At 35.6% G+C, this 144,179-nt stretch overlaps 2 protein-coding genes and 1 long non-coding RNA gene across 5 annotated transcripts in view; 1 reads left to right on the forward strand and 2 right to left on the reverse strand.

Annotated features, from left to right (window-relative positions):
- Nucleotides 1-8,252: 8,252 nt before the first annotated feature.
- On the reverse strand, nucleotides 8,253-82,132 carry LOC145660726 (uncharacterized). Its single transcript, XM_081726116.1, has 7 exons — nucleotides 81,975-82,132; nucleotides 68,596-68,724; nucleotides 60,815-61,000; nucleotides 47,225-47,486; nucleotides 33,083-33,331; nucleotides 12,903-12,969; nucleotides 8,253-8,427 (listed from the first exon to the last, which is right to left on the reverse strand). The coding sequence occupies exons 1-6, from the start codon at nucleotides 81,996-81,998 to the stop codon at nucleotides 12,944-12,946; spliced, it is 876 nt and encodes a 291-aa protein (XP_081582242.1). The 5' UTR covers nucleotides 81,999-82,132; the 3' UTR covers nucleotides 8,253-8,427; nucleotides 12,903-12,943.
- Nucleotides 82,133-99,771: 17,639 nt separating this feature from the next.
- Nucleotides 99,772-109,913, forward strand: LOC145667571 (uncharacterized). The gene is made up of 2 exons (XR_014127898.1): nucleotides 99,772-99,814; nucleotides 108,509-109,913. It is a non-coding gene; the product is annotated as an uncharacterized LOC145667571 (long non-coding RNA).
- Nucleotides 109,914-136,786: 26,873 nt separating this feature from the next.
- Nucleotides 136,787-144,179, reverse strand: part of LOC145660730 (lipid storage droplets surface-binding protein 1-like) — a 190,911-nt gene continuing 183,518 nt past the window's right edge. For 2 of the 3 annotated variants that reach the window (XM_081726140.1, XM_081726131.1), the window contains exons 7-8: nucleotides 142,201-142,311; nucleotides 136,787-137,006 (exon numbers count right to left, since the gene is read on the reverse strand). In XM_081726140.1, the coding sequence (XP_081582266.1) occupies nucleotides 136,905-137,006; nucleotides 142,201-142,311 (213 nt within the window). In that variant the 3' untranslated portion in view covers nucleotides 136,787-136,904. The remainder of the gene's footprint in view (nucleotides 137,007-142,200; nucleotides 142,312-144,179) is intronic. The other variant, XM_081726148.1, reaches the window with a different exon arrangement.

Here is a 144,179-nt window from a genome sequence, read left to right on the forward strand (position 1 = left end):
TATCCTACGGTTATGCCTTTGAGGCTAAAATAAATGGTTAACGAAAGTGAATCATGTAAGTAATTAGTAGAAAGAGAATGTGGGAGGAAATAAGAGAACCCCGAGAAAACTAACGGACATGATGTTATCCATCACAAACTTACTTAACCTGGGATCGATCAATCGGGACCTCTAGCACCTGATGTAAGCACTCAACCACTAGAGGCACCTCCTAATATACAGTATTTTATAACCAATGCAGTTATTATTGCTATAACATTTCGCTATGAGGGGCCGCGGTGGCTCAGTGGTAGAGCGTTCACCTCTGGTGCTTGGGGTTCCGGGTTCGATCCCAACCTCCGCCAAGTGGACTTTGCGGTGGACAAACACCGTGTGCGTGGGTTTCCTCGGCGTTCTCCCGTTTCCTCCCACTTTCTTCTTTCCACCATTTCATTAATTACTCATCATCACCGTCTCCTTTAGCCTAACCGGCATAACCATGGGACGTAAAACTCAAAGATTTCATTTCATTTCATTTTGCTATGAGAAATTGGTCTTTGCCCATTCCCCAAGCAAAGTTAATAGTATAAACTATTGTATTCCCGTTTTTATTGTACGTAACATCCTGGTCAATCCTAATTATCATTTGTATTTCAATACTTACGCGACACTTCAACAATGTTAAAGGTAACTATACATATTCTGAGTCCATCTTTCTACCCCCTCCTAATGGTTAATTTTATACTAATTTGGATTATTTGAATTTCTTATTAGTTAATATATATCTGCATAATTAAAAATAGAATATGATTCGTCCTATTCCAGAAAAAAAAGTGTCGTGTTACTGATTGGTTAAAATTTCGCCACCAGCGATAGTTATTTCCAACCGTGCCCCACTGTTCAAGAACGAAAATGTAAATTGAACAAAATCAGCTAATTCTTATTGATTTTGTGGTGCTGATCACGAAGTTGAAAGTTATTTTCGAATATTAGCTCTTCTTTTCGTTTTACAGGCATGTCTAATAATAACGCTTTAAAAATAAATATATTCGCTTCGTTTGGGGTAAAATGTTACACTGATCCGGCAACACTGGAGAAACTATATGAACGCTTGGTTTCATTGTGTTCCTTATCTCAGTAGTGTTCTGCTATTGTTAGAAAAGGCAGGTTTAGTGCAGTTATAAGCGTTTTGGGTATGACGTTTGTGTAGTGCAGGACATAAAAATACAACTACAAGTACGCACAAATACTGGTATTTCGAATGTATATTTTTAAATAGTTGTCGGAACTATTTCAAGTTACATTTTGAGGATTTCAATAAACAAAAATGCCGCGAAATTGTGTAAACAGTGCGGATAGCTTCTGCTACGTATGTGGGGAAGTGACATTTTCCTCACAAAAGCAGACTATAACACCACTAATAAGAAAAGCCTATCAATATTACTTTGGTTGTAAAATTTGAGACCAAGATAAATCTTGGGTACCCCACATTGTGTGTAACACTTGTGCCAGCAATCTAAGAAATTGGATTAATGGGAAGGGGAGCTCAATGCCTTTTGCAGTGCCCATGATTTGGAGGGAGCCAAGCGACCACATCAGAGACAGTTATTTTTGTATGGTTCCTTCCGTCAAGAAGGGAATTTCCACGAAGAAGAAGCGGACCTTGATCTATCCTAACATTCCTTCTGCAATGCGCCCTGTTCCACATGGAGAAGGACTACCTGTTCCTGACCCACCTAAAGAATACGATCCTTTTTCTGATGATGATCAAGAAGTTGAAGCTCCTGAATCAAGTACTTCGAAGGACCCTACGTTTGTCGTAGAAGAACCTCCATGTGAACCACATAGACTTACTCAAGAGGAACTAAGTGATCTAATCAAAGACTTGGACCTCTCGAAAAGCAAAGCCGAAATTTTAGCGTCACGCTTAAAGCAATGGAATTTATTGCAGGAAAAAGTAAATATTTCAGTGTATCGGAATAGGGAGAAGATGTTCACTTCATTTTTTACTATGGAAGACACATTTGTGGCATGTACAGATGTAAATGGTCTCATGAGGGCACTTAAAATTAATTACGAACCTACGGAGTGGAGGCTCTTTATAGATTCGTCCAAGGTGAGTTTAAAGGCATTGCTTTTACATATTGGAAATGAACTTCCTTCAATTCCTGTAGGTTACGCAGTTCATATGAAGGAATCTTATGAAAACTTGAAACGTTTACTTCAAGCCATTAAATATTACGATTTTCAGTGGCTCATTTGTGGTGACCTTAAAGTAATAGCACTGTTGGTAGGTATGCAGTTAGGGTATACAAAGTATTGTTGCTTTATATGTGAATGGGACAGTAGAGATCGTGGATCTCATTACCGCAAAAGTGATTGGAGTACCAGAGAAACTCTTCAGCCGGGAGTGAAAAATGTGCAGCATGAACCACTGGTAGATCGTAACCGATTTTTGCTTCCCCCTCTACATATTAAATTAGGTCTTATGAAAAGTTTTGTTAAGAGCATGAACCAAGAGGATGAGGCCTATAAGTAGGGCCTACCTAAGAGGACAATTCCCTCGATTAAGTGATGCCAAAGTTAAAGAGGTTGTTTTCATAGGGCCATAGATTAGGCAACTATTCAAAGATCACAAGTTCGACGAAATTCTCCAAGGTGAGGAGAAAGCTGCGTGGGAAAGCTTGAAGAGTGTTTGTTCACAGTTCTTGGGAAGACACCGAGCAACAAATTACAAACAACTGGTAGCAAAGTTGTTATTGTGCTACGAAAATCTTGGTTGCAATATGTTTCTGAAACTCCACTTTCTTCATTCACATCTAGACTTCTTTCCCGAAGATTGTGGAGCAGTAAGTGACGAACATGGTGAGCGTTTCCATCAAGATATTGCAGCCATGGAGAAGAGATATTAGGGAAAGTGGAGTTCTAACATATTGGCCGACTACTGTTGGACTATTGCAAGGGATGCTCCAGATGTAACCTACAAAAGGCAAGCCAAGCGAAGACGCTCAAAATAAAATAAACATAATCCTGTACAAGGGATCCCTTGAAACTTTTGTCTACATTGCAGTGTAGTTCTTGCACAAAAAGGTATTTGTACATATTTTTCATGTTTTGATGTCAATACTGATTTTTATTACGGAATTGTTAATGTTTAACTTGACCACGGTTACTTTATTTTCTGTATCGCTGTGAAACTGGTATTTGCGCAATTTTGAAAAAGGAAGTACAAGGGTATAGAAAGCTATAGGTTAGGGTACTTCTTAACTCCCCCAGCTTATCACATCACAGTGAAATAGATAAAAAAAAGTGAAATGTAGGTTTTTACAAGAATTTTGCTTAAATGTTCTATAAATATTAATACATTTGTATATGTACAGCTATTGTTGTACAAGGGCGTTTTTTTCACAACCTGAGCTAAGAAAATTCTTCTATTATCATTTCCTTTCATATTATGCTTAAATGAATATAAAAATCGCAATTTCAAAGAATTTACATACTTTCGATCAAAATTTGTTGAACATGTCATTCTTTAACGCACCACTAAGATTTCTATTTTAAATACTTTATATTATTAAACTTTTGGTAGAGGAATGAATAAATATTTGTTGATGTGGCTAAAGTCATTGGTTCCGGATATTGGCATGAAGCCAACAGGAGTGGAGGGTCAGTGAATCAGAGCATTAGGTCTTTCAAAGAATGCATAATGTTAGTCCACTTTACGTAACATCCTGCTTCACTTGCCACATGTTTTTGAATGATCATTAATGTGTCTGGATATTTCTCTGCTGTTAAGGGGTTATTCATATACACCATCACCCATAGACATTATATCGCCAAAATAATTCGCTTCTATCTATTTTGAATAAATACGTACACATACGTACCTTGTATAGAAGCCTGCAATTCTGTCGGCCGCCAACCATTTACGTACCATTGTGTAGAAGAAAATGTTATCTTCAAGAATGAGTGAGTACGTGTTAAGAAGGAAGGAAATCAATGTTGCCCTATCTGACAATTGCTATACATAGGAAAATAAATTTGAATTTTTATACGGTAGACATTCGACCCTGGTAATTCCTAATGAACTTTAACTGATATTTTTTCTTTAACTGAACTAATCTACATATGCAAGATAAATATTTCTATTGAACAGAATCTTAATATTAAAATAATAAATGGGAAGGAATTGTTTGATGTATTAAAAATTCCGTTTCCCGGATTTAGAAACCAGAAAGTATTTTATAACTGTTAGATTTAAAAAAAAATGTTTGTTAATGATTTATTCATTGAGTTTTATTCTTGTGGGCCCTATCTAAAAAAAATCAATTTATTTTACCATAGGTACTTTCGAAGCAAGTGGTTCTTACTCCGAATGTCAATGGGAGCGTATTTATAGTTTTGATTCAGCACTACGAGATAATTGGAGGGCTACTTGAATTAAAAGGCTTTCAACTTCAGTATTGAAAACTGATGAATACAAGTGTAACATTGATTAATAATATATACACACCTCAAACTTAAAGAGAGTGGCAATCGGAGCCTAAAATGATGCCTCTGCCCTTTTACTACTCTTAAGGGCACGTAAGAAATTAACAATCTCTGTAATTATAAAATATTATTGAATATTAAACATTGGATTTCAGCAATACTTTTGTCCTGCTTGATTGAAACCCACGTATGACATGGAACAAAAGACGAAACATTCTGCTGTGTTTCACCACTGCATATAATGACGCGGCGGCACCGGAAACCGCCACATATTTGTGTTCATACTAGTGGTGGGCACAAAAACCGGTTTTTCGGTTTTCTTCAAAACTGGTTCGGTTTTTACCGAAACTTATGGATTTTCTCCAAAACCGGTTCGGGTTTCACCGGATCCGGTTAGGGTTTTCTTCAAAACCGGTTCCGGGTTTTTCCAAAATTTGTTCTATTTCTGACCAGAATAGGGTTTCGTTGTTCTCCGGAAACCGAATCTGTTTCCACAGAAATAGATTTATTTATCTCCCAAAAGTTTTCACCGAAACCGTAGTCGTCTTTCGTCAGCTCCAAGTTGCGAAATTGTATGTTGTTATTATCACTACTATATCTGGGTTGAAATCTGTTTTATATGAATATTCTTTGTTTGGCAAAAATTGGAAGTACTAACGTTAAAAGTATTAGGCGCCAAACTCATATTTCCAGTTGCAATGATGGCCTGGCGCCGGAATTATTCATCATATAGCATATAATATGCGGCTATATGAGTTTAAGCACTTTTCGACTTGGCAATTATTAGTCTGGTTGTATGACTATTTTGTATGATCTTATTTTTGCTTCAGTTTCCCGCAAACGTTTGCACTGCCTTCTCAGCAGTGAAATCTTTAACACTATTCATTTCATTACATTGTAAATGGTTTATACAAGAAAATGAACAAAAATAACGGACCAAGTTTAAAAGAAAACATTATGAGTGATGAAATTGTATAGAAACGGGTTAGAGCCTTTAAAGATGGCCACAGAAATGTTCATGATGAGAAACTGTCTAGGCGTCTTCTGTCATCACTGAAAACAGTCTCCCAGTTCGTTTCTCACCATGAACATTTCTGTGGCCATCTTTAAAGGATCTAACCCGTTTCCATACCATTTCATTGCTCATAAAGTTTTTTCCACACACTTCACTAATCTGGCGATGAATTTCAGTCGCTTTTACGCCTCTAGCACTAAGAAAACTAATCACAGCGCGAACAGATGTAAGTGCACTCATGTCCAAAATTATTGTTGCATGTCTATAAATGTTGTTGTAGGAATATAATTTATTAACGAATTCGCCCGGTATTTCTTATAATGTTAGTGTGTGTATAATCGACAAAGACATGTATGTGGCAATTTTCATGTCAAATGAGCAGTAAATAAGAATAAAACGAAAATAACACTTTCTTGTCCATTTAGCAACATTTTGTTTTACTCACTAATTTTCGTATTTATAATTCTTTTCCTATCAAATTTACCATAAATATACATTTCCCGATTATACACATAGTATCAGTATTAAAAGTACCCTGCAAAATCACTATCAAATTATATTCTTACAAGAAGACAGTTATAGATATGCGACAATCATTTTGGACATGAGTGTACATATCGCGCATGCGAGGGATGCTGACCGCAGTGCTGCAGCGGACGAATTTCTAAACATTGCTTAAAGAAAAGAAACATCTCGTACTTTCGAAGCGTGTAATACTAATATAGAAATAAATTTAAAAGTTGACTAACTATTCAAAACTCTTCAGATATCCAGTCTTATCTATTGAAATTCGTTAAGCATCATATGATACTGAAACATGAATTAACACACTAGTAAATTTCTCAAGCTAGGTTTCATAGTTTTAGTGTGTTCTGGCTTTTCATTTACTTTTTGTACTTTTGGTAGATTCATGCTTTGAAAGAATTTCTTTTTCGAGCCATGTTAGAATTTGCTTCCTCCTCCATTTGTTGTAAGGAAGTTCTCCCCAAGTTCGGTAATAATATTTCCTCACTTTGTACAGTCCGCAGCAAAAAACCTGCAACATGAGCATGTAAGTTTATTGTGAAAAGACTAAGTCTTTTGCTCCAAAATGAGAGTGCATGGGAGGACGCAGAATTTCTCTGGCGTGATTCGTGCCACTTTAGACGTTATGTTGATTCCCTGCGCTGTTAGGTGTAGTTTTAAACTAACATCTCATGTTGCAGGTTTTTTGCTGCGGACTGTACATACGGAAAGAATGCTCCGTTGATTTTTTTCAACGAAAATTCTGTAGTGTCTCAAGACATGACAAAGCTGCATATAACTTTTTTTTTATGCTTCAGAGATCTAAAAAAACAACGTAGTTTACTTTTTAGAGTCAGTCGCATGATTCTAATTTTTTTTAGCCTAAAGCAAAATCGTAGGATATAAAACCATTAGACAAAGAAAGAGAAACTATTAGTGTGAACGGTGTACTGCATTTGGACCTTGAGTTAACTTGAATTTGTATTCTAGTTGACTACTCATTATGAGACCTGTTCGAATGATACTAAAATATTGAAATATTCTGTCAAAAACAACATCCATTTCATGGGACAAAACCTTAGTTTGGTTCACATATTGGGGAACAAAATTGGCAAGTTACTTTCGACTTTTGCCGAGATTTCATAATATATTAATTTTTGGTGTGTGAAACTAGTTTATATTAAAATTCTGTAATGTTACTAGGCATAATCTTTTCAGGAATTTTGCATACAGACTGCTGGATTATAATTAACAGTGCTTCAATTGAGATTTTTTTTTTTGTGGAATTATAGCACGCACACATACAACTACATGAATATATATGTAAATCTTACGTATATGTTTAAGTTATGTGAAACTTAATATAAATAACTTTGTAGGGCAGAAATTTGCAATTAACTTCAAAGCTTAGGAATAATGAAAATAAAAGTGTCTCTGCTATCATAGAACCTGAAATATTACGATAATGCTATGACTTCAATTTATCCTATTATATCCTCAAAATACTGAAAAACAATTTAAACTGTTGAGTGGAAGTTGATGAAGCACTAAATTAACCATGAATTAGTCTTTCATTATAAGTACTTTCAACACAAATACATATGTAAGTTGGGATGTATGTACTGCTATGATTTTGGTTTAATGTAAGGAAAACAATCTAAACATGTGATGAATAATTTAAACCTTTATATAAGTAGAATTTTAGTGAAAAATTCAAGATCCTAACTTTATAAAGCTTCAGGATTTTTATACATATCCTACTACTGTAAATATTTTTTCATAACAGCTTATTCAAGGGGAGGGGGTTAAAATCCGGAAATTTACCTTTGCAAAGACCATAGGACTTTTGATTAGGATTCATGCAAAAATGAGTTACATCAATATGACTGATTAAGATAACAAAACAAAATATTAAAAAAATATTCTTCGCCTTCCAGTTTCTCTCTACTAGAGCGCTGATCAATTAAGGAAATTTCATTTGCAAAATATTTTTAATAGTATTCAATTCCATTCAATTGTGTTGAAGACAGAAAAGCACTTTCTATTTATGTGCAGCCAACAGGATAGTGTGGGGTTCAAAACTAAGAAGAAATTTGATTCAGTAGAAGCATCAGCAGTATTTTAAAAGAACTAGATTGAGCTTCAAAATGTAACAATTTTTATTTTTAAAATCTTTATAGAAGAAATTAACGTGTAGGAGAAATTAAGCAGATTTAGATATATCGCGGGGATAACACTCGGAGCTCAGAAATATAAACGCAAATTCATGGATTGTGTTTATTAACTGTATATACATAAATATTTATACAGGAAACAACAGTAACAACAATAAACAACAAAGTACATTTATCTTGGTAGTAGCACCTGTCTCCACTCAATCATCTCATCATCTACCGATCTTCAGCAATGCAAAAACTGGTGATTATATGGCCCTGAAACTAAACATGGAAGATTGTTACAGAAAATTAGATTCATACAATATTAGATTTTTTCTCAATCTGCAATCGTCCTTGAAATAATAGTCAACTATATCTCAAAACCATAATGCGTTATAGATTATTTTGCTATATCGATGTCTTAATGTCCAGTATGTATGCGCTTAGGTATTACAACTTAACATTTCCTATAAATATTTCAAAAGTATTGTTAATGTCCATTGTAACAGAAAACCTGTCCTAATATTTTATGTATCAAGTTATTACACGAGAAAAGTCAAGTATATGTTGTATCCGAATAATGATTAATCAGATTTTTTTTTTTTTTTTTGTCAAACAATCCACAAAACTAGAATTTATCTACAATGCTGCACTGGTGTAGCTAGAATTTATATATTTGGGGAAGCTTGCTTCCCAGTGAAAAGTCGAAGGATCATTATGGGAATTTTTTATAACTTATTTGGATCACTGAATGATCAATTAGGATGATGAGAATGAAATGTTCGCTTTGACGTGCGCTTAGAAACTCACCTCAGCAACGTAACAACACAGGACAGGAATTAACTAAGATCACACGATCATTCAGGAGGCAGTGCATTGTTGAGCAAGATCGTGTGAAAGTACGCCATGGAGCACACAACTGCAAGTGAGTTTTCTTTTCGAATTCAAACTGGGGCATTCTGCACAACAGGCTTCAAGAAACTAGCAGTGCATTTGGCCAAGAATAGCGAGTTAACTAATCACTCGATGTTAGTTTGTCAAATTTCGTTCCGGTGACAGCATTACAAAACGAGCTCTGTGGGCACTGATAAACGTCATTTTGGATGAGTTTCTCAAGAACATCGTGGAAGGGACCCTCGGAAAAGTGTGTCAGCGTAGACGAGTTCGACATCCACGCCATACCACTGTAGTTAGATGGCTCCGTGCAATGGGTAAGGTGAAAAGTTGGACTTAAGGATCATCGTGAGTTGACACTGGCCAACTAGAATCACCGTCTGGAGATGCGCATTTCTCTGAGTGTAAAAAATAACATGGAAAGTTTCTTGGATCGCATTGTCACTTCAGATGAAAAATGGATCTGTTAGGACTGATCATCATACATTGTGAGGACAATGGTCGAACCATGATCAACGTCCAGGACTGTTTCCTAAACCACCTTTCCACCTACAGAAGGTTTTATTGCTGGTATGATGGTCTATGATGGGAGTGACTAATCATATCGCAGGCTACGCTAAACCATCACAATGGAGAGTTTCAATGCTGAGCTCTATGAAACGCACCGCAACTTTGCCAACAAATATCCAGAAATGTTCAAGACAGACCTCATGATGCACGACAATGTATGCTCAAATGTCACTCGAAGAACGTTGAAGTCTCCATGCATTGCAGTAGGAAATATTTTATCTACAGTTACACAAACTACCATCTCTTCCAGACTCTCGATCACCTCTTGGATAAGAGTAACTCCCCTGGTGATCAGGCAATGCTACTTGTGGTGAAGACTTCTTCACATCTAAGACTAATTTTCTTTCGCCACGGAATCCAATCGTTGGTTCAGTGATGGAAAAGTATGCAGTTGCAGACTACTTTGATTTACCAGGTATTGTAGTTTTTTTTTCGGTCTTTAGAAATGACACTTCTGGTGGGCATTTCATTTACACCAACTTAATACACGTGTTCTTTTTAGAGGATTGAAGTGAGATGGTAAGGCAAGTAACTACTTGAATCGTATTGTTAAAAAACGTGTACTTATTTTTACATTATTTATATTTAAAAGAACTTTAGCTTTCTTTGGGAAAAAAGTAACAAGTTCCTGTTGTACTATCACATTGTGTTTTACAGAGAAACTCAAAAAAATATTAGGGCAAATTTAAAAATATCTTGAATCAATTATCCCTCAGAATAATAGAATAATAAGTCTTTCACAACCACTTAGTCCTATAGCAACTTGAATTCATTTTAACTTTGAGAGAATTCCTTATTGGTCAAGATTTTAAAATCCAAACTGGAGTTACATGCTGTTATTCAAAATATTGTTTAAATCTATAGGCCAGCCTATGAGATGGAAAATACCAATCTTCCTACAAGCTTTATAATTTTAAAGGGCAAACTCGAATCACAGGAGAGAATCAACTGACTGCTAAAGGAAGATTTTCAAATTTCTTGTTGAAGGTACCAATAATCTTGTTCGTTACTTTATGTAACTTACGTATCTTTCAGTATTCGGAGGACTATACCTGATGGTATCCCTCAAATCACTTGCATTAAGAGAGTAGCCAGAAAATAGTTCGACGGTTTGTTTTATATTATATACGAGTAAATAATATATATATATATATACCTAGGTAAACCCGAACTATTTCAAGTTAAATTTCGTGTTCTGCAAAATTCTGTATATCACCTGCTCCATCAAAGTGCTGTTTCTTTGCTTCGAAAGTGCTTAACATTTATGAAGCAGCAGCCTGAATGAAATATGAATAAACTACACTAACAAATCTGGTTTCATGGTGTAAGTCATCTTGTGGAATTTTAGTTACAGGAATTTAAATATTTTTGGATTGTCGTTCGCACAGTTCTGTACATTAAATTTATCAATTCATATTTGTAAGATCTGTAAGATCTTTTTCTATCAAGGTTTTAATCTAAGATCTGTCTCTATCAAGGTTTTAATCTAACATTTATTAAGAAAATGACAGACAATTTCAACCAACTAACATTAACATTCAAAGAATATTGTTAAATACTGTAATTTAACTTTAAAACAATTTACCAGTATACAAAAGTTTATCACTATTCATTTAACTTAATGCTTCTTACTGTTTTATTGAGCTTGATAGCTGAAAAATCGTTAAGCATACTTAGCAAATATTTGTCAAACTGGTACTCTAACAAATGATTTTAGATATTGATACAAATACAAAGTATTAAATTAAACTAGATCTGCGTGAACTACACTTAAAAAATCATTTAAATTTTTGAGATAGCTAAAATTTTGGCTACCAGACAAGTCTATTTGAATCACGAAACTGGATTTTGTTGAGTGTGTTTCATTCAGGATTTTTGATCACAATATGTTGAGCTAAGTCAATACTTTCGAAGCAAAGAAACAATACTTGGAGCGTGACTGTACAAAATTATACAGAATACAAATTTAGTTTGAACTGGTTCGATTTTATTTAAAATTTTAAAAAATTAGAAGTTCAAAATCCAACAATCAGTTATGAACTTTGTCCATGTCATTCGAATTTGGATTTCTCTTCTTAGACTGACCCCAGAAGCACCCAAAATAACATCATTACTGCAGAATAATATAGTGAATAAATGATTTTCACTACTCGAGCTCCAATATTCACGTGCTTCATTTGACATTTTATAATTAAGGTACAATTTCTTAACTACCGGTATTTCAAATATGATTTAATGTTTATTCGTCCTCCCATACATAAAATAAAGCAGCAGTTTCGAGCCAACCCCCCCACCAAGTTATATTTAACAAAACACTGTGCTCAGCGGTATGTCATTTACACAAGTTTACAAGCTCGTTTGGTTCAATTTTGACAATCTCTTATAAGAAAACACGTAGCTTTACTTTTCTGAGATTCTCACGCGTTTATGCTGATAACCGTTGTAATTAGCTTTCAGTGCAATGCTTTGGTACACAGAGGTACACAACGAAACAAAAGAAACTAGATTTATTGAGAGGAGTGAGATCAGGTATGTTAAAAATAAATTACCAGCCCCATAATACATACTCTTCATCGTCTCAGAATCCCGCGGGGTGTGTCTGAATCATGAATTTCGTAACCCGTTCCATCTTTACAATATATTACTTGTAACTACAATAGTGTCTAAGTAGACTTGTGTATTAAGAAACGAACATTTACTCGCTTTTACCAAAATCACTTTCGCTTCTAAATAAATTTAAAAAATCGTGTTTAATAGAATCTATTTAGAAACTGTTAAAAAGACCTGTTTTCGTCTGCCAGCAAACAACTTTATTAATTGTGAAAGCAAAAGTTTTTGAAAACAAACATGAAACCAGAAGAGGAGGCAAAGGTCAAGATTTGGTCTGAGTGAAAATATGTTTATGATATTTCAAGTATGTACAACTTTCTATTATTAGTTAACTTTTAGTTTTTGTCAACAAAACTTACAGCTTATGAATATATGCAAACGTAGATATAAGATAAGTGACGGGTCGCATGTGGCTCGTAGTTTGGTGTTGAGTATCCCTTTCAGCACCGAAGATATATAAAACTTGAGTCTACAATTTCAAGTGGAATTCAAACCATCGTAATGCGGTCAAATTTCAAGGTTGTCCTACAGAGAATTGAACCCTGGACTCCATTTGCCACAGTCGCGCTCGCGCTAGTCATTAGACCAGCGGGAGCCTATGTGCTCTCGTAGCACAAGTTAGATTACACCGTGTTACGTAACATTTTTATAATAGTTGGGCTTGAAGATAAATCTATGCTTACCTGTTCGTTTAATTCTTTGTGAATCACAACATACACATCACTTATCTGCCTTCGTAGGGTCGTATATCTAAATAGAAACAAAAGACCTTACATTAAAATAAATATTATATATATAACATTAAATATTTTTTAACAGCTAACAAATTTCTATTTTCCTAACAAATTCCTATCTATATCTGACCTTCTAGGATGAGAAGAGAGCTTCCAGAATGAAAGCTAGCAATGCATTTTTGAATTTGAATATATATAGCTTTCCTTAAAGTAGGAAAGCACGATTCCCGTGCTCTCCCTGTACTCTCAACGCTCTCTTCAATATCAGTGCGTAGTAATGTGTAGAGTCTAGTACGAGATTCTGCCTCTTAACTGAACACTTTCTCATTTTTTTTAAAGCCCTACCCGCTGGTCTAGTGGCTAGCGCGTGTGCTTTTGCTGGATAGGTGCTGATTGCCACGGGTGTTGACTGCCACAGCCAATTATTGGTGCTGACTGCCACGACTGTGGGTGATTGCAAATATGAAGGTGCTGACTGCCACGAGCCTGGGAGAAACTGTATTTGGAAAGAGAGGAATTAATCCCTCATACTAAATTTATGATTATTAATTAATTTAGTAGAGAATAATTGGGGATTAATTTAGTAATCATCACAGCAAATCTATGTGGCACCCTATAAGTTACAAAGTTGCTCACTAAGTGGAACGACATACGCTTGGATGTTTATAAAGGGATTGTTTTTTCTGTTATATGTACAATTTGCACATTTCATTGTTTATATTAATTGTTTTATTGTATTATTTAATGGATATGATGGTCTGAAGCCAGCTGACAAGGGAAGTTCGGGAGAAAGCACTCGCTTGCAGAGAAATAAGCATGTCATTTGAAGGACCAATTCATGCTGATTATAACAGATAATAAAACTCCTGTACGTTGAGAACTATTCGAGATATTCAGCTTAGAAGTTTATATGAGAAAATGAGTGGATGCACGTTTCAATGCGTTAAGTATTCTCTCCCATGGCGAAGCCTGATGGTTTGAACTTGCTATTGTCACTAACCTCCCCCTTCTTTTCTTCTATTGAGATTTGTTTTGTTGCTAAGGTAACTATAATTTAGCTATTTAAGGATAATTAGAAATTTAGAAACCAAAATATTAAAGAAAAACTGATCGTGCTGCCTCAAGAAGAATTGAAGAGGGGAGTTAGTACCACAAAATGAAATTTTAAAAAAAAGTAATTTTGAATTTTGAAATAAAAAAAGGGAAATATAAGTTTTTAATGTGTTGTAAATATTGACGAAGTCGAGAAATTTTTGAGACCTTTTTTTTTTGTGTTTGTGGTTAAGTAATTGATTTTGAATTTTAGTGGGTACCTAAATAAAACAGTTACTAACACATGTAGATATTTATAAAGTAAATGATTTTTTTTTTGGAGCACATTGTCATTAATTAATGATAGAACAAGATTATTAGAAATATTAGTTAAATTTAGAACTTTTGAACCACATTAGAGGTAAAGGCAGTATTTAGTATTTTTATAAGTTAAATAAAATGGATTAAAATACAAGATATATATGATTTTATTACATAAAATTGAAAAAAATAGAAAAAGTAAACAAATACGTTTATACATATTGATAATTATAATGATATATCATTATATATATATATATTATTGTTTGTAACTCGAACATTAACTAGAATATTAAAGTTTATATAGCTTTAAGTACGAAATTTAAATGTTTATATACACTCTTGGAATACGTTTTGAAATTTTTCACATATTTTTCTTTATCTCCTCAATATATATATATTTAAAATCACTTTGTCCCAATTCTTAATTTTTTACTTTATATTATGTTTTCGCTGTTTAGTACTCAAAATAATTAAATTGTTTACAAACTTTAATACAACGAAAAAGGAAAGAAAGAAAAAAAATAACATACAATAACGTGGGTTAGAATAAAGTTTGTTTTATAATTAAAATAGGTAGTTTTAATTTGTCCACATTGTGTAATTTTATTTTGTTTGTCCAGTATGATATTTAGGATGTAGAATCATATTAAATCGTAGAATTTCCTGACAATAACGGTAATACGTCGCAATATTTTTTTTTTTTTTATTTGCCGTTGAAACGTAAGATTTGAAAATATTTTGTTACTACTAGAAACACCTTCCACTATTAATTTATTCACACTTCAGGGGCACAAAAGCAATGAAAGTGGTTAAATATATTTTTATCGAGATGGAAAGACTTTAAAACGAATGACTGTACGTTTGAAGCCGAGTTAACATATTGTTACATCACTGAAGAAGATATTACTGTATATTGAAAATTAAATACTTTAGGATTTGAAATAGCTTGAAACTTATTATGTTATAAATAATTTAGTTAAACTTTCCACTTCTTGTACTTTAAGTACATATGCACTGAGGTAAGGCAAAAGAGAGTAAAAGTTGAAAATATTTAAAGATACCTAAGTAGTTTTGCAGTTTACCTTACTTATTTTCCATGAACAAGAACTGAAATATTATGACATTGCCTTGCCGTGATTAACTTTAAAACCAAAATAGTCATTTCTTTTCTCTGGTTTAATAGTGATATTTTACGAATAATTTTATCCTTCGTATGAAATACATGTGAACCTTCCCATTTTGATTTCATTTTACAACTTTCCTTTAGTTACAGACAGAATGACTCGGGCTTATGGTATGAAAGCATTGTGTTTTGTTACCAGTTACAAAACAGTTTGTTAATTTAAAGCTGATAAAGTTTAATAATTGCAGTATTAGAGAAGGGACCTAGCTTTATAAAGTTGTAAAGTTTTATTTAATTTACATATATATATTATCTACAGAGGGATGGCTATAGTTGAGAGAACAAAACAACGTGGTAGGAAATTTGAGAAACTCACTAGATTACGATCTATTTTTATAATATTTTAAGTATAACGAAGATAATATAAAAAAAAATACTTATAAAGACCCCATCACGGAGGCATAATTATTTTATAATTATTTCTTTGTATTCATAAATGTATGAAATACTACTTAGAATTTATGTTTTATCATCTGTGACTATAAACATATGGAGTTTTTAAAGAACCTGCCATTTACGAAGCGCTTTTGAAATCTAATTTCCTTTTTTATACAAATGCAACATTTAATAAATTATCATAAACACAAGATCTCAGGCCGACCCTATCTGACACCGATTACATACAGCTTTTTACTGAAATAAACATCATACTTTATTGAACATATAGTTTCACAAACCACAAAGTTAACCTGACATGTAACCATATTTGTAAGCATAATAAAACACTCTTTCCAATTATAAAATAAAAAAAATTGATTTTTCTGGCCAGACTATTACCTGAATATTTCTTAATTTTTAAATGAGTGGCTGAATATTTAGAATTTAAGTTATTTAATTTTAAATCCTTCCTTTTAATAATTTTTATGTTTGCGTACTAATATAATTTAGTTCCAAATTAATGGGAAGAAAGTTATTAATTTATTAAGACGAAACAAAATTAGGGCAGGGACAAAACAAAACGGGGATTAAAAGAGAATAAGTTTTAAGGAATTATACCCTGCTAGGCAGGCCGGGATCTTGAAGTTTTTAAGTAAAATTGCTGGTAAAAAAAAAAAATCTTCTCTAATATTTTAACTCACGTTTCGGCCGTTATCAGGACATCTTCCTTATGGATACTCTTACTTTTATTAATATTTAATAAATCATATAGCTCTAAGAACAATTTTAAAACAGAGAAATTTCCAAATCGTGGTTTAGTCTCCATGAGCTATTTTTAGTATAACTTTTTTAGCGGCAGCAATATATTTGAATTCACATAAAAGAAAAAGAGGAGGGGGATACGACGACAAGACATTCTTAGTATCGGCTTATTTTAAAAGATCAGTCGCCGACCGCAAATAGCAAAGCTAACATGTTTATAAAACGTCTAACTAAAATAAGAAATTAAGAAAAACAAAATACAAGAAAATGTGAATAACTCCTCAAATAAAGAAAACCATTCGTCAGACTAGTACTAATATACTAGGAATGCTCAAGTAGCTTGGAATAAAAAAAAAAAAACACTAGAATACCATTTATTTCCGAAAGGTGACAAAGCATTACCATGCAGGTATCGACCCGCTCAATGGCAGTAAACACGAAATAACAGATAACGTAAACCTTCATTCATGCTCGAAATTCGAATGTCCCTAAAGTTTAAATATCAAGTGTAGGATTTAATTTTTACCACTTTATACGTCTATATATATAAATACGTTTTTTTTGCTAAAGCTGAATATTCGTGGAAAGAAAAAAAATAAAATATCCATGTAATGTGTGTAATCCTATGTAATTCTTGTTTAACGTTTATATAATTGTATTAAAGTGTATGTATGTATGTATGTATCGAATGAGGATTAACTTTAGATGTTAGTGTGATATACATATGATGCGGTATGTGTGCGTTTGTGTAGTGTGTGATGTTTTGATGAGTGTGTGATAATGTTTATGTACTAGACTTAGACAATATTTTATAACTATATTTATTTTCGGAGCTCATGTCGAACGCATAAACCAGTTATTAAAGCCTCGAAGGAGATTAAAACAGGCAATTCACTCTACTTGAACTCTGGATATATTAAAGACAAACCACAGGCAATAATGGGTGTTAGGACTGACAGGAAGATACAAGCGCGTTTAAAAAAATAATAGAGAGTAGTACGTTGACACGATATGACGACGACGACTAAGGAAGAAAATCGCACCTTCACATGTACGAAGTAACTAGAATAAACTTAACTTCTGCACAAAAAATAGCTAATATTGTTATAAGTAAATATGAGACTATAAATAAATGAATGAGTGAATGTATGATGTATTGGTATTTATATAAATCAAAATCTTTTTTAAAAAAAATAAATATAAACCTTTTAAATCTAGTGGAGTTGCATCCTTGGTAAAGAGAGAGAAAATAAAGGGGAATGTTAAATTTGTAAAATAAATAAATCCAGGACACGATTGTAACTACTATAGAATTACCATAAATTTTATATTAGGAAAAAAAAATATGATCCCGAGATATTATCTACTTCCCTCGCCTTTTATGCAATGAAGTAATGTTTATGGGAGATACTTAGGTCCACAGGTTTATAAACTTTGCATAATACATACACAAAGATATAATGTTAGCTAATAAAAAAAATATAAGTGAAAATTTCCAGTCATGATTTATACAGTGCACTACAGTTATAACGGAATCAAGTTTCCGTCTTAAATAGGTCGTCAGGCCTATGCCTAAACAGAACCTCTCCAAATTTAGGTAACTACTTTATTGAAAAAGAGGAAAAACAACAGAATTACCATCTTCAATTTCTTCGACTCTCTATATTTACTAGGACGGTGAACGGAAGTGCACTAACCGTAGGACGTTTAAGAAAGGGACTACTGTAATTTGTTTGTCCAAACAATCCGACATATTACGTATTCGTATTCTTTGCTATTTCGATTTTATTGACTTTATGTTACTAACCAAATCTAAGGCGAAAATTTATAATTGGAACATCTATAAACAAAATAACACATTTGCTTTGGCACGTGAGAGAATGCAAGCTCACTAGTTGAAAATACACACACGTATGTCCTGATTTGTATAAGAAAACCAATACTATAACACCTATTTAAAACAATAACCACTGCCAACCTCTGATCAAAACATCATGTTACTCACTTCGAACAATGTGCTCCAGGAAGGATAAAAAATTATGTTACACCCTTCATTCTGATCAAATAATGTGAAGACTGGTGATAATAGACAAGATTAACGACTACATCGCGGGGAGCCCTTTGAAATGCTTAAGGGAGGGAGCACACCGAATTAGAAACCCATGTTAAAATTGTATAACATTTTCCCAGGCATTTTACACTCTTAACATGACATAACACTCTCACAGATAAATATACATTTACAAGCCAAGCCCCTACAATTTCTATTATGTTAATTTGTAGCCCGAACCTTTTAACTTTTACCAAAGGGATGGACAACCTAAAATAATATTTGTTCTCAAGTATTTTATCACAAACATGGGGATTTCGAAGATATGATCTTGAATATTAATGTTGAAATTTTGTACTCCTTGTATAGCGAACTTCTCTGTACCAGCGAAAGCACCTAAAGTCAGGCCAGAGTATGGTCTGAGTTTAGCTGAAGGAAAACGCTTCTTTAACTGATTCCAAACCTCCCAATCCATTATACAGACCTCCGCCCCGCTATCTATGTGACATTTTAAGGATACTCCCCCTATAGTACCTTTGACTACAGGAGATGTTGAGAAATATTTTTCTTTATCGACTTTGGGCTCTTCTTCCACCACGAAATTTACTTTAAATTCAACAAACGAATCCAAATTAAATTTCGAAGGTTGGTTTTCCGAAAAGTGTATATCTTTTTCCAGCTTTTGATCCACGTTACTATTGTTGGTATTATCTATGGGGATTCTTCGTGCAGCGCAGTCATCTTCCCCCATGATCAAAAGAGACTGCGTTATTAGTTTGACGACTTAATTGGGGTTTCGCTTTTACTAGTTATGATGGTAATTTTGGGCTCTTTTCGCCTTTCCCCTCTGAGGTTTGATGTTGAACCTCGTCCATTCGACCTATTGTTACTTTCACCAGTACTTTGTTCGGTTTGATGATTGACATTTCGCCGGTCAAATGGTGTTTCACTTCTTCTAGGCCTTCCTCGGTACGAATTGAAACGACCATTACCCCTATTGAAGTTCGGGGCCGGCCTCGATCCACTATTATTACGACTTTCATAATTATTCTGGTCAAAACTGAAATTGCTAGGGTATCTCAAACCAGCTTGAGTGTAAGTCAGGAAATCCGTTTGACAGCTAGTTTCTACAGTTGAAGATGGCGCTTTCATAACTTTAGCCTGTCTAGCATAATATCGTCTTGGTTGGGGCCTATTTTCGAAACTCGTTTTCTGAGGCGAGAGTGCTGCAATTCTTGATAACAATTTATTAATATCAGTACAAAGATGAGTAGATATAGAACGTGCTTTTTCAGGTGGAAGGCAGTTTAATACGATATCAATAATCTCAGCCGGGTTCGGATTATCAGTAATTGAAAAATACATTTCCACTAGGTTCCAAGCGAAATCTAACAGTGATGAATGTTTATTCTTATCATATCGTTGGGACTGAAGAGTTCTTTTCTGGGAACGTTTGATACGGTCGTTACAATACATTTCCTTGAATAATCTTACGAAGTCATCATAGGTTTTAATCTTATACTTTACAGATTGAAACCAGGCTTCGGCGTAACGTAGTAAACATTTTTCTATTGTCTGAATTCGTTCAGCATCTGTCAGTGGATACATTTCCAAGCAACGTTCTAATTGACGTAAAAATCGCCTGGGAACCCCAGGAGAAATATCCCCACTAAAAACAGGAAACTTATCTAAATCCTTCAATCTTACAGAGTAACCTGGGTATTTTCCTCCTGTGCCATACGGATATGATCGAGGGATACCTTCACTGTAGACTACCTGACTGGAGGCAGGATAGCCAGCGTATGAAGCCGTAGACGTAGGATAAACCGGACCACAATTTGAAGAATTCCCAAAACTGAATACCGAAGTATTCACGCTATAATTCTCTAATACTGGAGCTTGATAGTGAGGAACAGTAGGGTGACTAGTTGGCCACACTGGTTTACAGTAGGGCAACGGAGTCATTCTGGGACTAACTTCCGTTAAAGTAGGAGTACTGATTTTAGTATTGACAGGTATATTTACATTTGTAGAATCACTAAGATTCAGAGAGAGAGGTGAGTCCTCTGCAGAAGAGACGTTAGGTTCGCTCACACTGAAATGTGCTCGCTTATGGGGAATTCCCGATTCTCCAACCCTCTCTGGGTTGCTTGTTTTGACTTTGAGTTCAAGAGCATGAATTTTAGTATTCAAATTAGCAAATGCAACTTTATTCCTATCATTGGATTCAGCCACATGTATTCGTAAACTAGTAATCGATTTATCATGTTGTTGAAGTTTCTCATCATGTTTGGAAAACCTGCCGGGTACGGCCTGTAACAGGAAATCGTGAGCGCTTAACTGGTTTTTTACCTTTTGTATATTCTCTTCCAAAGAAGAGATACTACCGGTACATATGTCTATACGTGAATTAACTACTGCAAATTTATTATTTACATTCGTTATCTCCCTTGTAAGTTCTTCACGTGTTTCAATCTTTACAGCCTCAAGCTGAGAAGAAAGTGTCTGGAGAGAGATCGTGATCGAATCGCATTTGGTATTAAGATTAGCACTGACAGTACTAATGTCTCGTCTTAGTTGCTCATTAGAAGAGGCAATTGCTGCGTTGGTAGCAGCCAACATTTGCGTTATTCTAGCCATAAAAATGTCCATGTCATTTCCGTTCTGCTTAGAACCTTGACTATGGATAGGAGTCGACGCTGCAGTGGGACTCACTTGGTCCTCTAAGCCGTCTGTACGACTCTCTATACTTTTCTCAAGTGACTTCTTCCTACTACAGGCTTCACATAGCCAACCAAAATCACTATCCTCTAGGATCGCATTGATACTGGTTGTGTTCGGAGAAGTCAAACAGAGGAAATGATACCAACGCCTACAGTCTATACATTCCACTACTCTTCCTCTGTCTATTGTACTTTCTTCGTTGTACGGGACGTTACAGCATGCGTACCTCCTTCCTTCACTATCGTGAGTTTCCCCATTTCCCGACATACTATTTTCATTTGCAGCCATCTATCTATTTAATATACACAATGAAAAAACTTAACACTAAATTGGTTTGTAAACCTAACCTTTTACTTTCTCTTACATAAGTGCACCTCCCCAGGCATTTCGAGCTATACCCATGACGCAGTCGCAATATAGTATCCACCAGTCTCACATTTTTTACGTAGATGTAAAAATTAACATATTACTTTAAAAGGTTACGAAATCTCTAACGACGCAGAAATTTACAACACATTTCTCAGAGATTTAATTCTCGGTTTATTTTAAGCAAGGTGCCCGTTATCATAGTAACAAGCACCGTTGCTAAGGAAACGCGTCCTGCTTACGGTCGCCAATTTATGTGTCACTAACCTCCCCCTTCTTTTCTTCTATCGAGATTTGTTTTGTCGCTAAGGTAACTATAATTTAGCTACCTAAGGATAATTAGAAATTTAGAAACCAAAATATTAAAGAAAAACTGACCGTGCTGCCTCAAGAAGAATTGAAGAGGGGAGTTAGTACCACAAAATGAAATTTTAAAAAAAAGTAATTTTGAATTTTGAAATAAAAAAAGGGAAATATAAGTTTTTAATGTGTTGTAAATATTGACGAAGTCGAGAAATTTTTGAGACCTTCCTTTTTCGTGTTTGTGGTTAAGTAATTGATTTTGAATTTTAGTGGGTACCTAAATAAAACAGTTACCAACACATGTAGATATCCACAAAGTAAACGATTTTTTTTTTTGGAGCACATTGTCATTAACTAACGATAGAACAAGATTATTAGAAATATTAGTTAAATTTAGAACCTTTGAACCACATTAGAGGTAAAGGCAGTATCTAGTATTTTTATAAGTTAAATAAAATGGATTAAAATACAAGATATATATGATTTTATTACATAAAACTGAAAAAAATAGAAAAAGTAAACAAATACGTTTATACATATTGATAATTATAATGATATATCATTATATATATATATATTATTGTTTGTAACTCGAACATTAACTAGAATATTAAAGTTTATATAGCTTTAAGTACGAAATTTAAATGTTTATATACACTCTCGGAATACGTTTTGAAATTCTTCACATATTTTTCTTTATCTCCTCAATATATATATATTTAAAATCACTTTGTCCCAATTCTCAATTTTCTACTTTATATTATGTTTTCGCTGTTTAGTACTCAAAATAATTAAATTGTTTACAAACTTTAATACAACGAAAAAGGAAAGAAAGAAAAAAAATAACATACAATAACGTGGGTCAGAATAAAGTTTGTTTTATAATTAAAATAGGTAGTTTTAATTTGTCCACATTGTGTAATTTTATTTTGTTTGTCCAGTATGATATTTAGGATGTAGAATCATATTAAATCGTAGAATCTCCTGACAATAACGGTAATACGTCGCAATATTTTTTTTTTTTTTATTCGCCGTTGAAACGTAAGACTTGAAAATATTTTGTTACTACTAGAAACACCTTCCACTATTAATTTATTCACACTTCAGGGGCACAAAAGCAATGAAAGTGGTTAAATATATTTTTATCGAGATGGAAAGACTTTAAAACGAATGACTGTACGTCTGAAGCCGAGTTAACATATTGTTACATCACTGAAGAAGATATCACTGTATATTGAAAATTAAATACTTTAGGATTTGAAATAGCTTGAAACTTATTATGTTATAAATAATTTAGTTAAACTTTCCACTTCTCGTACTTTAAGTACATATGCACTGAGGTAAGGCAAAAGAGAGTAAAAGTTGAAAATATCCAAAGATACCTAAGTAGTTTCGCAGTTCACCTTACTTATTTTCCATGAACAAGAACTGAAATATTATGACATTGCCTTGCCGTGATTAACTTTAAAACCAAAATAGTCATTTCTTCTCTCTGGTTTAATAGTGATATTTTACGAATAATTTTATCCTTCGTATGAAATACATGTGAACCTTCCCATTTTGATTTCATTCCACAACTTTCCTTTAGTTACAGACAGAATGACTCGGGCTTATGGTATGAAAGCATTGCGTTTCGTTACCAGTTACAAAACAGTTTGTTAATTCAAAGCTGATAAAGTTTAATAATTGCAGTATTAGAGAAGGGACCTAGCTTTACAAAGTTGTAAAGTTTTATTTAATTTACATATATATATTATCTACAGAGGGATGGCTATAGTTGAGAGAACAAAACAACGTGGTAGGAAATTTGAGAAACTCACCAGATTACGATCTATTTTTATAATATTTTAAGTATAACGAAGATAATATAAAAAAAAATACTTATAAAGACCCCATCACGGAGGCATAATTATTTTACAATTATTTCTTTGTATTCATAAATGTATGAAATACTACTTAGAATTTATGTTTTATCATCCGTGACTATAAACATATGGAGTTTTTAAAGAACCTGCCATTTACGAAGCGCTTTCGAAATCTAATTTCCTTCTTTATACAAATGCAACATTTAATAAATTATCATAAACACAAGATCTCAGGCCGACCCTATCTGACACCGATTACATACAGCTTTCTACTGAAATAAACATCATACTCCATTGAACATATAGTTTCACAAACCACAAAGTTAACCTGACATGTAACCATATTTGTAAGCATAATAAAACACTCTTTCCAATCATAAAATAAAAAAAATCGATTTTTCTGGCCAGACTATTACCTGAATATTTCTTAATTTTTAAATGAGTGGCTGAATATTCAGAATTTAAGTTATTTAATTTTAAATCCTTCCTTTTAATAATTTTTATGTTTGCGTACTAATATAATTTAGTTCCAAATTAATGGGAAGAAAGTTATTAATTTATTAAGACGAAACAAAATTAGGGCAGGGACAAAACAAAACGGGGATTAAAAGAGAATAAGTTTTAAGGAATTATACCCTGCTAGGCAGGCCGGGATCTCGAAGTTCTTTAAGCAAAATTGCTGGTAAAAAAAAAAAATCTTCTCTAATATTTTAACTCACGTTTCGGCCGTCATCAGGACATCTTCCTTATGGATACTCTTACTTTTATTAATATCTAATAAATCATATAGCTCTAAGAACAATTTTAAAACAGAGAAATTTCCAAATCGTGGTTCAGTCTCCATGAGCTATTTTTAGTATAACTTTTCTAGCGGCAGCAATACATTTGAATTCACATAAAAGAAAAAGAGGAGGGGGATACGACGACAAGACATTCTTAGTATCGGCTTATTTTAAAAGATCAGTCGCCGACCGCAAATAGCAAAGCTAACATGTTTATAAAACGTCTAACTAAAATAAGAAATTAAGAAAAACAAAATACAAGAAAATGTGAATAACTCCTCAAATAAAGAAAACCATTCGTCAGACTAGTACTAATATACTAGGAATGCTCAAGTAGCTTGGAATAAAAAAAAAAAAACACTAGAATACCATTTATTTCCGAAAGGTGACAAAGCATTACCATGCAGGTATCGACCCGCTCAATGGCAGTAAACACGAAATAACAGATAACGTAAACCTTCATCCATGCTCGAAATTCGAATGTCCCTAAAGTTTAAATATCAAGTGTAGGATTTAATTTTTACCACTTTATACGTCTATATATATAAATACGTTTTTTTTGCTAAAGCTGAATATTCGTGGAAAGAAAAAAAATAAAATATCCATGTAATGTGTGTAATCCTATGTAATTCTTGTTTAACGTTTATATAATTGTATTAAAGTGTATGTATGTATGTATGTATCGAATGAGGATTAACTTTAGATGTTAGTGTGATATACATATGATGCGGTATGTGTGCGTTTGTGTAGTGTGTGATGTTTTGATGAGTGTGTGATAATGTTTATGTACTAGACTCAGACAATATCTTATAACTATATTCATTTCCGGAGCTCATTTCGAACGCATAAACCAGTTATCAAAGCCTCGAAGGAGATTAAAACAGGCAATTCACTCTACTTGAACTCTGGATATATTAAAGACAAACCACAGGCAATAATGGGTGTTAGGACTGACAGGAAGATACAAGCGCGTTTAAAAAAATAATAGAGAGTAGTACGTTGACACGATATGACGACGACGACTAAGGAAGAAACTCGCACCTTCACATGTACGAAGTAACTAGAATAAACTTAACTTCTGCACAAAAAATAGCTAATATTGTTATAAGTAAATATGAGACTATAAATAAATGAATGAGTGAATGTATGATGTATTGGTATTTATATAAATCAAAATCTTTTTTAAAAAAAATAAATATAAACCTTTTAAATCTAGTGGAGTTGCATCCTTGGTAAAGAGAGAGAAAATAAAGGGGAATGTTAAATTCGTAAAATAAATAAACCCAGGACACGATCGTAACTACTATAGAATTACCATAAATTTTATATTAGGAAAAAAAAATATGATCCCGAGATATTATCTACTTCCCTCGCCTTCTATGCAATGAAGTAATGTTTATGGGAGATACTTAGGTCCACAGGTCTATAAACTTTGCATAATACATACACAAAGATATAATGTTAGCTAATAAAAAAAAATATAAGTGAAAATTTCCAGTCATGATTTATACAGTGCACTACAGTTATAACGGAATCAAGTTTCCGTCTTAAATAGGTCGTCAGGCCTATGCCTAAACAGAACCTCTCCAAATTTAGGTAACTACTTTATTGAAAAAGAGGAAAAACAACAGAATTACCATCTTCAATTTCTTCGACTCTCTATATTTACTAGGACGGTGAACGGAAGTGCACTAACCGTAGGACGTTTAAGAAAGGGACTACTGTAATTTGTTTGTCCAAACAATCCGACATATTACGTATTCGTATTCTTTGCTATTTCGATTTTATTGACTTTATGTTACTAACCAAATCTAAGGCGAAAATTTATAATTGGAACATCTATAAACAAAATAACACATTTGCTTTGGCACGTGAGAGAATGCAAGCTCACTAGTTGAAAATACACACACGTATGTCCTGATTTGTATAAGAAAACCAATACTATAACACCTATTCAAAACAATAACCACTGCCAACCTCTGATCAAAACATCATGTTACTCACTTCGAACAATGTGCTCCAGGAAGGATAAAAAATTATGTTACACCCTTCATTCTGATCAAATAATGTGAAGACTGGTGATAATAGACAAGATTAACGACTACATCGCGGGGAGCCCTTTGAAATGCTTAAGGGAGGGAGCACACCGAATTAGAAACCCATGTTAAAATTGTATAACATTTTCCCAGGCATTTTACACTCTTAACATGACATAACACTCTCACAGATAAATATACATTTACAAGCCAAGCCCCTACAATTTCTATTATGTTAATTTGTAGCCCGAACCTTTTAACTTTTACCAAAGGGAAGGACTCCTCAATATTAATTTTTACTGTTTCTTAAGGCGATTCGTTGTACTTTCTAAATTCCACAAAGCATAGCCCAACATGGTGTGTCCAACAGACCAGTTTTCTTCATTAAAGAATCTCCAGTGCTTGGCTCAACTTGATTACCAGAATCTTACCTCAATAGGTGCAAGATATAGTCTTTGAAATTGTATTATTGAAGTCACAAGAATCACTGGATTTTGGCATTGTTTCAGTTTTCTTTACGCCGATGGAATAGCGTTGATGACATTTCTTCCTCCGTCCTGTTAGAAATCATAGCGTCGGTCTAACACTACTCTCGCGCGCAGTCCCCAAGCTACCTTCGAAAATGTTTCGTATTTTCGCCTCTGATCCGATTCGCACGCATAATTTGCGGAGAACCTAACAAGAAACAGTCGCTATCCGGACGGAAAGAAGAAAATTTACGGTACCACTGAAAGTAAAAAAAAAAATATTTAAAAAAATGTAAAACGGGCGATCAGTAATCGGTCGTGTTACACTATTGCTTGATCACTGGGGTCCATTCACAGACAAATTGTCCATTACAAGTTGCATGACGGATGGCAAAGACCTAATGGTTGTGAAGATACCAAAGAATTGCACACGATTTGTGCAACCATTTAATGTATTTGGATTCCGATCAATCAAAGACTATGGCAGGAGTTTTGTACATAGTATGAAACTTCATCTGGACGTTATAATGTACCAACGAAACAATCAAAAGTTCGTGTCATACGAATCACTTCCGATCACCGCTATACATTGGATTGTTTCAGTTTGCGTTCTACAAGGCAGGTTACGAACAAATTATAGGCCTATAACTTTTGAATCACTTGTCGAATTTGCTTTTCGCTTTGGTTCTGCGAACTGTTCCCTTGACGGATGCAACGCAATTGCACATATAAAATGTTCATGGTGCAAGGGAGTCTTTTGCCTGCGTCATTTCTTCATAAAATAGAAGAACAACCGTTGTGAACAATGTAATCACTAATTGTATCTAACAAACCCGTTAGTTATTGCGAAACACTTTTTTTCTGTTTCTTCCGATAGCTTTCAATTCGTATGTCAATATTCGTTACTAATTATGTTGTACTTAACGCGTACAAATGCGTATATCCTCATTTTCTCATATAAACTTCCAACTTGAATATCTCGAACCGTTCTCAACCGTACAGGAATTTTATTAGCTTGTTGTAATCAGCATAAATTGGGACTTTAAATGTCATGCTTAGTATCTCTGCAGGCGAGTGCTTTATCCTGAACTTCCCTTGTGAGGGACAGCCAGCAGCGCTTTTTTGATAAAACTTTCAAGAGCTGCTCGAAACAATTTGCCCAGCTGTACACAGTTCATGCTGACACAGGGAGTTCAAGTGAGAATACATAAATCGTACCAATTTTGTACGCACCGCTCCCTGACAAAACTGAAGTACACTCATGTCCAAAATTATTGTCGCATATCTATAACTGTCTTTTTGTAAGAATATAATTTGATAATTTTGTAGAGTACTTTTAATACTGATATGTGTATAATCAGGAAATGTATATTTGTGGTAAATTTCATAGGGAAAGAATTATAAATACGAAAATCATAATGATTAAAATAAAATTAACTAATGGACAAGAAAAATTTATTTTCGTTTTATTGTTCTTATTTATGCTCTTTTGACATAAAAATTTACCACATACTTGTATTTGCCGATTATACACACATTAACATTATAAGAAATACCGGGCGAATTCGTTATCAAATTATATTACTAGAACAACATATTTATAGTCATGCGACAATAATTTTGGACATGAATGTACATACAGAGACCTGTTTACCTTTGTTAGATGTTGATCTGAACAACACAATCCTAAGGTTTGTCTAGTTTCTTTCATGCTTCTTGGCGTCCGGTAATGTTACGTCTAGCAACTTTCTCTCAGGCTCGTGGCAGTCAGCACCTTGATATTGGCAATCAGCGCCAGTCGTGGCAATCAGCACCAATAATTGGCTGTGGCAGTCAGCACCCGTGGCAGTCAGCACCCCACCCTTTTGCTGAACGTGGTCTCGAGTTCGATTCCCGATGGGACAGCATAAATTTAATTTCAGAATAGTTTAATTGTCAAACTCCTTTAGGCTAAAGATCAAAACCATGAACCAAACTAAAAAGATTTTCAATTTTAGTGAATAACAAACAATTAACATAAGGAATGTAGAAAGTGAGCCAGTAGTATATATATATAACATTATTAAGTGGATTAACAACGGTTTCCATCCCTTTTCTTATAAACCCGAAAATTGGTTCAGCAATTTATTACCTCATAATTGTTGAGGCCTATATGAAAAGTCTTAAACAATTATAATTTCACGACATACCATTTTGCACATATTATCGGGTTCATTTTCTAAATGTTTATTGTTCATTGTCTAAATTATTAGACAAAATAAAAAAAAAATGTGATCTCAACGAAAAGCCTCAATGGTCCTTAATGTTTATACTCTTGCATCCGTAAGCAGCAGATGCAGTGCTTTGGCTTAAAATAAAGGTAACAGCTAAACAAGACTCCTTTGTTTAATTTTATCTATGGATAAAGGGGTGGCCTCAAGTTGGTTTTAGGGCGCAGATTGAGCCATGAGTATTTGAGATGACAATTTTTGATTAAAAATGGCATAACCGAACTGAATAATGGTAAAATTGAGGGTAGAAAAGTACATTTGTAAGGCAGAATTTTAAATTTATGAGGCGAAATATAGTCAGCGACAGAAGTTCTTTCAGTTTGGTAAAATTTATTTTGCAAATAACGATGGCATAGCTGGAACATACAACGGTGGTATGGTTGGAACGTACAGAAAATTACAACTTTGGAAACTGTACTCAAATTGTCCTTGCATTCTGAAGTTATTTACGAAACTAATTTCACCAAACCAAAAGAACTTTTGTAGCTGACTGTGCACTTTTAGGCAGTGTTCGAAGTGGGGAAAAAAGCAGAGGCGGTATGTTTTATTACAATTTTGATTCGACATACCGGCTATCTAAATGCTGAAATGCAGTGAGAGTATGTTGCTAAAAGATTGCATTTCTATTTACATAATGACTCAAAACCATGAGAGAACTTATCCGTAGTTACGAGGAAAGGGAGCATGGAGAGGGTTTGCCCTCGGCTACAGCTTCCTGAGATTTTTTTTTTTTAATATCCCCTTATGTTGTTTTATAGAAAATTATACACGAAAATGCTCAAAAACAGAGTTTTTGTATTAACAATTTGTAAACTATTTCTTACAGGACAACTCCCAGACTAGTGATGGGCAGTGGGAACATTCCCGGTGGGAAGGAAAATAAATGGGAATATTCCCGGGTTTTTTCCCTGGCATATAAATTCCCGGGAAGGAATTTATTTTCATTACTTTATCTTTCAAATTATAAAGAACCATATGACTAATTACTTTATTTTTATTTATTATTATTTACTTTTAGGTTTTAAATAATTTATAGGTTAAAGTTAAAATTAGTTGACTGTACTTTATATAACTAATATTAAGTTCCATTTCCATTTGCACTAAAAAGTAGCAAAGTATTAATTTACAAATGATGAAAAGGAACCAGTTTGTAAAGTAATTTAGAATTTCTGTAGAAATAGAGGTGAAGTAGCATCAATACACCCCGAACCACCGTTAATAGACGTCGATCTGTCTGACTAGAATTTCTGAAGAGTACTCAGACTTCTCTTATATGTGAATTAACGCATGAAATTTCGAGAAATAGATAGGAAGAAAGGTCGTAAGATCGCGTGGCAATGTTACATGAAAACTTCTAAAGATAAGTCAGTATCTTGCAAATATTGTGAACATAAATACGTATGCGCAAATGTTGATAAAATGGTGAGACATGTGTTTTCTGATAGTTACCCAAACTAATTTGTTTATAACATTTAAAAATTTAATATGTTTATACCAGTAGTAAAATCAAGTTTAGAAAATCCACTTACATATAAATTTAAACTGTTGGTGTAAAAGTATGTGGACTTACTATACCATTTTCCCCCACATATTTACTTGCATAGAACATATTGTCAGTAAATATACGTTTATGCATACTCTAAATATTAATAAAATAATATATATTTTAAAGAATAGTCTGGAGACAACAGTAATAAAATACTGTGATAAAAAAAAACGAATTTAACTTTGAAATCATAATATAGTAATAGAATGCACTTTTTTGTGATTGCAAATAAATTCCCGGAATATTCCCATTTTGGGGAATTTTCCCGGGAATATTCCCGAAAAATATCTTCCCGGGAATTTATCCATCACTATCCCAGACCTCCACTCGACTGAGAGGTATTCCAGACCCCCAGAAGGTCCGCCCCCTCTCCACAGCAGACAACCATTAAATCCACCTATGCTCAAATTTCCAGATTTGAATGGACCCCAAATTCCCTTCGCACTTGAATATATAGAACAACCAAATCCACCATTATTGTATATCAGCCACATATGTTCTTCAAATTTGACCATTCCATTATGCTTTTGTTAGATAATTATGCTATGAGGATTAACTTCCTGATAAATGAATTTGTTGGTGAAGCATGTATAAACGAGTTGCTTTCTTTTTAGTTTTACTAAAAACTTCTCCATATTGAAAATATTTAACTTCCTTAACTAACAATATCAGATTGAATTAAAAGCAATCGCCACAAAGATCTAAATATTAGGAATACACTCACGCATACAGATAATCACCGCACACATTCACAGTGTTATCCAATTATTATTAGAAAGACACAAACATGCCTTTTAATGAAAACAACACATTTTTTTATTGCATAAACTATGTATTTTTTTCGTAAATACCGAACTCTTATGTATTTCTTTATTATTGTAGGCACAAAAAGTGGTTTCTTTCACAGATGTTAGAACACCATTTTAGACGTGTCTGAGTGTCATCTGTTCTCAGCAGCAGAGAAGTCTTAAGCCCATGTTACTTCGAATAAGTCAGTACTGGAGTTACTGACTGAAAACATTGAATCCACAGTCACGCGTAGTAGTGACACTCCCATAAATTGTTAAGACACCTTCAGTAGGCTTGGCATTTCACATCATACATAACTGCTAAACACAATAAGCCGTAGCTACTTACTACAGGGATAGTTCCGCTTACAGGAATCGTTCCGAGAGGGCTATTTTATCGACAAGAAACATCACTGCATTCCGTGATACATCTTCCCTCGAAAATCCGACATTTTCCTTTAGGGGCCTTTTAGTTTCTCACACCAATCCACTATGGATCACATGAAATATAGTAGAACTGACTGTAGAATTGACGAAGAAATTGTGCATATTTGATTGCGTTTAGAAACAAAGCGCCTCGATTAGCTTTTAAGATGCAAGGCCTCAATTTGCTCTTCGGAAACTAGGTAATTAGCTAAAGTACGGGATTGTTTCCCCCTTTGTTTTCACATAGTTGTTCAACTTCTTAATTGTTCATAAACGACATCAACGCTTTTAAGTGGAAGCTTCGAGAGACAAGTTCTCCGATGAGATCGCCATTCGAGTAATTCTTCATTGAAATGAATTACCAGTTTCAGAGATCGAAATTACTTTTATCATTCCACACTGTTCTAAATTTGCCTGCAACTCACGGATACCAAAAATTATGTGGTACAATAAGTTTAGTTATTAATTAAATTCAGGTCATTTAATCATTAAACTTTCAGTTGAAAATGAACTTGTAGTTTGTAAGTAAGGAATAATTCAGAGAACTAAAATGGAGCTATAACACTAAGAATGAATTGCATTCTATTTCAAGAGAGTAGTAATGAAAAGTAAAGCAAGGATCTAGAATGTAAAACTGGGGGGGGGGCAGGACTCAAACTATAGGTATATGATTAGTTTACTATAAACTTTCAAAAATATTTAAGTAAGTATTAAATTCTTTTTGTAACTCAAAAGGCTGGGGGAGCCTAAGCCCTGGGGTAGATCCACCTCTGATAAACGTTCTTAAGTTTACACTGCACTGCTAGGGTTATTTTGTATGAATTTACCTGTTTCACGTGAAAACCTTCGTTTGTAGGAATAATAATTATTACTTGGTGATTGTAAAGTTGCTCTGTCTTCCAATGCCATTTCAAATGGTTGTTCATTTTGATAGTCATCTGACATCCATTTATCAAATGCTGCTGCTCTCGCAAGCACGAAATGGCGATTCCTTCGTCTTCGCTTCCTTCCGTACGGAATGTTTTCTGAATTCGTATCTTCCTTCTTGGCAGCATTAAGTTTCTCATCTACAGGAACTGAAAACAAAATCCATCTAGATCAGTATAATGGTCAGGTTAAGCACTTTGGGTTAGGCCAAAATAAGAACTATACTTAGGGGCCACTTTATTTGCCCCTATCCCTAAGGTGGTGGTTCTCTGGCCTGTGTGAAGTTGGCCCCCCAAAAGTTTGGGCTACACGAGATATTTATTGGGCCAGAAAGTACTTCATTTGGGCTGTTTGGGCTAGCAACTTTTAGCGTTTGGGCTACTCTGAAAACAAAGTTACAGCCTCACAAAGTTTGAGGGCCAACTTCACGTTAGCCCCCCAAGTGTTTGGGCCAGACGAGATTTTTATTGGGCTGGGTAGTACTTCGTTTGGGCTGATTGGGTCAGCAACTTTTAGCGTTTGGGCTATTATAGTTTCCGAAATATGGGCTATTAAACTTTTTGAAAAGTGATTTTCCTGCTTCTTTTGTCGGGGCCAACTTCACTAATATGATATTTCTAACAAACATGTCTATTAGAATTTACAGTACTTTGTGTCGACTAGTAGTTTTGTAAGTTTCAATATTTGGGCTGTATTTGAAACAGAATTAGAGCTTCACAAAGTTTGGGGGACCAACTTCACTTTAGCTCCCAAGTGATTGAGCAAGACATTTTTATTGGGCTGGATAGTACTTCGTTTGGGGTGATTGGGTCAAGTTTTAGTGTTTTGGGCTATTAAGATTTGGTCTATATTTCAAAGGGGTTAGACCTTGAGATATTTTGCTGCCGGAAATAATAGATTTTAATGTAAAGGTAGGGATTTTTCGTATCTTATAAACTGTTTGGACTATACATCGGTGGAACACCAAATGGTGAAGAAAGATGCAATGTTCCACACATTATGCAAGAGGTTTTGACACAGAATTTTCGTCATTATTAATTTCTACGATAGTACTAAATTTACATTTGGCAGAGGTTGGAAGTGGTCACCCAAAACCATTAAAATGATTCCGTGTGATTTCTCACTGTACAGTTTCACACAGTGCTCATTATAGAGCAATTTCGCACCGTCTTCTTTATCGGATTAATCATTCTGCAGGTGTGGTGCATTCTCACACGGTCCACCTGTCAATCATGTGATTCATCCTGAAACCGCTTTCACTATAGGGGCAAGGAGGACAGAACAAATGTCAACTAAGTAAGAACAGAAATTGAGCAAACACAATTTAAAATAAATACGAACAATTGGATTAATACTACCTCAATTGAGCCGATGGCTTGAGCAGGCTGGGTTGGATGAGTTGTAAGCTCGGCCAACTTCTCGGTTCAGCTCGATAGTGAATGAGCTGTGACCCGAGCAGCTCGAGCCGTTGACAGCCCTAAATCCGGGCCGAGCATTTTTGAACATGTTTGCCCGATGCCCTATAACTTTTAATGATTTTTGGCTCGAGCCCGAATACTTGCTTCTCCGGAACTCAAACCGGAAAGCTTGTAAACGGTGTCATTGCCTCCTAGACTCGCCTTGGATTTTGGTATTCAGATATAAACCGCCTGTCTTTCCTCTTTATATGCTGTGTTGTTATTGTTAATAATAATAAGTTCTAGCAGTAGTAATATCATTGATAATTATATTGTCTATGTAGGATACTTGAAGAAAGTACTTGAAATTACACACAGGATTTGGCTCGATTTAGCTCAACTCGACTAGAAACTTAACCTCAATTTGTTGGAGGAAATTGTTCGAGCCGAATTCTCGACTCAAGCTTAAAGATGTCTGTTTCGAGTAGAGTCGAGTTTCAAAAGAACTCGCTCGAACTTGCTCCTACCCATCTCCAAAAAGCTGGAATAATGAACTATGAATTGTACAAAATGGATTGACTGTGTGCAGAAGTATGAATGTTCTACCTCAGCAATGTATTGTTCGCTCGGAAAATATCAAGACAAGGTTCGTCTTCAAACCGCCTTGGAGTATATAGCTAATGTTTTGTGTTTCACAAACATCAACGTTTTTCTATGCTTTGGGGCGGGCACATTTTTTTCGCTTTTTAAACTTCCTGACTGAATTCTCTGATGTGCTGCTTATTTTATTTATTTATTTTAATTTGTGATTGTTCTATCTTCTATTTCTAATGATTACAATTTTTATGTTCCTTTTCTGTTCTTATTTATTTTCATTTGCTATTCTTTTTTGTTTTCATCTATTTCAATTTGCGATAATTTTTGTTATTATTTTTCCTATTTATTTCAATTTCATATTGTTTATGTTAATATTTTCTCTCCTTCCTTACTATAACTTTGGTTTGCTTATCTTTTCTTCTGTCTTGTTCTTAAGTTATTAAATTTCCGGTTATTTTGATTATTCTTTTTGTGCAAGTGAAAGATTTCCTAAGCTGTCCTCCTGTAGTATTAATTGCAATTGTTCATATTTAACTTGTGTTTGGTCTTTTTCTGTTCTTAGTTAGTTGACAGTTGTTCTGTGTCCTCCCTCCTCCTATAGTGAAAGAGTTTTCAAGATGAATCAAATGATTGACAGGTGGACCGTGTAAAAGTGCACGACACCTGCAGAATGATTAATCCGATAAACAGGACCGTGTGAAATTGCACCGTGAGAAACTGCACGTCACCATTAAAATGTAGATCTTGTAATTACGACTCCCATTTATTTACGACTGTACCTGCGGCACCGTGATCGCCTTTGGACGGGGACATTGCCCCGGTTGCCCCAGCCTTGTTACGCTCCTGGACCGAGGATGTATATGCAAGACCAAAACCAAGCTTAAATTTGTAAGAATACCAAGACTGCCATGACTCCAGCAAAAACTTGACCCACCTGCGTTGATACTTTTATAAACAGGCGAAAAATATAGAAAAGCTTTATACTTCAAATTCATAATTTTGTATTTCGTTTTCAGCAAGGTGGAGCTAAAGGATTCAAGTACTTCCCTAGAAACATGAAGTGCTCATCGTAATCTTTTAAAATAAAGTGAGAAAAAAGATTGCTTTCCCTATATACAATATAATGTGGATGAATATTCGGCTTAAAAATTACAAAGAATTGTTAATAATAATAATATAAAGGAGACTAGTTACAATACTGTATGCTCCTTGAGACTCCATTGGGAATCAAACCTGGAGCTTTTGCATCAAACACAGGTATATATTATCCACGTACTCACGAAAGGCTTACGTAAAAAGGAAAGAATGAATGGATATAAAAATTATTTGGACATAATTCTTCAAGGTTTGACGCAATTCAATTATGTATGTAGTATATATAATTTTCACCAGTGTCTTATTCATAGGTCAGATTACCGTATATAACCAAACAATTGTAAAGTTATTGCTTTTACAGTTTATTAAGACAGTAATTATTTTCGAGTAAAATAAATTTAGGGGATTAAAGCCGATAACTACTTACATAAAATTAGCGCTGTCAAAAATTCAGATTCACAAAATCCGGATTTAGAATTTCAACTGAAACCGAAATCCGAATTTCCGATAATAAAATGTCAGAAACCGAAATTAGAATTTCGGATAATGAAATGACGAAAGCCGAAATCCGGATTTCGTATAATGAAATACTAAAATCTGGATATATGCATATTGGGCAGCATTAGACAAAATCTTATGAAAAAGAATTCCTTAAAGAACTTAAAAAAAAAAAAAAAAAGATAGAAATTGCACTAATTAGTAAAAGTATTTGTCAGAAATATCACATTAGTGAAGGTAACCCTGACAAAAGAAGCAGGAAAATAACTTTTCCGAGTTTAATAGCCCATATTTCGGAAACTATAATAGCCCAAACGCTAAAAGTTGCTGACCCAATCAGCCCAAACGAAGTACTACCCAGCCCAATAAAAATATCGTCTGGCTCAAACACTTGGGGGGCTAACGTGAAGTTGGCCCCTCATATTTGTGAGGCTGTAACTTTGTTTCCAGAGTAGCCCAAACGCTAAAAGTTGCTAGCCCAAACAGCCCAAATGAAGTACTTTCTGGCTCAATAAATATCTCGTGTAGCCCAAACTTTTGGGGGGCCAACTTCACACAGGCGGTTCCCTGAGAACATTTTTCATGTAGTTATACATTTTTTTAAAAAATCTTTGTTATACTCTGACCATCCTGCTAGTTGTTAGTTGTTTCGTGTACCTAGATTACTCCAATTAGAAGCTGAGCTAGGAATATTTGAAACTATTTTCATTTTCTCTAAGTCCTAGTGCTAACGGCAGAGTAAGCTTTGTAAGAAGTAGTTAAAGAAAACTGCCAAAAGGTAAATCTCGATTCACATATTATGATGGTCAACTATACTATCCCTGTTCCACATGGAGTTTATTATTATTATTATTATTATTATTTGCGAGCCAATGTAACGTCATCGCGGGGCGCATCCGGCTCGCGGGCTGCTACTTCGTCATCACTGATCTAGATGAATGCCTTCCACGAGATTTTCTGTATTACATATTGACGGTTTAATTGTGTGAAATTATATAGGGTGGCCCAAAAGTAGGTATATAGTCCCGTACTGATCGGTTATGACATTTTATATCATTTTCTACTAAATGTTATCCATACAGGTGTTGATTTAGTTTCTTCCTTATTTGTTCTTAATTTATTTTCACTTATACCTTAAGCTCGGAACAAACCAAAGCAAATGAATTCATTATATTAATAAATTTAAATGTCATACTTGATCGATCCTGGTCTGTATACCTACTTTTGCCCCCCCCCCCCTGTATTATCTACAAATTTATGTTATTTATCTATCATGAGTTAGTTTGTTGTGATTATAAAATCTGATTGTCAGATGTGCATACAGGTAAGCCACTTTTGAACGTTTTCTAAGTTAATCAAATCTCTAAATCGGATAAAATTAGTTTCATACTCTAATTTAGCCTTAATGTTTTGGAGAAGGAGCTATATAGGACATCTTAAACATTACTTTATGGCCATGCTGATTTACTCTATTTAAATTACGTTGAAATTTTAGTGACGTTTTTATTAATATTTTCACATAAATTTCGTTCAAGACATGGCAGCAGCTAAGCGAAGATTCACTCTGTAGCAAATAATTTTTATTATTGAAATCTGGGTTGCAATAGATAAGAATAGTGAAGCGGTAAAAATAAAATTCGAAGAAAAATTTGTTGAACACAATTCCATCCAGTCATTAACTATGTATGAACTTGCAAAATGGTAAAACAAGATGAATGGTAGACGCTACATTACAAAGAATATCAAAAGCTGAAAGAAGCTATGAAACTGTGAAAGTGTAGGGGAAAACTTATGCAAATTCTTAAATAGCAAAAATAAAAAGCAATGTAAGAAAGTCACAAAAGAGGGCACTAACCTAAGTGAACTAAACATTGCGAAATCAACGTTCAAAGAGAGTTAATTGAATTAAGAAATTTGAACTCTCGCTTATTTTCAAACGCTAAAGAAAGATTATTCTGATAAAATGGAATAATTTTGTGAGTAGTATCTTAGTGAATTGCTGAACGTGAGACTAAACAAGGATCTCCAAACTATGGCCCACAGGCACCACCAAATCCGGTCCGCTAGTTTATTTTGATTAAATTGTAAAATGCACTAAGTAAATCCTACAAAATAATAATCAAATGTTTTTATACGACCAAGTAAGAAACACAATAACTGGGATATATATATATATATATATATATATATATATATATATATATATATATATAATGAAATTAAACATCTAAACTGTAATTAAAGATATGAGATTTATCCTAAAAACTCACAGTAAGTACCACAATCAGTTAACCTCAATCTGTAAATATTTTTCCTATGTTTCATTTGGGTTAATGCTTTTTCACACAGATAGGTAGTTCCGAAAGTGGAGTGCCACGAGTTTTACGAAACTGATTCAGCTGTGTGAGTGGAGGATTTTAAAAATTCCAGAAATGATTAAATTAAATCTTTTTTCTTGAAAAATATCGCTACACTGCAAATTATTTCCATTTGAATTTATGTCAGTATAGTTTGGAAGTCTAAAAAATCTTCCATGCCAAAACTAACTTCCCAGAAAAAAAATACTATCGTTTCCTAATTGCCGCAGTATGTATTTATTAATCTCACGAATGATTACATATAAAATTGTGCTCAATACTTGACAGTTATCTGGTCAATTCTTAATCTATTAATAATTAAAATTTTGGATCATAAGTAGGAAAGTTGATTACAATGTTGACAATATACTAAACCGTGATCATTTTCTTATATTCTGTGACCAATAATGCCTGTTTAATTTTATATATGCCTGTTTATATAAAAAATATATATAAAATGAAAATTAAAACTTGTTATCGAAGATAATACCTCGATCCTTTAGAGACCTGCAGGGTGACGTGCATTTTCTCACGGTGCAATCTCGCACGGTGCTCATTATCGAGCAATTTCACACGGTCCTGGTTATCGCATTAATCAGTCAGCAGGTGTGGTGCATTTTCACACGGTCCATCTGCAATCACGTGATTCACCCTGAAACTTCTTTCACTACAAGGGGAGGGGGGACAGAACAACTATGAACTAAGTAAGAACAGAGAAAGAGCAAATACAAGTTAAATACGAACAATTGCAATTAATATTAGAGAAGGAGAGCTTAGAAAATGTTTCACTTTCACAAAAGAATAATGAAGAAAGTAAGCAGAAATTAAAATAACAAAGAACAAGATAGAACAAAGAAATCAGCAAATAAAAACAATAGTAAAGAAGAAGAGAAAAATAGCATATACAATAAGAAATTGAAATAAATGAAAAAAAAAATAACAAACTATCGGAAATTGATATTAATACATAAAGAACAGCAAATGAAAATAAGAACAAATAAAGAATAATCAAAAATTAAAATAATTAGGGACAGAAGATAGAATAATCACATATTAAAATAAATAAAGAATAAAATAAGCAGCACATCAGAGAATTCAGACAGGTAGTTCAACAATCGAAGAAAAATGTGCCCGCCCTAGAGCATAGAAAAACGTTGTGATTTGTAAAACACACAATATTAGCTCCATACTCCAAGGCGGTTCTAAGAAGAACCTTGTCATCTTGTTATTTTCCGAGCGAACAGCACGTCGTTAAGATGGAACCTTCTACTTTTGTACGTCGTCAACCCATTTTTACAGTTCATAGCCCATTATCTTAGCTTTTGGAGATAGCTCAAGCTTCTCAAGCAATTTTTAAGGTCTGCGCCATTTTCTAGCTTCTCCAGGACTAATTGCAATCGTTCGTCAAGACGGATGTAAGTGAATTTTCTACGCTTCTCCGAATTGCAGTCTAAGCCCTGTCTCGCGAAAGCATGAAAACTAGCTGTCGCATCTGCTTTTAATACACTCACAAGCTCAAAGATATGTGGTGTACTCTTAGATATGGTGCGATTTAACTTATTGTGCCAACCCTCTACTGGGTTGTTTGTTCTGTGCCTTTGACCGTTGCAGTTCCATATTTCTCTTGGAACATTTGGATTATCCATCCATTGTTCAATGAAATAATCGTTGAACATTTCGATTTTCTGGCCAGATGGACAGTCCTCCATGACGGTGAGCCAACCTTCATCGATCCTGCTTGTTGGTATTAATGCCAATGCACTACACATGCGAACATGATGGCGTACATCTTCATTGTGGAGGTATTCTTCGAAGAGACCTATACTCTGAATCTTCCGCCAGATACTCTGGTTGAAATGGTAATGGCAGCCGGAAACCTGTGAATTGGGAAACACTGCACGCAACGCATTGATTGCAGCAAGTTCAAAATCTATTTTTAACACTCGAGGTTCGTTCTGGCCAGACCACGTTTTAAGAAATGTAAACATTTGTTCGTATGTTCGCTCTGTTTTATCTGGCAACAATGCATACAAGACCGGTACAACCAGTGTCTTATCATGTGTGCTTACTATGTCTGCATGTATGGTGTATAACTGGGAAAAATACTTACAGGAACTCTTGAACGTTCCGTCAAAAAAACATTGTTCGCTTTCCTTCAGTGCTGGTTTCAAACCCTCGTAACCAAAACACAGAATTCGTCCGTCTCCTTCCAGTGCGTCGTACTGTAAAAACGAGGTACCATCTTCAAACCGAATCATATAATCGGGAAAGCAGATATTTCTAGGAGTCGGTGCACCTTGATGTATGCCGAGTGATTTCCTTCTAACACCATTTAAACCCCCTTTCTTCTGATCATACGATGGTATGGAGGTTACTAGGTCCAGACCTTGATTAATTGGAACAGCCATTTCTTCTTTGAAGATAACAGACACTGGTGTAAGGATCTAGTCTCTTGCTCTCTTCTTGCAATTTGAAAGTCGCTTTCGTATCTCGCAAACTGCAACATCAGGTACACACTGATGATCTCTTTCCACAACTGCTATTTTATCTTCTGTCTTGGGCAGATTGAGCCTGCCATGGCAATTTACCTTCTGTCTGTTGATGCATAGCTAAAATAATAATAATAAAAAAACATCAGCTTCTGAAATAAACAATTGAAATGTGTTTTCGCATATACGTACACACACATAAAAAAGCGTTTGCTCGGTTACAAATGTACAAAATAAATTATTATTCATAAGTATCTTTTGTTTAAAAAATGAAACATAAAAACATGCGAATTTGTGTTATTACTTCCTTTTACGCAATTATATATGTGTAGATATTTGCTTAGGCAAAATATCACATGAAAGAAAGTTAATTTTTAAACACAGTAAAGCTCCGATTATCCGCGAGTATTTTTTTTTTTTAAGCCCTGCTGCAGCCGCCTACTATTATTTTTCATAAGTACTCGAGTCGCTGCGGGATGACAATCCGTACGCAGATATGTACTGTATGTTCTAATACATAAAAATAAATTGCATTGTAAAAATCAATATTTCCAATTTTCTGCTGTATTGTACATATTTTAAAAGTTTTATTATGTCTTGTTCGTACAATAAAACAGTGTTTATGCTGAAATATTTTTGGGTTATCGGAGATTTTCGCCATCTCTGGTGCCCTTGCTACCAAATTCCGCGGATAATTGGGGCTTTACTATATTAGAAGTACTAAAACAACGTGAAAAAATATTTATGCTTTAGAGAAGCAAGTATACTGTCCTCTCAGATAAAGATTAAAAGTAATACAGATACTGTTCTTGTAATTCAGATAAAGATTAAAAGTTACGAAATTTTCAAAATACCATCATACATGTAAGATATCATAAAGTAAGATATCATACATTATTGCATATTTTCGAGTGCCTTAGACGATCGGTGCCCAGTTTATGAAAACAACCACCAAGAAAACTAAGAATGTATTAAATCCACAATATAAGCCAACCTACTTCATTAAAAGAAACTAACATGTATTACGAGAACATGTCATGTCTAGACATCGGATTTTTATGCACTTAAAATTTATGAAATATGCATACAACTTCAGGGACTTCTTTTTAGAATTTACTTTTATAATAGTTATAGGTTACATACTCTTAACGTTTTAAAACACACACAAATAATGGAATTAAGTTATATGAGAACACGATCTCTGGTTTTCTTGACATTTGTATTTTACAGTGGATTCAATTAACACGAAATAATACGAGTTGAGTTGATTTTGAGTTTAACGTTCCATTCAGCATCGAGTCTATATGAGACGTGGGCCTACTTATTAACGTGGAATCCGAACCACATGAGCTCCCGCCGGGACGAAATAATACGAGTCTACACGTTTCCATTGTACAAATAATAATAATAATAATAATAATAATAATAATAATAATAATAATAATAATAATAATAATAATAATAATAATAATAATAATCGTTTTCAAGGGTTTACTCTTCCCGCAATTAGCCATACAGTGTATCACAAGATGCTTCTCTTCATTTTTTGGTATCCGTTTATGACATTTGTAGCCAGAAAATGAACTATTAACATCAATAGATGTTACTATACAATATTTACGCAGAGGAGCAAGTGTAGTATATATATATATATATTCTGGCAAATTGAAATTTAACCCTTGGAGATATTTTCCCATGGCTTCAATTATTTTTAGTTGGAGTTTCTCCCAATAAGATCCGTCATTTTTTTTTTTTCAAGGAGTGCCCGAATTTACCAGAAAATGACCGGAGCTCGTGTCGAACTTCACCAACTAGAGCTAAGCATTCACTGAGTAGCAATACTCGTATCTCTTGTTTCTGAATTGATGTCGACACGATATTACAATGTCATTATTATCAGATTTCTCTTAACGTTTTGGTAATTGTGGGCATTTCTGCTCTGGTGATCGGTTTCTAACATTATTGGTCGTCTATAAATTAGGAATTCTTCCATCTTCTCATGCAAAAAGCCCTTCCGTTGCATAGGCATGTAAATGTATTGAAAATATAAACTAAAACTGGATTTATTCCATGTTGTAAGCATACATCTGAAATAAAAACTTATAAAATGTGCTGAATATGCTCTTGAGTACTAATATATGCTCTAACCTTTGAAATATGCATTTATATGCACTACAAAGCTTCAAATTCGGACTATATTATTATTTCTAGAAACCCCTACCAAATTTAACAGAGATGCATACGAGCAAACAATGCATTTGCATAAAAATCCGATGTCTAGTCATATTATATGAAGCCTTCGCGCCCCCCCCCAAAAAAAAAGAAAAGAAGAAATTAAGAATATAAAAAAAGGAAACATGAATTTTTACAGAAAATCCTAATTCTATTAATACGATACTTACCCATACTGTATGATCCCAGTTTTCTCTCTGCATGTAGTACTGGAACCCTGCATGAACTAAGAGACGATTACCTCTGCTAGTTGTTATAAACTCCATTTCTACGTTAAATCACTATGTTCACCCAACAACGAAAACATTAAAATTAAGGAATTTGACATCAAGGGCGATTCTTTTATACCCTATTTATCCCCCACCCTCCAATGACATGATTCACAGGTGTACCATGGCCATACGCACCTGCAGAGATAACTAAGCAGTAACAGGAAAAGAATAATCACAAAATAAAAGTTTATTTAACTCATCTTTCTATTTTTAAACAATGGGTTCCGACTTCATTAACAAAGTGCTTATTTTATTCTGTGGAGAATGACTTTATTGTCCATACATTATTTCCGAAAATAGAGATCTTGATCAACTTAGCCGCAGAATGCCTTGAAAGTCGACCTGCAGAGACGATATCAATTTGGAGTGGAAACCAGTAACACATTTTAGTCTGTTTTCGCAAGATTATTTGTTTTTCTGAATTTTTATTTTCATGTACTTTAATTTGCTATTATTTTCGTTATTAGTTTTATTTTATTTTTGTAATTATTTTCCTCTTCTTTATTATAACGTGTGTTTGTTAATTTTTTCTTTTTTCTAGCTTCTCTAGTATTAATTGCAATTGTTCATATTTAACTTGTATTTGCTCTTTCTCTGTTCTTACTTAGTTCATACTTGTTCTGTCCTCCCTCCCCTTGTAGTGAAAGGAGTTTCAGGGTGAATCACGTGATTGCAGATGGACCGTGTGAAAATGCACCACACCTGCTGACTGATTAATGCGATAACCAGGACCGTGTGAAATTGCTCGATAATGAGCACCGTGCGAGATTGCACCGTGTGAAAATGCACGGAATCACCTGCAGGCACATAGCCAAGATTTCGTTAAGGGGGGGGGGGTCCGTGACATGAAATACTGTTGTTATCACCAGAAGCTCGATCAATCTAAACTATTTTACTGGCAACATATATTGGTTTGTTAGGACAATAAAATGAGGATATCTTAGTAAATATTTTAATAAACTATGAAGAAATCTCGAGTAAAAAAAATAAAAAAGTATTTAAAAAGATTTAACAATATCTACGTTTCCTTCCTTTGTTCATTCAAATATAACAATTTTCCTTTCATTATGACCTCAACTATTATAACAAGTATAGATCTATTATTATAAAAGTACATATCCTCTATTATAAAAAGTACCTATTCAATAATGTCTTGTAAAACATTTTACAATATCTGCATTCCTTTCTCTGTTGAATCAAACGTTAACGAAACTTTCTTTCCACATAACTTTTTTTTGTTTTCATTATTCCTTCGACTACTTTGTTCCAAATGATAGGTTAAAGGAGCAGTAGGAAAATGTTTCTGAAAATAACATGTTTGATACTACAGAAAGGTAAATTATTTTGATAAAATTATGATAAAAAATGTCCACATTGTTACAGAACGGCACTATGCTTTCAAAAGCTTGAAACTTCCCTGACTAGTAGCAGAAGTTCTGAATTCCGTAACTTTTCTAGAAATTTCAAACTCCCTGACTTTTCCCTTCCTCATTTGCCACCATGTATTGCAAGTAATACAAATCTCCTCATAAGAAAGAGCAACCAAATGCTTGCTGTAGCTTTTTATTTTTAACGCTGATTCTCGTTTCTTTTTGTTTCATCCTTTAATTTTTCATTGCTAGTTTCGAAAGGGGTTCCCGGATCTCCTGAACCTCCCCTTGGCTACGTGCCTGCCTAGAGTCAACGTTTTCAGCTATCTTTTTATCTACACTAGATATTGCAATTTTACATGTAAAACACGTTTATATTTGTTGTTTATTCTAATAAATAATTTTTATCTTATAGTGTTGATTTTTAAGACGTGTCCAGGATTTGTAATTGGAAAAAGCACTGTAGAACAGTTCCGCAAATTCTAAGAGCAATTAAGACTCATTGTGATACATAATTTTGTTAATAGATTTACTTGAATGACAGGACACTTGAGAGTAAGAAACTGAACGTATTCGCAAGTTATATGTATAATAATTACTTACTACTGTACGTATAATTACAACTACTCTTCAGGTATGAATATTAATTACCTTTCCTATAGCTAGGTTTAAAACTATCTCGTACAGTATTTTAAGGTCCGAATGAGATGGGCTGATGCATCGATTAAGAGTAGCAGTAGTAAGAGAAAAAATGGTAATTGTAATGATTTGCCGTACAAATCCTATAATAGTTTACTTGAATGCCGACACGCCCGCGCACCTAGTAGACAACGACCATAGGAGTCCATATGGCAAGACAAAATGGGACGATCGACCTCCTCCCCGCACTTAATTTTTTACTTAGCAAAAAGAAAAAAAGAAAAAAAGAAAAAGAAAAATATGGGTACATGAGTAAAATAACGAGATATTTACTTCATTACTCCTATCTATATATTAGTATTAGTACTCTGTATTAGTTTGAAATGTCCCCGTCCTAGGGGATACAACAGAACACTAAAAATCTTAAACTAATTACTTGCACATCTCTAAATTTCTTTTTCTGTATATTTGCTATGTTATAACAAAAATGAAATGGAATATTTGAGTTTTACGTCCCGCGGTTATGCCGGCTAGGCTGAAGGAGACTATGATGATGATAAATGAATGAGAGTGGAATGAAGAAAGTGGGAAGGAACGGAAGAACCCAGAGGAAACCCACGCACACGGTGTTTGTCCACTTCAAAGTTCACATGGCGCCAGCTGGGATCGAACCAGGGACCCCATGCACCAGAGGTGAACGCTCTACCACTGAGCAACCGTGGCCCCTATGTTATAACAATTTATTTTGTTGTATTCATTTCACAAAAGTTTGTGATTTCTTAGATATTGTAATTCTATATAGAAGTATTTATATACAGTATATATAAATGACAAGATATACTCCTCCGTAACTCCAACCTTTATTTATTTATTTATTTATTTTCAAAAATAGTCATATTCTGCAAACTTATCTAAGCATTTTTTACGAACTTTCGCTAATTGATTAACATTATCGCTCTTGGCGTGAGAGAACCCGGTTCGGTTCCTCGTAGATATGATTCGAATTCCACATTAAGCTGTAGGCAGTAAGGCACATATCACAAAAAGTTATTGAATTTGTTGAACTTCGAACAAACAAGTAAAAATATGATCTTACCGGACTGAATATGAAATTCTCTCTCCTCTTCTTTCTCATATTTCACATTGTCAGCCTGAGGACCCGAAATCTGCTGAACTAGTGTAACTGTGTTATTGGGCAATGATGGCTGTTCTTGGGTTTCACAAGTACTTTGTTGCTCTTGACTTTTGCTGGAGAGAACTTCGCTGACTTTGTTGATACTATAAGACTTGATTGCTTCAACATTTGCTACTGCAGCCTGAACTGTCGAGCTTACGTAGTCCTTAGTGGTTTGATATAGCTGCAAATAGTAACTTACATTTTGTCAATTATTTTTAAAAGTTACAGAATATTTGTAAATAAAAAAAATATTTAATTAGTTAGGTTCCCTTAAAATGAAATTTCTAGTTTATCGTCCGACGATTATGCACATAGGCTAAAGGAGACCGATTATGGTAATGAATGAAATGGCGATATGAAGAAAGTGGAAGAAAACTGGAGAATTCAGCAAACCTACGTACACGGTGTCTGTCTACTAAAAAGTCCACCTGGCACGAACTGAGATCGAACCAGGGACGCCACGCACCAAACATGAGCGCTATACCATTGAGCCAAACCCAGCGTCAAGTAAATTTCCAAATGATGCAACGCTCAAATATTACGAATTTCGTATCTACATGTTAAATGAAAACTCTCAAGATCATATTTATTGTCAGCAACTAAGGATGCTACAGTATTACAAACATCCTAATTTTGGAGGATTCTACAAGTCAAATCTGTGTAAATGGCATTACGATCTTTATGGTTCAAAATTCTAACAATTTACGTGACTGGATGCGATCCTTGTCTAAGCAGTTTGTCGGAATAAAGTCTTAAAGAAAGTTAAATATTTTGAATCTTGTAACTTTGTTCTTGTTTATTAGAAATATGTCAAATTGTCATAGTATTTGACAATAAGTACTTTGAATGTGCACTACCCTGTCCATCTCTTTCGCGTTGTAACTGTTGTATAGGCCTCCTTCATTTGGATGTTTATGGATGTTTGAGATAGTATAGCGTCTTCACTGGAGTTGTGTTTTGTTTATTATCAATATTGATTATCAATGTTGATTATCTACCAATATGTAGATTATTATGTGTAATAATCTGAAGCAGTGTCATTTGAATAAATAAAAGGATGTTGAGTTGGCAACACTTAATAAATTGGTATTATAGAGTATGGAGAGCAGTGCCTCTCTGATGTTTGCATCTTACAACAAACTTTCATTTCAGAGTTTTTTTTTTTTAATCTATTAGTTTGAAAATTACAAGGGCATTTCAAGACAAATGGTCCACTGTGTAGGGGAGAGTAGCCAAAATCGCACCACTTTTTACATAAATAATTTTAATTCGAAACTTTTGAAGAAATTTAAAAGGATTTTTAAATCTTATTGAACTTTAGTTTTCCGATTCTTTCAGGGTGATTTCATAACGATATCTTAATCCTGCGATTGGTGCGATTTAAGCAACATGTTTCACAAATCGTATTATATGAAGCCAAAATCGCACCGCCATTTGAATATATGCAATTTTCACAGTAATGCATATGGGTAAAACAAATTACCATTTCCTTGGAATATCACATTATTTTATTTATGTTATATTAAGGATGAGGTATAATACATCGTTAAAGAGAAAAAATACTGCAATGTAAATAACAGCACAGAAATAACACCTTAGAAATAAGCTAAATAGAAATGCAACCTATAAGGTAAACAAATTAATATTTCTATGATATAGCACATTCTTTTATTTGAGTGTCATTAATACGAGGAAGAACATATGATTAACGAAAAAATATCCATATCGTTGATTCAATGTGCAATATTGTTCACAATCCTATGAAACAAAGTACCTACACATTTATAGAAAACAGACAGCTACACCTTATGTGCATAAAAATCACATTGGAATTACGTTTATCTCCTGAAACACCCGCACAAGGTTCATGTATCCAGACTTTACACAAAACACACTGTACCATATCTTCGACTAAATTTTGTTTGGCAAAGGATGCAAAACCAATCTTTTTCATTGAGATTATATATATATATATATATATATATATATATATATATATATATATATATATATATATATATATATATATATATATATATATATATATAAATTAAAAAAAGAATAACTTGAGTTTGTCACTATAATATTAATGGTATTTTGTTTATTACCACTCATTGAAACATAAGCTAATTCCCTTACCTTAATTCCTATTCTGCTGTGAAATACTCCGAAAATTAGTAAGGAATACTCCTATTATATTCTGCTGCAACTGCACATACAGGCAACTTACTGAACGTCATCACTTTACTCTGTAATTATGGAAATATGCTTACGGTTCTTTTTAAACTAGAAGTGGTACGATTTAGAACCCGGTGCGATAACGGGAACTCTCCCCTACATCAGTAATTTCAACATGAGACTAAATCACAATTAGCTAGAGAAGAAGCCACAAATATTTAAGAAAATATTTCGAAGAGATTGAGTAATTGTTGGATATTTAATGGGAACATCAGCAGCGAGTTTATTCGTCCCTGCCACGATAAGGCCATGGCAGACATTCTGTAGATTGAATTCTAAATTAAATTTTTAACAAGGGAAATTCAAGTAAAAGTACATCAAAAGTTAGTCTTTAAAATAAAATTCAAGTCAATCATGAAAACTGAAAGAATAAAAAAAAAATAAGGTACGTAGAACTAGAAAAGCAATAGTAATAACAGGAAAAAAAATAAAAAGAAAACAGAGCGCATTAGCTATTGGGTCAATTCATCTGAATTGGTCCAAAGATGACAAAAATGGTTGCTCGACCATCTTCGAAAATTATAAAAAATCGCGTATGAGGTCAATAATACTATTCATGTTGTATGTACAAGAGTTCCTGAATGGCATCAATCTTTGTCGGAGGAGTGCCATCTTTTGCATTTGCAAGCATTTACGGAAGCTACAGCTGCTCAAGAAGTACGAATCAAACGAACACCAAACAAAAACGAATGTTTAGAGGAGAGACTCACGTACACAGAGAATATAAATTTTGCTTCTAAATAAATATGCAGGGTTGAAAACCAATACATGAAATCACTAAAGAAGAGTACAGAAAATTACGTTTAAAGGGACTGGCATAAAGTTAGGGGCTCATAAGTTTCGTGCTGAATACTATTGCATGTAAAAGTCTACAGAAATATCCACACCTGTAATACTACTTGCACCATAGATTTATGGGGGTCCGAAAGTAGAAGTTTCGGATTTTGATACCATGTTTGGGGCGTAATATCTCAGGAGGGCAAAGTGCTAAAAGTTGCTCCTTATGTCACGAAATAATTCTGTATGTGAATAAACTATTGCAAAAAAATCATGACTGATATTGCATGCAAAATAAATAAATAAATAAATAAAATAAGGACATGGTAAAAAAAAAAACTGCGAAGACAGCAGGTACGTGACGATGGTCATAACCCGGAGAAAATTTTGTGTTTTGATGTGTTTCATTATAGATCTCAAAAACTACGCATGGTTCAGCGATTAGGACCGCTTTTGTGTGTGTTCAATTGTGTAAAAGCTTACGAGTGGCCTTTGTTCTGTCTTTCTCTTTCTAGCTCCAGGATCATTGCCACTGGCGCAAATCCCGGGGGACGAGGGTGACACGTCCCCCAATATGATCTTGAAGCTTTGCTGGCGTCTACTATTATTAATCCAATGTTCTCGGGATTGCTGCCGGAGTGAGTGTAGCTGTGCTGAGCTTTCGTTACCATACAGCGTCAACATCTTCAGAGCTATGTTGCCGCTGTATGGTAACGAAAGCTCAGCACAGCAACACTCACTCTGGCAGCAATCCCGAGAACATTGGATTAATGTCCCCCAATCTTGGACTTGGGGGGACTGTCCCCCCCCAATAATCTGACTTAAAAAGTGCTTTTTGGAATAAGTGTTATGATTTGTGTCCGATTGCCACAAAGGAATGTAAAATGAAATTGATTTCTCTTGGCTTTTTAAAAAAGAATGTATTCTATAGTATTTCAAACTGAACTTCGTGCTGTAGTGTGTTTAGTAGTCTCAACAATATGTATTAATTCCACTTCCGCTACTTGGGCACAAAGTGCAATAAATGCCAGACGAGAATATGCCCCTCTCCTCATGCTGGAAAGTTGTCTCAGCTGTAGGTACGGGCACAAATTCCGGAAAAATGGGGACATCCCCCTCAATATTGCGAAAGGAAGCTCTCCCAATAATCCGATTTGAAAAGTGCCTTTTGCAGATGAGTATGATGATTTGTATCAGACTGCTACAAAGGAAAGTGAGATGAAATTTGTTTCTCTTGGCTTTTACATTTTTAATGAAAATGAAGGCGTGCGACTGTGCGTGACGTAACCTGATATGAACTCTTATCTCCTCCTCTCCCCTAGGCCCTAGTATACGAAGAGTATATACACTATCCAATGTCAGTAAAACCCATCCTTTCAGTAAATGCGCATTTCATCTATTTGTAGTATCAGCCTAGGCATCTACTCATGGTTCGTAAGCTAACTAACTCTATAGCCTATGGAACCCGGAGGTTCAATTCCGCGTTCACAAAAGCTCTCCACGGACTTCTATCCTTAGCCAACTGGATCAAATTTCTACTTTGTATTCCTATTTTTGCGAGATCCATCTTAACATTGTCTTCCCATCTGTGCCTAGGTCTTCCTAATGGTCGTTTTCTGATTGGTCTTACCACTAACACTTTGAAAGCGTTCCTACTTTCTTCCATCCTGGCTATATGTCCTGCCCACCTAAGCCCCGTAGGCTTGATGATCCTAACAATGTTTGGTAAGCCGAACATTGTTAGGATCATCGTTATGAAGTTATGAAGTTATGAAGTTTCCGCCATTCCCCCATTCCCGTTCCTCTTGGGTCCGAATATTCGTCTGAGAATCTTGTTCTCAAATACTTTGTCTATGTTCTTCCCTCAGAGTAAGCGACCATGTTTCGGAACCATACAGAATAACAGGTATGATTATAGTTTTATATATTTTAAGCTTCAAATTCCTGGACAGAATTCGCGACAACAAGAGATTTTGAACTGAATAATAACACGAATTCCCTGTTTTTAGTCCATATTTAATTTCCTCGTGAATATGATTTTAGTCTGTTAATATTGATCCTAGATATTTGAAAGTATCCACTTTATCAAAAGCATTTTTTAATATTTTAATGCATTCACAATTTGCCGTATTACGGTCCCGACGCACTTCCATATATTTAGTTTTTCTGCATTTACTTCTAAACCCTTGACCCTGCAAGCTTTTAATAAAACCTACGCATTTCTTTCTATTGTTCCCCTATCATCCCCTATTAAATTTAAATCATCAGTGTACGCATAACCTGGTGAACACCGTTCAGCTCTAGGCCCTGGTTGCTATCTTTGATTTTCCTTATAACGTATTCTAGGGCAAAGTTGAATAATAATTATGACAACGCATCTCCTTGTTTCAGGCCATTCTCGTCGTGAAAGCTCGAGACCAAAAATTTCCCTACCCGGACTTTACTTTGGGATCCAGTTAAAGATGCCTCAATTGATCTAATCAGCTTTTTCGATATTCCAAATTCTGTAAGAACGTTGTACAATGTTTCTCTCCTAACCGAGTGGTAACCCTTTCTAAAATCAATAAATAGTTTATGTACCGGGCTATTGTATTCCCACTTCTTTTCGAGTATTTGGCTAATGGTAAATATTTGGTAAATAGTTGATAGATTTCTTCTCAATCCGCACTGATAATCTCCAATAATTTCATCTGCGTATGGGGTCAATCCTGCTAATAGAATGTTTGAAAGGATTTTATAGGATGTTCACAGAAGAGAGAGGCCTCGATAATTATTACAGTCAGTTTTGTCGCCTTTCTTGTGGATTGGAACAATTATTGATTCTTTCCACTCTTGTGGCAATTCTTCCTTGTTGTAGATAAAGAGAATGAGTTTGTATATCTTGTTCCAAAATTTTTCGCCTCCAGCTAAAACTAACTCAGCCGGAATTTCGTTTACACCCGGAGATGTGTTTCTTTAATTTCTTTATAGTGATTTCTACTTCTATTCTGTTGGATTCTGAATATACGGTTCTGCGGTGTGTATCTCCCTTTCTCCATGCACATTAGTTTTTGGCTGCGTGTTAAGCAAATCGTCAAAGAAATCTTTCCATCTATTTAAAATACTATCCATACCAGTGATAACTGTTCCATCAGCTTTTTTTCTTCTTTTTTTTTTTTAACATAAGCATGAGGTTGATATCCTTTCTTACATTCGTTGAGAAAGCCCCTTATACATGTCCCGAATGTTTTTATTTTTACTATCATCCTCAAGTTCCTAAATTTTAGCTTTCGAAAAATCGCGTTTCTTTGTACTAAAAGTTTTGGAAGTTTCCCTTCCGATATCTACGAAATTTTGTGTAATTCTTCGGATTTTGTAGCCAACCTAATTTTGCCTGGTTTCTCTTCTCTGCTAGTTCGAACCATGGTTTGTTCCTACGTATTTCCGCGTGTCCCAATTTTTCTTTTCAGAGAGGATCCTTCGTAAGCAAAGGAAAGAATTCAATTGCTGGAATATTTTTCTCCATAATCTTAAGGTTACATCTGGTAACAAAAGAGCATGTGACATGCGTCGGATTTCTGTAACGATTCATGTAATGTTATTGAGATTATAATCATTTTGCTCAAAGAGTATTGTTGCGTCATACATAATTGATATTCTTTCTTCAGTTTTGGGGAAGTCATTATTTATATTATCAAATTTTTATTAAAAAAATAACTTGTATCTTTATGGGTGCCTAATTAGAAACATACCAATTATAAGTATGCATTTATTCAGATTTCAGAATGTGTTCACGGTAGTGATTTGTAATACTGATATGTACTACTACTTCATCTACATCACCTAATTAACTAACTAACTCACTCTATGGCCTATGGAGCCCGGAGGTTCAATGCCGCGTTCACAAAAACTCTCCACTGACTTCTATCCTTAGCCAACTTGATCCAGTTTCTACTTTGTATTCCTATCTCTGCGAGATCCATCTTAATATTGTCCTCCCATCTGCGCCTAGGTCTTCCTAATGGTCGTTTTCCGTTGGTCTTCTAGTCAAGACTTTGAAAGCGTTTCTACTTTCTTCCATTCTAGCTACATGACCCGCCCACCTAAGCCTCCTAGACTTGACGACCCTAACAATGTTGGGTAAACCATATTAATTATGTAGTTCCTCGTTATGAAGTTTCCGCCAGTCCCCATTACCGTTCCTCTTGGGTTCGAATATTCGTCTCAGGATCTTTCAAATACTTTCAGCCTATGTTCTTCCCTAAGAGTAAGTGACCATGTTTCGCAGCCATACAAAACAACAGGCATGATTATAGTTTTGTATATTCGCCTAATACCTGTATATAATATACTCTACAACAGTTGTTCAGATTCATCTACCGTAATATGAGTTTCATCTCCCTTCTCTAGAATAAACCTCAAATCTGCCCACCTCCCAATGTTGAAGACAAACAATGGCGTATTTAGGATTTTGTTTCGAAGGGCTATGTCCAACACAAGGAAGGAAGTGGGCAATTGCCCACCAGAGTTTGAGAATTAACTATTTTAATTTATGCATAAATTGAAGTTATAATGGCAAGAATTGCAGTCCGATAAATCCTATATTATATATATACAGATGGTGATCAGAAAAATGGAAACACCTGTAGTTGGCAACACGTCAGATGTATGGGTTGGCAGTGGTGTCGTGGCTCCCGCAGCGCCGGACCGCTGGTGGTGGTGTTAGGTCGGTCTCCATAGTACGTCAGGCGCAGTGGAACAGCAGTGTCCAGTGGCTGCAGCAGACGGAGGTAGTGTAAAATGGGAGACCTCTCAGATTTTCAAAGAGGGCAAATTGTTGGTGCGCGGTTATGTGGAGTGAGTGTGACGGCAGTGGCTACTGTGTTAGGTATGTAGCGTGGGACAGTGTCGAAGGTGATTACGGCCTACCCAACACACGGGAAAACCACATCGGGGAAGCGGAACAGTGGGCGAAAGAAAATTATGAGTGACAGGTCACGCCGGCTATTCAAGCGCATTGTCAAGCAGAACCGTCGTGCCACTGCGGAGCAAGTGACGGAGGAACTCAATCAGCACCTACCCCACCCTGTTTCGACAATCACAGTCCGCCGCGAATTACATGACATGAACTTACGGGGTCGTGTTGCACGGGCCAAACCGCTCATCAGGACCATAACGCTTTCGCACGCCGCAAATGGTGCCGCGACCATGCAACTTGGACCGTTGAGGACTGGAAACGTGATATGGTCGGATGAGTCATCCTTCACCCTATTCCCAACCACGGGCCGTGTTTGTGTGTGGAGAACGCCCAAAGAAGCTTATCTGCAGTGTCTCCGCCCAACTGTGAGACATGGCGGCGGCTCGGTGATGTGTGGGCCGCCATATCATGGTTTTCATTAGATCCTGTGGTCACACTTAGCGGACGAATCACTGCCAACGATTATGTCGCAATGTCGGGATGTTGTTCCCGGACAATGACGCCATCTACCAGGATGATAATGCACCCATTCACATAGATGGCGTTGTTGCAGCGTGGTTTGAGGAACATGGGGATTAAGTTCAACACCTCCCCTGGCCCGCCCAATCCCCAGATCTCAACATAATTTAACATCTGTGGTCCGTCTTGGAAACACGACTCCGGCGACGATTTCCACCTCCATTCTCTCACAGAACTGGCCGATGTCCTGCACGAGGAATGGTATAAAATTCCACTTGCTACCATTCACGACCTCTATGCCTCCATCCCACGTCGCATCAAGGCTGTTCTGAAGGCGAAAGGTGGCCTGACACCATATCAATCTGGTAAGTTGCAATTTTGTTCAGGTGTTTCCATTTTTCTGATCACCGTCTGTATATGATATGATACAAAAATTTAGGAGTGAATCTAACCCTTTATTCTATTCATACAAGAAAAAGGAAGCATCCTCTTGGTCTTCCTAATCGCCCGGGCTAATTATTCCCCTATTTGATTTCTTTTAATTCGAACATTTCGTTCCTTTAAAAATAACTAACGATATAATTTTTCCTTTGTTATAATAACTAAAGTCCTGTCATGTTGATATCCGCGCAAGTTGGTGTGGAACACCAGTTTCTCTTATCAACTTCTCTTAGTTTTGGTGTTACTGATGACGGCCGACGTGAATCACAACTGACAACGGTCGATAAAGTATGATAGGCGAAATGAAAGAAAGTAACGTCAAGAAAAGAAAAACAGAAAAGTAGAAAGGACGAAAGAAAGAACAAAAGGACGCAGTTCTTACATGGAATTAAATTTGACAAATACAGTATTATTTCTGAACAAAGAGCATAAGAAAATGGAAAGTCAATGACATTCTTAGAAATGGTAAGAAGGATTATTGTTGTACGTGGAATGCGAAAAACTAACAAATTTATTTCGGGGGTAGCTTGAGCCCCATAGCCTCCTAAATACGCCACTGAAGACAATTCTGCTCCCCCTGATCCTTCACACCATTGTTTTTCAACTTGATAAATATCTTGAACATCGCAATTGCTTTATATATATATATATATATATATATATATATATATATATATATATATATATATATATATATATAGGAACGGTCTTACCCGCCCCCCAATGTTGAAGACAGATTTGCACCAATGATCATTGTCACATATGATAAGGAGGTTATCTCCCCCTTGTACCCACGACACCCATCGTCGAACTGGAGCGCGGTATTAAGGCACTTAATTGTCAACAAAGTATCATTTAAATCCAATAGCAGTTACGGAAGTTAAAGTGTTCACAAGGTTGTGTTACAATCCTATCTTGCTGGAAATGACGTATTTGTGGAAAATATTTAAAATGATTATTGTTTCTCTTCTCTTCTATAGCATTACAGTAATAGCTTTTAGTAGCTGTAAGTTCTCGGAATTACACGATTTAAGCAGTGTTGCAAACTTCAGCAATATTTATTGCATCTCCTGAACGGTTTGAGATGTCGAAGTGCTGTAAACGGCAAAATAATTTACACACCCATTACAAACCATACGAATAACTAGATATGATACTTATCTCTACATTTTTTTCAAAATAAAGACTTTCAAAAAAGTTTCAAGTCCTGATAGCTTTGTTGTTATTCATTCAAAACAAGTCATACCATGACCATGGTATCAAACACTGAAGTACTTTCCATGTACATTATCCTGTGCATCTCCGTTATGCTGTATTTGCATTAGAGGTTTCCGAACTTTGGGTGTTTGTGATATTATAACATCCTTAGTTTGCAACACTGAATAAAACATTTTAAGTTTACGTTTGACACGTTGATTTGAAACCTGAAATAATCTGACGTAGTGCAGTTTGAAAAAATATAAACCTGAAATAATCTGACGTAGTGCAGTTTGAAAAAATATAACTTTATATTGGGTTGGCAACACTGTTGGGTCTTTCTGTTTAATATATACATAAATGTCCCCCACCTTATACTTGCTTCGTGCAGTTTCGCTTTTCCCTCTTTTGTTTGTCCGTTATAGCGGATGGTCAAGATAAATTTCCACCGCAAGCTTTTGCACAACTGAATACAAACAAAAGCGAGCATAATTGCTCAACCACGCGTAGTTTGAGATCTAGCATGAAACATATCGAAATATTTAAACTTTTCCCGGCTACGACCATCATCATGCGCATGCTTTCTTGTTTTTACCATGTCCTTACTTTTTCTCCATGTAATATCAGTCATGACTTCTTTTCAAAAGTTTATTCACATACAAAATTACTTTGTGGTCTAAGCAGAAATTTTGAGCATTTTGGCCTCAGTTATTACGCCCCAAACATGGTATCAAAATCCGAAACTTCAACTTTCGGACTCTCATAAATCTACGGTATCATAGGTATGGATATTTCTGCAGACTTTACATGCAATAGTAGAAAATATTCCGCATAAAACTTATGAACCCCTAACTTTATGCCATTCCAAAATACAGTCCCTTTAAAAGTAATTTTCTGTACTCTTTTTTAGTGATTTCATGTATTGGTTTTCAACCCTGCATATTTATTTAGAAGCAAAATTTATATTCTCTGTGTACGTGAGTCTCTCCTCTAAACATTCTTTTTTGTTTGGTGTTAGTTTGATTCGTACTTCTTGAGCAACTGTAGCTTACGTAAACGCTTGCAAATGCAAAAGATGGCACTCCTCCGACAAAGATGGATACCATTCAGGAACTCTTGTACATACGACAACGTGAATAGTATTATTGACCTCATACACAAGGTTCGTCACTTAATTTTTTTTTATAATTTTCGGAGATAGTCGAGCAACTTGCTCTGGACCACTTCGTACGGATTGACCCTATTCCAATCTCACGATAATACGGCACTAGAGACCGCATTATCCTCTGATGCCGAATACTCCAGTGAGACGATATGATCCTCACAATACGGATGTTAACGCCGCGCACTAAATGAGAATGAGAGATGAGATTATCCGATACGCAAGCGTTCGGACCTCTGTAATTAGCACATGACTACGTCTGCTTATTAGGTTGTGCTGACTGAAGGTTACCGATATTTTCGTTGACCTGGTTCCAATTCGCTTGTCAGCGAGAGTGCATCCGTTATGTAAAATAGTTACGGAGATCAGAGTACGAGAAAGAATGCTCCAGTGCAACATATGCCAATGCGGCGTTCTTGGGTAGTGTCGGTACACACGGTTTCGACGAATACCGGAACACAAACACCGAGCAGACCACGACAACAGTTTTTTTTTTTTTGTTGTTGTTGATGGTATCTCAAGAAGGTTTTGAACTAGAGTGTGATTTGTCAAGACATTCTGCAGCTGTTTGAACGGATTGTGATTCAGTACAAATAATTACACGATACAGCAAAAGCTGAAGCACGTGATCGAGAACAAGTTTAATTGCAGTTAGTTTGTAGTAAATATTGAACAAAGGTGGTGATAAGCTCTGAACTGTTCTCCCCTGTGACGAACGCACAGCCAACAAAATTCTCAATTTTTAAGCCATTCATATATAACACATCAAAATTGAGGTACTGTTCTAGCAACGTTCCGAACTTTTGCTAGGATTCCTGAATACTTGTGTATTGTTTAATATTTGATGACAGTCGAAGTTGAACCTTAGTTTAGTCAGTAGTCAAGATGGAAGGGCACAAACATGTAGCAAAGAAGGAGATGTCCATACAACTTATTCTTCGATAAAGGTTTCGTAAACCAGAATGTACCACGGACGTGTAGTGCAGCATACAGATTGTACATTGGCCACCACGCAAAGAAAAGCTGCAAAGGTGGTGAGAAATATAACGCACATGAGCTATATAAGATCAAAGACTACTCTCACGACGATAGGCTGTGGTTAGTTTGCATCTGTATGAAGACTAAAAACAGGAATAGTACAGAATGCACCAGTAGCTAGTCTAATACCAATATAATAAACAGTATAAAGTTGTTTCAGCAGAGCGAAGCTAGTAGATGAATAAATAATACAACCATAGTCTAACTTGGACCGAATTAGACTACGTTATATCGCAATAAAACAATACGAGCAGTACCCCAGGTGCAATAGGAAAGTACACGAAGCAAATTCCAAGTTCGGAGACAAGAGTATTTAAGATTCCGAATGTGTTTTGTCCATGTTCGGATCATCAACGAATGAGACAAATGCCACCGAGATAGAAGTCCGTATCAACAAGGCAAGTCACTGGCAGCAGAAGTATTTATCTTGTGTTTTTTTTTTTTTTAAGCCAGAAAACCAAAAGCTTGTGTCGTTCGACCAGCAAAGACGATTTAATGACATTTAAAGCTGTCGAAGTATGTAGATCGACAATAATTGTTGCCGGAAAAATGGCAGAAGGCCATCGAACAAAATTATGCATGTAATGCTATTTTCAAATAATAAATTCCTTTCAATTTCGACCTCCAAAGTCTCAATACTTTTCGACAACCTTAATATACATATGGTAATATAGTAATGAAAAAGTGATACTTTACATATACTACTGGATCATCTTGCCCCCTCCCCTCCATAAGCAAAATCTAAAATTATGCTACCTCATTGTCTATGGCTTATGGACGTCCTATAATTATTGAATTCTATCATCGCTGTTCTTAGTTATATTTCTTAAACCACTGTTGTACTATCCGCTTATTTATCACGTTCATACAGTTCGTAACGAACCTCTGATTTTTTTTTCCTGTTTCACTCGAGTTTGTTCCAAATACAGGCCAATGTAATACTATTTATGGTTCACATGTTTGACCTGGCACTGATTTCCCCGTTTAACAGTAGAAACTACAACCAACAATCTGCAGGACGAAGCACTAACAAGTTACTTTTCTTGTTTTCCACCTCGAATGAAAGGTGTCCGTGTCGTGACAGCACTAAAAAATCCGTCAACTTGCTCGAGTACTTAATATGCAGGTAGTTTGTTTTCTAGTTCAAGTAGGACCTAAGCAATTTCATTGTTAATTTTAACAGTAGTAAATAGAATTAATTCAGGTTACCCACAAACAGTTTAGAGATTTTAATACAAACCTCAGCTGGAGGTAGCTTAACTGCCGGGACCTTCTTTTCTACGAAGTCCAGACTTTTACATAATATTCCATCCACAGCATGCAAGGGTTTGTCTATTTTCGAAGCCAGTGGAAGAGTCTTCTCAGCAACACCGTTTAGGGTAGATTCAGTGAAAGATAATGTCACATGGACCATCGAGTTACAAGTCTGAAGAAAAGAAAAGAAAGTAATTATTTAATAGTTTCCACATTAAAATGTTTCAAGGAAACAATACAATACTAAGGAGTGGAAGCAGTGACGTGCATTCAGTAGTTGAAGCAGTCAGTGAAACATTACTTCAGTAACTACAGTAACTGTTTTGAAGATTGAGTTTAGTTGTGTGTTCCCATTTCTTCTCTCGAAAACTTTCAGATTTATCAGAATTTTCTTTTTCGCTATGCACGAAACCTTTATCATGTGAATGGACAGTAAAAAAATGTGGTAAAATGAGGTAGAACAGGGCACCAAGTAAATCGAGCTTCACTGTAGTGTTTCTATTCATTTTTTACAGTAAGATGCTGCTATAGAGCTGTATGTAAAAGGTTGGGACTGGGTGCGTTGTATGGAAAAAGCCTTGTTGCACCTGTCAGTGCCAAAGACCATAACAAGTCTGCATTGAAATGTAATATATGACAGAAAACGTGCAAATAAAGTGACGAAAATACCAGGGTAAAATTAGTAACACAGTAGCATATTAATCATGTTTTCCGCGGCTACGTGGCAAAGAGTACAGAAACACTAAAGTTAATATGAAAGATAAAAGAAAAATCAAAGACTTATGAGGACTGGTAATTGAATTACAAAATAAAATCGCGTCTGGTGTCAATAGACAGGGAACAAACAGGAGGAAGCGAGAAATGAGCTAGGTATAAACACTAAGAATTACAATGCGAGGAGGATATGAAGGTGACAAACAAAAGCTTACGAGATCCTTAACTGGTCATCGCCGAACAGTGTTGGTTAAGTCTGCAGGTAGGGCAAAGTCAGCTAGAAAGCTGAGCATGATGAGGATAATCTTCAAGCAGGTGTTGAATACTTTGTTTAGCTCTACAGGCCGCACACACAAAGGTAGGTCTTCTCCACGAAGTAGAAATCCAAGTGTTAAAAGTGAATACCTAATGCGAGGTCTAGCTACAAATTCGTCCATCCCATCAAGATCTTGAGCCGGTGGTCCAACTCCAGACACCAAGTGTAGGTTTGAGTACATATAATTTAACATCGATAGCCTGGTCCCACTCAAGTTGCCACAGCTAATGCAACTGAGCAGTGAATAGTGAATACAGATCTGTGCTGGGTATGGGGAGATCAAGCTCTCTTCCTTCATGGGCAGCAACTTTCGCTGCACGGTCTCTCTCCATTACCAGCTATGCTAGTATGGCTCTTAATCCAACCGAATTGTACCTCTCATTCCTCTGCTTAATCTATAACAATTTGCTGGACAAAAGGATGTTTACTTTGCACATGATGGAGACTACTCAGAGCACTTTGAGAGTCACAACAGAATAAGATCCCGTGTATATGACGTACAGAGTCATAAGATAAGTTTGTATAATTACAATTCAAAACTAAGTACGTGTAATTATATAAAAATGTATATCAACAGGATCAGCATCTTTGGAACCACAAGTAAGAGAAAAAAATCTTGAAAGTTCTGTAAAAGGGAGAGACATTTGTTGAAATTCGTGAGGGCTAGTGAAGGGTTTCTTGTATTGGGCCATATGGAAAGAAATAGGTGAACAAAAGGTCTTTCAAGGGATGTAGGTAGTAAAACTCAACTGAAAGTGAAACTTCGACAGCGAAGTCATCCAAAATTCCAGAGCACGAATTCAAAAACGCCTGGTAGTGTTGGATGGTACCTAATAACGTTGGTAGGGATCTCCATCTTCCAGTGCAAAGGATTAAGGATGTTGAAGTATTGATTTGAGATTAGTAAAATAGAGCATCATCCGATGACTATTGAGTTAAAGATGGCTCGTGTGCTGTAACATACGAACTGGTAATAGGACTATCACGGAACGCACCATTCACAAAACGTATATCAACTTTATAGACAGTATTCAGTTGGCATAACATGCATGGCGGACCCATAAACAATGCATCCATAGTCCAACTGAGCGCATTAGAATACAACACAATCGTAGGACAATGAGATCAGCGCCCAAGAAGTATGGAACGAGATTAAATCTCGTAGGTAGTGATCAGTGGCGTATTTAGGGGGGTGGCTTCCGGGCTTAAGCCCCCCCCGAAATCTTACTTAGTATAGTAAAGTAAATGAAATATCTTTCAGAATTTTCACATTTCCAGGCAAAGCTCCCCCGAAAGTTAGCAAAGCCCCTCCCGAAACAAAATCGTAAATACGCCACTGGTAGTGATATTTTACCTCCTAGATAAACTGCCCAAGACAGCCGATGATTGACTAGAAGACAAAAACAAGCTTGTATGACCCAGATAAAGATCTGGACAATATGCGCAGACGCGTAAGCGACAAAAGTAGATATAGTCTTATCGATGAAGAAAGAAAAATCAAGTGGTGGCTCTCCAACGGGAAAGCCTGTTCAGAGTGAGTTGTAAATTGTCTAGCAGCAACACGGAGATAAAAGTGGTAGTAACTTGCCAAGTCGTTTACATAGAACATTACATGATCTGAAGTGAATAAGTTACAGCACCATTTTCCGCCACACTAGTACATGCCTTGAGAAACGCCATTTTCTTGTGAGAAGCAGTCAGAGTGTGGATCCTAATAGGACTTGAAAGTGTCGATGTCCAAGAAACTGGAATACAAAGAAGCCTCCTACCGCCTTGTACTCCCCGAAGTAGCAGAGGTAAAATTTCATAAAACCACGTGGTGTAATGAGTATTCGAAAGACCAAAGATGATGGTGATGAAAAGTATCCTGGATTGCAATCTCAAAATGAAAACGATAATCATTAGTAAAACGGAAGTTTCGGAAATCACATTGAAGATTGGAGAGCGATGAGTTAGTTTCCCAATACCATACTAAATCTTCATTGATCATTTTCTCTAATATGCATAATCAACTAGTTAAGGCAATAGGCCTATAACGAACTGGGCGTAGCCGATTTCTGAGATTTCAGGATAGGAAGAATGTAGGCTTCACGCCAGCCGGAGGAAAAAATCCTTTAATTTAGATACGATTATAGAGATCTAAAAGATATCGTTTGGCAGTGGCAAGAGGAATGCGAAGCATAGTATAATGTATGGAACCTGATTCAGATGCAGCGTTTTTAATGCTTGTACGTAATAGCAGTGGTATGTTCAAGAAGCAGTAAAAGAAGTAGTTGTAAATATTATTGAAGCAAAATTTCATGGTCTACATTCTGCTCATGCTTTAACTTGTAGAAGTCAGGAGAAAAATGGCAGTTCGCTTCTGGTCAGTGATCATTTCTTTCAAATGGAGCGCAGAAACTTGACGGAAGTGAAATAACCCTGAGAACGAGGAATTTTGGACCAAATAACACATAGAACTATGTTTGCACTTCAACTGGTGACAGACGTGCTAGCTAGGTGGATACTTTTCAAGGAGCGTGTTCTGGCACGAAAGCAATGAGAATGTGCAAAACTGCCAGCAGTAGAAGCACGATTGAAACAAATTGCTCTATGTCGTGCAAGAATTGTTTGACGTTATTTTTTCCAATCATCAAACAACAGTATGTTTTCGAAAATCCTCATCTAACAATGAAATCGAGGAATTAGCAGAAGATACCAAACTTATGTGGAAGACAAAGTGTTCAACAGAAAGCTAGAGGTCTGGCATAATGTCAAAGCTACCAGAAATTGTCCCATTTTGCAAAGCGGAAATAATAACTAGGTTTGAGAAAATTGTGAAGCAGGTAGCCCAGTGAAAATAATCGGAAAGAGATCGCATGTCACATAAATCTAAGTAGTCACACCCTAAAAATTAACTGCAAGTCGTGAGCTGCAGATCAAAACCCAGATGGAAATACGTTTCTATTGCAGTGGGAAAATGCATTGGATGTCCATAGTTCACTAAGGTGTACAATGTCGAGAAAAGTAGCAAATTCTCGACCTATAGGCTTGGTACGAGGGAAACTCCACAATTCATAAGAATACCTACCAGAAGAACTAGATGTGGGAGTTGGAAATATACGTCATCTACATCAGCCATGTGAAAACAGACCACGTGATTTAGATGTTGCATAAAGTGATCAGTTCGAACATCCAGAACATAGAAATTACTGTTCAGTTGGATGAAAGAAGGGTGAAGTTTTGTTCGTATTCCAGCTGTTCGCCAGCTGTACCATCGCAGTCCTTGATATGGCGGTAAACAGTGTATCTAGAAACAATGGAAGAGCGTATAGCAGTAAGATGAGTCTCTTGGAGACAGATTCCATTCTAGAAGTCATTATGGGTTAGAATTAAGAACGGCAAAAGGTTTTCCCTTTTTCCTCTTAACTTTATAAAGAAGAAAATTATCACGATCATCCTCCACCGTCCTTTCCATCAAGTGTTATCACAATGCGGGACTGGGTGGTGAGTTTCGTTTGTTTTCTTATCCGGAGTATTCAAAGTCTGCTGATGTGCAGTTTCTATTTCACAGTAGAGATGGTGGGAGCAACAGGCCGAGATTTAACCGAGTGATCAATTGTACGGTCCAATGTGGACTGGTTTTGTGGTAGATTTTTAGATAGTTTCAACGTAGAGAATTTACTCTAAAAATTGGTCTCTCAAAGTCATTGATCAGGATTTACTTGGATTTATCCAGAAATAGTAGTTGTTTGTATGACAGTGAATATTGATGGCTGTTGTACAGTATTCACTGCTTACACACATTCTGAATGTTGACGTCAACAATCTGTGTTCCGTACGAACAAATAGATTTCATAGATAAAAACATGGAGGTGAAAGCATGAACCCGGTTTGATGAAGTGCTTGACCTCATCAACGAAAATCTATCAGTAATCATAAGTTCACGCATTACTTTCTTTTCTCTCCTTCAATGTTTGATAGTTATGAGACCAAGTCTATGTGCTACTTTGTATTAGTACATTTAGATGAGGCTATGCATTGTGTTGGATCGTGTGCTGAGTCAGTGCAATAGCCACTGGGGCAAAAGGCACTGTGTGACGTAAATGAATGGCCAAAATACTGGCATTTAAAACAGTGCAAGGAGACGAATGTATAGTCTCACTGTAGAATATTATTGCTGAAAGGTAAGATTTACAGGTAGGTCTTAGATGCCAAACGCGATGATATAGGAATCCGTCGATTGTATTTCGGCGCTCTTGTTGGTCTGCATCAGTTTAACATCCACAACGCGCTGTTCAAGCAATTCGTCCTTGATTTTGGCTTCCGACAAGCTTCGAATGTGCAAAAGAGTAATTATACCTTTGTTGATATTCAGTTGATGCTTCAACGTGCACTGGAGAAATAACTCATTTACAGTCTGTTTAAGAGTAGTTCCGGTTCTAAATTTGCGAATATGCCCCGTGAGAATGTCCCAGAAGAATTAAGTTTCAAATGTCTAAGAGTAAAATGTAAAGTTTATTCCAACTATCAGTAGTTTCTTCCTTTGTATCTTTAATAACCAAATATTGTGGGATATGTTCCATGAAGTTTTCCTCCTTCACTTTCTCCAAATGAGTATGCGTACCTCTAATTTTTAAGTGTGTTTGATACTGTTCCATGTTGTTATAGTGACTCTTCCACTTTCCATTTATCGTTCTGGAGGAGTAACGAGACTGGTAGGTGCTACCTACTACAATCCTTGTCAGGAAGCTGAGTAATGCATACAGACCCAATGTGCTAGAAGCTAGCGCCACTTCTATCCTCGACTGATGGGTACTTTAAGGAGACCATCCCACTGGCTCATGGTAGAAGCCAAACTTCTATGGAAGTTGATCATGCCGCATTCCTAGCTTTTCCTTTCAGGACATGACTCCACCCAGCACGACTAGGCGTCAACAAGCTTCACTCGTCACAAGACCTCAGGACAAACAAAATAACAACCAAGAATCATCCCAGGTCAAAACAAATATAATGGAAATTCGGTCTATAACCAAATCGGAGTCCATGGATCTTTGCCAAGTCACAATAGGAAAACCAGACCAGCTTCATCTGAGGAATATTATTGTACAGAAGATTAGTGACGTAGACAATCATACGCACCAGACCTTTTACGGGAAAGAGTATGAGACCCTCAGTCTGGAGGATCAATGGGTATTGCAGTTCTGAACAACTGGGCGATGGGTTCGCCACCACTCCGACGGGAATAGAGTTGACTAGTGCAAAATGATCTACGAACGGTCCACAGTTCGAGACGCTGTTGCACTGTAAAAATCCGGCGAGCTAAGGATCGATATGCCGGAAAAGTGGCTGAAGTGGAACAGTCTGTTCTTCGTAGCCTGGCATTGATTGTGGCATCTCGAGGTCTCAGCGTCACTGAAGCTGACTTAGGACTTGGACATCCAGAGAGATGTCGAAATTTCGAAAATCGAACAAAGGACTTCAAATATCCTAGAGTTCGTAACTAAAGTTGTCTCAAACATCTTGAAATAAAGTAGATCAAAAGCACCAACAAAAGCGAGTGATAAAACTATCCAGAAAAATTCTCTCGTCCTATGCGTCGATATTAATCGATGATCGGTAATATTCTTTCTGAATCATATTCGTTGGTCGCGATAGATTTTATTCCGCAGCATCGATTTGCACAGTGTATGGATACTAAAGTTGATGCTTGTATTTACTATCGGTGTTGGAGCTTCAATTGAACATTGGACTGATTGATTTAACATTTTCTTCCTTGCTATGAACGTGTTGTCGAGGAGATGATTAAGAACCATTAAGTTTAGCTTGATATTCACTACTGGAAATTACTATTTTAAAAAATAATGAAAAGACGAAATGAAAAGAGAGAAACGCACAGAATAAAACTATTTTATCTGCGTGTTGCTCCATTCTAATGTATCTTACCTTTTACTTATTTTCATCTTTTTTAGAATTTAAGACTACAGAAATGTTTTCAAGCGAATTTTGAAATTGGAGGATTATTGCAAATTTTCTTCAAAGTTATTTTTCTCGATATACTTCATATTGTTGGGTCACTTAGTTCGTGGTTCTCTTCTTCGCAGCAGGTTCATAATAGTATCAGTTTCTCTAAGCTGGGTGTTCAAATCAGGGGTATCATTTGATTCTTTAGGGAAAGGCATTTGGCCCCTTTTTTTTTTAGATCTGTATACAGTTTAACCAATAGTTAATAATTATTCTAATAAAAAAATATTAAAATCACTTTTGCAGGTAAATTCTCCATCCTTCCCAAGCAACATTTGCAATTATGTTATTTCAAATTTCTTATTTGATATGACGCGGTTGCACATAAGCATATTTCTTCTGTTTTTACTTATGTTTAGTGAGAACACAACTACTCAGCATAACACCTTGCTCTCTGGTTAGATTCCGCCGACTCCGCGATGCAGAAGTCTCAAATTTAAGGGCTCCTCTAGTTATGAAACTATTTGCAAGATCTTTTAGTTTTGAGGACAGAGGGCTGAAAGAATACATTTGGTTACGAGAAAGCCAAAAGTACCTCCATAATTGTTACTTTCCAATATCGCCAAACTACATTGAAATAATTGATAATTTGTAACCGTCCATTTATTGCTATATTTATTTATTACTCTTACAGGCAAAAATCCACAATTTTATCTGACATCAGGTTAAATCTTGCTCAACTCTTAAAATATATTAAATGCAAATTTAAAACCTTTTAAATGCTTAATACTTACTTTCAATTTGTCGTAATATTGAGATGCACAGTTCCATGCACATTTAATAACTGGTAATTCAACAACACGAGTCAGCGATTCCATATGAAGAGTTTCCATAATTTCTTTTCCATCATCCATTTTCTTACACTTGAAAAGACAATATATAAATTATATTAATTCAAAACCATTTACAATCAGTACTAGGAAAATGACCAGGAAGGCAAAATTAATGGTGTAACCCTTATTAATTAATTGTTAATTCATTTACTTCCCATATACAAGGTATTTGGCGTTCAGAGGTTCAGAATACATAGGATCAAAATGCATTATGCTGGGCTACATGTTTACAAGTAATAGTAAACCATGTTCAGCTAAAATATGCTTAATGGTGTTGAGTTTATTTCAACTTTCCTGATTCTAGACTCGCTGTAGAAGATTAGAGATCAGCAGTGACATCTAGTAATTAATGTGAAAATTTTATGACAATATTTAACAAGTCTACGTAAAGAGATCAACTGTTTACAACAGTGTCAGCAAGGGCATATTACCACTGATATCGACGGTTTAAAAAAATCATATGCCTTTAAATGCCATTGGACGGTCTATGGCGAATTTACAATATAAAAGAACGCAACATGCCGATGCCAAATAGGTTGTTGATACCGTAGATTTTACAGGTATCGCGAATTCCGATAGCAGTCACTCAAGAAGCAATTTCAGCGTGCCAGCCAGAAGCATCCTGCGCTCTCGTATTTGGACTTTCGGAATGGCTCTTGTGTTACTGTTAGTGTTGTGCATTAATCAATTGAAATCAATTGCAATTAATCAATTTAAAGTAATTGCTCTGAAAATTAATTGCAATTGATTTCAATTGCAATTAATTTCAAGTTATCGTTTGCAATTAATATAAATTGCAATTGAAGTCAATCACAATTTGCAATTAAATTTGAGTCAGTTGTTAAATAGACACCCGGGAATTAAAACTTTTAATTGTTAATTATCAATCGTAAAGATTCAATTGAAACATTTAATTGTTAATTGCAATCGGACAATTGAAACTTTTAATTGTTAATGGCAATTGAAGTCAGCAGTTAAAACAAGATAAGAAAATATGTGTATATTGTGTTGTCCACATGTCGCTAGCACTAGCGGTTCGTCAGGTGAGGCAGGTGAGGCCTGGCCTCACCTATATTCTTGAACAAAAGTAAATGAACTATTTGCAATAAATTCCAAATTAACTCAACATTACTGTGTAGTTTTTGAAATAAAACTTATTTCAAATTATTTAATGTATAACAGAAAACAGACTTCTTAAAATTCATTTACTAAGTGCAGAAAATGTTTATAAAATATTACAGAATTTAAAAGAAATTAAAGGCAAAAGCGAAAATTTATAGTCTTTGGCATGATAATTTTAGTTTTAAAAATTCCAATCCTGTAGTGCGGCCTGAAACAGATTGAGCCTCCTCAGCAGCGAAGCAGTGTCAACGAAAACATCCCTCTTGCAGTTTGAAAGGGGAGAGGGGTAACCTAAGGGGAAAATCTTGGGTTCGGAATTACTCCAATGTTCTGTGTTTCAAGGGAGGCCTGTTGAAAATGTGCCGCTGACACGCACTGCGCATGCTTGAACCAGAGAGGGACACTTGTCATACTCTCCGTTGTTGCCCAGACAAGGGTATGCAGTGTAGCAAATTGAATAAATTTAAACGTAAGCTTGATTATAAAGAAGTAATGAATTACATTTGCTATTTCCTTCATATGAACAACATTTAAACTTTTAGAACGTTTTACTGAGGAAGTATATTTCATATATGGGAATTTTTCATATCTGGTTTCAAAATATACAGTAGTTTATATTTAGTTTCTAGTAAACATGCTAAAAATGTTGATGGCAAAAGAAAAAAAAGAAAAAAACTATAACAGTTATAGCAATACTGTGAAACACATTTTTGTAGTAAGAGCGAGAAAATCGACGGATAGCGGGTGTAACATCGTGGTTTTCTGCATGTTTTATCTTGTTTTCAAGCGAGTGGCATTGTGCGTTTGTAACAAGTTTACGCGTGTAGTGTTTTTCGTGAGTTTGGGACAGTGAGTTGTTTTCGAGCGACATTGTGCGTGTAGGGCACTTTTTGCGAGTTTGGAACAGTGTTTAGGACGTTGATCTTGTGCTGAATTAATGTGTACATGATGGAAGACATTGGTTCTTGTGATGTGATCGTTTCGTTGTTAAACATACCATTTTCTAGGCGAAGTGAAGTGGCTCAACGGGCTATTCTTAACAATGGACCCCCCACTCCTGATTTATCATTGATCCAGGTAGACGGTAAGAAGGTTAGAACTTTTAAGACATCTTGGTATGGCATTCATAAGTGGCTATGCGGTAGTACTGTAGTTGGTAGATTGTTTTGTTGCCCGTGCTTGCTTTTAAGTGTGAAGAAAAATGTATGGTGTTCTGAAGGCTATTTTGATTTAAAGAAGTTGGCTCGGAGCTTAGAAAAACATTCTAAATCGAAAGAGCACATCAATAATTTTACTGGTTTAAAACTGCAAACAAGCTGCAACCACATTAGAACAGATAAATGAGCATGAAAAGCAAAGAAAATTAGAATATAACAAGAATGTCACAAAAAACAGAGAAATTTTTAAGAAATTGATTGATTTGACGTGTGTCTTATGTAAGCAGGAACTATCGTTTCGTGGGCATTCTGAATCGCATGACTCTTTGAACCGGGGAAATTTTAAAGAAATTTTTGAATTAATGCTAAGTTGTAACGAAGAACTAAAAGCTCATTGGGAAAAACTGGGCCATTTTAATAGTCTGTCAAAAGCAACCCAGAATGAATTGATTAATTGCATACCCGAGATACTGACTGAGGCTATTGCAGAAAGGATTGAAAAAAACATTTTTTTTTCATGTCAAGTCGACGAAACAACTGATAGAGCTTGTAGATCTCAATGTTCTGTGATCCTTCGATTTGTGGATGCTGAAGGTGAAATTCAGGAACACTTTTTAGGATTTCGCGACCTAGGAGAAGACAAGTCGGCTGCAGCAATATGTAGTATGTTGGTGGATGTTCTTGATAAATATAAATTTCGACAAAAATTGGTTGCACAGACTTACGATGGAGCCAGTGTTCTATCAGGACAATTAAATGGTCTTTAGAGTCGAATGCGTGAATTTGCTCCTCAGGCTATTTTCACCCACTGCTTTGCACATCGTTTGAATTTAATTCTTCAACAGAGCTGTAATAATATTTATGCAGCAAAATTGTTTTTCTCTACACTGCAAGGAATTCCAAGCTTTTTTCACAAATCTTCGAAACGAACAGCAATTTTAGAACGCGTTGCAGGAAAGCGGATACCAACTCATACTGAAGTAAGATGGAATTCAAACGCAAAAATTATACCTACCGTTTCAAACGAAAGGGCAAACTTACTGAAAGTGTTCACAGAAATTGTCAGTAGAAACGAATGAAAAAACTATTCGGCAAGCTGAAGGATACAAAAGGAAGCTAGAAGAATTTGAATTCATTTTTCTCCTTGTGTTTAAAGATATTTTTGCACAAACTGAGTTTTTGTTTAGCATTATTCAGAGAAAAATGTCAGATATTCAAGTATGTATTCGTGAAGTTAAAGAATGTGTAAAGTTTCTTGATGCGCTACGGAACGATATTAAATTTAGTGAGTACATTCGGCGTACTGAAGAAGAAACTACAGTTGGTACTACTTTGAAAAGGGCTAAAGTCATTGAACGTGAAACAACAGGAACTACCTGCGCCAAATACAAATTTTCTTTCAAATAATTGACACTATAAAAACTCAAGTAGACATCAGATTTTCAGATTTAAATAAATTGGAATTTCTTCAGTTAGCTGACTCTAGTAAATTTGATGCATACTCTGCGAATTTTCCTATTCATGCTTTGACTTCCTTGGACCCTATTTCAACATTGCCTTTTTGCGCACTGAGCTCGAAATTGTATTCAGTAGAGATATTTTCCGCAACACAGATCTACCTACATTATTGAAACGCATAGTTCATGATGGAATGTCTGAAATAATTCCTGAAGCATATAAACTGTTTTCTCTCATTGCGACTATCCCAGCTACAACTGCTTCTGCTGAAAGAAGTTTCTCTTGCCTGAATCGCATAGAAACTACTCTAAGAACAACAATGTCCCAAGATAGACTGTCAGCATTATCAATCATTTCAATTGAGAAAGAATTGCTGTCCAAATTAATGAAACAACCGTCTTGGTATGATGAAGTAATCACACGATATGCAACACGAAAGGATCGTCGCATCGACCTTCTGTATAAGTAAGGTAAGTTCATGTTATAATATTTATGTTAGAAATTCAATGCATAACTTAATTCTGTGTGTTTAGTATACATGTTTTATCTATTTTCCGTATAGGATGTATATATATATACAGTGGTCGAAGTGAGACGGTATGTGGTGGTATGCCATACCGCCTCTGGTTTTTCAGTGATGAAGGCATACCGCCTCTGTCTTTTAGTGATCAAGTCATACCGTCACGGGAGAGTAGATGCTAAATACCTTTAATAAATCCGGTAATTGAGGAACAGCTGTACCCGTAAAAAGATTTTATTTCTTATGTCCTAAGTTGACAGCACCGAAATTTTTGTTATCTTTTCCCTACCTTTTGTTTTTTTAATGAGGTGTCTTCAAAGTTCGTCTAGTTTATATTTTGATGTGCCATATTGAATTGTTCCTTTCGTATGTATGTGTGTGTCTTCTTAGGAATTAGGAATTAGATTTCTGGGCTGTCAGCATCTAAGGTCATTTAGCTCGTCACATATGAGGGATGATGTCCCTCCGCGAGCACGCTATCCGATGAAAGGGAAAGAAGGAAGCGGCCTGGGATCGTTATGTTAGGTACCATCCCGACATTTGCCTAATGTGAATGAGGGAAACCCAGGAAAAATCCCACTCAAGGTGGCTGGCCTGAAAAAGCTGTTACACTTTTTCGACCTAGTGTCTCCACCGGGAACCGAACCCGGGACCGCTCACACCAAAGTAGGGATGGCCAGAACCGGTTCTTGGTGGAACCGGTTTTCGGGTCTGAACGGATCCGGTTCTAGAAGATCCGGTTCCGGAACCGGTTTTTCGGATCCAGGTCTAGAACCGGTTCTTCGGATCCAGGTCTGGAACCGGTTCTTCGGATCCAGGTCTGGAACCGGTTCCTCGCGGAACCGGTTCCGCTGGAACCTAAACTTTGTTACCATCCCTACCTAAACGCGAGCTGCTGGCAAACTGTGAACAGTATGCTAGATGAAATGGTGGTAGCGACAGGCAGGTTCCCAGGCGGCGGCAGCTTGTCTCATTTGGCTAAATAAACTGGGTAACTGGCAAACTCATTGCCTAAACAGGCAAACTGGCCAACTCATTTGGCTAAACACCCACTCGTGGACCAAAATTTTTTTTCTGGGGGCACAAGTGGGTCTGGACGGGGAAGGCACAAGCGCATGGTCCTCTTTGCATTATTTTTGAAGGTGAACTTTGTGCCTCCTTTACGGGTCTTTGGGGGCTTTCGGATCCAGGTCTGGAACCGGTCCGTAAGATCCGGTTCTGGAACCGTGTTTTCAGATCCAGATCTGGAACCGTGTTTTCAGATCCAGATCTGGAACCGGTTCTTAAGATCCGGTTCTGGAACCGGGTTTTCGGATCCAAATCTGGAACCGGTTCTGAAAACCGGATCTCCGAGAACCGGTTCCTCGCGGAACCGGTTCCGCCGGAACCGGAACTTTGTGGCCATCCCTACACCAAAGGCGAGAGCGTTAGCGATTACGCGTGTATCATCTTCTCTTAATTCATATAAATGTTGTGTTTTGAGCATGAGCGGAGTTAGGGCTTGTCTACTGTAGGGGCGAGTCTTCCGGGGGTTTGGAAATCTCTCAGTCGAGTGGGGATCCGGGAGCTTTGTTGCAGGAAATCGTGAATATAAAAACTCGATTTTTGAGCATTTTCGTATATAATTCTCTATAATACAACATAAGATTTTTTTTTAAATAGGAAGTTGTTGGCAAGGGATCAAAGTCTCTCCATGCCCCTTCAGTAACTAAAGAGAAGCTCTCCAGTGGTTTTCAGTGGTAATGTAAATAGACATGCTAACTTTCAGGCAACACACTCTCACTGTATTTTAACATTTAGATAGCCGGTATGTAGGTAAGGGAGGGAGCAACAGTGATTCAACGTTGAAGGAAGAAAAAAGGTTCTAGCCCGATGATCGTTATCCTAAAAGTAATGTATTTTGTAACAAAATATAAGGAGATATAGATTAACGAAAGCCAGTTCTTCTTCTACGGATATAACATTGTCAATGGCGTCAATAACGCCTCTACAACGCGTGAAACGTCGACTGTTATGCTCCCCTCAAGTGATTGGTTTCATAGAATGCTTATTAGATTACTAGCAGCGGGGAAAAATCGGGGGGAAATCCTGCAACAGGGGGGTGAAGAGCCGATTCACCGCCACCTAACCAAGCCCGCAACCAGCCTCAGAGGTTTAGGGGGGCATGAATATGTTGGGGGGGGGGAAGTCATTAAAAATTCTCCTACAAATTGTTTTTTGTATTAATAGTAGCATTTTGTATTGAGGTCTGGAGGGGCTACGAAAAGTTTAGGGGGGCCTGCTCCCTCTAGTTGCGGCCCTGCACTTAACACTACGACCTGGTTCTCTGTGCCTCACCTATTTATTTAGCCACGAGCCGCCTCTGGTCGCTAGTGTATTAGGGTGTACATGTTTGAAATAAGCTGCTCATGTGAAATGCTGGATAACTACCATTTCCTCTTCCCCCTCCCCCTCCGAGGGAAAAAAACAAAGGACAGATTTTAGATATTATGTTTCTGGTTCTATCTCCCTTGGGAAGTCTCTATATGCCTGTCATGGTCACAATTTACGGACAACGTCAATTGCTAAAACTAGTGCCGATCAAATCAGCGATTAGCAAAACACTACCAATACAAGACGAAAGTCTGTCTCTTGATTTATTTAAATATTTATGGCCAAATGCGCCATTTAATGAAAGTTACGAAGGTTACAAAATCCTAATCAAACTGATTACAGTTCTATAAGTAGCCCATCTGCAGGGCACCACAAAATGCACCTCAATAACAATACTGCCGTTACGTATTCTCTCCATCAGCGTCAGATTTCTGATTAGGTAAACATGACAAACTGACTAGGGCTGTAGAGTTCAGAGGTGTCAAAAAAAAAAAAAAAAAAATCATTTGAAACAATTTCATGAGTGGTTTAGTAATGGGCGAGAGACCTCCGGGCATAAATTGAATAGGGCTGCAAGATGTCTAAATCTGGTGCCGCGTATAGGCCTATATTCAGTGTATTAGTGGGTCCCGTTGTCCTTCAATTTATCTTGTAGTATCCTTGTAGGTAGATGGATAGGGTTTTAAAATTCAAATCGTATTTTCTGATGAGTCTTGCGCATGGGACATCTTTCTGCAAAGGTATAGCGACGTATAGCTAAAACAATAAGTGTATTTTGCAATATTAGCATATTAGGTTGCTTTGGTGTAAAAGCAATTAAGATGAAAAGAATCTCGGAAGCATCAACGTTTGCTGGAGATTATTTTATAAGCTATTAAAATTCCATACAGTGACTTGCAGCAATAGAAAGAATATTTTTTCTTAACTGAGCTGCTAATGTAAATTTTGGAACAACTTTCTCCGCTGATACAGTGATTAGTGCGTACTACTTTGATCCATGATCCGATTCCCATTGAGAAGTTAAAAATTTCAAAGCATTACGGTGGTTCTAATTGCACCTTGTAGCTTCGTTGCTTAAAATGGTCGCTAAAAATATATAAATATATATATATATAGGGATTTCATAATACAGTCATAATCACCAAGTTTTTTCCAGGGGGGCGGGGCAAGACCGACACGTAAAGTCGCGAATGTACACATGATCCACGTAACACTTTACGTAAAATATTATTGACGGATATTGCGTAATTTTATTAACTACAGTAAATATATTAAACACTGTAGGAGTGGGTGAGTAAGGAAATCTAGTGTGTTTTGACTAGTGTTGTGAAGGTCCAAAAAAATTTGGGTTTAAAAAAACAGGTTTGTACCGGTTTTTTCCCGAGCTTGGAAAAAAACAAAATTTGGGAAAAATTGAAATTTTCGAATATTTTACTACATTATGCTTTTAAAACGAAAAATATTTTATTTTTACTAGTTTACAGTTAAGATCATTGAGTACTTATATTTCTTTTACTAGAATAGGGAAAATTTGCGTCAACAAACCTATGTGCAGTACTCCTTTAAAGTTAGCACCGTGATAGAATGGAGTTATGGCTATAAAAGATACTAAAATAAAATTAAGATAAACAATTTTAAATTATCTTAAGCAATCTTATAAAGTTCCCGCTTTATAGCAGGGAAGTGTTAAATAACGGGGTTAGAATCATTTTAGTTAAAACCGGTGTGTTAAAATAATATATATATATTTTATGGAGGTTCGTATCTTACTTATGCTGTGTAAAATTTCTGCTAATTTTGAACCCATTAAACAGGAGCGTCATTTCAGATTTTGCTTGGGGGGGCAGACCCCCTGATATAAGTAAAATTTCGCGTTTTTCACTGATTTACTACTATTCTATTGATAAAATCTATATACATCTCAAACTCAGGAGGGGCAAATGCCCCTCCCTGCCCCCCCTAAATGTCGCCCCTGCCATTAAAGAATCATTCGGAAATATCGGCAAAAACCGGAAAATATAATTTAAAAACTATTTCTTCGCCTGATGTTAATCTTACTTGCTGTAATGTGTCTGCAGCGTATATACACAATGGGCTAGCAGGAAAAGTACTTAAATCAACAGAGTTTAATCTTATTTTTTAGTTTTCTGATTTCTGGTAAAAAGTCTCATTATTTGTATATTTTTCGAACAACTTAGAAACAGAGATGATTTTATTTACACATACATATACACCGCACAAGTGAAATTTTAGTAGCGAGAAATATATTAAAGAATTTAACATGTGAAACTTCCGTTAGTTATTATTAAATACTACCCGTCCTTCGCACGGGGAGAATACGTTTCATCTTGGACATAAAGGGCACTAAAACTTTCACCAATGACCTGGGACCCCAAAAACTATGAATTCGAACTAGTATCAAGTCATTTTCAATTACTTTTGCCATGTCACCCTCCCCCTTTGGGAGTACTGACGTGGGCTGAATTTGGATTTAAACGGCGTCGGAAGTGTCACTGTTTATCTCAGAATCCCCGAAAACTATGGATTCGACACTAATATCGTCCATTTTCGATCATTTTTTTTATATCTTCCGTCTGCACAGCCCCAAGTTGTGGCACCGAATTTGGATTTAAACGGCATTGGAAATGTCACTATTCATCTCAGCAACCATGAAGACTATGAATTCGACACTAATATAGGTCATTTCGATCATTTTCCATATATCACCTCTTGTCCTTCCCTGAAGTTATGGAGCTGAATTTGGATTTATATATCCCTACATATCTATCTATCTATCCAGTGGCGGATCCAAGATATGATCAAGGGAGGGGCTAAACCATAGTTTTCCGTTTTATCCAGTGTAAAACAGGATTGAAACCCATTTTATCCAGTGTAAACCTGAGCGTCGAGGGGGGGGCTATAGCCCCTATAGCCCTCCCCTTGGATCCGCCACTGTATCTATCTATCTATATATATGGTATATGGCCGGATCCAGGATTTTCTGAGGGGGTGCACCAAATAACTGCCAATACATTTGAATTAAATCGAGTTTTTTAAATACCTTTAAACATTTGTGGTGCGAACGAGGAATTGCTCTGGAAATGCTAAGTAACTGCTCTCGATGAATCCTTTGCCTTCAACCTTCTGAAAAGTGACAAACTATTGATTTTTGCAAAACTCACTGTCAGCTTCTCATTTTAGGTAGTGTATCTTTACAATGAAGGGGGGGGGTGCACGTGCACCTTTGAAACCCCCTAAATCCGTCTCCTCTCCCCCAATTTATGGATTCGGCACTAATATCGATCATTTTCCATCATTTTTATATATCTCCCATTTACCCGATTTGCAGGGATGAATTTGGATTTAAACGGCATCGAAATTATCACTGTTCACTTCAGCGACCCCGAAAACTACGAATTCGATACTAATATCGACTATTTTCAATACATATCCCCCTTCCTTCCTCCAAGTTGCACCTTTAAAGTGAAATAAAAACCATCCTAGGCCCGAACACCATCTATGTTGAAATTTTTTTCTAGATCGGTCTGGTGGTTCAAAAGTTGTTGTTGTTAAGTTACAAATATAGTCACTTTCATTTTTACATAATTTGTCACACTAGAAAACAAGTATTTGTTTACATACAAAATTTCGTATATAAAGTTTATATAAAAGTCTATATATCAGAATATTAAATAATAGTAATTATATATTTTAGTGCATGAGTATTAGTGAAATTTGTCTACTGCTATCGATCTTAAGAAGTAATTGGGTTAAAATTAAGAAAATTTCACCAGATCAACGAGCATATTAAGAACTCAGTTTCATTCAAGAGCCCAATTTGTTGCAACAGAAACGCTTCATGATGGTAGATGTATGTAAGTTGTTAAAGTCTAGTAATTAATGCACAACCACGAATAAACGACTAAAAAGCATATAAAAGAAATGAATGTAGATTATTAATTTTCAAGAATAATTACAACAGTTTTATTTTAGATTTCTTTTTTCTTTTCTTTCTTTTTTCTTTTCTTTTCTTTTTTTTTTTTTAAATATTAGCAATATTGAAGTATCTTAACTTATCCCTTTCATGCATTTGAGGGGAAAAAAAGTTCCATTACTAGTAAAATTAACCTAATACAAAGATTTTTATTTTCCCAATTCTTCCAAATTTTCCAGAAAGAAACTGAAAAAAAAAACTTTTTTACCAACGGGTACAAAATTTCTGGAAATTTTACACTAGTTTTGACATGTATATCGAAGAACCGAATCCCTTTCGAAAATCCAGAGGCAATAATTGTCCCCTTTTTTTCTCTGCTACGGTCGCCCATGAATACAGCACAATGTAAAAACACACACACACACACACACACACACACACACACACACAGAGAGAGAGAGAGAGAGAGAGAGAGAGAGAAGAAAAACTTTACCGTAATCACATCATTTCTACTCATCACTCTCGCAAAATATAACTTACAATAGTGATAGAATTGCTACAATGCAACATCTGAATATTCCAGTAGCTTTTTTTCCCCTACGTTGTTAAGACACATATCAAAATGTGTTTTAAAAATTGTTCTTCAAAGGCACGCTATAACGAGCATTTTATAGAGGGAGCTCTTCAGATTATTGAAAATAAACAGAAAGAGTAGCTGTGTTTATGCATTTATAAATCTTCCTTAAAATAAACTACAATGGCAAGCCTGTAATAGACAGAATGTCGACTGTCTTTCGAAGAATTCTACACAGCGAGTGCTTGGCCCTTCATTTCGTTGGTACTCCTACGCTTGCGTAAGCTGATGCACGGAATATGAATCCAATACAAGGATAATATTCAAGGTTCCACTAGACGCTGGGCGATCTACTTATATAGAAGCAGGCTCTAGAAAAGGATCTAAATTCAACGTTAAAAAAAAAAAATAATAAGTAATTTTAAGTTAGAAAAAGATCAGACTTAATGCATATAAGATTCTAAAGCATAGACACGCCACTACTCTCTCCCCACAATCCTCGCCACTAGTTTTCCTATAAATTTTCAACCTTCGGTTGGATTCGCAGTACACTTTAACAAATGATTTAACTAAAACACATTCGATGGAGAAGTTTTCTCCTAACTTTTCATTCATTTCGAACCATCAATTCCTTCCGTTCTTGCATGTTAGTGTGTAAATTAAGTATTTTCGGATTCTTCCTTCTCTTCGTTCGTTATTACTTTGAACTCAGAAACATTACGTCGAGGCTTTGTCCCGCACGAGATTTAGACCTGTGACCTTTAATCAGGCAAGATATTGACTCGTGAGATTTTGGCCAGGCAAGAGTTTGGCAGAGGTTTCGGGTGCGCGAGATTTTGGACAGTGATTTTTCGGTCCTGAGATTTTTGTTAAATTCTGTATACGCTAAAGCAAAGAGATTCCAAGTCGAACTTTGATATCCTGCAACAAAAGAACAACAGAAACCATTTACCTACAAGAAAACCTCGCGAAAAAACTTCATGATTAAAAAACAAAAAAACTTTAATGTTTCAAGATAACAGAAGGATTATTGACCACAATTTCAAACGGATTCTACACGTTTTTACATTGAATAATTCAGTTGCAGACTTGTTTCTTTAATCCTGAAAGAGGCCACGATACTCAATAGCTAATAGTGGTAGTGCGCTCAATAGCTTGTGCAAGGGGTCCCTAATTCAATCCCAGGATATTCTCTGAGTTTTCTCCATTTACTCCCACCTTTTCATTCCACGAATTCTTAGATAATCATTCATTTTATTATCAGTCTCCCTTAGTTTAAAGTGCATAAACGAAGTGCATTAGACTTGTCTAATCCAGAAGGCTGCGCACGCTTGTAAGAAAGTTTAGTTTAGTTTACATCTCACCTTAAATTACTGCAATACTTGTACCTTTAATTCCTAAAAAATATTGATCCCTAACAAAGAAAGAAAGAGAAGAAAAGAGACTATCCTCAAAGAAACAATACTATCCTAATGCATTTCTGAATGCACACATTGTAAGTTACTGACCAGAGCAAGCATATCACAAAAGAAACATTTTGGAGACTTATGAAAATCTGCGAAGAAACCAGTGACGGATCTAAAAGGTAAAAACTGGGAACCAGCCAAAACCCAGGCCGTGATACCCTGTAGGTATATCATGAGTTTACTATAAACTTTCAAAAATGTATAAATAATAGTTTAAATTAGTTTTGTCACTCAAAAAACTGTGGAGTCCTAGGTTCCCCGGGCCAGGAATAGACCCGCTATTAGAAGAAACTTCCTATAGGTATATTCCATATGAAAAGCGTGTAATTTACAACTATTTCACACATTGTAATGCGATTTAACTAATAGCCCCATCCAAAACATACCACGTATTTAAACTGCTGGTAACTAGCTAAAATCACGAAATTAAACTATTTTTACTGTATTCTCGACATAATTAATGTTTGACAGTTATATTTAATATCTCACGGAGCTTTGGGCTGAAAATTAATGTAGTTTCCAATATCGAACCTAGTTGTTTGGGTTAATGCACGACAAATGAAAACATAGGTAGATCGAACCATATACAGTATTAAAATATTAGTATACTATTAACATATTCACATGTCCAAGCAAATTGTAATCCTAGTGATAATCCCCGATCACCCAGTTTTACCTTATCTTGATCCACACAATGCATTCACCAGTTAATGGCAATCCGAGAGCTCAGTCTGTTTGCCTTCTCTCTCTCTCTGTTTACCGTGCTTTGATGTAGTAGACAAATATGGATTGCGCTGCCCTCTAGTAAACGGGCGAGCAAATTGTCAGCAAGGGAAGCATTTATGATTTCGTAAATCAAGTTAAAGATGAGTCATTCTATTTCAAATCAACCAATGATGAAAAATTCATACCTCAAATTTTGATATTTTTTTATACATTGAAAGACATGTTTGCGAATAGTTATTTCCCAAAATAAAACTTTTCCCGCCTTCATAGTTAATTAGTAATTAATTGCGCAATCAGCTTCAAGGCCACGACTCAAAAATGTCTGATTTTGCATTTTATAGTTTATTTCAATAACCATAAGAGCTATGAAGCTAAAAATTTGCATTCGCATGTAATTTTGCCTGTAAATTTTAAATCCACAATCACTAATGAATATTGTATAGGTATAGACTTATAGCAGCATTTATGGTCCCAAGTTCAGGCCCCGGAATGAGCATGTGGTGAAAGTTGTACATGTGTGAAATTTTAGCACAAAGTTAAGAAATACCTACAGTATATTTCGTGTGAACCAAATTTGGATTTGGGTATTTTGACCTCAGGACCCCCAAAATCTGAATGTGTCTTTTGCCTCATAACGAGCTTTTGAAGTAATGGTATAGGCTATTTGATACTGTAAAACTGTTATTACAGCTATTTCACACAGCCTACAATTATAGCAAAAAATAATTGACTTAATCTACTAACCATCAGTATCATACAATGTATCAATGTTTACTAAAAGTCTCGAATAACTGGTTAATTTTATTAACAGCCTCATGTGATACACTATATGATTTTCCACTAGCTGTCATAGAAATGTGATCTATTGCGTCAATAAGAATGTGATCGGCTGATACCCATACGATATCGTCGGTTCATGCCAGTGAAAAGTGGAAGCGGGCCCTGCAGGGGTACAGTGTGGTAAGTGATGATACAAATTTTATCCTCTTGAGTCCTGGCACTAAATGGTCCACATTTTCTTTTTGTAACTATTGGTTGAAATGATGATTGTTGATGCCATCTAATGAACAAGATTATTAATAAACACAGGTAGGAGGTACACAAACGTTACAGAGCAGTTTCTACTACGATGCAAGTCTCAGAATAGAAGAAAGAAAAAATGAAAACCGGACTGAAGAGGTTAAACCTGTAGGGTAAGTGGGGACACGGACACAGATACAGGAATTTCTGATAATACATCGAAGATGATGAAGACAGTGCAATGCTTGACTTGCAATGCACGTGGAAGAAAATGAGCGCTGATTACGTGAAAAATTGGTATATTGGCAGTCATAAAACCAGTTAGCAAAACAGTGTATGAAATGAAGTTCCTTGAACGAAGTGGCATGCAACTTCGTTTTCCATTTCGAGATGTAGATACCAGTGGCGGCTAATGTTAGTGTTGCAGTGTTGCGCAACGACCAAAGTATTTCAAGAAAAAAATATTATTATCAATAGTAGTAAAGAACAGAAAAAATACTTTTTAATACTTGCATATATACACTTTAAATAGCATATTTTTTACTTCTGTAACTGTCCGTTCCGTTAATCCATTTTAAAAACCGAAAAATAATCCGTCACAGGGTCTCTAATTTACATTGTGTTGCAGCGAGCATGCAATGACCAGATTCCTTCAGCGCGGGAATTGGAGCAAATGTTAAGTCTCCTTTCCCCTATCTCAGAAGTTAAAGGGACTGGTCGTTGCAGTGCTTCTGCAACACAGCACGATTTCCAGTGACGAGAAGGTTTTTCACGCTAAATAAGATTTCTGAATTTTCTTTCACTAGCAATTAACAAATGGAATTTGTTTTTATGCATTCATATTTTAAAATTACGGGACCATACTGAAGCAAATCAATATAATGACAATTAAAAAAAGTGATAGCAAAATTACAAAATAAGAAAGGAAATATCTAGTAGAGGAGAAAACAAATGAAAGTAGACCCACATTTACAAGTTAATTCTTAGCTTATATTGATAATGAAGGCTTCTTCTACAGTAATTTGTGAATCAAATATTAGTAAGTCAGTATGTAGAATCGCTCCCCCTCCCCGTGGATAGTATTTTAGTATAAACATATTTCTTTTATAAAATAAGTATTTTTTATACTCTTGGTAATTTCCACATGAAACTGTATGATGGGGAACGCCACATTGAATTTGGGACTAATTAGCAATGCTCAGGGGCGCATAGGGATGCGCACGAGACGAGTCGAGACAGGATTTTCGTGACAAAATTCGAGTCGAGACACGGCTCTTCCAATAGAAAAATATACATTTTTCGAGTCGAGACATCACTTTTACAACATATTTTCGAGACGAGACAGCCACAAATCTTGTCTCGTGCGCATCTCTAGGGGCGCAGCCACGAGGGGGTCCACCGGGTCCGGACCTCCCAAAAATTTCGAAACTTGACTAACATTTGTAGACTTTCTTAATAAACTATACTTTTCTAACACAGAAACGATTGATGTAGGTTAAATATTTTATTTTACGCCTCATCATGTACTCTTCTTTTCTTACAAAAATAATCGTTCTATCATTTTTTCTAAAAATATAGGTGACAGTAAGAAAGAATTACTTATCGTCTTTTCGGGTGCAGTGTAAGACAGGTTCCATACTATGTAGACGTATTGCACCTCCCTCAAATACTTTGGACCCCTCCCAGTTAACATTTCTGGGTGTAGAACTGGCAGTGATGTTTGTTTTGATGTTCTTTGATTTTTTTGGCTTCTGTTACATGCTGATCCTTCATCTGGCGGGTTTCGAGGTTTCCTTTCCAGAACATATCACATTGGTAGGCATTGTTTCGCCTCATGTGGAAGTATATCGTGCATTGCGTAACAAGCAAGACGGATGATTTGGAATGTAGTTTTTTCTTTTACGCCCATGTGTGTGTGTTGTATGAATATGTGACATTCGGAATTCATATACCAGTACCCATTTTGTATCAGCTGTTTTGGTTTTTAATTATTTGGTTTAATTTTATTGTGTGTGCTTTAATTCTGTAAATAACCTACAAATTCTGAATGAATTGTATACCATGACCTGTAAATAACTTACAAAAAACACTGACCAGCTTTCAACTGAGGAAAAATTTGCAATTAAGGCTTAGACAAAACAAGTAAAGGGCAATTCAGGAGAGTGTTCGAAAAAAAAATCCAGTTTAAATTTACAGATATCTTATGCAGTAGTGTTGTTTGCACCAGATACATTTCCTCAATTTATTTTAAATTTTCCTGGATAAACTGTGAATAAAGTGTGTTCAATGTACATTTTTTTTATAACATTAATCTCTGCTACGAACTCTCTTCAGTCAACGCTGAAGAGGAATTCGGATCACTGTCAAGGACTAAGTTTCCTAGAATGAATCGTTCGCAATAATCTAGAAAAATATTTAGTAAATCTACAAAGCTTTGAAATTAATATTAACAGTACCTATAGCGTCAGCAAAAGACGAATAGTTTTTTTCCACATGAGAAAGAATTGACACTTTCAAGGAATTAAATGTCCCAAGAAAGGTTATCGCCATTGGTTATGCTTTCCATCGAAAAAGACCTGACAATAAGAATACCAGCATGTATTAGACAGATTTGCTCCAATCAAAGAGAGGAGAATGAACTTACTAATTAATTAAGGTGATTAATCGGATAAAATGTTCTGCATTTTTTTATTTTTTAAAAACATAATTTTATTTAATTTCACATGTCACATAGCATTTGCATCTAAAGTTATGCTGATTAGTCAATGAGTCAACTTTATATCTTCTGTCTCTTATCGCTCGTACTGCAACACCCGAAACCACAATGCACCGGCCGCCACTGGTAGATACTGTACACAAAAGGGCTATTTTCTATGGCCTTGTTAAGTTTGACAGTGTGATACCTTTCGTAATTAAGTCTTCTATTGTAGCTGATATTGATAAACACTGCGTTTCTTTAAGGCAAAACTGTAGACAACAAATCCAGTTCATGCAGTCAATATTTTGTGTAGACCCTATTTGTATCTTATAAACTGTACGTAGATTTGTATTAGATGCCTTACAATGCTCAGTAATAGTCATCACTTTTTAAGGCAACGCCCTATGAATCTACATAGGCTTCAGGGTGTAGCCTACATTTATTCTTATTTGTCCATTTTTAGAACTGTTATTCAGTAGTACATTTGTTAGTATTCAGTATTTGGTTATCATAATTCAAAGACCTCATCAGGACCTTTATATATATATATATATATATATATAGGTATATATACAACACTAAACCTTAAAGCTTATCTTGTTTGTCTCCACTTCTCCCGTACCAAATATCAGAGTTTTCTGAACAAAATGAAACATATTTTTGAAATATTGACATTACTTGTTTTTTCTACATTTACCACAGTACCATTTTCAAAATGTATCTCTGGCTAGAACTGCAGCAGTTATATGAAACTTGGACCTATCAGCAGTAGACAACAAGTACCCTGTCCCCATTTTCCCTTCTTTATTGCCCGTGTTAACATATGGGAGGGAATAGGGTTGTCCCCACTTACCCCAGAAAGCGGGGTAAGTGGGGACAGTAACTGATTTTTAACAAACATTGTATTGTACAGTCACCCACATAAGTATCTGGACCCGAAGTAATGGAATTATAACAGTTAGGAGTTCAGGTACTTAGAAATATGTGGGTGACTGTACATTGCTTCAAAGTGGACCCTATGCTTATCAAGTGTACAAACCAAACTTAATATGACTATACTTTCAGTTTCATAATCCGAAAACTATTACTGGTACAGTAGTTGAAAGTTGCAAAATGTGTTTCCACTTACCCCAACTACCCCTATGTCAAATTTACGACCATTAAAATAATCAATTCGAAAAAGTAAGCTTACCTCGATTTACGCAATTAATCACACACTTAGAATATTCAGTTTTTGCTGCTAAATAGTCACTTTTATTTGTCAGTTTCATACACTCCAACCACTGATAGCTTCCATAAAAATTACCCAGAAGTTAAGTCGATACACGCAAGGGCGCCGATTTCTCTGTAAATTTGGAGGGGCCCATTCAGATGCAGAAGGCATATATGAGGATTTTAAAGACAAGTTGCATTCAAATTATGTCAAATGTTATATATTCATAAATACAACGCGGGGGCCCACATGAGCTTTGGGGGGGGCCTGGGATCGGTGCCTTTGAATACACGTGACTTCGTAGCTAAACACTTTAGTCAGGAAAACCAAATCTTTATCAAATCACTTAAGATTTGGTTAGCATAACCAAATTAATCAACCAAATGTACTGACCAGAAAAATATGTTCATGACCAAACGCTGTTGGTATAAATGACCAAATTTTGGTTAAACTAACCAAATAAAGTGACCAAATGCCCTGACCAAACGAATTTGGCATTAATGACCAAGTCATTTTTTTCAGTGTTTCCATTGGATTTTTCTCCAGTGGCGGACGGTGTATTGTGGTTTCGGGTGTTGCAGTACGAACGATCGGAGATAGAAGGTATAAACTGGACTCATTGACTAATCAGCATAAATTTAGATGCAAATGCTGTCTGACATGTGAAATTAAATAAAATTCTGTTTTAAAAAATAATGCAGAACATTTTATCTGATTAGCCGCCATATTTAGTTAGTAAGTCCATTCTCCTCTCTTTGATTGTAGCAAATCAGCTAATACATGCTGGTTAATTTTGCCTTTCTTATTACCAGGTCTTTTTCGATTATAAGTACGACCAATGGTGATAATATTTCTTGGAACATTCAATTCCTTGAAAGTGTCAGTTCTTTTCAGTATGGAAAAACGCCTTTCTCCTTTTGCTGAAATCATAGGTACAGTTAATATTAATTTCAGAAACTTTGTAGATTCACTAAATAATTTTTTCTAGATTATTGGGAGTAATTCATTCTAGTAAACCCAGTCCCTGACAGTGATCCAAATTTCTCTGTAGCGTACATTGAAGACAGTTCGTGGCTGAGATTAGTGTTATAAAAAAATGTAAATTGAACACACTTTGTTCACAGTTTATCTTGGAAAATTTAAAATAGATTGTGGAAATATATTTAGTTCAAACAACGTTGTTGCCATAAGATGTCTTGTGAATTTAAATCGGATTTTTTTCGAACACTCTTCTGTATAGCCCTTTGCTTGGTTTATCTAAGGCTTAATTGCAGGATTTTCCTCAGTGGAGAGCTGGAGAAATTGCTACATTCCAAATCATCCGTCTTCGTTGTAAGTAATGCACGATAACAATATACTTCCACATAAGGCGAAACAATACTCATCAATGCCATACGTTTTGAAAAGCAAACTTTGAAGCCTCCCGGATGTAGGATCAGCATGTACCAGAAGCGAAAAGTCGAAGAACGTCAAAATAAGCAGCATTGCCAGTTCTACACCCAGAAATGTTTGCTGGGAGGGGACCAAAGTATTTGAGGGGATCCAATATATCTATGTAATATCGAACTTGTCTTATTCTGCACCGGAAAAGGCGATAAATAATTCTTAATTACTGTCACCTATGTATTTTTAAAACACAATAATAGAACAATTATTATTATTCTTATAAGAAAAGAATAGTGCATGATGAGGCGTAAAATAATATATATATATATATATATATATATATATATATATATATATATATATATATATATATATATATATATATATATATATATACTATCCACAGAGGAAGGATTCTATATATTGACTTAATATTTGGTTCACAAATTACTATAGAAGAAGCCTTCATTACCTATATAAGTTAGGAATTAACTTATAAATGCGTGTTTATTTTCATTTGTTTTCTGCTCTACCACGTTATTTTTTTTTTTTTAATTTTATAATTCTGCAATCACATTTTTAAATTGTCATTATATTGGTTTGCTTCAGTATAGTACCGTAACTTAAAAATATGAATGCATAAAAATAAATTCCATATGTTAACTGGTAGCTAAATAAAATTCAGAAATCTTATTTAGTGCGAAAAACCTTCTCGTTCACTGGAAACTTTGCCGCGTTACAGAAGGATTGCAACGACCAGATTCTTGAACTTCAGACAAAGGGGAAAAGAGATTTAGCATTTGCTCCAATGTCCGTGTTGTAGAAATCTAGTCGTTGTATACTCGCTGCAACGCAATATAGATTAGAGACTCTGTGTAGGATTATTTATCGCTTTTTAAAACGGATTAATGAGTTTTACGATTATAGAAGTAAAAAATATGTTATTTAAAGTATATGGGAGTATTAGAAAGCCTTTTTTCCTGATTTTGTACTACTACTGCTAATATTTTTTTCTTGAAATATTTTGGTCGTTGCGCAATGCTGCAACACTATCATTAGCCACCACTGCTTTTCTCATTCTAAGAATTTTAAACCGGGTTGCCCTATTACTGTGCCATGCAGTGTTCTTCCAGACACGTTTTTTTTTTTGGAGGGGAACTGCCTCCCGGAGCTCTGAGAGTGTCCCCCCTGACGAGACCAAAATAATTCGTCTATAAGATAATAAATAAAATAGTACCAACAATGTCCCCCGGAATACTACGTGTGCCCCCCGGAACATATTTTCTGAAAGAACGACTGGTGCCATGACAGGCATCAAAAATATAGTACTAGATTCACTTCCAAAATATAGTTACATCGAGGTTCACAAGTAAACTACGAACTTAGGGTTAAGTTCCAAAGTTGGGCATCCGTTTCCAGGAAATTTTTAAAAATTTACAGGAAAGATATGGATAATTTGATCGTTTGTGTGCTTGAGAATATATAAGGGTCTCGAAAAATCTGTTTATTTGTTATATATAAGCGGTTATAAACATGGAACTATACGGCGAGCGAATGGAACTACTTGGCGCAAGGTAACCGAACAGTTGCATTGTGGGAAAGTAACGAGCATTTATGTTATTAACATGGCGATTGTACAAAGGCAATGAACTAACAGTTTTAACATTTGTGAAGCAATGCGTTGATAACGAGCAAACTCTTTTAAAAGTTTGTGAAGAGCACGGATTAATGAACCTAATAACAAATTGCGGAAAATGTGGAAAGGAGATGACCGCGAAAAAAAAAAAAAAAGTGGTGAAAGCAAACGCCCAACTTCGGAATAAATGCCCGAACTTAAATAAATTGCAGAGTAGGCACGTAGTTACAGAGTGGCCAGGATTATTTAGTAATCTCTGAGGTCAGCTTCACCCTCCACCCCCACTCCCGAAACTTTTAGTTGCTTGTTTAGATTAGGGTGACCAGACGTACTGATTTTCGCAGTACAATACTCTTTTTCAAAGAGCTGTCCTGCGTGTTGCTAAGATCCCTAGAAAATCGAGAAATGTCCTTTTAAAAAAAAATACCCTGCAAAATGTCCTGATTTAACTAATTTGCAATATTTTAGCGTTTTATTCTTTATTCACAACATTTTGAATCATATGCATTCTTTTTTCTGAATCGAATTTTAAGAAATGTATATGTTCATTTTATTCAATTTGTAAGGAGTACATTGAGCAATGGTCCACACCTTTCGCAGACACTAACATTTTGAATTGAATATTTAACTCAGTAATTAAATGGGATAGTGTCCAGAGCAGCTTCAAATACATTAATAAATTGTTAGGAAAAGAAACAAACTATTTCTACCTGTTTGATGAGTTTATAAATATAAAGAACTATGCTGCTTCTGAAACATTGCTCAAATGAGGGTAGATTTAAGATGAAACGAATTGTTCAAGCATTTTAAAGAAAAATCCATTCTATATTTCCAAGTATGTAATAATGTGGAGTTCAGTAAGTGCCTTTCTCCCACAAACGCTCCGACTGAAAGGATACTTTGTATAATGAATAATTTATGGACTGATAAGAAATCTCAGTTAAAAACTGAAACTCTTAAACACCTAATAATAACCAAATGTAACTAACTTTAAATGCATCTGTAGTGAATTCCATGGCATGATTTTGCAAAACAAGTTACTACGTGTTGTACATTCAAACGAAAAATCTATCACCAAGCACTGTACTGATGTCTAGATGTCACATATTAATGAAAATAATTTGTTAACATTTTTAGAAAAAGTTCGGAAGGCAATGGGTAAATGACTGTTAAGGCGAACTGCATTATTATGTTTCATTAAATTTTATACTTCGAAATATTTAAGTTTTCTTTTTCATGAAAGTGACTCCTTAATGTTGCTCCATCAAAATTCTATCAAATTATTTTAATTTGTTTCATCAATTTTGTATTTGTCTTTCAGGAAAGTATTTGGAGTTGTTTTGAATTCCTTCAAAATTTTTGTTTAGTACCTCTTTTTTAATGAAAATGAATGATTAACTAAAGGTTAATCTTTTATGAAATAAGCACATGCGTACTGCCAACGCAGTAGGCTATCATTTACTATTATATTTGTGTCCTACTTTTCGATTGTCAGAATCTGGTCACCCTACTTTAGGTAAATGTATGTTCGAAAAATGAGTACTTAAGAATGTACGTTGAAAAAGATCTACAGCTTTGCCACAAACTCCATGAACAATAAATAAATAAATAAACCGTTTTGTATTGTTCCTTGATGTCGGTCACTGTCTATTCAGTATTAATTTCTGCCTCCTCTAAGAAATCGGGGTGACTACAGGCCTGAATGTCAACATACAGTTTACAAATCGAATGAGCAGTCCGGATTCTTGCAGAAAGTCACATTGGAGATTATTCGAGTTTTATCGCTGCAAATTAAGAAAATATAGCTTGCCTAATAGGTGGGTTTCTTCCCTTACCTTGTAGTGATAAATATTTGACTATTACTGATCTGACTTCTGTTAAGAGCCACCACTGGAAGTAAGAAACATAAAGTTATGTGTCGAATCCAAAAACTGATACTCAGATGGTAGTTGGAGGGAGCGGGCACGGTGGTTCACTGGTAGGGAGCTTACCTTTGGTACGTGGTGTCCTTGGTTCAATCTCCGGTTAAGTAAATTTGTGGTGGACAACATTGTGTCCGTGGGTTTTCTCGGGATAGACCCATTTGGGGTCGTCTACATATTACGTAACGCTATTTTTGGCCGATTTTTACCTTCTCCCTCCTCTTTGTCACACTTCGTAACGCAACGCAGAATCTCTCCCCCTTTTGTTACGTACACTTTTTGATTTTCACCAATTTTGTTAATTTTGGGGGTTATTACAATTTAAAAAAACTATTTTTAGGTAGAGCTTTTTATTACAAAATACTTGTATTCTGAATCTATTTGTAATGATTTTTCGCCAACAAATCAAAGTATTAGAAAACGGTAATACCATAATAATATTTTAAACCCAGAAGTTTGTTTAATTAACCAGTCTTAATTCTACGAAACTGCAAACTGTCGTTTTCCCAAGAAGACTGCACCCATTCCTTTAAGTCATCGATGATTGGCAAGTTCGAAATACTGTCTAAAGATACAGCGATGCAGGTGAAATGAATCTACAAGAACTGACGTCGACCACTTTTTCCGGGATTCAGGATGCTTTGTATATTTGAGGTTCGCTAGTGTCGACGATGCAAAGAAGTTCTCTTCCTCGTCTACCACAAATTCGAAGTGGCTGCACACCTGAACGAGTAGAGACATCTCGTTTGTGAACATGCTTTCGAGCACCTTCTTTGGACTTCAGTTTACCACTTTTCACATTCTTTTTGTCCTAAATCAATGCCAGAATACGAATAAACTCAATTTCTCCAGAAATATTCAAATTCAAACATCAAAACATTCAATACGAGATGAATATCCAACGAATTACGTTATTAATATCCATAGGCGCAAATCTATCTTCAACATTGGGGGGGACGGGTAAGACGTTCCCATATATGTTCAAAATATTTATGAAGTTGAAAAACAATGCTGTGAAGGATCAGGGGAGCAGAATTGTCTTCAGTGACGTATTTAGGAGGCTATCGGGCTCATTCTCCCCTCGAAATAATTTGTTAGTTTTACGCATTCCACGTACAACAATAATCCTTCTTACCATTTCTAGGAATGTCATTGACTTTCCATTTTCTTATGCTTTTTGTTCAGAAACAATACTGTATTTGTCAAATTTCATTCCATGTAAGAACTGCGTCCTTTTGTTCTTTCTTTCGTCCTTTCTACTTTTCTGTTTCTTTTTCTTGACGTTACTTTCTTTCATTTCGCCTATCATACTTTATCGACCCTTGTTAGTTGTGATTCAAGTCGGCCGTCATCAGTAACACCAAAACTAAGAGGAGTTGATAAGCGAAACTAGTGTTCCACACCAACATGCGCGGATATCAACATGACAGGACTTTAGTTATTATAACAAAGGAACAATTATATCGTTTAGTTATTTTTAAAAGAAGGAAATGTTTGAATTAAAGAAAATCAAAACGGGGGAATAATTAGCCCGGGAAATCAGGACGGCCAAGAGGATGCTTTCTTTTTCTTGTATGAATAGAATAAAGGGTTAAATTCACTTCTAAATTTTTGTATCATATCATATAGGATTTATCGATCTGTAATTCTTGCCATTATAACTTCAATTTATGTATAAATTAAAATATATTTAATTCTCAAACTCAGGTGGGCAATTGCCCACTTCCTTCCTTGTGTTGGGCATAGCCCTCGAAAGAAAATCCTAAATACGCCATTGGTTGTCTTCAACATTGGAAGGTGGGCAGATTTGAGGCTTATTCTAGATAAGGGAGATGAAACTCATATTACGGTAGATGAATCTGATCAACTGATCAATAGAGTATATTATATATTAGGTGATGTAGATAAAGTAGTAGTACATATCAGTATTACAAATCACTGCCGTGAAAACATTCTGAAATCTGAATACATGCATATTTATAATTGGTATGTTTCTAATTAAGCATCCACAAAGATCCACGTTAAAATTGTTTTATAGTAATATAATAATATAAATGACGACTTCCCCAAAACTATGAAGAAAGAATATCAATTATGTATGACGCAACAATACTCTTTGAGCAAAATGATTATAATCTCAATAACATTACAGGAATCGTTTCAGAAATCTGACGCATGTCATACTCTTTACTTAACAGATGTAATCTTAAGATTATAGAGAAAAATATTCCAGCAATTGAATTCTTTTCTTTGTTTAGGAAACATCCTCTCTCAAAACAAAAATTGGGACACGCGGAAATACGTAGGAACAAACCATGGTTCGAACTAGCAGAGAAGAGAAAACAGGCAAAATTACGTTGGTTGGCTACACAATCCGAACGAAATAACTACACAAAATTTCGTAGACATCAGGCGAGGAACTTTCAAAACTTTTAGAACCAAGAAACGCGATCTTTTGAAAGCTAAAATTTAGGAACTTGAAGATAATAGTAAAAATAAAAACATTCGGGACATGTATAAATGGATCAACGAATTTAAGAAAGGCTATCAACCTCGTTCTTATATATGAAAGAAAGCTGATGGAACAGTTCTCACTGATACAGATAGCATTTTAAATAGATGGAAAGATTTCTTTGACGATTTGCTTAACACGCAGCCAAAAACTAATGTGAGTGGAGAAAGGAAGATGAACACCGCAGAACCATATATTCCAGATCCCAATCGAATAGAAGTAAAAATCGCTATAAAGAAATTAAAGAAACACAAATCTCGGGTGTAAACGAAATTCCGGCTGAGTTAATTTTAGCTGGAGGCAAAAAATTGTGGAACAAGATACACAAACTCATTCTCCTTATCTACAACAAGGAAAAATTGCCACAAGAGTGGGAAGAAATCAATCATTGTTCCAATCCACAAGAAAGGCGACAAAACTGACTGTATTAATTATCGAGGCATCTCTCTTCTGTTAACATCCTATAAAATCCTTTCAAACATTCTATTAGCAAGATTGACCCCATACGCAGATAAAATTTTTGGAGATTATCAGTGTGGATTTAGACGAAAACGATCAACTATCGACCAAATATTTACCATTCGCCAAATACTCGAAAAAAGCGGGAATACAGTATTCCGGTACATCAACTATTTATTGATTTTAAAAAGGCTTATAACTAGGTTAGGAGAGAAACATTATACAACGTTCTTACAGAATTTTGAATACCGAAAAAGCTAATTAGATCAATTAAGGCATGTTTAAATGAATTCCAAAGTAAAGTCCGGGTAGGAAAATTTTTGGCCACGAGCTTTCACGTTAAGTATGGCCTGAAACAAGAAGATGCGTTGTCGCCATTATTATTCAACTTTGTCCTGGAATACGCTATAAGGAAAATCAAAGATAGCAACCAGGGCCTAGAGCTGAACGGTGTTCACCAGGTTATGCGTACGCTGACTATGTAAATTTAGTAGGGGATGATAGGAGAAAAATAGAAAGAAATGCAGGTCTTATTAGACGCGCTTGCATGGACATGGGTTTAGAAGTAAATGCAGAGAAAACTAAATACATGGAAGTGCGTCGGGACCGTAATACGGCAAATTATGTATGTGTTAAAATATTAAAAAATACTTTTGATAAAGTGGATACTTTCAAATATCTAGGATCAATATTAACAGGCGAAAATCATATTCACGAAGAAATTAAATGTCGACTAAAAACAGGGAATTCGTGTTATTATTCAGTTCAAAACCTCTTGTCGTCGTGAATTCTGTCGAGGGATTTGAAGCTAAAAATGTATAAAACGATAATCATACCTGTTCTTCTGTATGGTTTCGAAACATGGTCGCTTACTGAGTGCAGAGCATAGACTGAAAGTATTTGAGAACAAGATCCCGAGAGAAATATTCGGACCAAGAGGAACGTGAATGGGGAATGGTGGAAACTTCATAACGACGAACTACGTAAATTATACGGCTTACCAAACATTGTTAAGGTCATCAAGTCTAGGAGGCTTAGGTGGGCAGGACATGTAGCCAGGATGGAAGAAAGTAGGAACGCTTTCAAAGTGTTAGCGGTAAGAGCAATCGGAAAACGACTAATAAGAAGACCTAGGTGCAGATGGGAAGACAATATTAAGATGGATCTCACAAAAATAGGAATACAAAGTAGAAAATGGATCCAGTTGGCTAAGAATAGAAGTCAGTGGAGAGCTTTTGTGAACGCGGCATTGAACCTCCGGGTTCCATAGGCTATAGAGTTAGTTAGCTTACGAAGCATGAGTAGATGCCTAGGCTGATACTACAAATAGATTAAATGCGCATTTACTGAAAAGATGGGATCTACTGACATTGGATAGTCTATATACTCTTCGTGTGCTAGGGCCTAGGGGAGAGGAGTAGATAATATTTCATATCAGGTTACGTCACGCACAGTCGCACGCCTTCATTTTCATTAAAAATGGAAAAGCCAAGAGAAACCAATTTCATTTCACTTTCTTTTGTGGCAGTCGGACACAACTCATCACAGTTATCTGCAAAAAGCACTTTTCAAATCGGATTATTGGGAGAGCCTCCAGTTCCAATGTTGGGGGGGACATGTCTCTCCATTTCCCCGGAATTTGTGCCCGTACCTACAGCTGAGACAACTTTCCAGCATGAGGAGAGGGGCATATCCTCCTCTGGCATTTATTGCAATTTGTGCCCAAATAGCGGAAGTGGAATTAATACATATTGATGAGACTACTAAACTCACTACAGCACGAAGTTCAGTTTGAAATACTACAGAATACGATTCTTTTTTTTAAAAAAAAAATGGAAAAGCCAAGAGAAATCAATTTCACCTTACATTCCTTTGGGGCAGTCGGACACAAATCATTACACTTATCCGAAAAAGCACTTTTTAAATCAGATTATTGGGGGGACAGTCCCCCCCAGGTCCAAGATTGGGGGGGACATGTCCCCCTCGTCCCCCCGGGATTTGCGCCAGTGTTAATATCTTATTTTGTTCTGCAATTCGTGGATCGTTCCGTCGCGGAAAATATTATTTCACGAAAAAGAGTTTCTTCTGTTTCACGTGCGAAACCTCTTAGAAGAATAGAATGGGTATGGTTAAAATCAAAAATTTTAAATAATATCTTCAGAAATAGCAGTATGGGTGGGAACGTAACGGCACTTTCAAGCGGTGGTTACGAACACTAACAACTAGCTCTAGAAAAGAGTGGGTCTTTATCAATGCTGAGATAGCCACGAAACGGAGTTTTATTGTGTTGTAATACACACAGACTTCGTCACCAGCCATGAGGTGTCTAGCAGCGTCTTCGAATTCCTTCTGCATGATTCAATTCAATTTATATATGCTATATATTCGCAATTTCCCAAAACAATAGAAATATTTATTTATATACTAGCAGCGTTCACCCCGCTTCGCTGCGGTCACCCCGGAACGCAATAAACTTTGTTACTTAGATAATTTTTACTTTTTCGCTTTCAAGTGATATGATAAAAACCATAGAAGATTGCAGTAAATGTTAACATTATATCGCCTGTCATTTATGTTAACCCGCCCCGCTTCGCTGCGGTCACCCCGGAACGCAATAAACTTTGTTACTTAGATAATTTTTACTTTTTCGCTTTTAAGTGATATGATAAAAACCATAGTAGATTGCAGTAAATGTTAACATTATATCGCCTGTCATTTATGTTAACCCGCCGAGTCACATGGTCATGCGGGTTGCATATAAATACGTTTTTTTTACCTATGATGAACTAATAACAAAGGATTTGTACGTATGGACACTTGAATGGTCAATTATCTCAAGACACTGGTAATTAAAAATTAAAGTGATATGATAAAAACCATCTAGGGTCCAAATCCTAATAACCCCCCAAAAATGAAAGAAATTGGTTCAGCCGTATTAGCGTGATGAGTTCACAAAGGATTTGTGCGTTCTCTTTTATATATATAGATATAAAAGAAAAGAAAAGAAATGAAATCTTTGAGTTTTACGTCCCACGTTTATGCCGGTTAGCCTAAAGGAGACGGTGATGATGAATAATGAATGAAATGGTGGAATGAAGAAAGTGGGAGGAAACGGGAGAACCCCGAGAAAACCCACGCACACGGTATTTGTCCACCACAAAGTTCACTTGGCGGGGGCTGGGATTGAACCGGGGACCCCAAGCACCAGAGGTGAACGCTCTACCACTGAGCCACCGCGGCCCCTATAAAAGAAAAGAATGAATAAAGTTATTCGTTTAATGGATTGCATATAAACCGGGAAATAAAATAAAAAATAAAGCAAAAAATCATGCGTTACTTAACAAAGACGTAAACCCCCTGTTCCCTCGTTGTCACACTTTGTAACGCAAGAGTGAATCCCCTTCTCCCTTTGCAGCGTTATGTAATATGTGGACGACCCCTTTCCTCCCACATATCCATTCCACCAATTCTTCCGTCATCATTCATTTGCCTTAGTTATTCCTCTTCCGTAGCCTAATGGAAGGTTAAATTGAAAGATTAGCTGATTATTCAGATATTCTTTTAAGTTATAGACAATTTTTCAATTAATAAATTAATTTCTGTCTCCCTGTGGAACAGTCAGCTTTCCTGCTTTCATTGTTAAAGACGGGTTCGATTTTCAATTGAATCGCTTGTGGTTCTTATATCAAACAGTGTTAAGTACCCGCGGTTTTCAGCTCATTGATTTATATAGAGAAATGTACTCCTCTTTCCTTCAATGTGCTAATTTGACGTACGTAGAATTCTAGTTTGAGAAACGCATTACTTACGTACATCAAGAGTAACTATAAATGCAGTACTACCAAAACCTTGGATACTTTCTATCGATGGAAAGAGTGAAACTAACTTCCACCATTGTATATCTCGGTGTGAATGATTTACCTCCCAACAAAATAAACTCATTTCGAATAACAAATATAAATAAATATTTTTCTAAATATAAAACTACATGACCAGAATTAAACCGATTAGACCAATACCTTGAATCGAGCCCCGCGCCTAATAAGAGGAGTCCCGCACTAGAGTATAATCTAGTCTCGGTTGTCAGATACACACAAAAATACATGTACAGCACATTGCAATATAAACAATTTTACACTTTTCTTGCCAATCTTAATAACTGCCATCTGGAAGAACAATTTTTTTCAAGTTGAAACTGATTAAAACTTAGTTCATCAATTCTGCAAAAATGTTAGAAAACTTTGGCCAAATTATCCATTGACTTTGAAATTAGCAGGAGTTTGTACTCGGGCAAAATTCTAAAATAAAATAAAAAACGATTTTGCAGAGAAATGAAACAACAAAAAGTAACTTTAATAAAAAGGAATAACAACATGATTTATTCATAGTTTATAAATTTTAAGTAGTTTTTAGAAGTTCAAACCATTATAACTCGTTTTATATAACCATTATATTTTCGATAAATAATCTTATAGTAACTAAAAAGTGGTATTGTCACTATGTACTTTTCATAGCTGATATACAAATATTGTTGGTTGCTTGTAGGCTTACAAGTACGCAATTTTATGTTAAAGTGTAGCTCATCTGTTTATCCTGTTAACTTGCAAGCACTTTCCAAACTTACATTTGGATTATTTTCAATTCTACCACAGAGAAATAGAGTATATAATCCTGTGGACCTTGGTTCACTTGGTAGGAATTTTGGGCCCCCAAAATTGTTCCCAATCAGGCCCCGCACCTTCTTAGGCCTGTCTTGTGTAACCACATTCATGTGCCATAGCGTCAACAATATTCTTATTACAATTATAAATCTTTCCAGGCAAGTATGTATTTAAGGAATCCACTTTAAACAATAGGCGTGAAAAGTTGATTCTCCAAGCAACGTTGCTGTATTTTGATGTTAATTTTTTCATCAACTTCGGTGTATGGATTACGTAATTGCTTGTAAGTTTAAAATATTGTATTAAATTCAATCGTATTAATATCTAGATTACATATTATACCATATAACTAGAACATGAACATTATATGACAATTAGCTTACGTGTTCTAAATGCCAGTTTAATTGTTTAAGAAAATGTTTGTTTATATATATGGCCGACACTGATTACTTAGAAAATGCTATCCGATGTAGCTTATTACATGAAAGTAAATATAGTTTTAAAACGTTATACAGTACTCTCCTAAAGTGGAGTCTGTGTGTAGGTCTTTAGGGAAAATCAGAAAAGAAAAAGTTATTAACAATAGGGCAGGAGTGCACCCATAGAGGGTCCACCGGTTCCGGATCCCACCGAACTTGGTAACTCAACATGTATTTATATGGTATATTTCCTTAACAAAACTTGCTTAGCATGTATTTATATAATTGCTTAGCAGAGAAATGATTGATGTAGCCTGAAGATTTTGATCTTATACTTCATTTGTACTCTTTCTTTCCTTTAAAAGCAATCTAGTTCTATCATTTTTACTAAGAATATAGCCTCAGTGAGCCTTAATAAAATGGTTGACAATTACTTATCGCTTTTTCCTGTGTAGAATAGGTCTAACATCGGTTCAATACTACGTAGACGTAGTGTCTTGTAATATTAGACCTCCCTCAAACTTTGACCCTATCCTATAATGTGGATGCGCGCCTGCATTAGGGATATAGTATATTATGATGACAAACCTAGAAAATAATAATAAAAAAGGACACTCAAGAAACTGACATAATTTAATAGCCATTTTCATGTCTAAGTTTTCAAAATAATCGCTTTTTTTTATTTATTGAGGCTTATTCAGTTCTTTTTAATTTTATTTTTTACATTATATTTTAATAGTTAGCTGAAACCAGAATCGATTTTCTTTTGAATTCGTAATTTTTTGATGATTGAATTTCTGTAGAAGAGTTGGTCTTTCCCTGAAAAAAACTGTTGAAATCCACACAAGAAATTACAAGCATACGTTGTTATTCTGAGTCAAAATCGGAACTTTTTTCTAAAACGGGACATTTTGCGTTCCGTTTATATTTTTGTAAGGACATTGGATGACTTCCTTTAAAAAATCGCGTTAAGAAACGCATCGTCTGGTAGCCCTAGAATATACTATTAAGTTTTAGCTTATTGCAATTATTACCTCCATATTATTATTATTATTATTATTATTATTATTATTATTATTATTATTATTATTATTATTATTATTATTATTATTATTGAAAATGAATTTTTTGAGTTTTACGTCCCACGGTTATGCTGGTTAGGTTAAAGGAGACGGTGATGATGAGTAATGAGTGAAATGGCGGAATGAAGAAAGTGGGAGGAAATGAGAGAACCCCGAGAAAACCCACGCCCACGGTGTTTGTCCACCACAAAGTTCACTTGGCGGGGGCTGGGATCGAACCTGGAACCCCAAGCACCAGAGGTGAACGCTCTACCACTGAGCCATCGCGGCCCCATATTATTATTATTATTATTATTATTATTATTATTATTATTATTATTATTATTATTATTATTATTATTATTATTGTTCAAATTAAGGCTAAAGGAACTTTTGTCCTTTTGCAACAGGTAGACTTCTTAAGTGACAATATAGTTTCTTTTCTGCTTTTTTCCCTCTTGAAAATCAGATTCATATTTTATGATTTAGAACTTTTATATTTACGACTTTAAAAAAAAAAATTAAAATAAATTTTACGTTCAGCTACTAAAATTGTGCACTAGATTGCAACCTTCTAAAGCAAAATGTGGGAAAACTTCCTAAAAAAAATCTTTTTCTTTAACGTCACACGATTATGCCCGTTAAGATAAGGGAGACCGATGATTAAGGCAAGTGAACGATGACGGAAGAATTGGTGGAATGAGACTGTGGGAAGAAATGGGAGTGCCCCGAAAAAAACCCACGGAACGATGTTGTCTATCACAAACTTACTTGGCCAGGGATCAAACTAGGGACAGGGTATAAGTGGAACTGAAAAAAAGTAGGGGACGCATGATGTCACGACATCTCCCGTGCCTATCTTTGCCCATTATATTTTTTTAGGAAGTGGGGGACGCCATAGATATTTTTTAAGGTTGGAGAACGACGTCCTCCTGCGTTCTCCCTCACTTTTTACCCTCTGACCAGGGACGCCATGCTCTCCAGGGAACACTTCGTGCACTTAATGGGGAAAGGAGGGAAAATGCATCAGTGTTTATTTTCCTTTTATAATGTTTATGGAAGTCGTTTTAGTGTAGAGCGAATCATAATAAAGGAAAATGAGAAAATTTAAGTCTTATAGGCCATATAAACCTCAATTACAATATAATAAAAATATGGTCAATTTAAATAGTGTGTGCTTTATATACGGTCCCATATGTTTTATACTGTACTTAAGTATATGGAAGTAAAAGAGAAAAAAATATGGAAACCATAGGAGGGTTCTATTTTTAACTCCAAATCCGGAATTTCCTGTCACATATAGAATGTTGTTTGCTGTTGATGTCACATAGATGCTGTTTGGTCATTTTTGAGCCATTTAAAAATTTGGATGACCATAGTCCCGAAAATGAAATGAAATCTGAGTTTTACGTCCCACGATTATGCTGGCTAGGCTAAAGGAGACAGTGATGATGAGAAATGAATGAAATGGTGGAATGAAGAAAGTGGGAGGAAACGGGAGAACCCCGGGAAAACCAACACACACAGCGTTTGTCCTCCACAAAGTTCACTTGGCGCGAGCTAGTAGCGAACCAGGGTCTCCAGGCACCAAGAGGTGAACAACTAAGCCACCGCGGCCTCCAGTATACGCCCTCATTAATACAGAGAGAAAAATCCGTTCTCCGGACAGCGGTATATTGTACAGCGGGGGACACTTCTAAATGGTACACCTTAGCCGTAAATCTCCATATGGCTGTACCATTTAGAAGTGTCCCCCGATGTATTATTATTATTATTATTATTATTATTATTATTATTATTATTATTATTATTATTATTATTATGTACAAATATACGGTATCCTCTTGCTTACTATAGAAATCAGTAGGAGCATACGTTACCCGTATGCTACATAGGCACTGCCCTTCGATGTTACATCATGCCGTTGCAGGATGTCTGACATCTAACAATTTTCCGTATATCACATGCATATACTTATGTTACCATCGCCAGCTATATGTTATATACGTCCAATTGTATGTAAGATCCTGACCGCCTATGTCGTTTCAAACGGAAAGTACGTACAGATGGAACACTTATACAGAAAGTACTATAAAACATGCGTTTTCAGTTATACGTCTGCTGTACGTTAAGTCCAAAAACTACAGGAATTATGCATGTAACCTATCTTTTTAAGTACGCCACGTACAATTTTTTCTCTCAGTGTAGGTATTTTCCCCTTTCAGAACACCAAATATTATCCCGATTAAAAAAAAAACAGATTAACAGATTTTGTACCGATTTTTTTACAATATGTATAATCACTAAAATTTACTTTAGCTCAATAACTAATTTAAACTAACGAGCAGTGGCGGCTCGTGAGGAAGGCCACATCACTTCAAGATAAGGAAATTTGTACACATTTTATCGCAACAAGTTGTATACAGGATTAATCCCTTTTATGTTTAAACTCCTCAGTTTGTGTACCGATAAAAATATTTTTTCTGTTCTGATCTTCGTCAAGAGTCACTAGTGCTGATAAGTTTAAATTAGTCATTAGTAAATTATAAAAATTAGTCTATATATGTAAAAAAATCTATTGAACCAGTACATAACATTCCACACGAGATAGGACAAGGCAGAATTTTCACAAGAAGGTACCCCTATGCTCAAAAAAATTGCGCGTACGCTGTAATCCACGAATTTCGCATTTATTCCATTTTCCTTACGCTTATGGTAAAATTCAGTTATATAGTAAGTGGAGATAATAGAAGCAATTCATCTATGGAAATATTTCCAAAAAAATATAATAAAATAATGAAAATATAAGCAAAGTTTGGTTTTGTGTATACTGGCAATCATGCTTTCGAGGGATTTTTGCAGTAGCAGAGCACGATTGTGAAGGGAAATTGACAATAGGCAGTGAACGAACTGGCGCAAGGATCTGGAAAGTGGAGTAAAATATTGAATTTATTGGTTTAAACCTAGTATACAGATTGTCTGCCAAATATAAATTAGCTTCTGTAACCAAGATGTCGTATGAAAATATAGAATCAAACAGGAAAAACCTATCTTAAGGTTTGAAGCGACACGCACCATGGTTATGAGCATTATTTGTTAAGAAAAAGAGAGCGAACAAAAAGTAGTCACCGTGGTTAAAGTGGTGGACTAGCAGTTCTTATACTATTTTGACACCAGATCGAATCCCATCCCATCCTATCTGTTTTATTTAACAAAACATTATAGGAAGCGTATAATTTTCATGTTAATAAGAACCGAAACAATATAATAACGAAATCACTTATTGATAGTATCCTTTAATTGACGTATTTATTCAGGATTAGAGTACTATTAGTAACAGCGGTTGTTTTCAGTTTATGCTGTTCTATAGCTTCTCTCAACCTCTTTGCTTGGAAAAGGAGCAATTTTGGAAAAGGAGATCCACAGGAATCAACTATTCCTTGGATCTTTTCAGAACGAACGAAATATGCTATTTATGAAATATGAACAAAATTGCCTGAGTCGTTCTCGACAAAATGGTAGGATAAAAATTACTCCCAAAAGTAATATACCACTTCTAGATTCTCAGTATAATGGAATTAAACCATATGGTTGGGTTATTTATGTAACATTTATTTATGAAATATGTCAAAATTGCATCAGGCGTTAATGGGAAAATCGTCGGAGAAAAGCTCGCCTTAAGAGTAAACTACCCCTTCTGAATGTTTACATGACGAACGAGTTGTGTCGTATTGTTAGGTTATTAATGATACATTTATTTATCAAATGTGATTGCGAAAATTGTTCGAAAAAACTCATCCCAGACATTAAATTACACCTTATGCATTTTTTAAGAGCAATGATTCATACTTCAATGGAGGGTTATTAATAAAATACTGTATATATTTGTAAAAATAAGCAAAATCTTTACAGCTGTTTTTGAGAAAATTTAATTATTTTAAATTTTCATCCTTAAGTAAACTATCCTTATTTTTAGGTGTCGGAGGATATAGAATTCGAAACGATGAAGTGTTATAAAAACCTCATGTCTAGAATCCGGTGCAGATACGTTGAACAATATGTCCTCTATTTGAGTGCATGTGAAAGTGTGACGAACCGACAGACGAACAGATGGGTAGACATCGAAAAATCACTTTTTTGATATGTGGGGGCGTGAAATTTGAAATCATTGAAATTTCGAATTCGATTTTTATCACTATCACCACAATTTCTTCTTTCGTCACTCGAACGTGAAAAGGAATAAGCCAAAACTAACACGTAAGGTGTTAATTTGTAATCCCCAAAATTTAATGCGTTACGTTTAATATGTTGTCATGCTAGAAAAAAAACTTATGCTTGTTTGTTATATCATTTTAATATCAGTTTTTCACGCTACTGTATAATGTAGAAGAATGATATGATTATTGTTCGTATTCATACTATGTTTTGGAAGCATTCGTGTTCTGCATACATAGATTTGTACAATTTAGTTGTGTTCAACGAAAGCATTTTTTATTCCTTACACAGACTTATGATTGCATTTCTCGCACTTGTGGATATGAAAAAAATAAAGTCAATACTCTAAAAAGAAAAAAAACACAAGCACACACAGAAACACACACACACACACACACACACGCAAAACGATAATTTGACATCAGCTTTTTCCATTCTTCCTTTTTTTCATGACAACAAGCTATTCTACTTCATTCATTGTAACGTCATGTTTGGTGCTAACAAGGGGTAAGACTGGAAAGACTGAAGGTCGCGTATGTTCTTTTTTTCTGTTCCTGACACACAAATCCGAAGTGCGTTGGTCTGCTGTTCAAGAACGGGCAAGAGAGGAGTAAACATACAAGGCCATAAACTCAAAGCAATCGCTGCTACCCTTAGTATTCTAATCCTGAATAAATACGTCAATTAAAGGATACTATCAATAAGTGATTTCGTTATTATATTGTTTCGGTTCTTATTAACATGAAAATTATACGCTTCCTATAATGTTTTGTTAAATAAAACAGATGGGATGGGATGGGATTCGATCTGGTGTCAAAATAGTATAAGAACTGCTAGTCCACCACTTTAACCACGGAGACTACTTTTTGTTCGCTCTCTTTTTCTTAACAAATAATGCTCATAACCATGGTGCGTGTCGCTTCAAACCTTAAGATAAGTTTTCCTGTTTGATTCTATATTTTCATACATCTTGGTTACAGAAGCTAATTTATATTTGGCAGACAACCTGGTTACTAGGTTTAAACCAATAAATTCAATATTTTACTCCACTTTCCAGTTCCTTCCACCAGCTCGTTCACTGCCTCTTGTCAATTTCCCTTCACAATCGTGCTCTGCTACTGCAAAAATCCCTCGAAAGCATGATTGCCAGTATATACAAAACCAAACAATTTTGTTTTTTTGCATGTTTCATTGCGCCGCTCCCAGATTGAACGACCGATCTTTTGCGGAGGCCGTAGCCTCTGACCTTAGAATCATAAATCACACCTTGTTCAGACCACAGCTATCGATGTGATTCATAGAGAAATTATCTAAATCGTGTTTATAATGTTTGTTGTATTGGTATTGTCTCATGAACCTCGTAAGAAATTGTAAGATTGCGGAAGCGACTATTCGACGAACTTTTTACCTTTCACGCAAGGATAGAGGTAGGATTCTTAAGATCAAAACGTTAACCAAAACGTCCTACCGGTGGCTTCGCTCTCGCTCGACCCCTGCGGGCTCGACGTCGCTACAGCACTTTGTTTAGATTAAATCCATTATATCATATTTTTTTTGCCGTATTCCATTCATTGTGAAACCGTGGTAATTTTGTATGTTAGTACGATTTCAAGTAGCAATCTTTAAAAATGATGGACCAATACTCCTAATATCTTCTACCTTTTTTATGATAAAAATTTAGAAATTATTTTGTGTTTCTAGGAGAAAATCGTATGAGCAATACCTGTCATATATCGCTTGCTTTTTCATTTCTTGGGGGGGAGGACGGAGAGATCTTGCCTTACATATATCCTAACAATTACAGATAACTTACTGTAATGCTTACTTAATACTTACTTTACAATTCTAGACTCACATTAAAGGCAAAAACTAAATTCGCTTAACTTTAGTTTCGTTAGAAAAGTATAATGGAAGTGTCACTTAACAAAGAAATTATTTTTAAAAAAAATTAAAAGTGGTTAGTATTTGTAATATAAAGGATCCCAGGTCAGTATTTGTAATACACAAGGTCACTTACGGTTCACATTCCCCCATTTTTTAATTGCAAAATATGGCAACACTAAACTATTGACTTGTGTGCCATGCAAGAAGAATGTATAGTTAACAATTGTCAATTGAAAATTTCACGTAACTGTAATTATTTTGAATTTTCCAATTTTTATGATTTAAACCGATAAATCGCTTTAAAATTGGATTATGTTTTGTACATGTGTTTGAACGTGATATATGTAAAGATCTGAACATTCCATCTATCACACTGTAGGCGTTTCATTCAAATACGAATTTGCATTGGATATGCATAATTCAAGCACTTTTGAGACACGGTATATAATATAAAATGTATCACGCCCCACGGTTATGCCGGTTAGGCTAAAGGAAACGGTGATGATGAGAAATGAGAGAAATGGTGGAATGAAGAAAATGGGAGGAAACGGGACAACCCCGAGAAAACCCACGAACACGGTCCCCCACAAAGTCCATACGGCGCGAGCTGGGATCGAATCAGGGACCCCAAGCACCGGAGGTGAACGCTCTACCACTGAGCTACCGCCCCCCCCTGTAATATAAAACAATACTACTTTCTCCTTTTTGTTCAGTAAAACTCAAATCCTCACATTTGTCTTGCCTTGAATCTCTTCCGAGGTATTATGATATTTATAAACCGCCGAACTAACAGCCTGGTCGGCTACGTCTCTAAAAATTATTTTAAATAAATATATGTACGAAAATGATACGTGCCAAGATGGTGGAAATTGCCTATTTTAAGTCGAAATGCTTTTCAAACTGTTGCTGTAGATAAGTAAGAGGGAGAAGTCACGCGCGTACTCGTTGAAAATGTAACACAGTGTATGAAAATGGCATCAAAGATTTAAATTCTCAAAAGTAAAAATTGAAAACAATAAAAATTAAAGAAAATAGTGAGAGCAAATCTCCCCGAAACGTTTCCTTTATAGCGCCCTACTCTTATATTTGCATTTCCCCTTGCAAGCAGTTTACATGGCTACAGCCTTCCATAACGATACAAAATAAATTTATCTTAGAATCAATATTGATTTAATAATGGTTATCAGGATATTTTCATTCCAATAAAAATATGTATATCAAATTTAATACATCATAACAACCAAAAAAATCAGTCATAAAAAATCACATTAGACACTAACAATCACATTTATCGATCTCTTTAGTGGGGTAACCGTTTCACAGGACGCCGTGGCACATGAGTTTGGTGAATAATCTTACTGACTCACCTTACTGACCACAGAGTATTATTCTTTACAGGTTCTTCGAGTAGGCAGTAGCATATAAATACAGAATATCATTTCACATGACAAACTCCACGTGAAGTGTTTCCATGAAATTCAGGAGAGGTGAGGACGCCGGGGAAAGGGTACATGGAGGATGCCCCGGCCCCCAACGACAGCCATTATACCTTTATTCTCTAAATCTGATCATTTCCCAAGGAAAGCTTCTTCATATCAACACAAGAGTAACTTTGATCAAATGAAATTTTGGAGAGGTGAGGACGCCGGGGGAGGGGTATATGGAGGATGCCCCGGCCCCCAACGACAGACAATATACTTTTATTCTCTAAATCTGATCATTTCTCAAGGAAAGCTACTTGATATCAACACAACAGTAACTTTGATCAAATGAAATTCAGGAGAGGTGAGGACGCCGGGGGAGGGGTATATGGAGGATGCCCCGGCCCCCCAACGACAGCCAATATACTTTTATTCTCTAAATCTGATCATTTCTCAAGGAAAGCTAATTCTTCATATCAACACAACAGTGACTTTGGGGCCATGAAATTCAGGAGAGGAGAGGACGCCGGGGGAGGGGTATATGGAGGATGCCCCGGCCCCCCAACGACACTCAATATACCTTTATCCTCTAAATCTGATCATTTCTCAAGGAGAGCTATTTGATATGAACACAACAGTAACTTTGATCCCATGAAATTCAGGAGAGGTGAGGACGCCGGGAGAGGGGTATATGGAGGATGCCCCGGCCCCCAAACGACAGCCAACATACCTTTATTCTCTAAGTCTGATCATTTCTCAAGGAAAGCTACTTGATATCAACACAACAGTAACTTTGATCTAATGAAATTTTGGAGAGGTGAGGACGCCGAGGGAGGGGTATATGGAGGATGCCCCGGCCCCCCAACGACAGCCAACATACCTTTATTCTCTAAGTCTGATCATTTCTCAAGGAGAGGTATTTGATATGACCACAACAGTAACTTTGATATCATAAAATTAAGAAGAGATGAGGACGCTGGGGAGGGGTATACAGGGGATGCCCGTGCCCACAACGACACCCAACATACGTTAGTTTTCTATAATGAAAGTCAGAGATAATATTAAGGAAGATATTTTTTATGTGATGGCGGTATGCCTCTGGACTGGGTACATCTATATGGAGTATGCTTCGATCAGCCAACGAGAGTATTTGTTCATAGATTTTGTGTATAAATTTATACGTTCATAACTTGGTACTAAGCAGTATATGATGTAGCAAACTTAGCTCACATTAAAATGTTATGAGATTGATCTGTCTTTGTGAATAATAAGAATCAATTTGGAAGTTCAATTTTATTAGTATTCAAACTGAAAATTTCAAGTTGTTACATAATTTATGTATTTCTTGGAGAAAGAAGAATAAATATTTCTTTTCTTGCTTACATATTCCTTTATGATTTCTGAAAGTATTTGTATGTTCCTATGCTGTATTCAATTTATTGTTCCATTGGTGTATTTGAGGTAATTTACGTTTTTTTTTTTTTTTTGTTTTTTATTTTACAATGTTATCATAATTTACTGGAGAAATAATAGTACAGAGTCGATGGTGTCTTCTTCGTGGTTATATTGTTAATGTACACGCTGTTCTACAAGGGACGCTCGGGTTTGATTTCTGGCTAGTGATGAGCAAATGCAAGACCAAGTCCAAGAGCGCGGTGGTCTTGATCTTGGTCTTGGTCTTGCACATCCAGTCTTGGTCTTGGTCTTGCACTGGAACCCTTGGTCTTGGTCTTGCACACCCACTGTTGGTCTTGGTCTTGGTCTTGCTTGCAAGAGTCTTGCAAGTCTTGCCTTTATTTATTTATTTATTTATTTATTTATTTAACACACACCTATTACAGAGCCAATTGCTCCAATTACAACAGGTGAATACAAATTCAATATACAATTGTGAAATTGCTAAATAATCTATTAGATTAAAATAAAAATTAGAAAAAGAACAGAAAAAAGAAAAAAGTCTAAAATAGCAACATTCATGCAGGCTACTTTTTTTCTTTTTTGAATGCAATAACAATCATTGCATTACATAAGCAGGGTTCAAAAACAATTGAATCAATTTTATATACTTTTCCAAAGACATCGTAAAATCCACGATTATTCCAGATTTTATAATATCATTATGTTTCTTACAAAGTCTCACAAGTGGTGATTTTTTATGGGAGTTTGTTTTAGATTTAGGTATAACAAATGGTAATCGTACTCTTAAAGATCTACTAGTGCTAAATTTTAACATTTCCAGAAAATCTTGATTAACTATAATACCATTAATAATTTTAAACAGAAAAACATGATGCATTATTTCCCTCCTTTTCACCAGAGACATACAATTAAATTCCCTTAGGATAACACTATAATTAACTTTCATATCATACGCAGAGATTGAAATCTCTTGTACCATAAATACCTTAAAAATCTTTTTTGTATTGATTCGATTTACCTTATTTAATTATCATAACAAGGGGACCATACTAATGAAGCGTACTCTAATTTTTTACTTCTAACTAATGAATTAAATATTTTAACTAACACTTCTGAATTGTTTAATTCCTTTGAATTTCTAATTATGAATCCTAAAGCTTTATAGGATTCATTAACAATTCTATCAATATGTAGATTAAATTTTAATTTTGTATCTAAAGTAACACCCAAATCCTTAATTTGTGTTGATCTTTGTAATATTTCATTGTAAATTTTATAATTATATTGAGCTGGTTCACTCTGTCGTGAAAAAGTAATAACAGAACATTTTTTTACATTAAATTGTAATTTATTATCAATACTCCTTTTGTAACAACTGTCAAGATCCATTTGTAATTTCTTTGCGTCTTCCATATTATTTATTGCCCTAAGTATATTTAAGTCATCCGCGTATAACAGACATTTGGAATATTTTATAACGCCAGACAAATAATTAATAAACAAAAGGAAAAGGAGTGGACCCAGTTTAGACCCTTGAGGTGTTCCTGAATGAATCACGTATCTATCTGAACATAGCCCATTATAAGTAACAAACTGTACACGTTCTCTTAAATAGGATTTAATTAGAGATAATAACGCTTCTGATAAGCTCAAATTTGCTAATTTGTTAAGCAATGTTATGATTTAATTTGTCAAATGCCTTCGCAAAGTCGGTATATATTACATCAATAGAACAACTGTTTCCGTTCAAGGAGTCCAAAATAAACTGCGTAAGGTTAGTTAGATTCGTAGTAGGGGATCTCCCCGGTAAGAAACCATGTTGACACTCTACTATGTATGATTTTACATGATTAAATATCTTACTGTACAATATGTGTTCAAATATTTTAGATGGCATCGGTATTAATGAAATAGGCCTATAGTTTGTAATATCTTTTGGATTCCCAGATTTATAAATCGGAGTCACTTTACTAATTTTCCAACATTCAGGAAAACACCCAGTAATCAAAATGAGATTATAAATATAGCAAAGAGGAGTTACCAAAATATCTACACAACCCTTAAAAATATAAGATGGTAAATTATCTGGACCACTAGATCTTGTTGATCGAGTTTTCTTTATTGCTTCCTTACATTCTTCCTCACTCACTTTTTTTATAACCAGGCAGTGAGGTATTAAAGGTATATTCGAGGTGCTCCATTCGTAGAATGAAGACCTTTCATCATACACACTATGAAAATATTGAGCGAAACCCTCAACAATATTTTTATTTGTTTTTAATAACTCACCCTTATATAACATAGTAGATGGATTTTGTAAACATCTTTTCTTATTTTTTATGAAACTCCAGAAGTGTTTTGTGTCTCTACTAATATTATTTCCTATATTTTGAATGTATAAAGAATAAGCTTTTTTAATCATCGTCTTAGATTTCCTGCGCAGGTCTAAAAACCTTTCCAAGTTATACTGTGAATGTTGTTTGCGTTTCCTATAATATTCTTTATGTTTCAAAAGACTTATAATCTCAGAAGTAAACCAAACCGGGTACAAATTCTTTTTATGACTTTTCACTTTCGGTACATGTCTATCGATATAATTAAACATTATTTCATAAAAATATTTTATTGCACCATTTGGTTCTTTATAAGTGTATAATTGACCCCAACTTTCTTTTTGCAAATCTTTATAAAAATTATAAAAATCTGCTTTTCTAAAATTGTATTTTAACATATTATCATTCAATTTAACCCGCCTCATATTTTTAATTTGTAAATCAAGCTGTAATGGTGGATGTAATATATCAGCAAATACCATAGAATTATCGCTTGTATATACATTACATGATTCACTCATATTTGTTAAAACCAGATCAAGAGTTTTATCATCTTTGTTTTTTACATCATTTATAGAGCGAAGACCGTGTAATGCCAAGAAATTTGAGAGGGTTTTACATATTGAATCCCCGAGTAATAAGTTATAACTTGAATCTATTATAGTAGGAATATTAAAATCACCAACAATTAATATTCTACAGGATGTTAAAGTATCTACTATTTCATTAACCCTGGCAAAGAACGAGCTATATATCTCAATTTTGGAAATACACACAAATTATTAAAAGCCGAATTGTACCAATATTTGTCTTAACACATACAGTTTGAACATCTTTAATATTTACATGAAACTCTGTAACAGAAAAAGACTTTTTTATCGCTATCATTGACCCACCACCCTTCCTGCAGCTCCGATCGTTCCTAAACACCAAATATCTGTTGTCAATAATTTCTGCGTCATATACATTTTCAGATAACCAGGTTTTCGTTAGCATGATTATACTGTAATTTGAGGAAAGAATACTCGTATATATTTCGTCTATTTTGGTATTCAGACCTCTTACATTCTGATAATAAACTGAAATTATGTTATTACACATTGATTATATACCATTTTAAGCTAAGTTTCTAACTTCATCAATAGATTTTAACGTATACACATAGGTATCATTTTCTTTCTTCCTCAGTTTTACATTTCCTACCCAATCAACCCAAACAAATGCAAAGTTTTTTTCTTTCTTAATTTTCCTAGCTTCGGAAAATACAATTCTTCTATTTAATGAAAGACTCGGATTAATATACACGGGACCACCAACAGTATAACCTAAATCTTTACAGTTTAAGTTACGTTTAACTTTACGTTTTTGTATAACCATGTCTCTATCCACTCGCCTTATAAATTTCACAACAATTCCGGGAATAGGTTGATTTGTTTTCAGTCTGTGACATGTATCTATCATACTATTATTAATTTCCATCCCAAGCACACGACCCACTGATTCAACAATCGTAAATGTGTTTTCATTCAGCTGTTCTGGAATACCATGAATTTCCAGAGAGTTTCTTCTACTATACTAGTCCAGACCATCCAATTGTGTATTTATCAATTTGCTTTTGCAAACGCAAGTTTTCATTACGAAGATCGTCAATTGTTTCCATACATTTTTTAGAGATTCATTCTGATATTTTTAGGAGTTTGGAATTTTCATCAAGTTTTTCATGGGCTAAATCCAACGATTTACCTAACTGACTTTCTACATTTTTATTTGATATTTTAAGTGTGTGTACTTCTTCCCTAATAGATAGGAGTAGCTCATAAATTTCTTTTGAAGATGGACAGTTATTGATATCTTGGGTTGAATCACCACTCATACTTTTACGCCTTACCTTACTACAGCCCTCACACCTCCACCCTTTATCGGAAGTTCGTAAAAACTTAATATCCTCTTCATTAAGATCCACACAACCACCATGAAAGATTTTCCTACAGTCAGTACACTGGATTTTTTGATTGATATCCAACCTAGCAATTGCCTTTGAACACCTTTCACAAAGAGTCATGATTTCTTATGTAAACTTAAACGGAGTGAATATGCCCCCACACGAAACTTTACAGGTGACTTTGATGTTAAGGTTATTCTTGCTTATCGTTCACATATAATTCTAGAAGAATTAGTGTCCACCCCTGCTACTAGATTTTCCTTTCGGCCAGTATCTGGCAGCACTGATACATATTCGTATAATTCACAAGGAGGTGGGTTTGCAATCCTGACGATTGAATGACTTGTTTACCTTCTTACAACATAGATACGAGTATCAGAAATTACGATCTTTCGTATATTTTAAGAATTCAAATACGTAAAAAAATATATTGTTAAGAAGTCTGCAGTACTTACAAATCTATAAATCAACATTTTTATCCATCAACTGTCACATTAACACACGAAATTTACTAAAATTGTGGGAGCACACAATCACCTCCACCTACACTAGCCCATCGTTGCCAACTCTATTACTCTATTTAAGAAATCTTATGCTTTTCATAGGTAAATTTTATTCTACAATGCGCCAATAGTAACGAAAATACAATGTATGTTTCTAAATGTAATATAGTTTACCTAGTAATCCAAGTGTAAGTATAATGATAGTGTACAACATAAGTGATGACCTTTATTTTTTTAATGGGTGTCCACGCTTCACCACTTACAAGAAAAATCACGTTTCGTAATCTTTTTATATTTTTTTAACAGATCCAACACTCCACTGGTTCAAAAAGTGGGGAGGCTACCCCTGAGACGCATGAAAGAAAACCAAGACGACACAGATTATTGAAATACCATGAATTGCAAAAATATTTTTACACTGTAAAGGCGTCAGAGTTTTCTTTTCAACCACGATTAGCTAATCCTTATATTGAACAAACGTCCAATTAAATATTAAGATTTTGTTTTACTGATTCCAATATGTACTCTATGGAACAGAAACACGAACATTACGCAAAAACGATGAAAAAATTCCAGGCTTTTGAAACGTGGACATGGAGAAAGAAGGAGAGAATCAGCTGTGTTGAACGGGAAACGAAATGAGGTGTTAGAAATATTAGCAATAGGGGAAAAAGAAAAATTTTAGATATTGTTAAAAGGAGGAAGAGGAACTGGTTGGGATATTGGCTGGGGAGTAACTCTTATTATGAGAGACGTGTTAGAGGGTATGATGGAAGGAGAGAGGGAGAGAGAGAAGAATACTGTAGTTGAAGGAAGGTATTAAAACAGTAAATTGCTACGTCAAGATGAAGAGACTAGTTGAGGACCACCGTACATCGAGGTTTCTCAGTTGCAGCAAGCAATCTGCCAATAATGGTAGAATAGATTTAATGATGATGATATGTTTAGCATATTGACCAAAGAAAGAAAAAAAATTAAAATAATAATTATTATAATCAAACCTCTTAATATTTTAGAATAATTTGAGTGAAAACTGAAAACGACTCAACTATATCTTTTGTGTAAACTCAAGTTACAAAAATACTCTTGACCTATATTAGAAATGCAAAATAATGGCATCAAACTCCAAGGTTTTTGAAATAACTATACAAAATCAGTCTCACTTGTGAATATGGATTACTAGCGCAGTCGCTAATTAATAATAATAATAATAATAATAATAATAATAATAATAATAATAATAATATGTTTCGTTAGTCAGTAACTTTTTACTATTACTAAAGCGCTCTCTGATATCGGTCATTTTTTATTATTTTCATATTTCTCTCCCCTTCTCCTCCCCAAGTTGCGAGGCTGAATTTGGAATTAAATTGCATCCGAAGTGTCACTGTTCATCTCAGAGATCCCGAAAACTATTAGTCAAAACGACTAGTCAAAATTTCAAATAAAGAGACACCTCACGGCATTTAGGTGGAATTTGAATCAGCCTATGCAGCCGGAATGAATTGAGTGTTCTGAAGAAAAAAATCATGGTTGCCAAATTTTCTAATGTGTGGTTTTCATATATCAGTGTTGCCAACTACTGCTACATTACAAGCTCTTGAACATGAAAAATAGTATTATGAATTGATATAAACGTTACTGTTAATTACATTAAAATATTTTATTATATAAAATTATGCGCCAGTGCTACAATAACTTTGCTTTGTAGTGTTGCAAACTCAAAACAAAAAACATTATTTTCTGTATATGTCCTCAGTATTTTAAAATAAAATGAATATCATCCATTGATTTAGTACAGAAAATGTTCGTCTTAAAGCAAACGACATTTAAGCAATAACGTATAACGTAATAATGGACTGTACCACACGAATATATGCACTAAACGCTGTTGATTGTTTTAAACTTTTAGTACGTGAAGACTACTTATGATTTATGTGAATTTTTGCAGTAGTGATTGCACAAAGAGAACCATATTTTAAAAATAGTTTTAAAACACAGAACATAAAGTGAATTGAATACATATAAGCTTACAATTCCTATACCTCTACTAATAAGTTTTTCTCATATTTTGAAAATTGTGAAAATGTAAAAGGTTTTGATATATGGAATAATGAAACTGGAAATATAAACGAATAGGATTCAAACCACACAGCTCACACTTAACTATCAAGTTTGTTGTTCCAGTTAATAGTACCACGTTCACATTTACAGTTACTGGTACACACATTGTTGTTGCGTTTACAGTTACCTCTTTGTTAACACCCTTTCTTATATATGCAACAAATAAGTTCAAAATAACCTTCTGAGATTGGATCCAATGTCATTACGATCAGTTTAAAAGTACCATCACTATCATATGAAATAATGCTTTGAGGCTCTGGAAGTTGGGGAATCGAACGCAAGCCTGCTTCCACACTAAGCTCTGGTATTGTGTTGTCTCAATGTGTCGAAGTAGAGCGTCCTTTGTTGGTCTCTAACTTCCGACGTGTGAATAGAAGGTAAGGGATATCATTAATGGATGTAACATCACCATAACCAGACATGTAGCAAAGAAACTTCTCGGCTGCTGCGATCTTCGCCGATGTGAGTTCACCTTCTCCAGTGTCTTCCAGTAAGGAGTAATGGGTTTCAAAAATTTTCCAAGCATAGAATTTCGTGTACCCACTAATAAGTGACGTCCTATCTCATCCGGTGATAGCGTGAAATGGGATCATACATCTCTCACATCCTTCTGGAATTGTCATGTGGATTTTATTAATGTTGGTATACTTTCGGTTTGCACTTCTACCAGTTTTCATCCACACGTCCTTTGAAAAGAACTTTTGAAAGTGGGCTAGTAAAAGCACTAAACATCAGTATCCCGACAAGAACTACAGCTGTCTTATGTGGGATATTAACCAGGTGAAGCAAGATACGTGTGTCGGCTTCTTCATGCAATGCTTGTAAATGTTTTATGTTTAAGTTCGGATTGAATGATCGCATATCCACAGGATCGTCAAATGCTCCGGCTACAATTTCTTTATCAGAAGGAGACATATCTGAAAGGTTTGTACCTAAGAATGCTGCAAAATCTTTTTTGTTATCTGGAAGTGCAAGGAAGTTGATCCAATTGTCTGGAAGAGATACATCTTCATTTTCTATAACACGACAAATTTGAGTTGACTGTTTCGCTCGTTTTCGTCTGGTTTCATCTTTAATCATCGTCTGGTTCTGGTTTCATTGTCATATCTATCAAAACGACATCAGTCCTACTGTACGCCTGGACACTGTGAAGCACTGAGGACGAAAATATATGAGCAAAATCACGAAATGTGTTTTCATCTTTAAAGCTGCCTACGAAGGTAATCATCAGTGATGATAGCTGATCCACCTGAAAAATTAATAATTTGAACATTTTCTTCCTCAGGTACTGATGCCTTCATCAACAATGATTTTTGGTCAGTTCTTGAAGATGCGTCCAGGATATCCATGTTATCGACAGCGAAGTGAACAAATTTGTTTCCTTGAAGATTGGAAGGTAATATCATCCACAGATTCCAGTATCCTTTCTGCTAATGCTGTATCCAGCTTCTGTAGCTTATAATAGCTGATTACATGGCATGCTTTCTGGATTAGCTTCACGAGGAGCTTATTTCTGGTAGCTTGGTGAAGAGTTGACGCAAGACCAATATGTATTGCGGACAGTTGCTTTCCCTTGCTTACATAATAAACAATATCTTGCGCAATGCTTAGGATGAGATCAATACCATCAACAATGATGTCACACTCATTATTACCACTTCCATGATCCAGTACATCCATTCCTCCAAATATGATTCCTAGAAACATTACAAGACTTTCAGGGACTAAATCGGAAACACTTTCTCGGCTAATATGAACATACTTTGACATTAAATGGTTTTTGATGTCGATTTGTTTTTTCAAGGCTGTATGAATGAGAGGAAGAAACCAGTTATCACCAGTCTTACAAGTGGGACTGAATGTTTCCTCTTCACTGTTCAATTATTTGGGTACATCATAAGACATTGTTTCGAAGTTAGTTTTTCCTCTAGGTATGGAGATTGCTGTATCCCCAAATTCTGACTGCAGATGGTCTTTAAATGTTGAGGGTAGGCTTATATAGCTGAAGGGTATGGAAGTTGAAGAGGGATCTCCCAATTCAATGTAACAACCCCATACACCCCATACATCGTTTAGTTCCAGAATATCTCCTCTGTTTATGTGTCATTGTATTTCCTGAAGAAGCCACACCATTGGTATATCAAATGATTTAAATTTTTCATCAGTTTTCTGAGCTTCCCTGTAGTATGACTTGAGGCAAGTAGAATATTATTTTCCCTCTGTGGCAATTAGATCATTTACTCCTCCTAACTGGACTGACAGTGTTTTATGAGTTTTTGCATTTTGTAGCATTTTGTCTGTAAGGACGAGGGTTCGCCCTTACTGTGTTTATTTTTTTGTGTATAAAGAATTAGTGTACAAGTGTATATAATGTTATTGATAAAGGTAAGTCTGGCCAGACATATATCTAATTACATATATACGTATTATGTTTTATATATGTTTATAATTTCATCTTGGTTATTGCTAATTTGTATGTGTATATCTGCTTAAGCTGTGTATTCTTGCTTGGATTTCTTTTCAGCTTTATTTAACGAACTCAACATTCAAGTTTTTTATATATAGAATTTCTTATAGTGATCGATGGAATTTTCCAGAGGCTTGTGACGGTTGCTCGTTTTCAAAAGACTTTTTTTTTGTGGATTTTTAAGCGAAAATAAAATTAAGTAAACTAAAAAGGGGAAGGGTCATCGACCATATAAAAGGAAGCTTCTCGCCGCATAGGGATATACTGCTGTTAAAGCTGCTCTACGTTATTAAGGTCCTGCCTCGCTTTTTTTTTAAAGGCTTTCCTATCTATCTTGTAGGGAACGGTCTGAATGATGACCGATGACAGAGAATAAATGATTTCTCTGGAGCCTGAGTGGTGGCGTTAGAATTTCTGATATTTTAATGAAATAAGTAGGGACTGGCCTAAGTGATGGCCAGAGCAAGGAATAAGTGATTTCTTTCGGTCTGAGACCAAGTTTGAGGACATTTAGCTAGTCAGGTTATAAGCTTAAATGATAGCTTATTGGGATAAGTGATTCCCGTTATCTTCTAGTGAGATTTTTTAACCTCAGAGGCAGAAAACACTTAAGGTTTTTCTTTAGAATCTTTTTTTTTTTTTTGCTAGGCCAGAGACACCTAAGTGATGGTCTTCTCTTTAGAGAAAGAGAATCAGTCATTGGGCTAAGTGATGTCCATTGACAACCGGATTTCTTGCATTTATGGACGGAAAGTTTTAGGCTTTCCTGATAGCGGTAGGCGTCAGATAAAACTGTGAGGGAATGACGGATCGGTGGAGTCTGATTAGGTGAATTGTAGGAGTCTGTTGGTCTGAATGATGATCATCTGACTTAAGGGATAGGGCTCTGAAGGGAAAGAGTTCCGTAATCTTTTTTTTTTTTAATTTTACCTTGAAGAATTTCGTCGAATCACTTCGATTTACCTTATTATCTCCAATAATTTAATCTGCGTATGGAGTCAATCTTGCTAATATATATTACTATTTTGCTAAAATATTTGAAAGGATTTTATAGGATGTTGACAGAAGAGAAATGCCTCGATAATTATTACAGTCAGTTTTGTCGCCTTTCTTGTGAATTGGCACAATGATTGATTCTTTCCAATCTTGTGGCAATTCTTCCTTGTTCCAGATAAGGAGAATGAGTTTGTGTATTCTGTTCCACAATTTTTCGCCTCCAGCTAAAATTAACTCAGACGGAATTTCATCTACACCCGGAGATTTGTGTTTCTTTAATTTCTTCATAGCGGTTTTTACTTCTATTCGGTTGGGTTCTGGAATATACGGTTCTGCGGTGTGTATCACCTTCTCTCCACGCACACTAGTTTTTGGTTGCGCGTTAAGCAAATCGTCAAAGAAATCTTTCCATCTATTTAAGATGCTATCCGTGTCAGTGAGAACTGTACCGTCAGATTTCTTTAATATATAAGCACGAGGTTGATAGCCTTTCTTAAATTCGTTGATTCCCTTATACATGTCCCGGATGTTTTTATTTTTACTATTATCTTCAAGGTCATTAATTTTAGCTTTCAAAAAATCGCGTTTCTTTGTTCTAAAGGTTTTGGAAGTTTCCCGCCTGATGTCTACGACATTTTGTGTAGTTATTTCATTTGGATTTTGTAGCCAACGCAATTTTGCCTGTTTTCTCTTCTCTGCTAGTTTTATGCATTCCTGGTCGAACCATGGTTTGCCCCTACGTATTTATGCGTGTCCCAATTTTTCTATTGCTGAACTTTTAATGCTATCTCGAATTTCAATCCCAGTATCCTCAATAAAAGTGCACTCCGAATCTTCTAAAGCCGAGAATCTATTCGAAACTTCAATCTGGTATTCCTCTCTTACCTGGCTCTCATCTAGTTTCTTTAAATTAAATCTCTCAGTTTTTGGGCATGGAATATTTCCTTTACGGAAACTCTCTCTTAGTATCGCTGCTACCAGGTAGTGATCAATGTCACAGTCAGCCCCTCTAAACGACCGTACATCAATTATACTAGATTGTCTTCTTCTATCTACTAAAACGTGATCAATTTGATTATGTTTTTTCGTCTGGTGAGGTCCAAGTATATTTATGAACGTCGCGATGTGGGAATTTCGTACTCTTTACGGTTAGGTTTTTGGATGTTGCAAAGTTCTCGAGTCTAACACCGGTGTCATTACTATCCTCATGCAGACTAACGTTCCCTATAATATCCTCTCGTCCTACCTTCGCATTGAAATCCCCTAATAGAATTTTCACATGGTATCGCAGGAGTTGGTAAAATAACCTTTCCCCTTCTTCGTAAAAACTGCCTTTCATATCATCATTCTTATCTTCTGTTGGGGCATGTATATTTAAAACAGTAATATTACACCGCCGACCCTTAAGAGTAATAAAAGAAAGTATGTCAGTAACAAATTAAATCTGCTTAATTGCTGATAATATTCGTTTGTGAACGAAAAACCCTGTTCCTAATTGGTGATTTTTATTTCCTTTCCCGTAAAAGAACGTAAAATTTCCGGAATTTACAGATCCATTTCCTTCCCACCTAACTTCCTGAACTCCTACTAGGTTCATCCTGTATTTCTCTAACTCACTCGTTACGGATTCTAACGCACCTTCCCTATATAGACTTCTAATATTTCATATTCCAAATCTCATGTCCATTTTCTTTTGCTGAGATCGTGCCAAGTTATCAGTCCTTATCCGAGGCTTTTGTGAATGTTTCTGAACAAGTGCCTTTTTTACAGGATGAGGTTGTTAGCCTTATCCAAACCCCCAAGCTGGAGGACCACTCCTAGTCGTCTGTCCGCGACTGCTTATTCAGTATATTCGCAGGTAACCTCTATATCTAGAGAACTTCTCTTCGATCTGCAACCTGAGGACGCGCCATGCCGTGGTGACAGAAACCCACGTTACACAGTTAGTAATGCTATTAATTTCTAAAATCCAGGACCAGCAGTTCGAGTCTGAGTGCTGAATACTATATTTTTTTTCAATATACGAAAACTGTTTAAAAATATATAAATCGCTACTTTGAAGTGCTTGAAGAAACAAAATCAGATGAACTGTCACTTTTCTAAGCTGTCATATTTATTCGATATGTCCATCATTTATATGCGAAAACAATAAAATGAACGTTAACACTGTTATAATGAGAACAGATTTCTGAGTTGAATACTTAAAACCACACGTCCAAAATTACTATAATTATGACTTTTATGATGCCTCTTATATATATATATATATATATATATATATATATATATATATATATATATATACATACATATGGTGATTCAATAAGAACGTACCAGAACTATATCGCAGCTAATACTGCACGTAGAGCCTTCAAACAAACAATTGCATTACCAAATCGTATGTATAGAATACAATAAAGGTAGTAGCGAGACCAGTGGCGTCTCGTGAATACCTCCAACTGGGGGCAACTTCAAACTTTGAAATGGAAAGTGGTATAACTGTTGGAATCGTTCGAAAGGACATTAAATGTCATGCAACTTTTAGAGGACAAACTTTGTCATATCCTTTCCCATTTAGCCGCTAGAGGCGCGTTGTTGCAGACTTGTATCTGACTACCCGTAGCAGGCCTTTATCTCAGCTAATAATGCACATAGAGTCCTCAAACAAACAATTGAACTACCAAATTATATGTGTAAATTATATGTGCAAATTATATGTGCAATAAAAATAGTAGTGACACCAGTGGCGTATCGTGAATATCTCCAATGGGAGTAATCTGCAAAATTTGACATGGAAAGAGAGGTTGGTTGTGCCTCCATTGAAACAAGCTCACAATGGGAGAAACGTCGAGAGGAGACACGTTGCCATATTTCTTCCTCTGTGGCAGCAACACGAGCGCATTACGAGGTCAAAGTCAGATGATGCGAGGGTTTCTGCATGCGGAACCAAAGGGAATAGTAAATACTGGTCTGAAACGAACGGGAAGTATAATTGTACATACGCGGAATCACACCGTGTAAGTGGCGACAACAATGGCGTCAGCAAGAGACCACGACGGAGGAAGGGTACATACTGTAACAGTAAGCAGAGGTACATTTGCTGCTGTTGAATGAAGCTCTAAATAGGGAACCAAGGGCATACGCAATATTTGAAGAGAGTGGTTTCCGTATGGCAGTGGATGGAGAGAACTATGATGAGGGACAATGTACGATGCTATAACAAAACGGAAGAAGAAATTATTAGTTGCAACGAAGAAAGACGAACCGAATGTGCTGTTGCCAAAGCATGGAACAAAACATGGGGACAGAAAGCTAAGGCGTTGCAATTAAGCCATTGAAGAAAGATGAGTAAAGATCTAAAGAATCAGCTTACCCTCTGCGGAGTGTAGTCGACGCCCCCTAGCTTTCACAAATGCTCAAAGTGATGTCCCCGAACAGCAATACAGCGATTTATTCGCTGTACGTAATTGTGAGCAACAACTTCAACTCGGCCACGTTGATGTTCCGGAATGCGGTTGTAATGCCTCGCATGTTGCGAATTGTAGTTGGTCGGTTGACATACACAAGGTCCTTATAATTCGGCCCCAGAAAAAAATAGTCCATACAAGTAAGGCCGGGCGACCGCGGAGGACACTGTGGATTGGAACCTCTTCCGATCCAGCGTTGCGGAAATAGAACATTTAGCTCTTCCCTACACATGGCAGCATTATGGGCTGGACAGCCATCTAATTGAAACCACAGCGTCCGACGTATATGAAGCGGTATGTTTTCCAATAGCGGCTGTAGATGGTGTTGCAATAAATCACGAAACATTGTACCTGTTAAATGACCAGCAAAAAACCATGGCCCAATGACCTGAGTCCCTACAATGCCACCTCACACATTAACGCGCCATCGGTGTCGTCGATTGGCTTCTCTCATCCAGTGAGGGTTCTCCGCTGCCCAGTAATGTGCATTGTGGAGATTCACGTTGCCATCACTGCAGAATGTCGCTTCATCAGTCCATAAAATGAAGTGAATGAAATTCGGATGATCTCTCACGCGATTGACCACCCAGTTGCAGAACAGAAGCCGTAAATTACAGTCCGCATCACTTAGTTCTTGATGCAGAGAGAGGCGGTACGGGCGAAAATATGATTTCCACAGAATACGCAGGACACTACCTTGACTGATACCACGATCTCGTGCGATCTGCCGCGAAGATACATGAGGATTTACTGCAATAACGGGAAGTACATCAATGGCAACGTCTTCATTTTGTACGACTCTTCTCCGGACACAATAGCGTCCACGCATGTTGCCTGTCTGCCGCAATCGTGCTGCTAATCTCCGCAGCAGATTGTGGGAAATAGCTTGTCGCTGTGTGGGTAGTGTTCAGCGTATAATCGAGCTGCAGCCTTATAATTTTCCCGGCATTCCCCTAAAATCATGAACACTTGGAATGCCTCCAAATTCGTATACCGCATGAATGTTATTTACTACCGACACTTCCTACTACAATCACTCAAACATCAACACAATCAAAGAGGTTTCACTGCTTGTGGAAGTTTCGTATTCGTCCCGTCACGAGCTTGTAATGCACAGAGGTAGTAGAACTCAATGCACGACACCTTGTCCAGTACACGAACCACTTTAACTCACTGCAGAGGTTAATCACTCTCGGACTCTACACGCTTGTGTTACCTGTTTTGGCTACAGCATCGCTCATTCTGTCCTCTGTCTGACACAGCACCAATCGCCTGTTCGAGACCGCATAGACTATGTCTTGAGCAAGGTCATGTACGTGTTAGCCTTGAGTACCACCACACAATCACTTGCAACGATAAATGTGTGTACTGTTCGAAACAACGACAAACAAGCCCACAACACATGCTTCCGGATTTGGGAGATATTTCATATTGTATGTACGCACACAAGATACATCGCGCGTACACGTCATTGTTGGTCTGGGCTACCCTTGACTTAGGCCCCGAGTTAATTCTGCAAAGGCGTCGGCGGTTGTTTGCCAGGTCATGGTTTGCACGTACCCTCCCGGCATTCTCCTGGTGTGACTGGAGATACCCTCGCACCATCTGACTTTCACCTAGTAATGCCACCGTGTTTCTGCCAACGAGGAAGAAATATGGCAACGTGTTTCATCTCGACCTTTCTCCCATTGTGAGCTTGTTTCAATGGAGGCACAACCAACCCCTGTTTCTATATCAAATTTTGCAGATGACTCCCGTTGGAGATATTCACGATAAGCCACTGATGTAGCTACTATTTTTATTGCATTCTACTCATACGATTTGGTAGTTCAATTGTTTGTTTGACGGCTCTATGTGCATTATTAGCTGAGACAGTGGCGTATTTACGATTTTGTTTCGGGGGGGCTTTGCTAACTTTCGGGGGGCTTTGCCTGAAAATGTGAAAATTTCGCAAGATATTTCATATAATTTACTATAGTAAGAAAGATTTCGGGAGTCTTAAGCCCGGAAGCCCCCCCCCCCTAAATACGCCACTGAGCTGAGATAAAGGCCTTCTACGGGTAGTCAGATACAAGTCTGCAACAACGCCTCTAGCGGATAAATGGGAAAGGATATGACAAAGTTTGTCCTCTAAAAGTTGCATGACATTTAATGTTCTTTCGAACGATTCCAACAGCTATACCACTTTCCATTTCAGAGTTTGAAGTTACCCCCCGTTGGAGGTGTTCATGAGACGCTACTGGTCTCGCTACTATTTTTATTGCATTCTATACATACGATTTGGTAATGCGATTTTTTGTTTGAAGGCTCTACGTGCAGTGTTAGCTGTGATATAGGCCTGGTAAATTCTTATTGAGTCACCCCGTATACCATATTTTATATATATATATATATATATATATATATATATATATATATATATATATATATATATAGAGAGAGAGAGAGAGAGAGAGAGAGAGATATGCATGCATTTTTCATTAAAAATTAGTGTAATTCATGATCTAAATTTTTATAAAGCAATTTAATTCAATCATATAGAAAATACATATATATATATATATATATATATATATATATATATATATATATATATATACTGCTTAAAATCAAATTAAATCGAAATTCCAGTAATCTTTCTACCTTACATCGAATATTTACTCCTTTTTATATTTTATACGTACGATGAGTATTAGTTGCTATGTAAGACACTATTATTTATAAATTTAATTTAATTAAGAAATCGACATAGTTGCTACGGAAGTGTGAAATAATGGTTTTATCTGAAATAGATTTTGCGTATTGATATAATTATTTACCCCGCTAGCTTTGTAATACTAGGCACTCCAAACTGTGAATCTAATCATTTTACTTATTTCGCTCAATGTTCGTGGAATTCCGTATAAAATTATGAAACATTCAAAACCTGATCTAGCAGTGATGGTAAGTCAAATTTAACATGTTTGTAAGATTACCTTGAAGGTCGTGTCTGTGACATACTAGATTTCCAGCTCGATTTCTCATGAAACTGCTTTGAACGAATTACGAAAGGTTTGGAACCCTCTTTAGAATGCAAGCCCACCTCTCATATAATCTTAATGCTCAGCGACGTTAAACTTATTCCTTATTCAGGAATTCAAATTGTGTTCCTGAATAACGAGAAGTTTATTAAGCACCCTATAACTAAGCTACAAGAAGTATACGTATAATGTAATCGGCGCACCCAATGAGTCAAATTTGGAGTATTCCATTGTATTAGTTTCTCAATGTAGCTAAAGGAAAAGTATACGAATAACTAGCTGCGTAGAGTTCTCCGTGGCTGAACGTGTGAAGTCATGGGTCGACAGCTAAAAGGTTCGTGGTTCGAAATCAGTCTCGGAAGCTAAAGATTCTTTTAAAATTCTTAATTCCCCAGATCTTAAGATCTTTCTCTCCCTTCGCAATCATCTGACACACTAAAAATAATTCTCCATCTAAATTTGACAACTGCCTAATGTGATCCTCGCAGTTCGGAACCTTTCCTTCTTCTGTTTTACAAAACCAATTTTTGTATAATACGGATGCTGTGTAATCATTTTCTCCAATCCTAAACTTGTATATGTAAATCATAATTTTCGCTCTCTCTCTTTCTCTATCAATGTCGTAAGCTATGAACTGATATGGCTTGGGATCAAACCTATTCTTGAAACCAAATGTAAGGGACGCCATCGTAACTGTATAGGTTTGTTGTTAAAAGCAGGGTTGTTTTGTCCGGGCGGATGTGTGTGTGTGGAGATATTCCGCGGACGTACGAGTTTCTTTTTTTTAGTGTATTACTATACAATTGATCAACACAAAATGTATTTATCAACCTCAAGGTATGGAGAAATTACACGCTCCTGTCCTGCCCCCGTGATTGACAATTTCCATAGATGTCACAAGGAGCATGTTTCTAGATTGCAGTTCTTGAAGAAGGGAAAGAGTGCAAATGAAGGCGCTTATGAAGCTATGGGGACATTTTGTGGCAATTTTTTTTTAAACATGTAGACTCTAAAAAGGCATTTCAGAACCATTGAGTGAAAAACTGTTTTAAAGCTATAAACCTTGTAATCTTGGTTTCTGTTTCTTTTCCTCTGAATTGAAAGAGTATAATACGTCACACACTACTTTAGACAAGGAGAGGTGAAGGAGAGTGTTGAGTTGGATTGAATACCAGGAGCAAGTAGTCGATCGAAACGTGTTATTGAATATGTAAGCAAGAGTTCATTATTAATTTAGTGTTAACATTTTGTAACTATTTCTAAGCCGTGAACTGTACACGCATGGCATGGAAAGAAATTGGATGCCCCATAATTTGGCTGGAAACTGGAACATGTAAAATGAAAGTTTTGACACCAGCAGGGGTGCCCACAAAGGGAGGCCATGACGCAAACTGCGTCATTGAAATATTTGGGGGTTAAATATATATAAATATGTTTGAGGGGGGTGTAAAAATTAATCGAAAAGTTTTTTTTTTCATGGAAGAACACCTACAGATAGACAATTGAGGGGGGGTGCGTCATGGACATGAGGGGGGCTGGGCGACAAGTACCAAGGTCGAAGATTTTTGCACCTGATGATCATCTTCGTGTCATTTCTCGCAACTGCGAATAATCTTGAAAAAAAATGAAATTTTGAGTTTTACGTCCCACGGTTATGCCGGTTAGGCTAAAGGAGACGGTGATAATGAGTAATGAATGAAATGGTGGAATGAAGAAAGTGGGAGGAAACGGGAGAACCCCGAGAAAACCCACGCACACGGTGTTTGTCCACCACAAAGTTCACTTGGCGGGAGTAGGGTTTGAACCCGAGACCCCTAGCACCAGAGGTGAACGCTCTACCACTGAGCCACCGCGGCCCCTGCGAATAATCTTGTCGCAACCATTGTGAATGTAGAAAAGTAAGGCTAGATTGTTCCGCAATATGTGAACTATATAGTGGACTTTCTGGTGGTAATTCTCCTGCCTACGACGATGTTATCGACTTCGATGACGTGTATATATTGTTTAGCTAAGAGTTATATTTCATCCCGTTTGTCATATTTTCTGTAAATTTGGTAGGTCTAGCTTGCTTCCTTCTATGGTTAAAAATGCCGAAAATACAAACGTAAGCAACACATTCTACCACGTGGTAGGTTATTAACCTAATTTCTTGTTGGGAGTTGTAATAGGTTGGATTAAGAGTGCTAGGGGAGAGCAGTAACCTAATATGTAGGTTGTAGTATGCGGTTTTGGATAGGGGATACGGGAGATATTAAGTATAGATAGTAAGTATACATAAAGAATAAAAAAGCAAAACATAATTATAGGATGATAGCGATCCAAACAACATTGTTCGTAATGTGGATTTTGTTCAGGATTATATATTAGCTAAGGAATAATGAATTAAGGGATTATGAAGCCAGATCGCAATCTGTTAAAAACATAATTACTAAAAAAGGTAAATTCTGGAGTTTTAGAACCTACGAAACCATAAAGCAATTATTTGGTGCAAAGGTTTAAAATGGATTGGAACAGTCCGCATAATTCTAGTTTTGAAGAGTAAAGTACAGGTCAAAATGATGAGAATCACAGCGGAAGAAGATATGAAAAAAAAAGCATTCGGGCGTATATACTACAAAGATTGTGAGGAACAAACTATTCAGAGAGTTGAAAGGTAATTAGCACATGAAGCCAGCTTTAACTAGCGTGAAAATACGAAGAGCAGCAAGGGAAGTGTCAGACGGAGAATGACTATAGTACTCGCGCCGAGTCGTGAAGCTTGGGCTCTAAACCAATCATAGAAATACTTTGTTTGAGCTCCGACACATCGGGAAACTTCGGTACAATTCGTGGAGCCGCTTCCCGAGCGCACACTTGGGGAAACGTCAAACAGCTGAAATTCACTAACAAAGTTGCCAAACTTTGAAAACATAGTAAATGAGTATTTAAAAATAGCATTTAAAAATTACTAATAATAACACCTCACAACACTGATCAGTGTAACAATTATTCTAAAAAGGTAATAATAACACGAATAGTAACAACGAAAATATAACGTAACAAAAAAAAATAATGAACAAAACGGAACTTTGCGCCAATCCGACAACACTGTACTCTCGGGAGATATCTTCCGTGTAGCACGAGAGACGACACTGACAAAATTTGATGGGTGGGGGTTGACCAGAACACACCCTCGCGTTCTATTGGGTGCTGAAATCGGTAGATCTAGGTCAAGCTTCACGACTCGGCGCGAATACTATACCAACAGCTAGAAGCAGGAAATTACATCCTAGGGGCAGAAGTGGAGAGTTGGTGTCATTAAGAAATTAAAGATAACTACACCTACTGGTTTTTATTCCTTTGTAAGAAGAGTGTTGGAAGTTGTAATATTTATCCTCTTTGATGATTCATTATTACAACATATATAGGTGAATTGAGACATTCTTTTGAATATAACACTGGTATCGTGGTTCATTCCTTTTAAATTTTGGGAGGTATACATTGGCTCACCCTTAAATTTGGGAATTGTCAAAAATAAAACTTTATAAATATTCTCTAGGACATACATAGATATTTCTGTAAATTTGGTTACCCCAGCGTATTTTCTTCAATGGATGACTAAAATTTGCTAAAAATATATACGTAAGGAATACGTGATATTTTGGCGAGGAAACTTGAATTCATCACACAGATCTTCTATCGCATAGTATGATGCGGGAGATTTGAATGCTGTGTCCAAGATCTATGGCTTTGAAACTATTTTTTTTTTTTTTAAGTAACGGTAAAATTAAAACTTTTCAAACTAAAATTTTTAAAACAAATTTTCAAAACAAATCTTGTGGAACTAAAAATGTAAAATCTAAAAAAATTAAAATTTTAAAATGGAGTTCAAACAAAAATTTATATCGAAAAAATTGAAAAAGTCAAGAAAAATATTTAAACAAAATTTATGAAATAAAATTTTAAATCTTTTTTCTCTGAAACTACAAAAACTTTCAATTTAAAATCTCAACTTCATTTTTATCAAAGAAAGTATATTTTCAGCAGAAAAATTGTAATAAAGGTTTCACGATTAATCGTTACACTAGTGGCGTAACTATGTTTTATGGGCCCCCCCGCATTAACATTTTATGGTTCCCTGTATCTATCAATAATGAGTTAAAAGCATACAACTAGTAGTACTAAATATTCATAAATGGAAACCACTTTGTTATACATATGATTTATTCAATAAGTTTCAGAATTGAAGATGGGGCTTTTTTCTTTGCAGTCAATGACGTCAGTCTTCATTTAAAGTAGCAGGAACGAGTTAAATGGTTTCCTCCTTGTTTTCCTGTCAGCAAAATCCTTTACTAACTCCCGTACATCCATTTTTTCACCTTCGTCCGCATTTATTGAGAGCAGTGCTAGATTACTTAATCTATTTTGGCCTATTGTAGTTCTTACATAGTTTATTATTATTAATTTCAAATTTGAGAACTACCTCTCCGCGGAACTAACAGAGACAGGGAGCGTCAAAAACGACAAATACGCGGTAATAAGTTCTAAAAAGCTAGATGCCAATGACATATTTCACAATTAAAAGCCTTGTGAGATCAAACACCGAATTCTGAACACTTATGTCAGACTTCAGCTGTTTCACAAAAGCAAATTACTTCAATCGAAAACGAAGAACCAATATCACAACTAAGTTCTTTGAATTATCTGGGCCTTTCATTATCAGCGAGATGTGTATATTGGCAGGAAACAAAGAAAAATTTGCATAATGTATCATGCAAAGACATGAAACGACAATGTAACTTAATTTGTCAAATAGTTTAATGTAAATGCTAATTCTAAAGTTTGATTCACTGTCATTGAGACTACTATCTTCACACAAGTCATCAAAATAACGTTTGGCCTTTTTGAATTGTTTGCATTTCCACTTTTCACACAGTTTAATTGCTTCTTCAGATTATTGTAGGGTAAAGGACCCCTTAGATGTGTCGACGCCACCCCCATTGAGGTGGTTTCGCGCCGTGGTAGTTACGCCCATGGTTAACACTATACGGTTTTTAGCTATTCGATTAACAAAATTAAATATTTTTAACTAGTCTATTACATCAATTATTTTAGATTGTGTGTCGTAACTACTATTGTAACGTTTAAAGTGCTTATTGAATAATCAGATTTCACCAACTTAATTTCCATTCATGACTGAGAAGTTTCAAATTTTCAGCGTGTTTCAAAATTTGGAAACTACAAAATTTTCTGTAAGTGCAAACATTTCGAAACGAAAAATTTCCAGCCTAAAATTTTAAAAACAAAATATCAAGCAAGTTTGTAATTTAAAATAAAATTTTAAACATGGTTTTCTAAATAAAATCTATAAAATTCAGAACAAAAAATTAAGACTATTTTTTCACTAAGTACAATTTTTTAAAAAGAAATCAGTAGGTATTTTGTTTTGAAAAATCAAACTTTTCAAACAAATATTTTTAAATTCTTTAGTGAGTCCAGTTTTGAAAATTTTAGAACCAAAATTTCTAACAAAAAGTTTTAAACTAAACAAAAAAAATTGAGTTCAAAGATTTTCTAAAGAGTGTCAGTGAAGAAAATTTTCAAAGAACTGGAAGTAAATTTTTAGGGAGTTCAAAATTTAAAAAAAAATTCAAACCAAAAATTTTCAAACAAAACGCTTAAAATAATTTGCACTAAATGCAAAATGCCTCAAACAAAAGAAACCAAACTAAATTTTTGTAACAAAATAGTCAACAGATAAAAGATACTACACATGCATCAAGCTGTTAGGTCTATCAAGGCACGCAGTGGAAACATCCATTTTTACATGTATTGTCGCAGGATTTAGTGGATGTAACAACTTATTTTGTGAAACAGTTTCTGTATAATCTTTCTTGCATGACTAATACAGAATGACAACTTTTATGCGACGGCGCCGGTACCAGAACAAATTCATTATTCTTCCACGAATTAAATATTTTCAACACATGACGCACTATACCTGATATTAATGATCATGTATGTGAAGTGATATTGTTGATTTCTTCACTTCAAGAATCGCATCATTTCAACATTAGTGTCGTATTGAAAGAACTTTGTTTGTGATCGCATCACAAAGCTATGAGCTGAGTTTTGGGTTACTTTGACTCAAACTTATTCTGATGAGTAGGACGACTCAAAATTCATGTAAAATACAGTAACTATCCATTGTATAAAATATCTGAAATTGTGTTAAAAACAAAATTCTGCAAAAATGCATTAAGAGTAATATTCGCACATGTGCATTCTTTCAATTATTTGATTAGAAATGAAATATGAATTTTACGTCCTACGGTTATGCCGGTTAGGCTAAAGGAGACTGTGATGATGAGTAATGAATGAAATGGTGGAATGAAGAAAGTGGGAGGAAACGGGAGAACCGAGAAAACCCACGCACACGGTGTTTGTCCACCACAAAGCACTTGGCGGGGGCTGGGATCGAACCCGGGACCCCAAACACCAGAGGTGAACGCTCTACCACTGAGCCACCGCGGCCCCAATTATTTGATTAGATCAATAACGTTGATAAAAGACTGAGTAGTATCATACATACTTCATTAATGTCATTTTTATTACTTTCCACCTCTTTTTAAATACAGCCAAACTCGGGTGAGAGGGATCGTAAGAATGTCTACTTAGAGGTATCTCACTTAAGTTTCTTACCGAGCCGGAAATTCCCAGTAATAGAAGTTTGTTATCCAGATCCCACATATTTAACAATATGAAAGTAATCACCCTCAATTGAAGTTTTTTTTAATTGTATACGTTAGTAGGATACAATTTACTTAGAACAATTTGTCCCTTTGCCTGTAACAGGAGGACCCCTTTGCGATTCAGAAGTGCTGGCTCCAGAGGTTTGAGTTTCTTGAACACTGTTCAACTGCTGACAGTACACAGTTGCACTGATCTGACGAGCTGGGAGCAGTTCCCGATGCACGATGGCACGAGCAGTCCAAACACTGCAGGATCTTCTGGTGCAGTGCTGGTTTCGCTGTTTTGGAACCGGTTCTTGGAATGCTAACCAATGACTGCGTCGTGGAGCTTCATCCAGGACCCACTTATCACATGTCAACACCCTGTCCAGACATAGCTCCTTCCTCAGACGAGACAGCAAAGAAATAGGTGTGCTCGCGTTGCGTTCTGGCCCAGAATAAAATCATGTGGAACCCATCGACTCAACTTTTAGTGCTTCCCAAGTTGACGGAGGTACTGCCGAATGGTTTTTCACTAACACTGAATTGTAGTCCCAGTTCCTCACATTTCTTACCACTGTTCGCCTCAATTGCTGCCAGAGATTCATTTTGTACACATGTTGGTCTTCGGGCAAGTGGTGCGTCTTCTAGTGTTTCGTCACCGTCCTTAAACCAGTGTTGAATTCAAACGTTTTCACCCGGGGAGGAATGTGAACTCCTCGGGGGCAGGGGGTTCTGCATTTTTGCAAGAAAGCAGCATATTTAACAATTCCATTCACATGTACATCTTACCTAATATTACGACTAATTGCCGATAAATATTCAATGTGAGATTATATTTAAAAAAAAAAAAAAACAATTTTATCTAAAACATTAAATAAAGAGTGGCAAAATTATTTCAGACTAAACTGTTATTTACAATAGCTATTTTTATTTCCTATATTCAGTAGTTACTGTTATTAATTTAGAAATTTTTAAAAATATTTCAGTTAACTTTCAGATATTCCTATGTATGTTTTAGGACAAAAAATATTTGAGAGTTATCATTCTTTCTCTTACTTCTGATTCTAAATGAAGCATATTAGCCTTTGTGTCTTCACTGCATACACATCAATAGTTTACAAAATCTTCAGTAGGATTAGTGCAGTCTCGTGGAAAATCAGCGCTTGGGGCGAGAGTATACGACGGCACCCCCGTACATGAGAGGTCAACAGATCAGCCGCGAAATGTGAGAAAAATTTAAAAAGTAAACCCTGCTTTTCCTAGATTTTGAGCACTTATTCCTTTCATATTTTTTATTATCTTATATAAAATTATATAATTTATATAATGTATATATAAAATTTGTTTTTTTCTTTTTCCCCTCCCGAATTTTCTGCCCCTTACTTCGGCGCCCGGGCCGTTGCCCAGCTTGCTCCTCCCCATGGCACGGCACTGAGCAGGATCTTCGTCACCTTCAATAGCACTTTCACTTATATACTACTATTATATTGATAAATTCTATATAAATCTCTAACCCAGGAGGGATAACTGTTTCTTCCTGATCTCTCTAAATGGCGCCCTCTGAACCTCACCCTTTGTCTAACTTTTAAAGAAATGCGTTTTCTTTAACAATCGTAAAACACATTTAAGTCTTACTTCCGATGCGAGAAATGGGATTTAGGTCGCTGTATTTCAAGTAATGCAAGAACTGTACATTTTCAAGAACTGAAGTCTGCTGACAGAGATCATATGGAATGATCGAAAGATCTTTCCTATCTTTCCTTTCCTATCTCAATCTGTGCTAGTTTTACCTAATATATAATATAGGGCGAGAGTATAGTACCTACTAAAATACAAACCTTTCTTCAACAGTTGACAATTTCATGTCCTGCTAAACTCGGTCATAGCGTTAATACAGGTTTTATTGACTATTTGGTATTCTATCTTAATGTTACATGTTTAATATTTATATAGAATGGGTCTGAGTCATTTATATGTAGCCTATATTGAGAGATCCGATTTCGTCTGCACGTGCACGGAAAGAAAAGCAAATAATTGGGTGAAGTAATTTCTACATTTTGTGACTGAAATTTTAGAAGTTTCTCCGGGGGATTTTTTCAGGGGGCGATTCCTCCGGCTAGCCCCTAAATTCATTCCTGCCTTAAACTTTATCAAAGGCCTGGCATATCTTCCACCCCGCTGCAGCGGAGTTTGACCCCAGCTTGAACTCGTACAACATACGTCCTTATGACGCTCGGTGGAGGTCTCATGTTCACTGTCCTTAAGAAAGTTTACGGTGTAAGTGAACTGCCACAACCAGGTAGTATGTTTGATATACCCACACCAACAACTGACCTTCGCCTTATTTCCATTCGCATGCAACTCACGGCGTGAAGCCAATTGAACAGACCTTCAAAAAGCAACAGAACTTTCTTGGTTACCGATGTAGTAGTAGTAGTAGTAGTAGTAGTAGTAGTAGTAGTAGTAGTATAAAATTTCATTGAAAAAACTAGTTAGTTGATGCCAATTAAGCTGATTTGTAATCCTTTTTGCAATTATATTGAGAATAGAAATCCTGTACCATGTGTCAATTATTTAGTAGTGTGTAAGTAATGAATCTCTTGGAAGTTTTCACTCCGATAATTCCAAATTATTTAACGGTGCAGTAAATCAAAGTTTCTGAACGGAGACTATATTCGTGTTACTAATATGGGAAACTAATAAGTTTAAATTTAACTTTCCATGGAGTTAAACCATGTTTCTTAATTTTGTGGCCTCAATCCATTGGAACATTTTATTATGTCTGCATATAGAAATTAAGGGATTTTAAATGCAAAAAATAATCGAAGGTTAGTAAATAATAATTTATTCATATAAAAGTTTTTAAACTAACACCCAGTTCATATTTTAATTTTCAGAGTATCTACAATTTATTATGCCTTGAACAATATCTAAGATAAATTGTACCCAGTGAACTTTGATTACTTTAAAGCTCTAACAAATATACAATTTTTTAAATTATAAAATATACATTGAATACAAGGATTACACTGCTTCACAACGAAAGTAACATGCAAAAGATAAATAAATTTTCAAAACAATATTTTTTACGTAATAGGAGCAATTTCTTACGCTTACTTAGTTTAAATCCAACATGCATCTGGAAGCTTATTCACATTTTATGAAGGATGTGTGTTAGTATTTCTAATAAATTTCAAAAAATTTAATAGCATTTGTAATTATTAAAGCAAATCTTTGGAATCTACGGAAATGTGTAATAAAGCCCTTAATCTATATTCTTGTAATACACACACAAAAACACTACTTTAAAGTTTCGCCCTATCACTCACATGAAGGATCACTATTTTACAGAATATAAAAATACAAAAAACAGCAAATGTAAGATGTGCCTAGTCAACAGCATTTAGGTTCCCAGTGTCACTTGTAGAATTTTCACTCACAGGCGTTTCCTCAATTTTTGCTGGCTCCTGTTTTCGATTAAAAACTTGTTCCTAGAAAAATAAAAATATAAATACACAGATCTTCCCTTTTAAAGAAATTTAATTCAGCAATACAATCTCAAAGTAAGCGATTGAACGGTCATAATGTGTTCTATATATTTTAATAGCATGTGCAGCGCCACTAAGGCAAACTTAAACTAGAAATTAGTGCAATTAGTTTTAATTTTCCAAACTTTCGTTTGAGAGAGAGGGGAGTGTCAACTTAGAACTTCAATCTACATGTCCAAAAAACTTCTTACCTTGACGTCAACATTAATAAAATATACTTACATTGACTTATTAGTTCACGGGTATTACTTATGTAGGACAAAATATGGGACCATAAAACTCTTAAGTAGCAACGTGTCAAATGGCCCACTGAGCCAACGGAACGTATTGGTTCTACTAGAATTGGAAAGTAGACAGATCTACACAGCAAAAATCTCGAGTCCTCCAGCTGCCTCACTACGCTAGACCGTACAAAAATTCCCCTTATCCTAAAGAAACAATTTAGCACACATTTCATTCGAATACACCGAAGAAGGTGCAAATATCTTCTGTGGATCATAACTGCAGCCAGGGAGCCCTCTGGTAACGCTGTATATAGTTTCTCTGGAAATGACCTGGAACAACTGGCCAAATGATCTCATGAAAGTTTGCTACAGACCCAAGAGGAATATGTTCTGAGATTACACAATCAGCAGACTTCTAACAATTTCGTTACTAATCTTGCTTCCATATTTATACAAAATATGCCTCTAATCTATCAATGAATAAAAGCAAGGTGTTAATGTAAGATATTACTTTCAAAAAGCTCATTATTTCTTTCCCTCCTCACAAATGATCTGAGGAATTTTAAAATCTTGCAACAGGAAGCTCCTCTGACATGATTTCGCATCCTGCACAGGAGCACTTCAAGGTTGAAGAACTTATTTGAGTTTGGAGAGTTCATTCCCTCTAGTCTTGAGAGTCACGGTAAATAAATTAGATTTTACTAGAAACTTGCAGCAGCACAATAAGTCCTGTAAGTAGTTTTATACCCTTGACCTCAAAGCCATGAAACTAACTTTTAAACAAATGGTGATTTCTCCGTCGAAATATTCTTTAGATTAAATTTGAAAGAATAGATTGACAATGAAAACTGAAAGTGAGTTACTATGGGATATCCGTACTACTACTACTACTACTACTACTACTACTACTACTACTACTACTACTACCACCACATTTCTTACAGTAAATTCATAGTTCTGCACTTGCTTCTTGCTGAAATGTCAAATTCATGCTCACCAAAAGCGGAATTTGAAATATTTAAAATTGTTTTGAAAGAAGACATTTGGAGTTTCGAAACATTTTGGGGGGAACATTATGTAGGTCCGAGACTCCCGGATAAACCAGCACGTCTGAGGGCCCTATATATTAAGGAACCGGGCTTGACTTCAATGAGTGTCAATATTAGTTTTCTAACCTTAATGAATTTTGAAAATTTGATATCGAACAGAGGCTCCCAAGTTGGATTGTGTAATGCGCCATACGCCCATCAAGCCTATCAGCAAATCATTTTCGATACATCTCAGCTCTTGAACCTTCACCACAGCTGACCATATCATTTGAGGTAGTTTAGGTTCTAGTGTTAAGGCAGAAACCCCCATATTCTTAAACAGACTAATACCTAGGGAAACAATTGATTAAGACTTATGATTTACGGAAATGTGTTATGCAATTCTGTCATCCTGAACGAGGTCTCAGTACAGGAATGTCATTCTCACAATGACTTTATGTAAGATCTTAAAACGTATTTAGTTGTTCAAGATATTTAATATGTGTGAGTAAAAAAATCTTTGCATTTGGAATAGATCAATGGAAAAATCTTAAAACATTACATACTGGGTAGTTTGTCTCAAGTCGTACAGAATGTAAGTTGTATAGAAGATATTTTAGTTTTTTTTTTTTTTTTTTTTTTTTAATTTACGTGAGGGTAGTCACGTTAGAAATACTAGAAATAAACATTTAAAGTGCTATGAATATTAACATATAATTCGAAGTGCTTGTAAGTTTTATTAGCAGCTTTCAAATAATTTTACCATCAGACGTCTCTTGCAGATTGTACACTAAGAAAAATATGAGAAGCAATGAAAAGTTACCAGGAAGTGTATGCAGAAATAGTTGAATAGAGCATATTTAGTGTTGGAAAATTGGAGACTAAGAATATTAGACAAAGAAAGCTCATCATGACACTACGAAACTACTGGAAAAGTTTCCGCAATCAATATGAAAAGAACTTCGAAAGTCAATAAAGCAATTTTTAGAATTTAAGGTCTATACACTTTTGCATACTCTAAAGCCAATTTTGGAAGCACTTTCTATTGAGGCTGATACCTCGAAAATTGCTGTTCATAATGCGTAAACACCTGCTTTGGGCGACAGAGCTCTACTACAAATACTTTTTATTTATGGCAACAAAAGTTATTATCTGATCAAAATTAGAATACTTTTGCACGTTGGATTCCGAAAGAACATGAAAATTCGTATTGAGAAGAGAAGCTACATCACGGGGTTACCAAGATTACAGGAAAAGAAGCCAATCAACGTAGTATTCGTTACAAGCAGAGTAGTTCTGTAAAAAGGAACAACATTACAATGTTAACACCTTTCATATTCAGTAGTGTGTGTTAATCGAAGTGAAGATATCAAACTTAATGCCTGAGAGTAATAAACGGCGTGGCAACAAAACCTGTGTTTTTCCAAATGTCAATTTGTTTCTTTGATCGAAGTATAGGTGATAAATTAGGTGAGTACGGGCAATGAGTCACTAATTCGACATTTTTACTTACCGAGTGAAAACTTGTTACTGTGGTTAATGATGAAATGATTTAAGTGTCCTATGAAATTCATTGATGAACTCTTGCAAGTTGTTTTATACCACTTAGCATTTACAGTCCTCAGATCGAAAACTGATTGCCACATGTTCGGTATAACCGAAGAAAATCATAATGGCAGCACACTTCGGTAAAACAACTTTTGTTGGTTTCTCACTATGAAACACCCAAATAGTGGATTGCTGTTTAGTTTCGGGTTCATATAAAAAGATTCAAGTTTCTTTCCTGTAGCTTTTTGTGTTATACCAAATTTGATTTGCCTCTTGAATTTTTAGCATTTCTTTGCACAACTGACACGAGCTTGTTTGTGCTTTGGTCAAGTTGCATTAGTCAATAGCTTGAAAGTTTACGTACGCTCAGGTGCCCATGCAAAACCTAATTTATTGCTTTCATGTCGGTTCAAGGATGCTAAATCACGATGTCATGAGATTCTTTCATGCACAGTATTAACATTACTGGCAACGTCACATTGATGGACGATCCTTCATGTAATTCAGAACAAATGTACGACCACGCTGGAATTCGGAAAGCTAATTGTACGTAGTAGGGTGGGTAAATAAAGCTGATTTTTGAATATAGAATTCGAATAGTCCAAAAAATTGCGTATTCGCATGCTAATAAAGGAAAAATATTTTTCCATTACTAAATTTTACTGCCAGTAGGGTAGAGGAATAGAGATGTATATACCAGCTTGAGGGTTTAAACTACCACTCAGTATAATACGGTAGAAAGCAAGTTAAGATCTTGCAAAATAACGAGGCATATGCCGAAAATCACTAAGAAATCCTAGATCCAGAGATTAAAAGAAACTTTCCCACCCTAAGAACATGTGATTCGCAATAATAGTGGTTGAGAGGCATTAAATACGAGTTGGGTTACAGTAGGATACTGAAAGAGGAATAAACAGAAAATCCTGAAACATACTTCAACACATGATGCCAAGGACTAGATTGAGCTGGTTGCTTGGACAAAATTTAAGCTATTATCCCCTCCAATGATAAAATATTTTCTGTTACGCTTTCTACCATATATGAAAAATAAAACAGTTTGAATTTAAAAATTTCCCGTCATACCCAAACAGTGGAAAGATGTGTAAAAATTTATTATTACCAAGGCCGCTGAAAAGGTAGTTTTAGCAAGAATAATTATGAAATGGGCAAACTAGTGATTTCAAATTTCAATATATAGAATCATTCTAGGGGAAAAAATAGCTAAATAGTTTTGTATATAATTTAATACAAAAGTAAGTGTTACCAAACTAAGAAAAGAATCAAATTTTCACTGAAATTCACTAAGTTTAGGCCATATACGCAAACTAAAATATACCATCCATCATTTTAAAATATTTTTGGCGTTGTATATAATATTATGTAATTTCATACTACAAGAAGTTACAAAACTTAATTCTTAAAATTTGAACGTTAAGAAATTTCAGTTTTTGGCCTTTTTAAACTAGGCTCTTTACGCAAATTGAGCATATAGTAAAGTATAGTTGTTTTCTTAATATTTTCTAGTTTGTTGGCATGTGAATATACAACGTTCCCACACTATCAGAATTGGACATTTGAAAATTCACTTTTGACCCACCCTGGTAGTTCTATTTGATCGTGCTTCATTTCTGCAAGCCAAATGAAGTCGCTCGATGCATTGATTCGGTGTTAAACTACATTTGAAATCAAAGCATTGTTCGAAAGGCTTAAAAGTAATTTCTATTTCTCTACGAAACAACTACAAACTACCGTGAAAAAAAAAAGTTTAATCAAGGATAAACTTCTATTCCTTCGAGTTTTCATAGTGGAATACTAGAGCAACTGTACTAGTTTGCAGAAACTTTTCCAACAGCCCTGGTATATGAAAGCTTAGTGGAAAAAAAAAAGGATAATCCTATCGAGACAAAGACTGACGGGAAACAATCACGTGACCTTAATTCGCACAGCAAACATGCAATAATGGTAGAATTCTTACGACTACCCATAAACCAAAGTGTAGACTATATGTAATAAATTTATACAATGCGCAATCGATATGCAAATTTTTAAACCTCTCTCTTCATTATACAATTTTAGAGTTTAGGTTGTGACAGTTATAGCTTTCAAATTTGTGTGGCAGTGATTTCAGAAAATTTTATTCAGGTGAAATTTCAATACACTTGAGGGTGAAAAAGTATTACGAATATACTGAGAATCTACACAGAGAATATATGGTCCCTGAGGGAATTTCTTTAATCCGAGAGGGAAATTCCCCGGGCTACCCTATGAAATCACTGATAGATGCATATTTATGTTTGGTGTGTGTGGTTATTTTTGAATTCTAGAGTAACTACTCACCAAGACATGTACTGCGAAGTTGTTAATTTCTTTCAAAGTTTTCTGGAGTCTCGTGAGCTGTTCTTTGGTTTGAGCAATAAGAGCATCTGTTACCGATTCCAAATGTGCAGTCTGTAAAAATTATCGAAATTTTTATTTTAATCACTTGCTCAGATTTTTAGAAAGTCACAATATTCTGAAGTTTCAAAAAAAAAAAAAACCGACAAAAAGTAATTATATTCTTATATTTGTAGAATTTATGTTTGTATTCACATCCTGTCATCCAAAGCCAACAGAAAAAAGTTCCTAAACAACGAATTTAAGTTTATACAAAAATAACTGCATTTGGTCACTCCATATGAAGTAATCCAATGAGGGTTGCATGACCATTTTTAATTTAAAATTTACTATTACAATATACAATGGCAGCAAAAATTGTTTTTAAAATTTTAATCCCATCCAGTTTGTAAATGGCGGCCACTTATGTTGAGCAGCACATGCTAAATAATTACTGCGAACGTTAAATGTTAACTTTTAGGATTGGATGATTCGAAAACAGTGCAACAAAATTTTCTTCATTTTCTCTAATTTTCTCTTAGCATAGAAGCTTAAAAAAGGTGAAAACTATTCCCTAACCTTTTGTATTGAAAACAAATTCCACTTTTAAAAGTTGAAGTTCATAATTGAGTAAAATCTCTTTTTTTTTTTTATTGTAAGTACATGTGGTACTGTACTCAGTATAACTAGAGTAACAATATCGATTAATGTTACAATTATAATTTAATTAAAAATTGTGATTTTCCAAAGATTGAAATATATCTATGGTGTTACATAAAATAAAAAGCTGATTTTATAGAATATACAAGAGAAACCTATAATGAAAATTCCAACTGATATTTGAATAAAGTTATGAATTTTCAAAAATTGTACTGAAAATGTGTTTATGCTAGTCTCAATCTATTTCCGAACTAAAGTTTATCAACTTTAATCCCGGAACATTTTATTATTTCTATTTTAAATGTTGGATGACTTTCACCTTATGAATAAGACTGCAACATTCAAATAAATTTTGAAGATCAAATAAAATTAACAACTGATTACAAATAAAGTATATAAAAAATATCATTGAAAACCTAAAACTGGTTGTTTTAATCGAATTAAAAGTACAGCAACTAAAGAATCAAGTTACTTAATTTGTGTCCTAACTGACTTTAGAACAGCACAATATGCACAATATGTTGTCTTTTCAAAGCACATATTTCAAACATGTCAATTATATAAAAGGATGTCCATTATATATAAGTTTCCTACAGTCGAAAGGATTTACTTTTCGAATGAAAAAAAGCCAATAATTTTAAAAAATTAATTGCAACCACAAAACATTTTTTAGTAGAAGTTAAGTAGCTTTTTGGGGATGAGCTTTTGACACTGCAAGAATGTCTGCAGTGGAAAAGAAGGCACTAAGTATGAAGTAACTACAGCCAGCTTGGACAGAACAGATAGATAATATTAGAATGTAGTGATCCACTTGTGACGAGCTGTGGACATTTCACCTGTTTTGGACTGCTCCACTCGATGCATTCGGCCCGTACTAAAATAGTAAACGATTGGTCCACGTGCACGTAGTATACTTTCAAAGTGTCCCTGAATCTTGATTCGCAACTGTGGTGTAATCCCTATTCTCTAAGAAAGTGGGATACGCCCATTACGTTACAAGACCAAAGTCTGGAGTGCTTACCAGTTGCCTAATGGTGAAGGTGGCCTTGCTAGCTTGTCAAGGCTTCCGATGCGCTGCAGGCATGGTGCCCGAGCGTTGTGAGGCAAACTCACTTCCCACCCACTTAGTTAACCCAGGTTCCTAGGATTGCATAGGCTGAAATTAGTTCCACAGTTTGGTCATTGTCCGACGGAGTCCAACCGAATCCCGGAAGCTCCAGACATGCAGAGTTCGCGTGTTCATTTCCGACCCTGCCTACCTCTATCGTTCAACATCCCCGCCT

This window comes from Thermobia domestica, chromosome 1 (genome assembly GCF_964235325.1).
Source record: "Thermobia domestica chromosome 1, izTheDome1.hap1.1, whole genome shotgun sequence".
Taxonomy (NCBI): domain Eukaryota; kingdom Metazoa; phylum Arthropoda; class Insecta; order Zygentoma; family Lepismatidae; genus Thermobia; species Thermobia domestica.

What these genes read in the sequence shown, in the direction of transcription:
- LOC145660726 (XM_081726116.1), bottom strand. Translation starts at nt 81,998, where the DNA reads ATGCATTGTGTGGATCAAGATAAG. An exon ending in TTAAGCTACCTCCAGCTGAG is followed by an intron (nt 47,487 to 60,814) that starts GTTTGTATTAAA and finishes TACTATTTGCAG; the next exon opens with CTATATCAAACCACTAAGGA. An exon ending in AGAATTTCATATTCAGTCCG is followed by an intron (nt 33,332 to 47,224) that starts GTAAGATCATAT and finishes TTTTGTTTTCAG; the next exon opens with TTCCTGTAGATGAGAAACTT.